At 43.0% G+C, this 127,202-nt stretch overlaps 1 protein-coding gene across 1 annotated transcript; it reads left to right on the forward strand.

The window, feature by feature from the left end:
- The first annotated feature begins 16,185 nt into the window (after positions 1-16,185).
- On the forward strand, positions 16,186-117,532 carry IQGAP1 (IQ motif containing GTPase activating protein 1). Its single transcript, XM_078449048.2, has 38 exons — positions 16,186-16,337; positions 18,117-18,216; positions 47,035-47,191; positions 48,700-48,777; positions 53,015-53,091; positions 58,987-59,054; positions 60,179-60,292; positions 61,066-61,244; positions 61,969-62,053; positions 66,449-66,612; positions 68,303-68,387; positions 69,137-69,300; positions 69,519-69,679; positions 71,394-71,518; positions 73,130-73,293; positions 85,074-85,164; positions 85,350-85,517; positions 86,234-86,376; positions 91,090-91,260; positions 91,956-92,039; positions 92,134-92,205; positions 92,300-92,369; positions 92,744-92,952; positions 94,407-94,562; positions 94,787-94,950; positions 95,911-96,135; positions 99,411-99,551; positions 99,642-99,726; positions 100,821-101,053; positions 101,659-101,791; positions 102,814-102,916; positions 103,645-103,780; positions 104,181-104,268; positions 106,731-106,943; positions 107,906-108,072; positions 109,590-109,712; positions 113,190-113,298; positions 115,219-117,532. The coding sequence occupies exons 1-38, from the start codon at positions 16,283-16,285 to the stop codon at positions 115,330-115,332; spliced, it is 4,974 nt and encodes a 1,657-aa protein (XP_078305174.1). The 5' UTR covers positions 16,186-16,282; the 3' UTR covers positions 115,333-117,532.
- The last annotated feature ends 9,670 nt before the right edge of the window (positions 117,533-127,202 follow it).

A 127,202-nucleotide genomic window follows, 5' to 3' on the forward strand; every position in this document is an offset into this window, starting at 1 on the left:
AGGGGCAGAGAGAGGGGGAGAGTGGGCTCGATCCCACAAGTCACTGATTTTTTTTTCCTGTCTTCTTCCCTCCCTCTCTCTACTATACTGTTTTTTTTCCACTTGATATGTTATACATGTTCATTTTAGAAATATCAGAAAATACAATTAAGCAAACGAAACAGGTAAAATCACCCATTATTCCGCCTTCTAGAGATCAATACCATTTAATACATATCTTTTTAAAACTTGCTCTAACAAAAGTAGTCACATATGTATCACCTAACCTTTCTGAGCCTGTTTCCTCTTCGTAAAAAAGGAATGAATACTTGCCTCTCAAGTTGATGATTACATGAGCTGGTGTACGTGAAAATGATTGATAAAGTTCAGGATGTTATATAAATGCAAGTTGCTCCTATTAGGACATTAAATACTCTTTGCTAAGCAGAAGAAAGTAGACACTTCGTTCCCTGAACGCAGCCCGCCCGGCCAGCACGGTTTTTTCTCTCCCTAGAATAACTTCCTGATGCAAGTATTCACTCTATTTTCCAAAAAGTTCAATACATAAGATCTAGAAAAAATATAAAGGGTGGTGCAAAGAACAACCATGTACTTACCACACAGATTAATAAATAAAATTTTAGGGGTGCCTGGGTGGCTCAGTTGGTTAAGCATCCGACTTCGGTTCAGGTCATGATCTCAAGGTTGGTGGGTTTGAGCCCCTAGTCAGGCTCTGTGCTGACAGCTCGGAGCCTGGAGCCTGCTTCGGATTATGTGTCTTTCTCTCTATCTGCCCCTCCCCCGCTTGTGCTGAAATAAAAACGTTAAAAATTAAAAGAAAAGAAAGAAAGGAAGGAAGGAAGGAAGAAAGAAAGAAGAAAGAAAATTTTACCCATACACATACACATAACAGTTTCTGTGAACATCTCCTCAATTACAGTCTTTCCTTCCCTGAACCTCATTCCACTCTTCTGAATTTGGTATTTCTTATTCTGTGATATTGTGATTTATAATAAGAAATACATATTTAGTCTTCATCCCCATTTCAGGCACAGAGCTTCCAAAACTCTTGAATTTCCTAAGCAAGCATGAAGAGTGATAAATATGTCTTTTTTTTGTTTTTTTTTAATTTTTTTTTCAACGTTTTTTATTTATTTTTGGGACAGAGAGAGGCAGAGCATGAACGGGGGAGGGTCAGAGAGAGAGGGAGACACAGAATCGGAAACAGGCTCCAGGCTCCGAGCCATCAGCCCGGAGCCCGACGCGGGGCTCGAACTCACGGACCGCGAGATCGTGACCTGGCTGAAGTCGGACGCTTAACCGACTGCGCCACCCAGGCGCCCCAAATATGTCTTTTCTAATGTTAATGAATGACCTTTGGAAAGCAAGTCCCTTTGGGGCCTCGTTGCCAATGGAGCCAACCACGTGGTCAGAGGGTTGGAATTTTCAGTCCCACCCCCCTGAGCTCTGGGGAGGGAGAGGTGCTTGAGTTGAAGCCATAGGCGACTACCAACAATTTAATCAACTGTGCCCACATAATGAAGCCTCCATAAAAAATTAAAAAAAAAAAAAAAAAAAGGTGGGGTTTGGAGAACTTCTGGGTTGGTAAATGCAGGGAGAGGGCAGGAAGAGGGCACGGAAGCTCCACGCCCCCTCCCCAAGCCTTTCCCTCTTGCATCTGTTCCGTCTGGCTGTTCCTAAGTTATACCTTTTTATAATAAACCATTAATCTACCAAGCAAAATGTTTGAGCAAGCCACTCTAGCAAATTGACTGAATTTGCTAGAGGAGATCCCAGGAGGTCCTAGCTGATTTATAGCTAGTCGTTCAGAGAGGCACAGGTAAACAACCTAGGCTTACTGGTCGAAAGTGGGGATGGGGTGGGGCAGTCTTGTAGATCTGAGTCCTTTACCTGTGGAATCTGATGCTGTCTCCAGATAGTGTCAGAAATGAGTTGAATTCTCAGGCATCCTGCTGGAGTCCAGAGAATTGTTTGATGGTGTAAGAATGCCATATTGGACGCTGGGTCTCAAAATACACTCCTATGCATGCATATATATATATATATTTACATAGATTTTTTTAGCTTTTTTTTTGCTTATTTATTTATTCTTGAGAGATAGAAATCATGCAAATGGGGTAGGGGTAGAGACAGAGAGACAGAATCCCAAGTAGGCTCCACACTGTCAGTGCAGAGCCTAATGCAGGGCTCAAACTCACGAACCATGAGATCATGACCTGAGCCAAAGTCAGACACTCAACTGATTGAGCCACCCAGGGGTAAAATCATATTTACATTGGTTAAAAAAAATTTTTTTTTTTATTAAGTAAACTCTACACCCAACATGAGACTCAAACTCATGACCCTGAGATCAAGAGTCACATGTTCTCCCGACTGAGCCAGCCAGGCACCTCTACATAGAGATACTGATATAGATCCCTAAGCAATATATAAACTTGTTTAAATTGGTTTGTATAAACCAATGTGTAAACTCAGTTTGCATAAATTTGCTTAAGTTGTATATGAATGGCTATCCCCCCAGGTAAGTATTCTGTACTTTCTCCCTCTTCAATATTGTATTTGTGAGATTCATCCACGTTGGTACACGTACTTCATTCATTTCCCTGATGAGCATTTTGGTATGTCTCCTTGTGTACATATATAAGAATTCCAGAGAAATATATATATATATATATATATATATATATATATATATATATATCTAGAAGTGGAATTCTGAGGTCATATGGTAAGTGCACATCACATCTTTAAATAGATATTGCCAAATTACCGTATTCTCCAAAGTGGTTGTACTAATTTCCATTCTCACCAATAATGTATAAAAACTTCTTTCACCATTCTTCCTTGTCAACCCTTAGTTTTGCCAGACATTAAAATTGTTCTGATCTGATGGGTATGAAAAAACATCTCATTGTGTGTGTCTGTGTGTGTGTGAGAGAGAGTGCAGGAGTGGTGGAGAGGGGCAGAGAGAGAGAGAGAGAGAGAGAGAGAGAGAGAATCTCAAGCAGGCTTCATGCTCAGCACAGAGCCCAATGCAGGGCTTGGTTCTATGACCTTGGGATCATGACTTGAGCCAAAATAAAGAGTCAGATGCTCAACCGACTGAGCCACCCAGGCACCTTGACATCTCATTGTGGTTTTAACGTGCATCTCCCTAATTAGTAGGGAAGTTGAACAGCTTTTACAAGTTTATTGAGTATTGGGGTGCTTGGGTGGCTCAGTCAGTAGAGCATATGAGTCTTGATCTTGGGTTTATGAGTACAAGCCCCACATTGGGCATAGAGCTTACTTAAAAATTGAAAAGAAAAAAAAAACCCATAAAACAAGTTTATTGATTGTTCATGTTTCCTCTTTAGTGAATTCTATGTTCATAAATTCTATGTTCATAAATTTAGGGCCCCTTTGAAGCACTCCCTTTCTGTGAAATATTTCCAGATCTTCTCCATCTGGTGGACAGGATCTCCTTTCGATCTCTCTAACCCTTTGTACATCTTGGGTTTCACTTACTTTATTTCATCATGTGTACTTGTCTAAAGGACAGAGACTACCTTTAACTCAACTTTATGTCCTTGTTAGTACCTAGTGCAAAGTAAACATTTCATGAATCTTTGTTGAACCAAATCATACTCCTCCCCTGCTTATAAAGTCTTAAATAATTCCCTATTGTCTACAGGAGAGCATTGGATCTCCTTATTGTAGAACTGAAGACCCTTACGTGAGCTCTGGCATTGACTCTCCTTTCTTGTCTCTTCTGGTATGACCCTGCCTTTTGCCCCAGATACTGGAGTCTTCATCCACAATGAGGCCCCTGTCTACAGATGTTCAGCTTCTCTCCCTGCAGCCAGGATGACATATGGATCCCACCTGTTTTAGCCACCCATCAGATTATCTAAAACACAATCTGGGAATTCTGAAGCCAGAAGCTTGCTTTTACTCCTGAGCATGGCTCTTGCTCTGAATCTATCATTTGTGTACTGAGTACATACATCTCTTTATCTAGGTGACTTGGATTCAACTGATGGAAACCCAAAACACTTCACTTCAGCATCTAAGCCTTGAATTAGCCCCAGCACAGCCTGTCCTACCTCTTCAGAGTCCGAGGTGTATCACAAATAGAATATATGAATACATGCCCATCCCCACATTGTATCTCTCCACCTTATTCAATTTAATTCACTAAACACTCATTACACGCCTGTTATATCCAGACCCAGCCCAAGGTGCTGGGAATACAGCATAAACATGACAATTCTCTCAAGAAGCATATGGAAGAATGCCTGGATGGCTGAGTTGGTAGAGCCTGTGACTCTTGATCTTGGGGTCGTGAGTGTGAGCCCCACATTGTGTATAAAGTTTAATTAAAATAAATAAGATCTTTTAAAAAGTTAAAAAAAAAAAAAGAAACACATAGAATAGTTGGGGGAAACAGACCTACAGACACATCGTTTTCAATGCAAAGAAGAATATGAGTGGCACCTGGGTGGCTCAGCTGGTTGAGCACCCGACTCTTGATTTCAGGTCAGGTCATGATCCCGGGGTTGTGGGCTCTGAGCTGAGCCTGGAGCCTGCTTAAGGTTCTCTCTCTCTTCCTCTGCCCCTCTCCCCTGCTTGTGCTCTCTCTCTTTCTCTAAAGAAGGAGGAGAAGGAGGAGGAAGGAGGAGGAGAGGAAGAAGAAGAAGAAGAAGAAGAAGAATCCGAAACCAGAGATGGGCTATACTCCTGAGCATCAAGGAAGGCTCCATGAAGGAAGTGTCACTTAGGGCAGTTGGTATATAAACGAGTAGGTGAATACAAGGCCTGATCTTGAAATTTAAGCTTTGTTTGAGCTTCACATGCGAATTCTGCTACATAAGACACTCTGATACATGAGGGTGTTGCCAATGAGTCCACTGAACTGAACAACACGATTGGTACTTATGGTTCAGGGAACCCAGTTCTATACTGTGAGGAACAAGCTAGAACTTGGCCATTTTCTCGCCAGGCTGGATGTGGGTCAGTTAATTAGTGTCTGAGGGAGGAACATGGCTACATGTGTCTGTGTCTCATTTTTTTCCGTGACAGTCTTTATCTATGTTTCAAGTCTCACGGTACTTTACATTGCTCTATTCTAGCAATATAAGCGGTGGTAAAAATGTTGCCAGTTTGCCCATAATCTCACGAAAAGGCCTTGTAAGCTTTTCTGTACTCCGCTTCTGGAAGGGCCCATAGCAAAGCAGCATTCCTCCAAGAATGTGAGCATTCTGCCACCTGAATACCAATCTTGAATGGGGAGTGAAAAAGGGAGAGGTGACTTGTAGCCCTTCTCACCCAAAATATCCACTCATTACCCAACCAACAACCCATGGTCTCTGAGGAAAGAGGAGGTCACAGCCTCTACAAAGATTGGGCATATTTCCAAAGAGGTTCCACTTGGACTTCTTGAAGCATCATGTTGGCTTCTGCTCTTGGGGAAGAGTGAGGCAGCTAGGAGGTAAGTGGGGCACATATGCACAAACACATGCCCATACACAATACATTTTTATAATTCCCTGGCTTTGTTTATAGTTTTCCCAAGTTGTGCTTTCTCACACTTTCCACTGGTTATTCCTTGGAAGACTTGCTTAAATAACACCTCTTCTAGGAAACCTTCCAACATCTAGTAAAAATCAACTGCTCTCAGGGCTCTTGGCTGGCTCAGTTGGTAAAGCATGTGACTTTTGACCTCGGGGTTCTGAGTTCAAGCCCCACATTGGGTGTAGAGCTTACTATAAAAAAAAAAAAAGGCAACTATTCTGTGCTTAGCACTCCTCAAATGACAGTTTTTTCCCTCCTTCCTTCCTCCCTCCCTCTTTTTAAAGTAGGCTCCATCCCCAGCGTGGGGCTTGACCTCACCACCCTGAGATCAAGACCTGAGCTGAAATCATGAGTCAGATGCTTAACCAACTGAGCCACCCAGGCACCCTCAAATGATTTCTTGATGTCCAAAAGCTCCACGAGAGTACTCTGTCATGGCAGTGCTCATGATGTTCTTGGTGGATGTGGCCTCACAAATCTTTCAACTCAGTTCTCTAGGTAGCTACGGCCACAGACAGGGGTTGGCACATCAGCAGACGAGTGTTCACATACATGGGCTTCGGGTCAAGTGCAGTTTGAATTCTGGGTATGTCACTAATTACAAGTGTAATCTTTGGAAAATAAGGTAAACTCTTTTTTCTTTTTTTAGTTTATTTATTTATTTTGAGAGAGAGAGAGAGAGAGAGCACATGAGAGGAGACAGAGAGAGAGAGAGAGAGGGAAGGGGAATCCCAGGCAAGTTCCGCACTGCCAGCATGGAGCCAGATGTGGGGTTCGAACCCCCGAACTGTGAGATCGTGACCTGAGCAGAAGTCAAGAACCGAACGCTTAACTGAGTCATCCAGGTGCCCCAAATTAGTTAACCTTTCTGAGTCTGTTTCCGTATCCTTAAATTGTCTCGACGATCCAAAAAGATGATTCATGTCAAACATTTAGAATTGGACCTGGATGGCACTATTACAAGTCACTGTTGTACCTAGTGACCTACTGTCATCGTGTCGATGTTTAAAAGGCAGGCCACCAGAGAACTCTGCCCGTGCAGGCTTGTCTCAGGATCCAGGCCTGTGAGGAGGGGGCTCCTGTTTCAATGACCTCTTTTCTCCATACTTTGATCTGGGTACCTTCTGAGCTCATGGTTCCTATGTCTCTTGGTAGGTCCTTATAGTTATCCTTTGTCTTTAGCCTTGAGACAGCAACAGTAATGTCTTGCAGCCTATTCTAACCCCAACCCGGAAACCAATGCCCCAACTCCATTCTGGGCTGACTTCCTGTCTTCCTCCCACAACGTCCGGGTCTTTCTCGTCAGTTGTCCCTCGGCCAGGACACAGATGTTCACGAATGTTTCTCAAAGGGTTTCCAGGGGGAATGAGGCACGTGCAAAAAGCGAACAAACAACTTCTCAGCGATATGCTGTTTGTAACTGGGAGGTGGAGTGAATGGTAATTTGCCAGAGATTTTAGAATCAGAAAGACCTAGACCACTGGATTCCTAATTCTGAACCTTACAACGTTGAGCAAAATAGCTAACCTGTTTGTACCTGCTTCCTCATTTATAATATGAAGATAATAATATCTTTCTCATAGAGTTATTATGAAGATTATATAAGAATATATATATATATATATATATATATATATATATACATATGTATATATACATACACACACACACACACACACACACACACACACATGGCCTAGAACATTCTGGAACATAGTAAGTTGGTAAATGGCCGCAATTATAAACAGGTAGTTAAAACATTTTGCTCCTGGGGCACCTGGGTGGCTCAGTCGGTTAAGCATCCAACTTCCGCTCAGGTCATGATCTCACAGTATGTGGGTTCAAGTCCCGTGTCATGCTCTGTGCTGACAGCTCAGAGTCTGGTGCCTGCTTTGGATTCTGTGTCTCCCTCTCTCTCTGCCCCTCCCCAACTTGTGCTTTTTTATCTCTCTCAAAATAAAAAAAAAGTTTAAAAAATTAAAAAAAAACCCACAAAGACCCGCTTGATGCTATACTGTAATTTGCTGCCTATGATTCCTTTTGCATTTCTACCCTTAGTTTACCCAAGTTGTTTAGGCTATAAGAAGACAAAGAAATCAGGTCAGAGATCAGATTGAATACCCATTTATTATTGGATACATCTGCGCAAAAGACTCATTGAATATATGGAGTCAGTCCTGTTGGAGAGGAATAGGGTGCCCAGCTAGCTCACGGTCCATTTTATGCAAGATTTTGTCATCAGCATATTTAGTAAGACCACCTCATTCCCCTCCACATACACCCAATGTCTTTGGGCATATGCGTTAGTTTTCTTTTTATTTTTTTCTTTAATCTTTATTCTTTTTTTTTAATGCTTATTTATTTATGAGAGAGAGAGAGAGACAGAGTGTGAGCAGGGGAGGGACAGAGAGAAAGGGAGACACAGAATCCAAAGCAGGCTCCAGGCTCTGAGCTGTCAACACAGAGCCTGACACGGAGCTTGAACTTGTGAACAGTAAGATCATGACCTGAGCAGAAGTCAGATGTTTAACTGACTGAGCCACCCAGATGCCCTATAATGTTTATTTATTCTTAAGAGAGTGCAAGCATGTGAGGGGCAGAGAGAAGGGGAGACAGAGAGAGAGGGGGACAGAGGATCCGAAGTGAGCTCTGTGCTGACAGCAGAGTCCGATGTGGGGCTTGAACTCATGAACTGCAAGATCATGACTTGAGAGCCAAAGTCAGACACTTAACCGCCTGAGCCACCCAGGCACCCTGTGACACGTGACCTTTAAAAGTGTTGAGGAGCTGGAGCCTCAGATTTCCAGCCTCTTTTAGAAGATGCTCGTATCTAAATCCCTGTGAGCTCTCATACAACTTAAGGGACCAAAGCAGTTAAAAGTATTCCCGTCTGTCCCCAGGAATCCATCAATAAATGAATAAAAAGCAAATCTTAAAATTCCAACAGTAAAGATGTCACATTTGTTAACTATTCATGCTGAGTTTAGTTACCCAAATGTCTGTCTTTGAGGAGTTAATGGTCTGTTTGGGAAGGTGGATAAGTAAATAACTGATTGTAATTCCATGAACTAAGTGCTATAATGGACTCATATAAGGTTGCAGACTTCCTGGAATCAAAGACACCTTTGCTTGTGGGATTGCATCATCAAATTCCAACAGCCTTTTGGGACATTTAGAATATCCTAGGGGCGCCTAGGGGCGTTGGTAGAGCATGCGACTCTTGTTCTGGGGGTCATGATTTTTGAGCCCCACCTTGGGGGTAGAGTTTATATCATCATCATCAGACTATCCTATCAAATGTATGTTTTAAAAAACTTGATCCACAACAGCATACATTTATCCCTGGAATTACTTACTTAGCCTCTTCTGTAAACCAAAGTTGGAGCCAAGCTTTTTGTGAAGAGTCTAACTTTATTTGGATCCATTTAACTATTCCAAAAGAGTGGATCTGTCATTAATTCTAGCGCTGACAGTTCTTTGATCTTTTCTGAGAAATTAAGATTGCACATCTGCAAGCAATGATAATTATGTTACTTTCTCATCTACTTCTTATACTGGTAGCTGGCTAGTTTTTTGTTGTTTTTTTTTTTTTATTATTTTTTAAAATGTTTAGTTATTTTTGAGAGAGACAGCATGGGCTGGAGGAAAGGGAGAGAGAGAGAGAGAGAGAGAGAGAGAGACTGAGAATCCAAAGCGGGCTGTGTACTGTCACTGCAAAGCCCAGCGTGGGGCTCAAACTCACGAACTTGGGATCATGGCCTGAGCCGAAGTCAGTCACTTAACCGACGGAGCCACCCAGGTGTCCCTGTGTTTTGGTTTTTTAAATGACTGATTGTAAGTCCTATCCTGATTTCAGAAGCATTAAAATGTGAAAAACTTGGGAGTTCTTTTTGAAGACGTGTGGTTTCTAGAGTCCTTCTGGGAAATGAATGAGGAAGTGATTAATTTTGCCTGGGGGGAGGAGGTGACATGTAAGTTAGGTCTGGGAAGTTGAGTAGCAGTTTCCCAGGCAGATAAGGGGGTTAAAGGTATTCCAGGTCAAGAGAAACTTCTATTATGGTGCTTATCTGAATCTGTCCTGTTAATATTACTCCATTCCCAGGAGTCTATAAATTCCTTGAGCTTATGAACCAATTTTATCTCCCAAAATGGCCATTTGGCTAATTATTTTGTAATTTATTACTTTTTAAAATTCGAATTCAAGTTAGTTAACATACCACGTAGTATTGGTTTCAGGAGTAGAACCCGGTGATTCATCACTTACATACAACACGCAGTGCTCGTCCCAACAGGTGCCCTCCTTAGTGCCCATCAGCCACCTGTCCTCAGTGCCCATCCCCCACCTAGCCCGTCCTCCTACCTGCCTCCACTGCAGCAACCCTCAATTTGTTCTCTGTATTTGAGTCTCTTATGGTTTGCCTCCCTCTCTGTTCTTATCTTAGATTTCCTCCCCTTCCCCTACGTTCATCTGTCGTGTTTCTTAAATTCCACACAGGAGTGAAATCTGTTTGTCTTTCTCTGCATGACTTATTTCACTCAGCATAATACACTCTGGTTCCATCCACGTTCTTGTAGATGGCAAGATTTCATTCTTTTTCATCGCCGAGCAGTATTCCATTTGCATACATACCACATCTTCTTTATCCACTTGTCAGTCGATGGACGTTTGGGCTCTTTCCATAAATTGGCTATTGTCGATAACGCTGCTATAAAATGGGGGTGCATGTGTCCCTTCAAATCAGCATTTTTGTATCCTTTGGATAAATACCTAATAGTGCAATTGCTGGGTTGTAGGGTCGTTCTATTTTTAATTTTTTGAGGAACCTCCATCCTGTTTCCAGAGTGGCTGCACCAGTTTGCATTCCCACCAGAAGTGCACAAGGCTTCCCTTTCTCTGCATCCTCGCCAACATCTGTGGTAATTTAATTTTCATTCATTTATTTCATAGTTACTAACTTTATTCATATTTATTCTTACTGACAAAAGAGTATTTTGAGTACCTCATCGTAGAAAACTTGGTTAATAGAAAAAAGCAAATAAACAGATTCCACAAAATCCATTGTAACTCCACTACCTGGGGAAACTACTGTTAATATATTGATGTGTATGCTTCAAAGCTCTTTTTTTCTATTCACATGCACATCTATATGTATTTATTTGTATGCTTTTTAAAAAAATATTTTACTGTTTTATTTATCTTTGAGAGAGAGAGACAGAGTGTGAGCAGGGAGGGGCAGAGAGAGAGGGAGACAGAATCCGGAGTAGGTTCCAGGCTCTGAGCTGTCAGCACAGAGCCCAATGTGGGGCTTGAACTCACTGATGGTGAGATCATGACCTGAGCTGAAGTCAGACACTTAACCGAGCCACCCAGGTGCTCTTATTTCTATGCTTCTAAAGCAAAAATGGTATCATAATATATTTATTGGTTTGCAATTTGTTATTTTCATTTAGGCATCATATTAGAAATATTAGAAATACCCACCATCAGGGGCACCTGGGTGGCTCAGTCGGTCAAACATCAGACCCCATGTTGTTTCAGATCATGATCTCACTGTTTGTGAGATCAAGCCCTGTTATCAGGCTCTGTGCTGACAGTGCTGAACCTGCTTGGGATAGTCTCTCTCTCTGTCCTCTGTCTCTGACCCTCCAAAGCATGTGGGCACGCACACTCTCTGTCTCCAAAATACACAAACATTAAAAAAAAAAGAAGAATTAAAAAAAAATACAAGTCACCCAAAGATTGACAGCATTGCCTAGCCAGCCTCCCATTGAAGGAAACATTGCCCAGCTCTTAGTTTTCTATCCTTACTTGGCTGTATCTCCCGACCGCAGCTAAATGAACCAAAGGATTGGCATCTGATTGAAGGGCAGCCTCCCTGTGGGCGATCAGAGGCATACCTGGGAGGTGGAAAGATGAGCTGGGCCAATCATGCCACTGGGTTATGGAATTGGGCAACTGAGACTATCCTCAAAGGAGCTGATGCCGTAAGGATGTCATGGCTTTGAATTAAGGCCATGGGAAGCCAAATAAATAGAAGTCATAGTTGTGAAGGAGCAGAAAAAACTAGAATGGAGGAGGCTGGTTGTCAAAAAGAGGAGGGGGGGGGGGGTAAGAGCAGACCTGTAGAGAAGCAGAGATGCTCAGAGGAACAGAGCCATGCCTTCAGCCTTCCATGAGTCCTGTTTTTCTCTTGCTGCAGTTCTGGTCCATATATATATTCCTGGTAGCCAGTCAAACGTGACCAGAACCACAAGTTATCGCTGTTAGGGGTGTCTAGCATTTCATTGTGTGGAGGTGCCATTGCTGATTTCAAAGCCTAATGATGGGCACTTAAGATATTTCCATAAGCGTATTTATTGCTAATTTTTGCACCTTAAAAGTATTTTCATTATGGGGCACCTGGCTGGCTGAGTCAGTAGAGCACGTGACTCTTGATCTTGGGGTTGTGAGTACCAGCCCCATATTGGGGCAGAGTTTACTTAAAAAGAGCAGGAAAGAAAGAAAATAGTTTTATTTTGATAAATTTCAAGAGAGGAATTCCTTGGTTGAAGGGTAGCTGCCTAATGCCAATTTGGACTTCAGAAAGATTGTATCAATTTACAGCCCAAGCAGCTGTGTAGGAGAGTGGTTGCTTTGTCACTTTTTGCCAACAGTATCAATGAAAACAAACAAAATATTGCTACTTTGATAGGTGAGAAGTACTAAGTGGCCAAGGATGGTCTTCATGTGCATTTCCCTGAATCTCAGGTTTATTGACCAGGCATGGGGGCTTTGTCATTAGACTTGGGGTTTGAGTTCCAGCTCTGCCTCTTACTACGTGGCTTCAGTTGAATTACTTAGTTCTCCACTTCTCATCTGTAAATTAGAGATAATAATAGTTCTTTCCTTTCCTTTTCTTTCTTTCTTCCTTTTTTTTTTTTTTTTTAGAGTAAGTTCTACTCTACTGACTGAGCCAGCTGGCACCCCTAGGAGTTCTTACTTTGTAGAATTATCAGGAAGTTCAGAAAAGAAAATAAATACAAAACACTTAGTCTCGTAAAGCCTCAGTAGCTTTCAGTTAGTATAATTATGAAGAATGGCTTAATTTGTGAACATCAGATAAAGCTATGTGAGATATCTGAAATTCAACGGGAGATTGATTTAAATACCTGTTAGAATTGCATGTTTCTAGGAATAAGAAAGGACTCACAGGGGGTGTCTTGTTGGCTCAGTGGGTAGAGTTTTTTGGGTCATGAATTCGAGCCCCACCTGGACCTAGAGCTTACTTAAAAAAAAAAAAAAATGCCTGAGCGTATTAGGTTCATAATTTTATCATTAGAGATAAAACACATTTATGTATTTGGATTCCATCCATTCCAAAGGTCTTTAGAATTAAAATGAAAACATAGGTAAGTGTTTTAAAAGCCAAGACATAGAAAATAAAATCAAAAGGTAAACTGGATAGGACTTGCTGGTTTCTAAGGGTAGTCAGAGGAATAGATAACAAGTTTTCAAATCTATGACATAATATAGAAAACAGCTCAAAGTGACACAATGAGAAAAATGGTCCTGAAAGTCTGAAGCTCCAGGAGTTATATCTAATGGAAATCTCTGATCAAAAGTAATCTTGGGGCTCCTGGGGTGGCTCAGTCGGTTGAGCAACCAACTCTTGATTTCGGCTCAGGTCGTGATCCTACGGTTGTGGGATCCGGCCCCTCGAGGGGCTCTGAGCTGGGTGGGGAGCCTGCTTGGGATTCTCTCTCTCTCTCTCTCTCTCTCTCTCTCTCTGCCCCTCCCTTGCTTGCAGGCCTGGGTGGTGCACTCTTTCTCTATAATAAAATAAAATAGGGGTGCCTGGGTGACTCAGCTGGTTAAGTGCCCAACACTTGATTTTGGCTCAGGTCATGATCTAAGGTTTGTGAGTTCAAGCCCCATGTCAGGCTCTGTGCTCACAGTGGAGTCTGCTTGGGATTATCTTTCTCTACCCCTCCTCTGCTCATTCTCTCTCTCTCTCTTTCTCTCTCTCTCTCAAAAATAAAATAAAATAAAATAAATTTAAAAATAATCTTAATTAACTAGGTTGGAAACTTTCTTAGCAGCTATGTACCTTTCAACTCAGAGAAGCTTTAAAATTAGTACAGAAAAGCTTAATGGGGTAAAAACTATGGGACTAATATGTTGGGGTTAAGAAGAAATATGTGCAGGGGCACGTGAGTGTCTTAGTCGGTTGAGTGTCTGACTTCAGCTCAAATCATGATCTCACAGTTCGTGAGTTCAAGCCCTGCATCAGGTTCTGTGCTGACAGCTCAGAGCCTGGAGCCTGCTTCAGATACTGTCTCCCTTTCTCTCTGTCTCTCTCCATCTCACGCTCTTTCTCTCTCTCTCTCAAAAAAAGTAAACATTAAAGAAGAAATATGTGCATATTTCACATTTTATGCACTTGCAATGTTTAAGAAAATTTGGCTTATTCGAGTGACAGTCTTACATGTCTACTGGATTAGTTTTAGACTTAAGATTGTGAGTTGATACCTTACTAAGTTTGCACATGGAACTGGGCTATTTAAGAGAAATTTAGATTCATTTTTTGTAAGTTTATTTAATTTATAAGAATTGCTAAGCCTTGAAAAGTTTCTAGGTTAGAAAACTGAAGAAATTAAATGGGAAACCAAATAAATTAAGTTTATAGACATAATTTTAAATGATTGGAGATGTTGAATTAACTAAGTTTGTAAATGGGACCAAAAAGTATTCAAAGTTTCTGAAAAGTGATTGGTAAAATATGCTAGGCTTAGAATAATAAAATTTGTAAGCTGAACTTGACAATTTTAGAAAGAACTAACTTTTGAATTTGTAATAATTAAACCTTTGCCTGTTTTTTTAATTTTTTATTTATTCTCTTAAGTTTATTTTGAAAGAGAGAGAGAGCATGAGTGGGGGTGGGGGGAGGAGAGAGAGAGAGGGTGAGAGAGGGAATCCCAAGCAGGCTTCTCGTTGTCAGAGCAGAGCCTGATGCTGGGCTCATCTCCCGAACCCATGAGATCATGACACTAGCCAAAATCAAGAGTCCAGCGCTCAACCAACTGAGCCACCCAGGCACCACCCTTTGCTTGTTTTTTTAACGGAAAGTGTTTTGTTCTAGGTTTTCAAGGTCCTCGCTTTAATATTTTGAAGGAAGAGCAAATAGTTGAAAAAAGGCTAGACCAAAAAGCCTGGAGTCAGGTTATGAAGGGGCTTATTCGGCATGCTAAGGAACTTGGACCATATCCTGAAGGGAATAATGAGAAAAATGTAAAAAGGAGGAATGCAAAGGCATTTGCACTTTAGGAAGAACACGCTGGTGACAGTGAGGAGTGAGTTGGCCGAAGAGAGAACAGAGATGGTGACAATCTAAACAGTATAATCACAATGGGGATAGAGACAAAAGCAAGACACTTCAGAACACTGGCTGGATGTGTGGAGTGAGGCAGGGAGGCTGGGGTGTCCTGATGGCCAACAGAGCACTTCTATTAACAAAGACTATCGTAGGAACAGAGTCGGTGTTCAACACGTTGACTTTGAAGCGTCTGCAGTATTCACAGGGGGACATGTCCATTACACAGCTGAAAATACTGAGTCGGGTCTTTTACAGAGCCTGGTCTGGAAATGTACATTTAAAGCTCTTCAGCGGTTTAAGGTGAGTAAGAATAAAAATATCCAGAAAGAGTGCGTAAAATGGGGGAAAAAAAACAAAACAAAACCCAGAAGGAGCGGGCAAAAAAACAGAAGAGGCTAAGAACAGAATTCCAATGAATACCAATATTTTAAGGGCAGGCCACAAGCTGCAAGGGGAAGAGGCATCCTAAAAAAGGGCAAAGAATCCCCTGAGAAAAGAGGAACTTAGGAAGAACAGAGGCAGGGGAAACTAAGAGAAGGAGGCTTGGACAGTCTCCTGTTTTAGCATCCACTTCTCAAGTACGCGGTGTGTGTGTGTGGGGGGGGTGGTGTTAAGCCGTTCTAATCTGGTGACGAGGGGCGAATCTGGAGAGAAGACTGAGGCCAGGCTGCAGGGCTGTGCCTCCCTTATGGCAGTTTGGGTCCTGCTTCTGTTCCTCAAGAACACTTTGGGTCACTGCAAAGGACGCCTTCCTGGAGCGCTTTGGTGCAAAGGAGTTTAGCTCCACCGGCAGGGGAAAAGAGGAGGGGCCATGGTTTTTATTTCAAGCCTTTTTTTTTTTTTTTTAAACTTTTATGTGCTTTTATTTAACGCTGAATTTAATCCCGGTCCATAAGCTTTTGTTTCTTCTGGAATATCTTTTTCTTCTGCGCAACCTCCTCTTCTAGTTTAGGAACAATATGCTGTTTCGGTTAGGCGGCGTTCTCTGTCCCCGAGGTGCGGTGGGGCGGCGGCCGGCAGGGCAGGGCTCCAGGGCGGGGGCCGCCTTTCCCGCGGAACGAGGAGGACCGCGAGCGCCGGGGACGGGTGGGCTCCGCCCCCTTCCTTCCGCCTCCTGAGGGCGTTACCGTCAGGGGCGGGGATTGGGCGGGGCTGAGCGGCTCGGGCCCCGCCCCCACCCCAGCTGCCTTCGGCGCGGCAGGGCGAGGCGCGGCAGGGCGGGGCCGGAGGGGCGGGGTCGGATGGGGCGGGGCCGACGGGCGGGGCGGGGCCTCAGGGAGCAAGGCAGCCCGCGCACTCTGCAGGAGCCGCAGCTGCCGTCGGCCGCGCCTTCAAGGTCTCACCGCTTCCTCAGCAGAGACCCGGGCTCGGCCGCCATGTCCGCCACGGACGATGTTGACGGACTGGGCGTGGTCCGGCCGCACTATGGCTGTGAGTGCGGGGCTCTGCGGCGCGGGGGCTTCGGGGCCGGGCTCGCTGCCTCCGAGGCGCCTTTTTCCCGGGGGGCTCGGGCGGGCGGGCGGGCGCGGCAGGGCGGCTGCGGGCCGCGCGGACCCGGAAGAGCCGGCCGGGCCGGGCGGCGGGCGGGAGGGGCGGCGAGGCGCGCGACCTGGGCTCGGCGGCGGCGGGGACGCAGGCGGCCCTCTTCGCCTGAGCCCGGGCGCCGCGACGCGAGGGGCCCCACCCAGAGCCTCCCGCCTCGCAGCGCCGCCGAGATTTGGGGGAGACGGCCTAGGGTGAGGTGGCAGGAGGCCGGGGCAGGGCGTGTCCCGGAGCGCTGGGCTCCGCTCGCGCTTCGCGGGGAGGCGCTGCCCCGGGTGCCGCCTGCGACGTGGACCCGGGGTCGGGACCTGCGGGGGGCCCCGGGCCAGCGGAGACGTGCGGCCCGGGGCGGGCCACTTCACCTTGCTCGGGCTTCGTTCCCTGGTCAGGCTTTCAAAAATTAAAACAGAGAGAGAGAGAGGAAAAAAAAAAAAAAAAAAAAAAAAAAAAGAAAGAAAAAAAGAAAAAAAAGAACCCCTGTGACTTCCTCATTTTTCCGAACCTCGTTTTCTGTAGCCGTCCAGGGGACGGCACTGAGCTTGTAGGCGGCCCAGCTACCGCTGGCCGCAGGAGGGTCCTTTGGAATCCTGAGATTTCGTTTTTCTTTTCTCTTGTGAGAGTGATGGTCCGTTTTTAGGACAATTTCACTCAACAGTTATGTGTGAGGGATTGTGTCACGTTTGTGGAATTAGTAAGAGCAGGCCCTGCCTGCCAAGAGCGTCTCAATCAGAGAAGGACAGGTGTACGAGCTAATGATAGAGAGGTGTAAGAAAGATAAAAGATGCTGAGCCAGCCGGGCAAAAGCAGGAAGGTGGATGTGGCGGAGGGGTGGGGGGAAGGCAGTAAGAACGCAGGTAGTGACACGTGAACGGAGCTCTGGCGGATGCTGCGTGAGGTTGGGCAGCGTGGGGTCAGAGAGACAAGGCTGGGGGAAAGAGCACCAAGGGCCCGGAGTGGTGGGGGCCGAGCGGGGTAGGGCACACAGTGGTGGGGAGAGGGAGAAGAGTTTCCAGAAGTAGTTGGGACCAAATTGGAAAAGGCCTTGAATGCCATCCCAAGGAGTCAGAAGTCGATGCCATACCCCGGGTGCCCATGAAGTTGGCAGATTTGAGACAGACTGCCTGGGTTGGAATCCAGGCCCGGCAACCGCTTATTAGCGGTAGAGCTAAGAGCACCCGGCCTCAGTTTCCTCATCTGTAAAATGGGAGTGATAATCAGAGCATTGTTGTGGGACTTCCGTGAGAGAATGCATGTAAGGCGTTGCACATAATTACCGCCACTTAGTTCTCAATGACTGCTGCCTTGGGTTATTAATAAACAAGGGGAAAACAACACTCTCAGCTCTGTATTGGGAGAGAGTCTGGTAGATAGACCAGAACAGAGTTGGGCCAAAATCTCAACTCAGTATTTGTCAAGTGACAACAAACTTGTACTAAAATTTCGTACAAGTCTGTATGATGACACTTTTAACAAAAGGGTAAGACGAATGTAGTTGAAACCCCCTAGTTCCTGTTTTAGGAAAGTCCTCGTAGTGCTTCTGGCCATCCACACGTCCACAGGTTACCCTGACCTGCCAGGTGACTAACAGGAATTTGATGCCGTGGCTTTCTTTTATCTGTCAGAAGGGTTACAGATTCTTGTGTTTACATTCTTCCTTTCATGTTTTAGCTGTCCTGGATAATGAGAGACTCACTGCAGAGGAGATGGACGAAAGGAGACGTCAGAATGTGGCTTATGAGTACCTTTGTCATTTGGAAGAAGCAAAGAGGTAAGGATTGGCCGGCTGCAGAGAAGGGAGCTGTTGTGATGTGAACACAGATAAAGATCTCTTTGAATATGTCCTAGGTGTGACTGTCGGAGGCTGGTAGTTTGAAGGAATAAGTATAGGTAGGGTATTTATTTGCGGGAACAAGTGGCCTTGATAGCAGCTTATCGTGAAACTCTGATGGGCGCTTATGTATTCTGAAAAATTCCCAGATCTGTGTTTGGTTTTATGCGTATCGTGCATGTTTTGGGGCACTACGCGCTGTAGGGGAGAATAGCAGTTTGTGGGGGTTTTTTCCCCAAACTTTTCTTTTGCGTGTGTCTTTTTAAATAGGCTCCATACCCAACACGGGGCTTGAACTCAGGACCCTGAGATCAAGAATCACAGGCTTTATGATTGAGCCAGCCAGGCGGCCCAGAAATAGCATTTTGGTTTTTTTTGAAATAGCATTTTTTGAAGTTTAAAGTTCTTAGCCTGGTGTTTCACTCGTTTTGATTTATATATGAATTGGATTCATTTTCCTCTTGGTAGGACTCTGGGGAAAGGTCCACCGGTTTGGCAGTATTCAAAGTTTACCGGAGTCACCATCCTCTGCATTTTTTGGGAAGTGAACGTATAAGGGCGGTTTTCCCTTTTCAGATGCTGGGACATCTGGTGGTCTTACTCTTAGAGTGTCTATTTGCTATCAGTGGTTCAGTTTTGTTTTGGTGCTGGTATTCCTTTGCAAGGCCCCAGGGCAGATAGATATAATTACAGATCTTGTTTCCTACGTGTGAGCTTTGGTGGAAAAGGCCAGCATGGGGTAATGAAAGGTATTTGTGATCAAAGTCCAATGAAAATCAAGGATGTTTCAGTAGTGTTAACAAACAAGAGTATTTTTGTTTTGTTAATTCTGAGGCTCTTAAAACACTTTTAGGAAAGTCCAGAGAACAATACAACAAACATCCATGTGTTCCTGAAGTTACAAGTGTTAGCCTTTCAGCTCTTTTCCTTTTCCTCTCGAAAGACATGGTCCCTTTTGTGCACCTCCCTGGTTCTGTTTTCCTTCTTCCGTCCCTGGGACTCTCTAACAGCATTCTGATGTCTTGAATCCAGGCTTCTTTGCTGAGCTTAAACCTCTTCCCTTAGACTGGGTACAGGGGGGGCGGTTAGTGGTGATTTAGGTGGGGAGAATGATAATAACACTTGTTTTTCTAAATAGAAGGTTAGACAGCAGGAAGTGAATATGTGATTAGAAAAGAGGAGGGGCGCCCGGTGGCTCAGTCGGTTAAAGGACCCACTCTTGATTTTGGCTCAGGTCATGATCTCGGTCCCGAGATAGAGCCCCACATCAGCTCTAAGCTGAGCGTGGAGGCTCCTTGAGATCCTCTCTGCCCCTGCCCTGCTCGCTCGCTTGCTCTCTCTCTCTCAAAATAAATAAACTTAAAAAAAAAAGAAAAGGGGATGTTTCTCATATGAAGTGTGTAAGGGCCCCATGGAAAAAAAAGATTAGGTCCCTGTTACTTAAACTGTGGACTAGATCTAGTTTTGGAAAGTCAAAGAATTTGAAAGCCGCAGCTGGAATGAGAGGCCATCCTGTGTCTCTGTTGCGGTGACCTGGGGATGAGAGGGAAGAACCCCAACTCCCTTCCTTCCTCCATCCAAGGCAGTTCTGCTTTTGTTTTAAACTTGGGTTTCCACAGTAAAATTCCCTTTTTACAGAGCGTCTTGGCTACCACTCCCTTGCCACCGCTACTCTAGTTCAACGCCTCTTCCACTTTAACCATTTCATGTCAGTGAGGAAGCTGAAGCCTGAGTCTGCATGGTCTACTTGTAGTTTTCTTGACTGAAGATTAGTTTTTTGAAAGGCAGTCGTGCAGTGGTTCTCAACCAAGTGTGTGCATTAGGTCACCCGGGGAACTTAAGAATACAGATATCTCGGCCTTACCATAGAGACTCTGATTCTGTAGGTCTGGAAGGTCCAGATACCTGTATATCTTATTTAAGTTTATTTATTTTTTGAGAGAGAGAGCGAGCAGTGAGCGTGGGGTGGGGGCAGAGAGAGAGGGAGAGAAAGAATCCCAAGCAGGCTCTGCACTGATAGCACAGAGCCTGATGCAGGGCTCGAACCCATGAACTGCGAGATCATGACCTGAGCCAAAATCAAGAGTCGGACACTCAACCGACCGAGCCACCAGGCGCCCCTATACCTATATATTTTAAATGGTTCTGGGGGCGCCTGGGTGGCTCAGTCGGTTAAGCGTCCGACTTCAGCCAGGTCACGATCTCACGGTCCGTGAGTTCGAGCCCCGTGTCGGGCTCTGGGCTGATGGCTCAGAGCCTGGAGCCTGCTTCTGATTCTGTGTCTCCCTCTCTCTCTGCCCCTCCCCTGTTCATGCTCTGTCTCAAAAATAAATAAACGTTAAAAAAAAAAATTAAAAAAAAAAATGGTTCTGGTGGTTCTGATAGGCTCCCCCTTAGTTGAGAAGCAAGATTTAAAATAGTTTTAGAGCTCTGCGTTATGATAGCCTGACGAGAATGGTGCTTTCTATCACATTTCCTTCTTTGCGTATTCTGTCTGCTCATTTCCATCTGCTCTAGGGCCGTTCTTTTCTGTTGGGAGTTTTCCCTCAACCCTGAGATCCAGAGTCGGACTGAGCCACTCAGGTGTCCCTCTGAGGTGTTTTTTCCAGAATAGAAAAGTAGCCCATTTCCTTTAACATCCATGATCACCTGCAGTGTTTTTTAGTTGGCTACTTTTGCATACTTAGGAAGTGACCGAGGAAGTGAGGCATTGGTGATACTCGTTATTTTTTATGCTTTGGGTTATAAGGGAGGGTATAATAGTGGCGTATTGTCCTTTTGGCCTGGCATCGTGGAAACGTGCCTGATTTATTTTAGGGAGGCAATCCCAGGATGCGGTGGTGGTTGTTGTTGAAAGCTTTGATTAGAAAATCAAGTTGGGAGCGTGTATTTAGATTTTACTACCAGAGGGGGCTAGGAAGAAGCCTGGGGTGCCCTGCAGAGAATAGAAGACTGGGATCCCTACTGGCCGTATGAAGCGGCTGCTGCCACCCTTAAAAAGCGTTTGAGGTAAACCACGGACAGATCACATGCTCTCCCGTCGTAGCTGGGGCTTTAGCTCCCGTTGTGTTTTCTACCCTGGTGAGCCGGGCTGTCCCCGTGTGCTGTTGGCGCCCCACTTTCCCCTCTAGCGCAAGCCCAGTTTGCCTTTTTGGATCGGCCCCCATCCTGTTTCCTTCATCACCTCCACCCCTCCCGAGTTGGAGGAGCCCCAGGGTCTGGAATTTACACCCCTTCCAAGTCCAGGAAGAAAGGTCGGAGAGATCCAGGAGAGAAAAGGTTTCCCCCTTCGGTTCTATTTCTAGTACTGCTACTCCTCCCCCTGGAAGCTCCACCTTGGAGTACAGTGGCTCCATTGTGTATCCCAGGGCACTCCATTTTCTCCCGTACCTGTAACAGAGCTCTTCCCTGGGAAGAGAGGAGATTGTGTAGAGAGGGTGAAGACGGTGTGTGGAGACAGTGAGTGCAGGGGTGTTTGTAGAGAAATGAGGGTGTGCTGTGGGTTCATGTTTCCCTGAAAGGTTGAGTGGGAAAATTTAGGAGTGATTCCGTGAAAGTGTGCACCTAGAGTGATTGGGAATAAGAGAATAGATTCTGCTTTCCCCTATTTTTTGGAGAGTAGCTTTAATATGGAAATTAAGTTACTATTTTAATGAAATATCTGAGGATTCAGGGCTTTTTGTTACGAGCTGCAGAGCAGACCAAGGACTTGAAATGTGGGTTTATTTTTTAATTTTTATTTTTTAAAAAAGTTTTGATGTTTTTATTTATTTTTGAGACAGAGAGAGACAGAGCATGAGCAGGGGAGGGGCAGAGAGAGAGGGAGACACAGAATCGGAAGCAGGCTCCAGGCTCTGAGCCATCAGCCCAGAGCCTAACGCGGGGCTCGAACCCACGGACTGTGAGATCGTGACCCGAGCTGAAGTCGGACGCTTAACCGACTGAGCCACCCAGGCACCCCAAAATGTGGGTTTATTTTGATCTTTTTGCCTGTTCTGATTGTCTTCACATTTGTTTGGTCTGTGGAATAGCTGTATGGTAGAGACGACTAGCATTTTCACTTAGTTGAGAGAGGCGAAGTGTAAACATGTGAGCTACACTAGGCGCTCAGGTCTCGGAGAGGAGAAAGTGATACAGAGAAGGATCAGAATGTTCACGTGAACAGACCCAGGAAGAGAACATATCAGGCCGGGCAGGACGCGTAGTCTGCAGTGAGGAGAATGTATAAATGGAAACAGGAGAAAATTCAGTTAGTTTAAAGGTCACAGGAAGAAAGTTAATCCCAGCACTCTCTGGGGTTGAAGGTTAAGGGTCCCTTCTTTCAGAGGCTTGCTGTAATGCCCTTTCAAGACCTGTCATGGGCCACCTTTCTCTTGCTGTGTCCATACGCTACCTGAAGGGGCAGGGCATACCCCCCCCCCCCCCCCCCCAGCACACCCCCAGCCCCGTGTAGAAGGGAAAGCAGGGCTCTGGCTGGTTGGAGACTGGCAGAGACTTCGCATTGTTAACAAGAGCATGGCACTAAACAGGCACTCTTCCTTCTGTAATTTAGGGGAATTGAAACAGTGTCTTGGAAAAAAAGCAGTTCTTGAGAACAGATTCTCTTTTGTGCATATGACTTTGTTGTTGGCATTGAACATTTTCTAGGATGGGCTCTTTAGATCTCTACATGGGAGCAGAATTCAGTAACATCTGGATATATCCAGGCTGGCACACCATGATCATGAAAGCAAGTTAAGGATATTTAAGATTAGGCAAGAAAAAAAAAAAAAATGGGTAGGTGAGGGGATTCAGAAGAACAGTACCTTACCCATCAGCCTCTACCATTCTCAAATGGAGGAATATCCCTTCATTTTTTAGGAGGTTGACCTATGTTTTCCTTTTACAGATGAGAAAACTAAATTGCCTCATGAGACCCTGTGTGAGTCAGAGGGTCACATAGATATAGCTACTTAATGGCACATTGGGACTACAAGCCGGGTACATTCATGTATTCATAATTAGCAAGGTGAAGTATGGGGTGGGATTTAGTCTTAACTCTGAAAATGATGATACAGATGGAAAACCTCACTTCCATTTTCTGAAACTTACCTTGGTGCACCTGCCTTGGACAGACTCAGAGGTAAGAAGTTGGTTGCATTTAAAAGTGCCTTTATTGGGGCGCCCGGGTGGCGCAGTCGGTTAAGCGTCCGACTTCAGCCAGGTCACGATCTCGCGGTCCGTGAGTTCGAGCCCCGCGTCAGGCTCTGGGCCGATGGCTCGGAGCCTGGAGCCTGTTTCCGATTCTGTGTCTCCCTCTCTCTCTGCCCCTCCCCCGTTCATGCTCTGTCTCTCTCTGTCCCAAAAATAAATAAAAAACGTTGAAAGAAAATTTAAAAATTTAAAAGTGCCTTTATTAAAGTTGTTCAAGCTGAGAGTGCCTTTTGCACAAACGGAAGGATTAGTTCCTACTGTGGTCAGAAAAGCGTTTTACTGCTTTTTACCCTGTGGTGTAGCTGAGACACTCAGCAAAATTTACAATGAAGAAATATGGAGAGTAATCTGGTATGTATTAGGCAGTCAGCTATCGTTGGTACTAAGAAAAGTCATACTACTCATAATACTGAGTAATTATAAGTATTATGAGTAATCTCATAATACTTATAATTAATTAAAACAGACATTTAAAAAACCTGAAACATTTGGGGCACCTGGGTGGCTCAGTCTGTTAAGCGTCCAGACTTCAGCTCAGGTCACGATCTCATGGTTTGTGAGTTCAAGCCCCGTGATGGGCTCTGTGCTGACAGCTCAGTCTGCTTCGGATTCTGTGTCTCCTCTCTCTCTGCCCCTCCCCCACTAACACTCTGTCTCTCTCTCTCTCTCTCTCTCTCTCTCTCTCAAAAATAAACATTAAAAAAAATAAACAAACAAACCTGAAATGTTTTAAAAAACTTGGCTGTTGGGATATGCGAAGTGGGATATGCGAAGTGAAAAGAGTGAGGATTTTCAGTTTTGGCAGGTGTGATTTCTGATTCGGGTTTAGCAAGTTGTTTAACTTGAGGGAGTGAGCCTAAATCTGTGCTTTGCAGAATGGAGATACTCCGCATCTTCTGGAGGTGCTGTGAGGGCTAAGTGCCTGGCATCGTGGCTGAAATGCAGCGGGCACTGGGTAAATGTATTCTTTATCCTGGCCCTTGGGGCAAAAGCAGATTTAACGTAAAGGTGATGAGGCATTAGTAAACTTTTCTGGAGAATTTTCTGGGCACTTTCAAAGTCCTAAAGGTTTGTAGCCTTAGTGTTTTCACTTCAGATTTAAGCTTGTGTTTCACAGGAAACTCAAATAAGAAGATACGTCTAGGGAGTTGGGGTGGGGGGTGTGAGAAGACTTTTTCTTTTCTTTTCTTTTTTTTTTCCATTAAATGTTTATTTATTTGAGAGAGAGGGAGGAAGAGCGGGCTTGAACTCGGGGCTCGAACCCACCAATGGTGAGATCATGACCTGAGCCAAAACCAAGAGACACTTAACTGACTAAGCCACCCAGGCACCCCAAGACGTTTCCTTTTTATTTTAGTGCTCTTCGGTAGATTTAAAATGCTTTTTACAAAGATCATGAATTTTATAATAAAGAAAAAAGAAAGGGCCTGAGTAAAAGGAAAAGTTGCAGATAATTTTTAGATAGTTGTATTCACAAATTTAGATCTTTTAATTGCTATATCGTTGTCTTAATTACTATTTTCAGTGGTTACATAACATCCATAATTTATTTAGACTTATTCCAGTTTAAAATGATATTGCTTTGATTGCTGGAAAGTTTAAACGTTTTTCCCACGTACTTGTTTATCAATTTTATTTTGGGGCGCCTGGGTGGCTCAGTCGGTTAAGCGGCCGACTTCGGCTCAGGTCACGATCTCACAGTCCGTGAGTTCGAGCCCCACATCAGGCTCTGTGCTGACCGCTCAGAGCCTGGAGCCTGTTTCAGATTCTGTGTCTCCCTCTCTCTCTGACCCTCCCCTGTTCATGCTCTGTCTCTCTCTGTCTCAAAAATAAATAAACGTTAAAAAAAATTTTTTTTTTATTTTATTCACATTGTGGATGAGGTTGTCTAATAGAGTCATGATGTTAACTTTCATAAGCTCTCTTATAATATGGTCAACCTCCTGTTGTATTTGCTACCAATATTTTCTCTTGATTTGCCATTTTGGTTTTTCACTGTACAGAAGTTTTATTTTTTCATTTTGTTAAATTTCTTTAAGATTTTATTTTTAAGTAATCTCCACATTCAACGTGGGGCTCAAATCTACAACCATGAGATCAAGAGTCACGCACAATACTGACTGAGCCAGCCAGGTGCCCCTGTACAGAAGTTTTCAATTTTATGCAATTCAAATGTTAATCTTTCTCTTTGCAATTTCTTTGATCAATTCAAAGCCATAGTTCAAATTCTCCAAAGCCTTGCTAAAATGTGAAGTCTTATATTGTTAGCTTTTTTCAATTTAATGCTTAATTTTTGTTAGGAATCTAAGTCTTTAAATCTCATGGTGTTTGTAAATTATTCTGTCATTTTAGGGGTGCCTGGATGGCTCAGTCGGTTAAGCATCTGACTCTTGATTTAGGCTCATGATCTGATGGGTCATGGGCTTGTGAAACTGGGCCCCTCATTGGGCTCTGTGCTGATAGCACGAGTCTGCTTGGGATTCTCTCTCTCTCTCTCTCTCTCTCTCTCTCTCTCTCCCCCCCTTCCTCCCCTCCTCCCCTCCCTCCCTCTCTCCCCCCCTCTCTCTGCCCCTCTCTCTCTGCCCTTCCCCTGCTCACACCCTCACACTCAAAATAAATAAATTTTATGCAAATTATTCTGTCATTTAAAAAAAAATCCCTCTTGTTGCCTTTTTAAAAAATACTTATCTTTTTTTTATTAAAAATTTTTTTTTAAATGTTTATTTATTTTTGAGACACAGCATGAATGGGGAAGGTCAGAGAGAGAGGGAGACACAGAATCCGAAGCAGGCTCCAGGCTCCTAGCTGTCAGCACAGAGCCCGACATGGGGCTCCAACCCACAAACCATGAGGTTGTGACCTGAGCCGAAGTCGGACGCTTAACCGACTGAGCCACCCAGGCGCCCCAAAAAGTACTCATTTTTGAGAGCGAGAGAGAGCACGAGCTCACACAGGCGAGGGAGGAGCAGAGAGAGAGGGGAGATACAGAATCTGAAGCAGGCTTCAGGCTCCCAGCTGTTAGCACAGAGCCCCATGCGGGGCTGGAACCCACAAACCTCGAGATCATGACCTGAGCTGAAGCTGGGTGCTTAACCAACTGAGTCACCCAGGAGCCCCTAAATTATTCTGTCACCTAAAAATAATTTTTTTACAACCTGTTAGCAATCAATGTCTACTTTGTCAAATATTAAATTAAGTACAGTTCTATTTCTACACTCTTCTTTTATGGTAAACTATATTTCATTTTTCTTGAGAAAATGTGTAGAACTTAGAAACCTCTAAAGCTGGCTTGATTTTAGCTCCATGACAAATGACTTTTTTCTGTTTTGTTTTTGCCTCACGATTTTCCATGATTTGAAACTTGTGGAGTTCTTCTTTCTTAAAGTTTCCTTGAGTTATATATTAGAGTTGATGTTGGCTTAGTAATTTTGCCTGTAATGTGGAGACTCTTGATTTATATTATCTTTCTGGTTTGTTTGTTTTTGTTTTGTGTTGTGTTTGTTTTAGCTCTAAGGAGTTGTACCTCTAATAATTAGTTCTGACTCATTAGTTCCGTCTTGGGGTACCTGTTGGTAGGTTAGATCTCTGTAGTTTGTTTTATGGCTATTCTCCATTTTGTCTGTTTATGTTAAATCAGGACTAGATATGTGTCCCACATCTATCTTTTGATTTACTGGATTTTTCTACTGTCTTGGTTTTTTCCCCTTTGGTTCTGTTAATGGTAGTTTCTTTGTCTTATTGCAGTTTTCATTTTGGACTGTTCACTCCTTTTCCCTCTCTATTCTTGTTAATAGATTTAATGGTCTCTAGTTCATGGAGAATAGTGTGACACATATAGCATTCTTTTCAGGTGGAAAAAAGGAGGTTGGAGCCAAGAGTTGGGTTGAATACTTTACCAGTTCCCCTTATTTTCAGTAAGTCTCAGAGTGGGTGTGACCACAGGAAACCAGTGTTAAGAGGCCGGCTAACTGTATAGATTGCCCCCCCATCAAGATTGGGAAAGTCTAATTGGGCTAAGTGGGCTATTTATTTGACTGAATTTGGCATTTATTTCTTCTAGTCTTAGAGTCAGAGTAACAATCGTGTTTGTATATTTTAATGTTCCCCATGAAAGAATAGTAAAAATGTATTTGGGGACCTAAGTTGGCATGTTCTAGGAATTTAATTTTCTGGCTTTGCATGATGACCCATCTCTGATTTCTGCAGAATTTCTTCTGCTTCACAGTTTAGCGATTTGGGGATATCTGTTGGTAGCAGGACCTATTCTGAACTTTTTTAAGCCATGCGGTATTTGATGGCTTCTGGTTATTTCCAATTGAGACTGCTAAATAAACCCCTCGCAGGAAGTATTTGTGTAAGAAAGTGCTGGTAGGCAAAGTGAGACCATTCGGAAGTGATTCATATGACCGGGACTGTTTGTTTAAAATTTGGGACCTGGTTGCTTAGAGACCATATCTTTGAGCAAACTGAGTAAAGTGACACTCGAGTGCACAAGTTCTGTGTCCCACCTGACCCAGTCAGGACTGTGCCGCTTGGTTTTTCTTCGAGATGAGCTCCTGCTATTCCGATTGATCCCTGTGCTTTGACAGAACATGAATCAAAAATCTTAAACATATAAATGAAAGATCTGGTTAATGTTTTATTTTGAAGAGAAAGTTTGCTTGCTTAAGCTTGAATGTTGTTTTGAAATTTTTTCTTAAAATTCTATGTTGGGAAGAATTGTTATTTTCCAATAAGGCATTTTATTATAGAAATCTCAATACTTCAAATACTTCAAATAGGGTTACAACGGTTAAAGGGAAACAAACACCCCCCTCTCCCCCCCCAAAAAAAACCCAAAAAGCAAAACCAACCCAAAACTCAAGCCTGCAATTTGCCAGGACATCATGATATAAAATATTTTCTGTCTGGGGCATCTGAGTGGCTTATTCAGTTAGACCCCCAACTCTTGATCTCCGCTCAGGTCACAATTTGTGGCTCCTTTGGTCGAGCCCCACGTCGGACTCTGCACTGACAGTGCAGTGCCTGCTTGGGATTCTCTGCCTCTCTCTGCCCCTCCCCTGTCCGAGCTCTGTCTCTCTTCTCTCAAAATAAGTAAATAGACATTAAAAAAAAAAAAAGATGAAGAACATTGTTCTGTCTGCCCCGAGATCATCATGTTCCTCTGCCTCTTCACCGTCATTATCAATACCGTGTATTGAGCACTTATATGAGAGTCGCTGTGCTAAGCACTTGGTATGCATTAGCTGATTAGCTGATTCGTGTGATTAGCTCTTCTTAAAGAGGTGCTTATTCTTATCTGCATTTAACAGAAAAGAAAGCAAAGCTTGGAGAGGCTGACTTGCCTGTCTAGTGAGTGGCAGAGCCGGATTTCAGTTCTGGCAAGTGCCCAGACCTGGCAAGTTTGCTGCCGCAGTACCACTGCTTCTAAAAATAATGACAGCGGCAGTAACTGCCTGTAATTAAGTACTTTACACACAACATTACTGCGAGATGGGCATTATTTTTATTTTGAAGAGGGGAAAAAATGAATTAGTATCGCTTGTCTGCTGGCCTCGTGACTATCTGTGGGGTTCAAGCCCAACTTGACACTACTGCTGTTGACCTCTATAGGCACGGAAGGGGCGACATTGAAGTCCACCATTAAATCTGCTGGTTCCCACAGGTGTTAATTGCCTACCTGTCTGATGGGCAAGCCTGCCCACTTACTGCAGAGTCTTTTGCCTGCCACTCTGACTGTGTGAGGACCGTTCTCTGATTTGTCCCGTAGCTTTGTGTCTAACTAGTGTTGGACTCTTTTTTTAAATTTTTTTTACTTTGTTTTATACTTGTTTTATTTACTGAAGAGCTAAAGATAGTGATGGACGTACATAAGTAGCTGTTAAATGATTGGTGAAAGATTTATTCATGCTAATAAGAAATGTAGTAAACATAGGGGTGCCTGGCTGGCTCAGTCGGTGGAGCGTGCAACTCTTGAATTTGGGGTCGTGGGTTGGAGCCCCACAGTGGGTGCAGAGATTACTTGAAGTAAAATCTTAAATATAGCAAACGTAAAATCTTAGCTAAGTGATTTTTATAGGTATCTGTGATAAATGTGTATGTTTAACTTTTTTGACCTAACTCTCGCTCGGTAAGATGATTTCCTTGGAAGGGGGAGTGGTTGCAGCAGAGGTGATGTAGTTGAATACGGTGACTTTGGGGAGGCCAGAGAGTTCTGGTTTGGCTTTCATGTTCATAACCTGGGATTTGCTTGTGATTCCGCCTAGAAAGGCATGTCTTCTTCCCAGTTGCTTGTTTTTTACATAATGACCTCATGCAGACAGGAGTGGCAAATTGGATTGGAAATTGCCTCGGATCGTTTGGCAAGAACTGTATTTTTTGGTGTTGTGGGTGGAGGAAAGTCCTGTCTAAAGGCCTCTATTTCTTCTTTACTCAGAATACCTTCCTGTTGACTCATTGGAAATCATAACGAAAAGCAGAAGGAGCATTGGAGAGGCAGCTGCCAGCCCAGGGCTTGGCTTCTGTTGGGGCAGATGTTTGGGAACTAAGAGGACTCTGGCTTTAGGAAAAATTGTGAGACTTTTATAGTAGAAGGGAAGTAACTATTATTGTGATAGGTACTATCCATAAGGTAGAAATTATCCACCTGTTTCTAGGGATTATTAATCTGCAACATAAAAAACAAGGTATATAGTTTAAAAATTATTTATTTTTGACAGGGGGAGGGAGGCTTGGTTGGGGAGGGGCAGAGAGAGAAGGAGATAGAGAATCCCAAGCAGGCTCCATGCAGTCAGCACAGAGCCCAATGTGGAGCTCAAATCCACGAACCGTAAGATCATGACCCGAGCTGAAACCAAGAGTCGACACTCAACCGACTGAGCCACCTAGGAGCCCCAAGATATTTTCTTGAATAGGGTTAGTGTTCCTACAAACTGAAGCAGAAGGAACTAAAGTACAAAGGAGGGAATGAGACAAAATTAGAAGAGGAAAAATTGAAAAGAAAGAGGAAAAAACCTGTGATTATTGAAGATAGAAAAATGATATAAAAATAAAATTTAAATACAAAAAGCCTTACAGTAGAGCAGATCATTTCATTACAAATAACACATACATATCAGATGACCTCTAGATAAGCTAAAAGGAAACAAAAGTTACTTACTACTTGCCAGGACTATTGTAACAAAATGTTTTTCTGCTCTGAAGGCATACTGTTATGTCATTAGTTTGGACAATGCTTCTTAATCATTGATTGAAAAGGTGGTGCCCAGCAGTGGTTTGACTTTGGGGATTTCCTTTAAAAACTTGAGAAGTCCCACAAAAATATTCTTAGGCAGATTTTAGTTTTTTTAATTAAAATTTTATTCTTAATCATTAAAAAAAATAGATAATACACGAACATGATACTTAGAGGCTATGCTAGGATATATAGTGAAAAAAAAGTCTGTGTCCCAGCCATTTCGTTTTTCCCCAGTTGGAACCACAGTTATGAATATGTGTCTTTCATTATTCAGTGCATATAAATCCTAGTCACTTATTTCCTTGTCATATTCTGCTTTCCATCTCATAACTTACTCCACGTGAATACATCAGAGTACCTCATTTTTGTCTTCACAGTTGCATACTTTTTCAGTGTATAGATTGAACCTACCAGTGCATATTTTACCCCACCTTTTGCTATTCTAGTGTTGTAGTTAGCAACTTTGTATGTATGTCATCTCACACTTTGGGGGTATTGTAGGATAAATTTCTAAAAGTGGGATTTCTAAGTCAAAGGGAATGTGTACATTTAGGTTTTTTTTTTTTAATTTAAAAAAAAATTATTTTTGAGAGACAGAATGTGAGCCAGTGAGGGGTAGAGAGAGAGGGAGACACAGAATCTAAAGCAGGTTCCAGGCTCTGAGCTGACAGCACAGAGTCTGACGGAGGGCTCGAACTCACAGACTGTGAGATCTTGACCTAAGCTGAAGTTGGATGCTTAACCGACTGAGCCACTCAGGTGCCCCAATTTTGATAAATATTGTCAATTTGGTCTGGAAGTTGTACCATCCGTAATGTATAAGAGGGCTGTTTTACCCATAATTTCATCAACCTGCAGTATTACAGTTTTTTTAATATTTGAGAATTTCATAGGTGAAAATGGTATTTCATTGTAGTTTCATTTTCAGATTATCTAATTCTGAGTGAAGCTGAACATCTTTTTTGTTAATTTAACTTTTTTTTAAATTTATTTTTTTAAGTAAGCTCCACACCCAGTGTAGGACTTGAACTTACTACCCTGAGATCAAGAGTTGCATGCTCTACTGACAGAGGCAGCCAGGTTTCCTGAGGATCTTTGTTTAAGAGCCATTTGTATTTCCTTTTCTGCCAACTGTTTTGGTAGAATCCTTTGCTCATTTTTCTGTTGAGTTTTTTCTTACTGATTTGTAAGAGCTGTTTATATATTGAGGGGATTGATGCTTTGGATGCCACATGTGCTGAAAAGAATCCAGTTTGTCCTTTAAGTTTGACTTTAAGGTTTTTAAAATAATTTAGAATTTCATTTCATTATTATTTTTGACAATTTAGAATTTTAAAGCATGTTTGATTTTATAAATTTTTTTTCTTTTTAGATTTTAGGCTTTATGTCTTTTTTAGAGTCATTTATACCAGTACCATACAAAAACATTCCTCTGTGTTTTCTTCTAGTATTTTTAGGATGTAAAGAGTTTTAACATGTAACCCCTTGATCCATTTTGAATTTTTTTGGTATGAGGACTAAAGTAGAGATCCTGCTTTATTTACTTATTTTCTCTAGATGTTTGGATAATACATATTGAGCATCAACAATGACTCTCTGATGAGATGTTCTGTGTAGTTTGCCTTGCTGTCTAGTCTTTGAATTGAGATCTTAATTTTTTTTCAGAACAAGGCAGGTTCAGCTGTTGAGACTTATTTATTTATTTTAAAATTTTTTGAGATTTAAAAAAAATGTTTATTTTATTTAAAAAAAGATTTTTTTTAACGTTTATTTATTTTTGAGACAGAGAGAGACAGAGCATGAACAGGGGAGGGTCAGAGAGAGAGGGAGACACAGAATCTGAAACAGGCTCCAGGCTCTGAGCTGTCAGCACAGAGCCCGACGCGGGGCTCGAACTCACGGACCACGAGATCGTGACCTGAGCCGAAGTCGGACGCTTAACCGACCGAGCCACCCAGGTGCCCCAAAAATGTTTATTTTTTGAGAGACAGCACAGGTGGGTAAGGAGCAGAGAGAGGAGACAGAGGATCCAGTGTAGGCTGTGTGCTGACAGTAGAAAGCCCGATGTGGGGCTCGAACTCATGAACTGGGAGATCATGACCTGAGCCGAAGTCGGATGCTTAACCGAAGGAGCCACCCAGGCTCTTCCAACTGTTGAGATTTTTGAAACATAAAAATACCATTTTAGAGAAACTGCCTAGAATTTTCCAGAGTACTTTGAAGCAGGTTGTATTGTGCCATAAAAAACGACTAATCAGTGTGTAATGAAGTTGGCATTGAGAAAACAGGTTTTGGATTAACAGCTTTGGCATACAGACTGTGATGAGATGAATCAGCTTGCCAAAGTAACGCAGTTTATTCTTTGTGTTAAAGGAGAATACAGTTTGGGATTTGGAAACTGTGCGGCTGACTAGATTTGACTGACTGGATAGCCTATTTGACTATATAGGCTTTTCATCGTGGGTTGTAAGTTCCGAATCTCAAAGGGAGAAGATAGCGTAAGCAGGATTTCTCACCCCTCGTTTCCTCTCAGACGCTTCTCACAGACTTTCTTGCTTAGAACTAGTGTTCCCGAGTACACTGGTTTGGGAAGCACTGTTTTTGTGTCAGAATAATGGATTTGAGGGACTATTTCAAGTGACAATTTGGAACATGTTCCTGGTTAGTTCTCAACTGTTATATGTTTTATCTGTAGTTTCTTTCTGTTCTTTGAGTTCTGATGTTCTCAGCTTAGAGAGCTTAAATTGAAGCCATTACTGTACTAACTGGGTAGGTATAATTGCTAAACTGTCATCAGTGATCTTTAAGGCATTGTGCAGAACTGGAGTGTGGTTTTTAAAAGTGGAGGAGGGTGGGGCACCTGGGGTGGCTCAGTTGATGGAGCATCTGATTATTGGTTTTGGTTCAGGTCGTGATCTCATGGTTCGTGGGTTCAAGCCCCATGTTGGGCCCTGTGCAAACATTACAGGGCCTGCTTGGGATTCTCTCTCTCTCTCTCTCTCTCTCTCTCTCTCTCTCTGCCCGCCCTTGTGAGTGCATGTGTGCGTGTGCATTTGAGCTTTCTCTCTCTCTCAAAATAAATAAAAAAGTAGAGGAGGGCAAATGTACTAATTATTAAAAAGGAAAAGAAGATAATCATAAATTCTAGTCTAACGAATTAGTCTGGGGCAGAATTCCTAGCATATTGTCAAGTAGATGAGCACTTAGGAAACAAGTGATGCTTAGGAGTCAACCAGGGCTTTCTGAGACAAGCTCTGTCACATTAAGATCATTTCCTCTTTGACGACAGCGTCACCAGATTGGTGAATCAGAGAAACACAGTAATGTCTAGATTTCAGTAAGGCGTTTGCAAGTGTGTCTTGTGATACATTAGTGACAGGTTTGACAAATGTGGACTAGATTGTAAGGCAATTAAGATTTGTAGCCAGTTGAATAAACCATATTCAAAAAGAGCTGCTAGATGAGGAGTAACTGCTTAATGGGTGCGAGCTTTCTCTTTGGGTGGTGAAAATCTTCTGGAATTAAGTAGTCATGGTGGTTGCACAACATTTTGAGTATACTAAAAAACACTGAATTGCATACTTGAAAATGGTTAAAAGTGGTGAATTTATGTTATATGAATTTTATCTCCATGATAAAAGGAGCTGCTAGGTTTTAAAAGTTCAAAGAAAGCTCTCTAGGGCACGTTACAGATAAAACATTTTTCTTGGGGCTTATCAGTGATGTGTATTGATTAAATTTGAGTGTGACTTGTTGCTGGAGGGATGGTTAATACACTTCATGACAAGTTCTGCATTCAAAATACCCTGAATCTAATGAGATTTAATAGTAATAAATGTGACATCCTACATTGGGGTTCAAAAATGGAGTGTTTAGGTACAGGATAGAGTAGCAGCATTTATGGCAATAGCATTAGTAGGAAAAAAGAACACAATGAAACAAATCTGTGTTGTTTACCAGTTCATTAATAGAAATGTGGTGTATGTCCCTTTGTCCTCTGTACTCATCAGAGGCTAACAAGTTCATCTTCAGGTCTGGAGGCCATACCTTAAGAGGGACCTTGATAGTCTAGAGCAAGGGTGATAGTTGTGTGATGGGATTCTTTGACACCCACAGCAGGCATTGCTGATAGATCAGAATCCTTAGAAAGTGAGGAACCCCATCAGTGGGTGTTGGTGCATTGGTTGAGACATGGTTATTGTTCAAGGACTCATGCATGTTGAATCAGCTTGACCAGGATAGTAAAAGGTCTATAAATTATGATGTATGAGAAATCCTTGAAAGGACTGAGAGTATTTAATATGGAGACAAGATTTAGGGGGACTATAGAAACATAGAATCTCAGAAGTGCAATCTTTCACCCAGTATAGGAATTCATTCAACTGTTAACACTTTGCCTATATTATTAAAAGATCTGAAATATGGAAGAGGGGTTCAATTTATCACGTGTGGTACCAGAGGAACAGAACCAGGCAATGGAAATCTGCTTAATTTGAGGAAGAACTTTATAGCAATAAGAAATTAAAAAAAAAAAAAAAATCTGCTTTGGAAAAATCCATGTTGCAGAAGATTTTCAAGCATAGACTATGTAACAATTGATGGAAGATTATGTTCTAACCTAAGTACTTTCCTGAGTTACTTCAAACAATTTTTATTTTCATCTCCTGTGTTATTCAAAGTTTTTTTTTTTTTTTTTTTAATGTTTATTTATTTTTGAGAGAGAAAGAGAGAGAGTGTGTTTGAGCAGGGGAGGGGCAGAGAGGGAGACACAGAATCTGAAGCAGTCTCCAGGCTCCGAGCTGTCAGCACAGAGACTGGTGTGGGGCTCGAGCTCACAAATCACGAGATCATGACCTGAGCCGAAGTCAGATGGTTAACCTACTGAGCCACCCGGGTGCCCCAAAGGTATTTTTATTTTAAGTGATAACATTCTATTGCTCAATTTTTTTTTTTTCCCCTTGGCATGGCTAAACCAGTTGGGAAAAGCACTTCCAATAAAATAAAACAGGTAGAAAGCATTTGTGGTTCCTCGTTGTGCAGGACTCTCTAATATAGAACTGGAAAAGATGGCAAATGGCAAATGCTTATTAACCCAGTCCTGTCCATAGGGGCGTTACAGATTAATTGGACAGATAGGGCATCACCATTTGAAAAAAAAAAAAAAAGTTACCTAACATCAAAGGTTGGAAGGTCCAACTAATGTCACAAGACAATATAAGATTGCCAATGAAACGATGCAGTTAAATGTGTGAGAGTTTAGACGAGGGAAAGATTATTTTATGGCTGAGCTTTGCAAGATAAGCTGAAATCAGATAGGCAAGAAGGGAAAGCAGAAATATACATATTTTTTGTGTTCCTTTAGAGATGAGACTGCCTTTTTCTACTTTTTGGTACCCAGGAGCACTCCTTCCACAGTGCTTTTCCACAAAGTAGCTGCTCAGTAATATTCAGTTAAATTGGTGCAAAGCTGTGTGGAGTGTGGGGTTGGGGTGGTTAAGAGAATTTCAGCATTGTGGGATGAGAGCTTAGGATGATTTTTTTATTATTACTTGGTTATAATTGAGACCAGTGCTATGGTCCTTAAGCAAGAGGGAAAGAACAGTTTGTTATTCAGCAGTTATTTTTTGAGCACTGTACTTGAAAGGTAAATCAGAAAAGGATTCCACCTTTATGTACTTAAATAACTATATTAAGAGGTAAAGAGGTACAAAGTGCCAGTGGAAAGTTTAGAGGAAGTTTGGAGGAAGGAGAGATTATTTCCAAGGGTAGATCATGGAAGAGTGCATGGAGGAGGTGACTTTTGAAAGTAACATTTGAATTGTCAGATGGGGAAGGCCAATCAAAAAGCTCTTACCAAATCTTTATTCTTAGTAGTCGTCTCCATCCTTAACTTCCCATATTACAGCTTGATGACCTCTCTTTATGAACTCTCTCAATTTCTCTGGCCCTAACAAATTTATCCCATCTTATTTAACATGGCAGCTTGACCTTCCCCATAGCAATGGGAGAAATATCTTTCTTCCTAAGACTCCATCTTCTATGTGTGGTCTGGATCATATTCCTTTTTGTCTTCTAGGGTTCATATTCCAGGATTGTTTTCTTTTCTTTTCTTTTTTTTTTTTTAATGTTTGTTTATTTTTTTTGGGGGGGGGGAGGGGCAGAGAGAGAGGAAGACACAATCTGAAGCAGGCTCCAGACTCTGAGCTGTCAGCACAGAGCCCGATGTGGGGCTCAAACTCACAAGCGTGGGATCATGACCTGAGCTGAAGTCATTCGCCTAACCGACTGAGCCACCCGGGCACCCTTTCCAGGATTGTTTTCTTAACTATAACTTAAACTTTTTCCTGTTGATTCTTTTCTCTGTAGCACATAAACATCCTCACCCATTCCAGATCTATTCCCTTAATACTAGACCCTCCTCTGATTATTGTATTATCCCTTCTTTTCTTCCTTCAGGAAGAACTTGTCTTTACTCCCCGTACCCACTTCTTTATCCTAACTTGTGTGGGTGTGGTTTGTGTACCCTTCTTTCCCCTACCAGATTTCTCTTCCTGGAATGACTGATGACCTAATTGTTATGTCCATTAGAAAATTTTCAGTACTTCTCTTAATCTCTGTGGCATATGACACTCTTGTCCATTTCATGAAATTTTCTTCCTTTTAAATGGGTATCTTTTTATACTTTTTGAATTTTGACCTATGTATATATATATTGCCTATCTATGAAAGTAAATTCAGGGGCCCCTGGGTGGCTCAGTCGGTTGAGTGTCCAGCTCTTGATTTTGGCTCAGGTCATGATCTCACAGTTGTGGGATGGAACCCTGCCTTGGGGCTCCACACTGTGTGTGGAGCCTGCTTGGGATATATTCATTCCCTCTCTCTCCTGCTCTCTCTCCCTCCCTCTTCCCCACACCTTCTCGCCCTCCCCCAACCCCCACAGTCAATCTTTCTCTCTAGAAGAGAAAAGAAAAAAAAAGAAAAGAAAAGTAAATTCAGGTAGCATCCACCTCCTCCAGGAAGCACCCACCACCTTTACCCTAGGTCTGAGTCAGGTACTCCTCTCGTGTTTCTACCTGTCCCTCCCCACCCCTATCTTTATAATATGTTATCAATGCCTTATACTTTTCTCTTCCCTAACATACTGTGAGCCTCAGAGGGCAAGGATTATGTCCTTAATGATTAAGACAGTTAACCCGTCCTCCTGACATGTTCTCACTGAGTACTAGGTCTGAAATTTAAGTTTCAGACCTAGTTCTTGCTCTTAGTGTTCAGACCTAGTACTGGCTCTACAGGCTCTCCTTGGTCTCCGGGGCTCTGGGGGGCTCTAGCAGCTGCGGCAGTAGGCTGAGATGGCTGGCTCAGAGCCTCGCATTTGCAAGGAAATGGGTACCTGTCTTCCGCCTCCTAGAGGACTCTCACCTGTGTCTTTCCCCAAGTTCTGCTCAGGCCGGCAATGACTAGGCTGCAGCTGGTGAGACTTAGTATCATCTAACTCAGTTTGAAGATTTTGTTTTCATTGAAGGTTAAAAGGTCTTTCACGCCTTGTGATACGTGGTAGAGATGGACGGGTAGATCAAACGTGGTAATGTTTCGCCAGGCTCTGCATCTGACGATGTGGTCTGGGAGTCAGCAGTTAATCCTGTTAATGCAGGGACTTTTTAGAAAAACTTCTTTGAAGTAATAATTTACATGCCATAAAGGTCTCCCATTTTTTAATGTACAACTTAATGAGTTTTAGTAACTTTATTGAATGGTGCAACTGTTACCATAGTGTAGTTTCCATCACCCCAGTAAGAATGGGGACTCTTGAAATATAACAGTTAGACGTTTAATTTTGGCAAGTAGACTTTACATAACTTATCCAATTTAGCAAAGACTAAAACTATTTGCTCAGAGATGTTTAGGTTAAATAAGTTATTACTTAAGAAGAATGGCCTCCTGGGTAGCTCAGTCGGTTAAGCATCTGACTCTTGATATCAGCTCAGGTCATGATCTCACAGTTCATGGGTTTGAGCCTTGAGTCTGGCTCTGTGCTCTGAGTGCAAAGTCTGCTTGGGATTCTCCCATCCCCTCCCCACCCCCCCCCTTCCCCTGCTTGTGCACTCGTTCACTCTCTAAATGAATAAGAGAAGGAGGAGGAGAAGAAGAAGAAAGTTTCTTTTCTGTTTCTCATTCATTCCTATAGCTATTCAGATTGGCTTAATTTATACTCAGAAGTTTCTTTTAAAGCAGATACTATCAAGGTTTCTCACGTGCTTGCATGGCTTGGGAAACAAGCCTTTATAAATCTTTCTTGCCTGGATTACTGCCAGTACTTCTTAGGACTGTATCCTTACCCATTCTTCCTCCTCACCCTACTGCTTAGAGTGATCTGTCAAGTTATATCTGGTCATTTCATTCCTGTTTCAGATCCTTCAGAAGGTTTGTGTATTCTCTTCCCTTGGCCTATGACTTGTTCTCCCCACCTAAACACTACCCCCCCCCCCCCCCCCAGTCCTTCAAGACCTAAATGTCATTTTCTCTGGGAAACTAGCCCTAATTCCCTTCCTCTTCAGGTGGTGAGTTCTTTATCGAATACATTCGTTTCTCTCAAGACTTGTTCCTGCCACACTGGATTATAATTTCTAGGTATTTCCAGTGCCTGGATGGTGCTTAGATAAGTTAGGGTCTTAGTAGAATCCTAGTTGCAAGGAAAGACTGCCCAGCTTGGGAGGTTTTCAGCCGCGAGTAACCCTGGCATGAGGGAGCATCGGCTCTGCACGCCGGGTGTGGTAACCGGAGGAGCGGAGGAGCGGCTCCTGGAGGAACCGAATCTCAATGGTGTGGAGCGTCAGTTCCGGCATTGGTCTGTTCCCCTTCTGTATTGCACAGAGCTGGAAACCGCTGAAGTCACGTGCTCTGCAGAACTCGTTCAACTCGTTTCCTCCTCACAGACCCCTAATTCTGAGTCCCACCCTGATTCTTGCCTCCGTATGCTCTAGGTCTGGGCTTGTTTTAGGGCTTACCACACTAAGAATTCTCTGAATAGTGATTTCTTTGTCTTGCTGCAGGGGTGGAATGGGTAGGGCCAAGTATGAGGTTCCTGTGACAGCTATCACAGGACAAGGTAGGCAGGTATTAGGCAGGTTACTAGGTGTCAGACTCTAGAAGCAGGTTTATTTCTGCAATCTAGCTAATTCGTGCACGTACTTGTAACACAGATACACGGCTACCGTTACTTAGAGTCTGTTGCTTGTATGCATTCTCTCATTTGATCTTCAGAACAGTCTTATGAGACTAGGTGTTTTTGCAGACAGGAACCTGAAGCTCAGAGAGGTTAGTTAGATTACTAGTCATTCTTGCTCATTCTTATTTCCTTCCTTCATTTCTCACGGAAGAAGTGGGTATGTTCCTGTCTATAACGAGCTGCCCCCTGTACTGTTCAGAACCTTGCCTTCTTTATTTCTTGTATCTTTAGTCCCCTGCGCACTTGTTCCTTTCTTGCGGCCTGCAAATAACTGCCTCTTCGTGAGTCATCAACAGAGAGAGGTGCCACCACCTCACATCTACCCTTTCTCCATTCCTCCGATTTCTCTCACTTCTTCAACTTCCCGAAAAAGAAGTCTACTTTGGCTGTTTCTAGTTCCCCACTTCTACTTACTTTCCTAGTGTAATCTCACTCTTCATGCTCCACCACTCCACTGAGGTCCCCCGTGAGGATGGGGCCTGCTTCCTTGTTTGCCGCGTCCTTTTCTCTGCCGTTCACCTCTCTGCAGCTTCCTGACAAGTTGTCCTTCCTTGCTTGCCATCATGTGATTCTGCCACGGTTCTCATTTTACCATAGTGACTGTTCTCTCTTTGTAATAGTGTTGGTGTTCTCCGAGGCACAGTCTTGACCATTTATTTATTTTTTAAGTTATTTACTTAGTTAAGTAATCTCTACTCCCAACACGGGACTCGAACTCATGACCTTGAGATTAAGAGTCACATGCTCCTCTGACTGAGCCATCCAGGCAGGCGTCCCTTGACCATATTTTATTTTGCTCAACGTCTGATTCTCTGGTGAGCTCTTCCGCTCCCGTGGTGCCCCTCTTCACACTGGGGTCTCCAGCTGGGCCTCTGTCCTGAGTCTTTCAGACTTCCCACTGCCTGTAGGATGTCACCACCTGATGTCCCGTTCTTATTTCAAGCTGAACATGTTTTCGGCATGAATTTATCATTCTGGTCTTGTGTCCCAGCCTCGTCGGCTGGCAGCCTCTTTCACTTAGCCATCCACGCCACAGGTCACCAAGTCATATCTTAAAGTGAAGCAACCCTTTGCCTTTTATGGAAGTTTCTCAAAGTTTACTAATGATGGTACACGTTGCCAGATTTCCTTCTGGAACAGTGCAAGAATGTGGGGTTTCCCCATGTATTGGATGATAAGTTGCTATTGTCCCTTTTTATCTTTGCCATTCTGATAGCCGAATACGGCATTGTTAATTTGATTAGTAGTGAGATTAAGAATTTTTCCTATAATTACTGGCCATTTGCATTCTTTTTTTAAATTTTATTTTTAATTTTTTAAAATTTACATCCAAATTAGTTAGCATATAGTGCAACAATGATTTCAGGAATAAATTCCTTAGTGCCCCTGACCCATTTAGCCCATCCCCCCTCCCACAACCCCTCCAGTAACCCTCAATTTGTTCTCCATATTTATGAATCTCTTCTGTTTTGTCCCCCTCCCTGTTTTTATATTATTTTTGTTTCCCTTCCCTTATGTTCATCTGTTTTGTCTCGTAAAGTCCTCATATGAGTGAAGTCATATGATATTTGTCTTTCTCTGACTAATTTCACTTAGCATAATACCCTCCAGTTCCATCCACGTAGTTGCAAATGGCAAGATTTTATTCTTTTTGATTGCCGAGTAATACTCCGTTGTGGGTGGTGTGTGTGTGTGTGTGTGTGTGTGTGTATACATATATATGTATACATGTGTGTGTATACATGTATATATACGTATATATGTGTGTATACATATATGTACATACACATACATATACGTATATATACGTGTATATATGTATATATATGTGGTGTGTGTATACATATATGTATATATGTGTGTATACATGTATATATACATGTATATATATACATACGTATATACATATATATGTATACGTATATACATGTATATACGTATACATATATATGTATATACGTATGTATATATATACATGTATACACACCACATTTTCTTTATCCTTTCATCCACTGATGGACATTTGGGCTCTTTCCATACTTTGGCTATTGTCGATAGCGCTGCTATAAACATGGGGGTGCATGTGTCCCTTCAAAACAGCACACCTGTATCCCATGGGTAAATGCCTAGTAGTGCAATTGCTGGGTCATAGGGTAGTTCCAGTTTTAGCTTTTTGAGGAAACTCCATACTGTTTTCCAGAGTGGCTGCACCAGCTGGCCTTCCCACATTTACATTCTCTTATGAGTTGCCTGTTTGTGTTTCTAGTCCGTTTCTCTGGGGGAAATATTTGTTATTTTATTTATTTCAAGCATTTAAAATGTACATATGCAAAAAAATGTACATATGCATGTAAAGATTATAGATTATTAATTCCTTGTAAAGATTATAGGAGGTTATTAATTCCTTGTTATGTGTTGCAGATTTTTCCTCCAGTTTATCTTTTCTTTAAGAAAATACTTTATTGCCTTATAGACGTTTAACTGTCTTTTGTTTTTAATTAAAAAAAATTTTTTTAATGTTTATTTTTGACAGAGAGACAGAGAGACAGAGCGGGGGAGGGGCAGAGAGAGAGGGAGACACAGAATCTCAAGCAGGCACCAGGCTCCGAGCTGTCAGCACAGAGCCTGACACAGGGCTTGAACTCACAAACCGTGAGATCATGACCTGAGCTGAAGTTGGACGCCTAACCGACCAAGCCACCCAGGCACCCTTGAATTCTTTATATGTTTTGGATATTGACCTTTAAAAAAATGTTTATTTATTTTGAGAGAGAAAGAGAGAGCATGCAAGCAGCAGGGAGGGGCAGAGAGAAAGGAGAGAGAGACTCCCAAGCAGGCTCCACGTCGCCACTGCAGAGCCTGATGCTGGGCTTGAACTCACAAAACTGTGAGATCATGACCTGAGCCAAAACCAAGAGTCGGTCACTTAACCAGCTGAGCCACCCAGGCGCCCCCGGATATTAACCTTCTATCAGATACGTTCTTCAGTTTCATAGGTTGTCTTTTCATTTTGTTGATGGTTTCCTTTGCCTCTGCAGAAGCTTTTAGTTTGGTATAGTCCCACTTTTGTTTATTTTTGCTTTTGATGCCTTTGCTTTTGGTGTCAAATCCAAAAAAATCATTGCCAAGACTGATGTCAAGGAGCTTAGATCCAATATTTTCTTCTAGGAGTTTATGGTTTCAGGTCTTAGGTTTCAATCTTTGACCCATTTTGAGTTGATTTTTGTGTGCAGTGTAAAGGATCTATATGTAGATTTATTTAAAAAAATTTTTTAAAGCAAAGGGCACTGGGCTGGCTCAGTCGGTAGAACATGTGACTTGATCTCAGGGTTTTAAGTTTGAGCCCCACATTGGGTGTAGAGATTACTTAAAAATAAAATCTTAAAAAAAAATAAAATGTACTTATAAAGCCAAATTAAATGCTTACGTTTTATAAGAAAACTCTATCTGAGCTGAGAATCAGTGGTGGGTTTAGAGTTAAACTGAAATACTTAAAACCCTATTTAGTGGACAGGAGGTGGAGAGATACCAGCCTTTTTCCTGGGAGGGTTATCTGACACTTTGCTGTGTTTAGACTTCCTATGGAGCTCAGCCCTGTTAGGCTCTTGGAGTGACGTGGTAGAAGCAGTCATTTACTGAGGGAGGATTCTTAGCTAGGAATCAGGGTCTGGTTATTCTGCCTTTGCTGCTAGCTAGCGGGTGACCTTGGATAGGCCTTACTCTAACTTGTAAAATGAGGGGCTTGTGCAAATATGTATAGCCTTCGGGTAAGCTTTTGGACAATAGAAAAATGTTTCTTTAATGTTTATGATTTTTTATTTTGGAGTTATACTTCTAAAGTCCTTTCCTTAGGAATTAATTGTAAATACAGGAGAACTTGTGTACAAACGTGTTCCTTGGAGGATTATTTAGTAGTTGAAAATATTTGGAAGTGACTAAGTGTTCAACATAGGTGACCAATTAAGCACTTGGTAGAATTTTTATGTAACTTAGTCTTCAGAAATTATATAATAACATGGAAAATATTCATAAAATATTAAGAAATGTCTAATAAGTTTTTCTAATAGATATGTATTACTATATTTAAAAAAAAAAAAAAAACCCAAAGGGATTTGCCCTAGAAGTGCTTTAAGTTCCTGGCTCTCGTCTTGTGATTCTGTGGTTTAGTGGCAGAGGGGTAAATGTCTCAGATGGCTGTGGAGGGCAGACAGGAGAGTTTGTGGTATATTCTTGGGACCGTGGTAGAATCTAGACTTCTGCTGATATTGAAAATGACAGAGTAACGTAGCACCCTGCTTCGGGCTCTTAACTTTTCAAAGCGGTTTGGTCCTGATTCATCTTACTTTATTCTCAGCCACGAACCACGTGGTACTCTGTCGCGAAGCAGAGTCCACCCCACGTGTGGTGACTTGGAGGGCACTGTTGGTTTGGGGCCGGTGGGAGACGCACTGTGTTTTGCCCTCCTCTACCCCTTTTCACCAGCTCACCGTCGGCTCTTCCGGCCTGGCATCGTGTGATGCGCACCGTGTCCTTGACCGCACAGAACTTCTGAGCCTTCCTGTGACTCAGGACTGTCCCCCAGGGAGGGGCCAGGGTGAAGGCTTGGGGGGGACCTTGCGGTGGTCCTCCTTTCACTCTGATTTTGGTGTGGTCGTCTCAGAGGACAACCAGAACACCTTTGGAAACTGGCTCCGATTCGAGGCAAAAGCACACACTGTGCTCTTCCTCCGTAGTCTTGTATGTGTTTACTGTGTTTGGAGGAGAAAATTAAGTACTTTTTTCCTCGGGCCATTACATGGTGAAGGGCTGGTTTTGGCTTAGACTACCGTTGTTCTAGGTTTGTTTCTGTTAATGAGAACGCAAGTTAGACTGTCCCCTGAGAGCGGGGGCTGCCAGGAGGCGTTTGCCACGAGCTTTTTAGCAGTAAAATAACGGAGGGCCGATGCTATGAGATGTGTCCTTGGGCTGCAGCTGCTTTCCACACTGGCGACCTGCATTCTTTTTCCACATTGCCCTTCTGCTCTTTGGGCTCTTGCGGAGGTGTAGTTTGGGTTTTGTAACGGTTACCAGTTGGTATCTAGTTTTAGTTACTGTGACAATTCTTCTGGAAAACTCATTTGTTCCCCCTGCCCCCGACCCCGTGACCTTTAAGTTCTACTACCTGAAAGAAAAGCCAGAGGTGAAAACTTATTATTGTCGAGTAGGGAGAATAATCACAAAATTCCCCGGCCATGCCTATACCCAGCCAGTATTTATTTACTTAAGCACATATGACTATTTATAGAACCTGAGGAAAAACAAGGAAATTGTTGCTTTTCCTTGTCATTTTGTAAAAATTCTGAGCAGTAATCTCAATTTGGAAAGATAGAATTAATACAAGAAAGCTTATTCTGAATTATAAAAGGAACAGTTTATTTAAAAAGCAACAATTTACAGAAGTACGATAAATCTAAGTGTTGTATATCCTTGAAACAATTTTATTAATACAAAGAATTATATAAAAATACATAGATACATGTACATATTATGTGGCCTGTTTTTCTATTGGTACATTAGTGTTTTCATGTAAATTTTCACGGGTATGTGTGTGTGTCTATAAAATGTGGGATAGTTAAATGTTTCTTCCAATTTTACTTGGCTTTTAATTTAAACTTCTGTATGTCAGTGAACATTATAAATGCTTCATTTTTGGGGCGCCTGGGTGGCGCAGTCGGTTAAGCGTCCGACTTCAGCCAGGTCACGATCTCGCGGTCCGTGAGTTCGAGCCCCGCGTCAGGCTCTGGGCTGATGGCTCGGAGCCTGGAGCCTGTTTCCGATTCTGTGTCTCCCTCTCTCTCTGCCCCTCCCCTGTTCATGCTCTGTCTCTCTCTGTCCCAAAAATAAATAAAAAATGTTGAAAAAAAATTAAAAAAAAAAAAAAAAAAAAAAAAGCTTCATTTTTATGTTGTCCTGCTTGGTAGTAAATGTAGTTTTTACTTCAGTTGGCTATGTCTTTCAATATTTTTTTTTGTCTTTTCACAATTTAACACTAGTAAAATAGACCAGGCAACAGCCAGTGTCTGGGGAGTTTTTTATCAGTATGTGGGGATACCAGAATGTGGGGATAACATTGGCTGTGTAAAATTTGAGTAGAATAATTTTACACACACACACACACACACACACACACACACACATATAAATAAAAGTAAGCTCTATGGCCATTGTGGGGCTTGAACTCGGGACCCAGGTGCCCCAAATAGAGTAATTTTAAATTAGGGGTTTTTAATCTGGAGTCTGTGAAATCTCTGAAATGACATATTAAATTTAAGTACATGGCAAGGTAGACTCCATTTTTTTCTGGGGAGGGATTTCCTTAGATATTCAAAGGATTCTGTGACTTAAAAATGGTTTAAAAAAACCATTGCCTTAAATGATTTTTAGTTACCTACATTTCTGTTGGCAGAAAATATATGCAGATGTGCTTTATTTTACCTTGGGCCTGCCTCACATCTCTGGAGAGGTCTTCTAGGGGAATTGTAACTTTCTTTTCCTTTTCCCTTGACGGCCTCCTCCCCCCATCCTCTGAAAAACATGAATTAATTTTTACTGCTTCCATTGGCATTTTCTTCCCTATTTTAGCTGAGATGATTGGCTATTCATGTAACCCCAAAACAACCTCAAAATCTGAATGTAGAAATTCACTGTGGATTCTGAAACTGGAAAAGAACATCAATAAATTTAAATTTCTGAACAGTTGACATCATGGCTTCAGTTATAAATGATTTTTCTTAGGAGTTCTGCAGGAATAACTTAGGGACTGAGCGTTAGAGCCCGAGGTTCCTGGGCAGTTGGGGTCTGAGGAGCCAGGTGTCTGCTGTGATGGGAGAGGGGAGCCGTGTGGAGAAGAAGGTGGCCGTGATGCTTGGGGTTTTTCGCAATTTCCTCGCCTCTGAGATCTGACTGGGTCGGGACAAAGATGTGGGTGCAATTGGAGCTTAAAGGAGTATTGCTTATGTTGAACTTAAACTCCTCCAACAAGAAGGGAAATGAGGCTCAAAGTCTCTTAAGGAAGAGCTCAGACCTTCCCTCTCTTCTCATGTCCTCTCCCCTTTTTGTGCAGGTGGATGGAAGCATGCCTCGGGGAAGACCTGCCTCCCACCACAGAGCTGGAGGAGGGCCTCAGGAATGGGGTCTACCTTGCCAAACTAGGAAACTTCTTCTCTCCCAAAGTGGTGTCCCTGAAGAAAATCTACGATCGAGAGCAGACCAGATACAGGGTGAGTCCTTCTTCGCTCAGTGCTTTAATTTCCATAAACTTAGGAGAGAAGGTTAGTGGACTTTATCCTGTGTAAGAGTTACTGAGAAATATGTGTAGGTGTGTTTATTCCGACAAAATAAAGCATTTGGCAGAGTGGAGAAAAGGGTGCAAAGTCAGAGTAGTAAAAGATGGCTATCTGTCTTTCTGATACAATTCTTATGATGGTGTGTACCTAGAAATCTTCATGGTCCTTGATGGATTTTTCATTTCTTAAAAAGTAGAGGAAGTAACTAGGGGGGGATTACTACTTTAATCTTCACCAAGCACTGAGATTTGTTGGCAAACTGAAAGCAATAGCAACTTTAGGAAAAAAGGTCCCCCTGGAGTTCAAGGTAAATTGGGAAAGCAATCCAATTTCAGGAAATTGAGGTACCTGAAAGGGTTTGATTCCTGTGGCCCAGGGCTCTGAAAAAGAAGACTGCTTGGTTAAGTTGGAGTGTTGACAAGGACCAAAATCTGTTGCGGGGGAGCTTTCCCATGAGCACCTCTTTGGAAAAGGATGGGCATAAAAGGTGGAGGGTTGAAAAACCAGGAGCAGATGGAAGCGGGGCAATGATAGGAATTGGGCCAGAACCTGGAATGAACCAAGGATGAAGACAGAATCAAAAGAGATTTTTACGTTTTACGTTTAAAGTCAAAGGACGACAGGAGTGTAGGCAGACCAAAATTGACATCCCAAAGAGAAACTTTCCTTTTCTGAAGGCAACTCTGTTGAGTGGCGTACCTTGTGGGACAGAGCAAGAAGACACTTAAGGAAGAGTAGAGACTGTATAGCAATAAAAATAATAGTCCTGCCCCTCCTCCCGTCTGGAGAGTGAATCTTGCTGAAAAATAGCAGACATAGAGATTTAGAGGGGGATATTTGTATGTGTGGTATCCAAACCCTGATTAATATGTTTAATATGTCAGTCTGTAAGTATTTTCTCTCTGTCAGCCACCACACTGAGTGCCTTATGTACATTTTCCCCTTGTGTGTTTATACCAAACACATACAGTGGGTGTTACAGATGGGGAAACTCAACAGGGTGAAGTGACTTGCCCAGTGTCACCAGTAGACGGCCAAGCTGGGAGGCGAATCCAATATAATTGGACTCCAAAGATCATGTTCTGTAAGGCTCAACTCTACAGGAAGATTCCCTGGATGGTTCTATTTTTTTTTTTTTAAGATTTTATTTTTTTTTAAATAAATCTGTACACCCCATGTGGGGGTCAAACTCACAACCCTGGGATCAAGAGTCATATGTATGCTCTACCAACTGAGTCAGCCTGGCTTGGCTCCAGGTAGTTCTTAAGTGAGGGGAGCTGAGATTTGGGTTTTGGGGAGTGGAATCTTAACACAATGCTTTAGACAGACCTTAAATGTAAGGGGACCTTGCAAAGTCTCATAAGGGGACCTTGCAAAGAGTCTTTATTTAGTATTTGCTTCAACATTGCCAACAGTGCCTAATTGTCTCTTGTTTGTTCTAGGCAACTGGCCTGCACTTTAGACACACTGATAATGTGATTCAGTGGTTGAATGCCATGGATGACATTGGATTGCCAAAGGTAATTTATGTGATATTCAAGTTCGGGCTTAGATAAGGTTGTTTTGGCATGTAGTTGTCATTCTGCCTGTAAAATTATTCTCAATCGGATCTTTGATGATTTTCTTTCTTTCTTTCTTTCTTTCTTTCTTTCTTTCTTTCTTTCTTTCTTTCTTTCTTTCAAGTACTAAAGGATCTCTTCTGTTTGTTTTAGGAAATAGTTTTTTTTTTTCTTTTGTTCTTTTTCTTTATTATTACTCATTCCTGCTTTACTTTACCCTAGAGAAATTCCCTATGATGTCATTTACTATATCAAATTGTAGACTTAGATTAAAATTCATGTACCATGAAATCTACCTTAAGACATTTTTTAAAAATATTTATTTATTTTTGAGAGACAGAGCACAAGTCGGGGAGGGGCAGAGAGAGGGGGACACAGAATCTAAAGCAGGCTCTAGGCTCCGAGGTGTCAGCACAGAGCCTGACGCAGGGCTCGAATTCACGAACTGTGAGATCATGACCTGAGCCAAAGGCAGATGCTTAACCGACTGAGCCACCCAGGAGCCCCCAAATCTACCTATCTACCTTTTTAAAGTATATAATTCAGTGGTGGTTTTTTTTTCCACAAAGTTGTTAAATTAAAATTTGACTTTAGGAAATATTTTAGAAATGTCATTTCCCAGATGCAGAATAATCATATCTGCAAGAGAACATAATGGATTATTATTTTATGTTTCAAATTGTAGAGGCAATATAATAACATGTACTTCTTATATCTTGTTTTGGTGATTTTTTTTTAAACATTTTTCTTGAGGTATAATTGCTAGACAGAGACTGCACATATTTAATGTGTATAGTGGATGAGTTTGGAGTAAGTGTACATCCTTGAGTGTTCTGCTCAGGAGTTTATTTAGCATTGCTGTTAGATTGCCGTCTCTAGACTCCCCCCCCCCCCCCCCCCCCCCCCCCCCGTTCTGTGTTGAATCCATAAAGCCATGCTGTATTGTCAACTCTTAGAGGTGTGGACATCTTTTTTTTTTTTTTTTTCCTTTTTCTCTTCCATATCTTTTGACCTAAGAATTCTACTTCTAGGAATTTATCCTTCTAGTAAATCAGACAAGCCCAAAGAGATGGATATGTAAGATTTTTTTTCAGCATTGCTTAGGATAGGACAAATTGATAGCACCCACATATTCCTTCGCTAGAGGTATTAATTGTATTGCAGCCAATCATACACTAATGCAGCCATTAGAAAGCATGATATCAATCTGTATTGGCAAAGGAAGTTGTCTGTGATGTGTTAAGTTGGGGGGAAAACAAAACAGGCTAAGGTAAGAGTTTGTGTTTTGGCTAAAGTGAGATTGCTATTTTTATGGAAAAGTTAATATTCTTGGGAAAAGTCTATAAGGAGATAGTAGTTTTCATTTCTGTGAATGGGATTAAGGGGTGGTTTTTATTTTCTTTATAATTTCCTATAGAGTCTAAATTGTTGTAAGCAGAGAAAGGTGAAGAAAAAATGGGAGATGGGGAGTACCAGAGAGTGACTAGAACCACTCAGAAATGAACATTTGATATTTAGCGTTGTTTTGCACATCTGTGTCTTGAATTGAGCTCAATCCAGAGCCAAATCTTTGTAGCAGACTAGCTTTTGTCCTCTTTTTTTCAGAGCCAGATACTGAACTTCTGTTCCTCACACTGGTGGGTTTGAGAATTAGGCCTCACAAATGTCAGGAAAGGCAGTATGTCAAGTTCTTACACCTACTTTGCCTCTCTGTGCACTTGTATCTTCTTGTGTCTGTTTTTTATGTGGTATGCCCCATTGGCAATGATGATTTAACCTTTATAAACACTATTAAAAGCTTTGTTAATATGTGCTATTATGAGTAGTATTGTTACTACAAAATGCTTTTTTTAATGATTTAATTTTACTACTTTTTTTTGTTTACTAATGGTAGTATGTTATCCTGGACCACAGTTGCACCAAACATAGAATTCCCCAAAGGCTTTCAGGGACAACAGGGTTAACCATGGCTATCAGCCTTGAAATGTCCACCCTACATGATTTAGGTCCAGAAGACTTGAGTAATGTGGACTGATGATACTTAGCCTAAAAATTGTTGTCCATAATAAAATGTATGATAGATAGTTGACAATACATACATATAGTGATTTGGGGGATGCTCTTTCCTAATCTCTTCATATGGTATAAGTAAGCTAAATATAGAAACTTAAGGTGATAAAGCTTTTGGTTCTTATCCCTTTTGTCTCTTTATTATAATTGGTCCTCTTGGCTACCTCCTCCAGGAAGTATTTTGTGGTTTTGACTTTGATTTTTAAATTGTTTTAAATCTGTTCAACTAGTGCTGTCTTCCTTATGTGTTCTATCCTAATGGTGGGCGTCCCTTGAGATGCAATCCTTATTTTAGCTACATTCTCTCATTCTCATGGTTTCAGTTATTTTGAGGACTTTGCTATAAGATAAACACACTGTCTTCAAATGGCTGCTGGACAGTTCTCCTTGGATAGCTTTTTACTAGCTAGAATTCCTCCTATCTAAAAGTAAACCTTGCCTTTTCCCCAAGTGAACCTCCCTCCTCTATACTAAATGGTAGCCTGTCTTCATTTCCCCAGTCATCCCGTCTCAAAATCTTAAGGTTACCTTGGACTCCTAAATGCAGTTATTCCCCAAACCTTCCTCATGTATTTGAAATGTTTCTTTTATCCGTTCAAACTGCTTATCAGCCTGCCTCCTTAGCTTCAGTTTCTCCACTATTCAATATATCCTGTATCCTGTCTCCAGTCAGATCTTACAGAGACTCTGTTTTTATCCTTGGCTCCAGAGCTAGGACTTCTCCGTGGCCCGCATATCAAGTTCAAACTCGTCTGACGTTCAAGGTCTTCTTAATCTGATATATCCTACCCTACCCAACTGTATTGTTCTGTTACTTTCTAAAATATAGTCTGTACTTTTTTTGGGAAGGGTGTCTCACCGTGACCGTAATGTTCACCTTTCAGGAGAAGACATCTCAGTCTTGGGAGGTGAGCATGTAGAACTTGAAAAATTATCAAAAAAGAGGATTCTGCTACATCCCATGTCTCAAGGGGGGTGGTTCTTTCTAGTTGAGAGCCATAGGTATTGTGAGAAAAGCATGAAAACAAACACCATGTGTTAAGGACTCTAATGGATACAAGGTGCTGCAGTACTCTTCCTATTGCCTTAGTTAAGCCCTTTTACTCTTATCCAGATTCTTCTCATTGCCTCATAATTCAGTCTTTCACTTCTCCAAACCACTATTACTCCTTCTCCCCCTAAGTTATAGAACGAATTATATGGTGCCACATCACCATGAAGATAGGTCTTGAAATTGAAGATTACTCCCAATCTAAACTTGCTATGTTCCTATTCAACCTCATTCATTAATTCATTAAATATAGAGCCACTCCCATGACCTTGGCTCTGGGCTTGGCATTGAACAACATAGACCTGACCCTTGCCTTTCATGTAGCTTGTAGTCTGTTGGAGGAGTCAAACAGATAGTAACACAGGTAACTGATTATTTGTGGTAAGTGCTACCAAGGAGAACCACCTATCTTCCACATTCCCGTACATGTCCTCTGTTGCAGATACTTCGTCTGTGTGTCTTTTCACTTCTGCCAAGCATATAACACATTTTTAAAAAGATTTTATTTTTAAGTAATTTCTACGCCCAACGTGGTGCTTGAACTCACAACCCCGAGATCAATCAGTCGGACGTTCCGCCAACTGAGCCAGCCAGGTGCCCCACATACAACACATTTTAATTTTTTGTAGTATTTTTCAATGTCTAAATGTAGTGGTTTGCATAATTGAAAGCACCTAAGGAAATGTTCATTGGTTAGCTACTACTCAGTCTAGGCATGGTATATAGTAACTGGGAAGATTGTAGTCCTTCAGAGCTTCCTACATTTGCCAGTGATTTCAACTGGATGAGCGCTTGGTGTCATCTGCTTGTAGCTGAGTCGGCAGTAAACAAATCACTTTCGCATACCTGGTGAAATTCAGTGGGTTGACCAGATGAGGCTTTTCCAACTAGTGCTTTTTCTGTTTTATAGGATTTTGTTCCTTATATGACTTGTGATGAATTAATTGTCTGTTCCCCCTAACGAAATTACTTGCTGAATGGCAATAATGTTTGCTAACTGTTTTATTTGTATTGTTGATGATTGGTGAATGAGCCAGTAGATGGATACCTTACTCTGCTTCTTTTATTTCTCCTTAGATTTTTTACCCAGAAACTACAGATATCTACGATCGAAAAAATATGCCGAGATGTATCTACTGTATTCATGCACTCAGGTAATCAGATTTTCTTGGTAAAATGAACAGTGTATGTAGATACAGAGAACGGATTGCCGAATTGCCAGAGGTGGGGATTAGGGGGTAGGCGAAATGGACGAAGGGGGTCAAAAATTACAAACTTCCAGTTATAAAATAAGTAAGTCCCGAGGATGTGATGTACCACACAGAGATTATAGTTAATAATAGTGTATTGTATATCTGAAAGTTGCTAAGAGAGTAGATCTTAAAAGTTCTCAGTACAAGGAGAAAACATCAGTAACTGTGGTGGTGGCCGTTAGTGGAACTTATTGTGGTGAACATTTCACGGTATATGCATCTATTGAAGCATTGTGTTGTATAACCTGAAACTAGTATTATATGTCAGTTCTCTCTCAGTAAAAGAAAGCAGTTTAGGAACAACATCTGAATAGAAGATACAGCTTTTTGTCCATGGTGTGATGAAAAAGTTTTGCATCAGCTTCAGAATTTTCAAATAGCATAGGATACAGTTGTCTGAACGAAATGGTGAGAAACAGCTGTGTTTTTCTAGGAAGTAGAGAGAAGGGATTTATTCCCATAATCGCAGATAATTTGGCTCTGAAAACATAGGATAGTGTTTCATTATTGATCTACTGTTTCTGTGAGCTGTGCATTTTAGTTGAGATGCAGTTCCTTTCCTTCTCATTAAAATTTCTTTAAAAAATTTCTTGAAAATCGCAAAAAGTATATACATTTCAAAACTTTCATTGTTTACTATTTCGTTGCAGGCCAATAGCTGAATTAAAAAATGCCCTGTGTTAATACTTTAGTAGTATAACTAAATTTTGTCAACATCTTCAAATAATGCCAGCAAATATCAAATGGCTGATTTTTAATTTAGTTTTCTAGGTCCTCACCGAGCCATCTGTTCAGTAATTTTTATGTCAAACAAATATGAGAAATAGGAACTGAAACTAAGTATATTTTTTTCATAGTTTCATAATAAATTTGGAAGATGATTTAATTTCAGGTCCTTGGCTCTTGGAATCAACAGAGTACTGTATTGGAAGGAAGAGGTGGTTTGCGTGGAGAGAGGGGTGCGGTCGGGTGGGAATTGGAGGCAGTAGTGGGGTGAGTCAGAGTGCTACAAATTTACGTGATGGCTATAGGGCTAAAGTGGAAGGTGGAAGAAGTAAGTGGGCCATGAGTATGGGGTTTCTTTGCTTGGGCTGCCCATTTTATTTTATTTTATTTTGTTTTGTTTTGTTTTATTTTAATTTAATTTTATTTTATTTTATTATTTTTAAAATAAAGTTTATGTATTTTGAGAAGAGAGAGCAAGTGAGCAGGGAAGGGGCAGAGAGAACAGAGAGAGAGAATCCCAAGTAGGCTTTGCACTGCCAGTGCGGAGCCCGACATGGGGCTTGAACTCACGTACCATGAGATCATGACCTGAGATGAAATCAAGAGTCGTGTGCTTAACTGACTGAGCCACCCAGGCGCTCCAGTGGGCTGCCCATTTTATAAAGCATCCTGTATGTGTGCTTAATAAATACTAATGATGTATATAAATACATGTATAATATTGACCCATGAGAAGCCTATTGTCTCCAGTTTGATTGAACATGGGCCAGACCCTTGGTATCTCTGGAATATTCTGAAAACTACAAAAGAAAGACTATAGCTGAGGACTGGTCGACGTGCCACACACTCTTGTGCCTTAGGTTATTCTGTTTCCGTTGCCTGATTGCCCTTTACTCCCTGGTCCGTTGCCTGATTGCCCTTTACTCCCTGGTTTAACCCATGCTCCTCTCCAGCTGCCACTGTGGAATGCCACTGTTCGTTGATACCTTCTTTTCCTTTTTCTCCCTCAGATGGAATCAGCTCCTTCCCATCTTTGTGCTCTTCTAGCATCTGCACATACCTCCTCCTTCAAGTATAAGGCTTTTACACTGTACTCTGCTTATTTTGTTCTTGTAGCTGACTTTCAGTGGTCTCCTTGGGGACAAGGACTATTTCTGTTATTCTTTATCTTTGTGTCTCTAGTACTTAGATGCCTAGCATATAGTACGTAGCCAATAAATGCTTGTGGTCACAATCCTACATTATAAAAAAATCTTCCTTTCCCCTGTTCTGGCTCAAGGGGATATTTTATTACCCATAAATGAAAAAAGGAAATGGTTCTTTCTTTTTCTCAGATGACTCTTCATGTTTATCTCAGTGTATCCAGTCACATTTTAATTGAATTCCCACCTTCTTGGTGATGTTTTGGATTTCCAGTGACTCCAGCTCAGTCCTTTGTTTAAACTCCTGTGTTTCTTGGTTTCTAAGTTATATATTGTTTCTTTCATGTGTTTACTGGCTTTCTCTCTCTTAGGTATTAGCATCTTAGAGACAGAGGTCATGCTTTACGTTTCTTCCCCACCCCCACCCCCCCCAAGGTTCATAGCATAATATTGGACAAACAAGAACAACATGAGAATTTTTTAAAAATGTTTAGGAATGGGTGGGATCTAGGGGAATGTTCAGATTGCAGTGATTTCAAATGTACGGGTCTGAGCCAAAATCAGATTAACTCTGAGTATTGTGACTGGCTGTGAGTTACGTGAGGTCTGTGTTGATAACCTTGTGAAGGTTGTACCTACAATGGGTATCTGAACTTGGCAGGCAAGAGGCTGAGCTGGCGGAACTCTCTACGAGTTCTGCAGCCATGGCCTTCTGCAGCATAACCTGGGTCCTCAGCCTTCAAATTCTCTGAACTAGAGATGAAGAAGTAACTCTGCCTTTCTCATGATGGAGTCAGAATCGGGAAGGAAGGAAGTCTGCTCTTGTTTTTCATTTCTCTTCAGTTTGCAGCCCATGCTTGGGAAGTATACACAGAGCAATGTGTTCTGGTTGGTGATTTACGATTTCTTTCCTCCCTAGAGTGTTTTTCCTGAAGTGCCGTCAGCCCTTGCTATATAGGCACTTAACACCTGCCGGGAGCCTCTTCTTTACCATATAGGACAACAGTATCGAGGCAGATTCCTTGCCTCACTGTGAGGGGTGAGGCACCATCTCCTTTTGGATCAGTAGCAACAAAGAAGCATTATCTCCTTGTTTCTTGACTAGCGTTATTCCAGAGATAGTCCCTGTATTTAGTCCTGCTAAATTACTTTTCTGGATTACATTCCACCCTCAGATAAGACCCTAATTCATTATTATTTTGCATAGGTTTGTATACTTCATTTCCATTTCCTCTGGTGTTTTATCTTTCTAAGAACTGATTTGGAGGTTAAATGGGCCCATAGTCATATATCCTAAATTCAAAAGAGATGTAAAAGCTGAAAGTTACATTTAAGTTTGGTTCAAACAGATTTGTTGGTGAAATCTGAACAGAATTAATTGAGGTTATTTAGAATATGTGTCTACTTACTGTGATTATGTGTATGTTTCTCTTCAGAATAGTAGTGTTTTTGTTTAGGGGTGCTGCCTCAAGGCTTGCTGGGGATGTCTTCTAATACTGTATATACTTACATAAGCAAACATTACATGATACTATATATACTATAAAACATTTCTAGTATCAGAGAAATTCTAATCAGAGATCAGGGATCGTGCTGCACTAGATTCTGTTTCCTGTCAACTGCTGTGTTTGTATTTAAGATCTCTGCGATCAGCCTAGTGACTTCCTCCAGGTTACTCTGTAGTCAGCAAAGATAATAGGAATCCCAGTAGGCTAACATAACCTCCTTCCCCCTATTGCTGTAAAGTAGAGCTTAAATAGGAAAAAAAAAAAAAGAAAAATAAACCTGAGCTCAGTACAGACTAAACATTGTAGGTGCCTAACAGTTATTTGTAAAAGTAGGCATGGGAGAATAGGAGCAAAGATTGGAAAAGGGGTGTTTACTGGTAGGACTTTAAAGGTTCAGCTTTTAGGTTGAATATTCTCTGTTCTGTGCAAGAGGATCTGAGTGGTCCTTGTGATTATATTCATAGCTTCACCATCTCCTTAAAATATTCCTAATCATTGAAATGAGATAAAAGAAAGATGATGCCTATGTCTTAGCTTCTCCTCTACTTTATTTATAGCAGCTAGCGACATCGTAACTTTAATTTACTGTTGGAAGACCTTAAAAACGAATTCGCTCCTTGAGGCTGTTAAAATGACACTCTTGCAATTTCTTTTTTTTAAATTGTATTTATTTTTGAGAGAGAGAGCACGCGCGTGAGTGAGCAGGGGAGGGGCAAAGAGAGGGAGACACAGAATCCGAAGCAGGCTCCAGGCTCTGAGCTGTCAGCACAGGGCCCGATGTGGGGCTCAAACTCACGAACTACAAGACAGTGACCTGAGCCGAGGTCGGATGCTTAACCGACTGAGCCACCCAGGCACCCCAGACGTTTGCAATTTCTTAAAGTATGGCAGCCTCTTTCCTGTTTCAAAGTAGAAATAAAAGAGGAAGAAATTCCTCAAGAAACATATTCTTACTAATTTGGAATGCAGGTGGGACATATGTGGGAGAAACAATACATATAATGGGGACATATTACAGGTGTAGAACGTTATTGGCTAATTTGCTTTGGAAAATTTGTTAAATAGAGTTAAAATCTTCTGAGAGAGGAACTTTGTATAGTTCTATTTTGAGCATTTTACTCTAAAAAAAGGACTCAATCGTATACGTATGGTTCATACTTGTATTTATCTTAGAAAATAATTAGCTACTCTGAATGCATAAATTTGAATGTGTTTTCAGAATGCTTGGCTTTTTTTTTTTTTTTTTTTTTAGATTATACATGTGAGTTTATTATATATAATTTAAATTCTGGTCAGTTCTGTGAATGCAATGTGTATGATCCACATTTGTGTTCAGATAATACTGAGCTTTATAGATTTTTTGCAAAAACTGGAGATTGTTCTATTGTGTTTATGATTTGTTTCTCAGGGTGTTATATTTATTCCCTTATTGCTAGGCTGTCAGTGTCTTGCCCATGTCCATCCCTGTCAAGCACCCTTCTGATTTACTGATTCTGATCTGCTGGGTCCTTAGAATCCACTTAGGCTAACTCAGGCTTATAGACATTTACTTATCCAGCTATCCATCTATGAAATATAAATATTTATTAAGAGGTTCTGGGTAGACATTGGTGAACAACTTACTGTTCCTGCCTTCATGAAATTTGAAGTCTACTAGATTTTTTTTAAACAGTAAATATATATAATATTTACTGTAAAACTCATAAATTACCTGAATGAAACTTTTCCATCAGCGATATAAATTCAGTTAATTTAATTTATTAAAAAAATTTTTTTTGATGTTTGTTTTTGAGAAAGAGAGAGACAGTGTGAGCAGGAGAGGGGTAGAGAGAGAGGGAGACACAGAATCTGAAGCAGGCTGTAAGCTCTGAACTGTCAGCACAGAGCCCAATGCGGGGCTTGAACCCATGAACCGTGAGATCATGACCTGAGCTGAAGTCGGACGGTTAACCGACTGAGCCATCCAGGCGCCCCTGAATTCAGTTTAACTAAGACTTTCTATTTGAATCATTTTCATGGGACTTTTCTCAAATATCTTATTTTACTTAAAGCTTATTGATCACAGGAAGGTAAACAAAAGTGAAGATGCTCCACTTAGATTAATTACATCCACATGTATGTCAACATCTAATTATACACTAGATTTGTACCAGGACTGGGACTCGAACCTGTGTCTTCTGACTCCCAGTCTGGTGCTTTTTGCATTGCATTATGGAACTTTCTAGGACAATGTTATGTAAAACTGAAAAAAGGTTCTGAGGTAAAGCACGGTAACTGCAAAGGGGAATATGGTAGCATGCAAGGAGTCTGTGTTCAGAATGTTTCTGTTCTTTATGTTTGCTACCTTTCCCCTTCAGTCTAAGAGCAGCAGCTAGATGCAGTGGGAGGCCTAACTCTTTTCTGCATATCGTGTCTTCTAGTTTGTACCTGTTCAAACTAGGCCTGGCTCCTCAGATTCAAGACCTATATGGAAAGGTTGACTTCACAGGTAAGGAGTTGCAAACTTGGCAGGAAATGCTTGATTTATGTAGAAATAGCCTGGAGAGTCAACAGTACCAATCTTAAAGACATAGGGCTTTAAAAACACTCTGGCAACAGAGATCAAAGAAGGATAAGTAACTTATTTCTCCTGGTTTGCTGAGAAGAATGCTAACGTTGGAATTTTAAACTCTGTTCTCTCGTTTCTGACGTGAGTATGGTTAGTGAGTGTCCATTTTCCTATATGTAAAGTGGGAATAGTATTAATATATAACACAGAAAATATATAATACCGTATTAGCATCTAACATGAAATATCCATGCATGGTGAAAACACTTAGTCTTTTCCTTTGCTTCTCGCAAGTCCCTACTGCGGGCAAAGCAAGGGGTATGCTATGGGGACGGAGATAATGCAGAGGTGACAATTAAGTAATTAAAAAATTTACCTTATTTACCTTATTCTATGTGTATTTGCTCTAGTAGATGCTTGCTTGAAGAGATGGGGGCCTGGGAAGAAAAAGAACATTGGTAATATTGGTTAGGGGCAATATAGATTCAAATCTTTTGAACTGGTCATTATTTTGTAGGCTTGGGAATTTTAAATTGAATAAAACTTTTATCTATGATATTTTTCCTTCTAGGGAAGTTGTTCACCAGACCTAGGGCAAAGGGCCAAACCTCACATGTTGTTTCCTTTATCATTTGGCTTCCTGCCTTGGAAGGAAAATTGTTTAATAGCAGTAGTGACTTGGTGTGTGAAGACCGAGAAAGAAGGCTGGCTGGCCTGTGGGTCACTTGTTGTTGAGCTCCTTTTAAAGCTGCTCCATTCATAAGTTCATTGTAGAAATGCCACAAGTAGCAGTTTTGAAAAACTATTTTCTGTAGGGCTGTTCTCACGTTCTAGTTATTTTTGATGTTCTTGATAATAGTAATAACAGTTAGTATCTACTCCATGTACGTTATGTGCCGGATACTCTGTTAAGTGCTTTCCATAATTATCTCATTAAGTCATCGTGTCAACCCTACGAGGTAGCTACCACTTTATCCCATTTTGTAGTTGGGGATGCGGTTTCCTTCTCTGAGTTATGGGAAGGTGCTTAACTTGCTCACCTGGGTCTTTATCCCTTCCTGCAGAAGAGGAAATCAACAACATGAAGATTGAACTGGAGAAGTACGGGATCCAGATGCCCGCCTTCAGCAAGATCGGGGGCATCCTGGCTAACGAACTCTCAGTGGATGAAGCTGCATGTAAGAAGAGAGAAATTTTGTGGGTTCAAATGGGATTGTTGCTACCACTTTCAGTAATGAATACTATAGTGATGGTCTTGGAATTAGGAATTTTGCTAGCAAGTCAGTAGATGTAGCTTTTTTTTTTTTTTTTTAAGTTTGAGAGATAGAGAGAGAGAGAGAGAGAGAGAGCGCGAGCACGAGTGGGGGAGGGGCAGCAAGCCAGAAAGGAAGAGAGAATCCCACTGTCTGTGGGTCTTAAACCCATGAACCATGAGATCATGACCTGAGCCGATGTCGGATGCTTAGTCGACTGGGCCACTCAGGCGCCCCAGTAGATGTAGTTTTAACACTGTTGCCATCTTCTGTGCTGTTATTTGGGAGTAAGTGCTTGGTTCTGATGAAAATGAAAACATTTAGAAATTGAGTTCTAGATTTCAGCCCCTCTTTGAGTGTCTTATTTTTTTTAATGGTATTTACATGATGATTAAGGGCGAACATTTCCATAACGTACACTCCTTGCAAGGCTCTTTTATGAATATTTCCCTGTGGGATTCCAAACTCAGCCTCCCAGACATGAATCACAGGCAGAGCTGTGACGTTGTGCATCCAAAGGAAGAGACGAGGCTTACAGGATTCAGGGCGCCGTTCCTTCAGCCCCAGTCATTGTTTCTCTATCATGATGAGCCTTTCTCTGCAATAGGGGGTTGTAATGTTTTGTATGTGTCGTGTACGTCCCTTGCTGTATATAACTTCTGTGTTCTATGTTTTGAATTTTTTTTTTTTTTTTTTAGTGCATGCTGCTGTTATTGCTATTAATGAAGCTATTGACCGTAGAATTCCAGCTGACACGTTTGCAGCTCTGAGAAACCCCAACGCCATGCTTGTAAATCTTGAAGATCCCTTGGCTTCCACTTACCAGGATGTGCTTTATCAGGCCAAACAGGAGAAAATGACAAATGCTAAAAACAGGGTAAAAATGGAACGTCTGTTCTTTCTAGTTGATCGATATTCTTTCATTGTTTGCTATAACTCCGTTTTTAAAATCAGTTTTCTTAAAGTATGATTTACATACAATAAGATTCGCTCATTTTATGTGTATGGTTTGACGAGTTTTGACAAATGTATATGGTTACAAAACCATCATCCCCAAAGTCCCCAGGTCCCTCTTCATAGTCTGCCTCCACTACTCTTATCCCTTGCCCTTGACCCCAAGCAACCTCCAATCTGAACAGATCACTGTATTTGCTTTTTTTAGAATTACATATAAATGATGATTCACACAGTATGCAGTCTTTTGGTATTCGGTTCCATTTTGACTTTTAATCTTGAATTTTGTACAAACTGACGAGAAGTTCTGACATCTGGTCTTAGGGTGTGCCCGTTCTGCTCGGGTCTGAGGCAAGGATGCAGGCTCACAAGTGGGCAGGACGGGTTTCACCTGTGCTTCCTGCTCAGGCTCGTGTTCCCCAACTCTGGGAGAAACTTTGGGCTTGTCATTAACAAGTAGATCTGCTTTTTACGTTTTTCGTTGATATTTGTGTAGCGTCCCGCAACTTAATGAAGTTGTGCTTCATTAAGGATTGCAAGCCACACCCTTACTCTTTGTTGTCTTTTGGTGGGGGAGAAGTGCAAGTATGTTGCTGTGGGTCTTCTTAGAGACCTGAACTGACTGTGACTTTTTTACTCATCTTCAGACAGAAAACTCTGAGAGAGAAAGGGATGTTTATGAGGAGCTGCTCACGCAAGCTGAAATTCAAGGCAATATCAACAAAGTCAATAGTAAGTATGTCCCTGACTCAGGTACCTGGAGAGATGTTACAGAACAATAGGAGTGTTGATCTGTTCTTGTACCGATGACATGGTTTGAGTTTATTTTAGGTATCAGTGGATTTGTTTAGGAACTATTGCTTATTACTATTTTTTTGTGTTCGTATGTCTTCTGTTTTAGCTACTGTTGTCCTCAGGTGGGCCCGCACTATTCTGTTTGCTCATCTGTCTGCTGTAGCTTCTGGACTTGCCTTGTTGGCTAATTTCACTCTCTCACCCTGTGTTAATACACTTTTTAAAAAATCGAAATAGTGACTTTTCCTGTTTTTAAAATAATATTTTTTTTCAGAGAGTAATACAAGCTATCCAGAAGTAAACAAAAAATACACAGAAAATTAACCCCTCATCCCCTAGAAATAACCACTATTGGCATTTTTTATGAATATCCTTTTCAAAACATTTTTAAACAAAAATGAGATTAAAAAATGATTTTTGTATATACGCGTTACATTCTTTTGAGAAACTAATTTCTTGAAAGTGTCACTTTCACTTTCTCACTCTTCTGCTAAAGAACCTGCATTATTATTTGCTGGACAAAATGTAGACCCCCTAGTCTAGTGGAGTTCTGTATTTTGTATTTTATGCATACTACTCTGTACAAACTCATCCGCCTAATTGTCTCCCATATTCACTCCGTCCATTTCATGACTCATGAAAGAGTCCTGTTCTGGAGTGGCTCAGACCTGGGACTTGGTCTCTTGGCCTCTTATTTAAATTTTTTTAACGTTTATTTATTTTTGAGAGCCAGAGACAGAGCACGAGCAGGGAAGGGGCAGAGAGAGAGAGAGAGACACACACACACACACACACACACACACACACACACACACACACAATCTGAAGCAGACTTCAGGCTCTGAGCTGTCAGCACAGAGCCTGATGAGGGGCTCGAACTCAAAAACTGTGAGATCATGATCTGAATCAAAGTTGGACACTTAACCGACTGAGCCACCCAGGTGCCCCTCCTGGCCTCATTAATAGCACCTGTGGTATAAGTCGTTATGCAGATGATGAGATAATGCGTGTAAATTACATGGCATTTAGTAAGTCCTCAGTAAACATTAACATTATTACAGCTTTTGCTAATGGGGTAGTCTCCTCACTATAATGGCCTCATACCTTATCTCTTAATCTGATTCAAATTATACCCATCATTCAGGGTCCAGCTCGATTCTCACCTGCACCCATTCCGTCTCTCCCACAGCATTTATAGACCACACGATTTTATATTCAATTACATATTGTCTTATATTGCTTGCCTTTGTTTCTGACATCTCTGTAGATTCCTTAAAGTACAGATTACTTGTGAGTTCTGCTTCTTTTGAGATCCCTGTAATTCCTAGCATAATGGTTACATTTGATTTCAACCAGACTTGACCTTGTTTTGCTAAAGATAATAATAATAGTAATAGTGATTCATGTCCTCTTTGTTCATTGGGAGGCCCTAATTTCTCTCTTGAACCAATACTCTGAATAACTAGAGAGACTTTATTTATTTATTAATAATTTGAGAGAGAGAGAGAGAGAGCACGAGCTGGGGAGGGGAAAAGAGAGAGATAGAGAGAGAGAATCCCAAGCAGGCTCCGTGCTGTCAATGCAGAGCCCTATGCAGGGCTTGAACTCACAGACTGTGAGATCGTGACCTGAGCCATAATCAGGAGTTGGTCGCTTAACTGACTGAGCCACCCAGGCGCTTCTAGAGAGCCTTTAGAAGTTTTTAGCAATTCCATATGATCAGAAACTCTTAAATCCTGACCAGGAGTATTTGTATTCTGTTGCATTCTAGTTCATTTGAGATAATGGTTTTCTGAACAGAGTAATAGTTCCATGCACGTATGAGTGATGTGTTGTCCTGTATCTATATGAATATTTAGGCCAGCAAATTAAACCAGAGTGTCCTTTTATTTTTTTTATTTTTATTTTTTATTTTTATTTTTTTTTCCCAACTTTTTAAATTTATTTTTGGGACAGAGAGAGGCAGAGCATGAACGGGGGAGGGGCAGAGAGAGAGGGAGACACAGAATCGGAAACAGGCTCCAGGCTCCGAGCCATCAGCCCAGAGCCCGACGCGGGGCTCGAACTCACGGACCGCGAGATCGTGACCTGGCTGAAGTCGGACGCTTAACCGACTGCGCCACCCAGGCGCCCCCAGAGTGTCCTTTTATACTTACTTGTGTGAGAAGAAAGCCCAGCATGTTTCCTGCTGCACACGGTGCATATAACAGTCTTTGTTTCGCTAAGTTTTTTTTTTCTATATTGTTTAGGATTTTATAACTGTGGTAGCTTGACTTGGCAAAGTGTGTGAGAGTCTGTTATAAACCTGTGAGAGAAGAGCCATAGTATATGTTTTTAAAGTGTTCCATTCATATTCTCATGTGGTCAGAGGAGCAAAATAATACAAATTCCTTCAAATAGTTTTCAACGTGGTACGGACGATAAATGTGCAAATGAGTAATTTCAGGGCAACTTGCTTAGAACAAAATATCAAAGCTTGTATGAGGTGCATCATAAAATAAAGAAGGGAGTGATGACTTCTCGTTGGAGGTTTGTATGGGAACCTTCTCTGGATAAATAAGGCAGGATTCCTCATAGAGGCACAATCTTTTCTAATCGTAGAACCAGTCTGAAGCAAGAGAAAGTTGTATGCTAGGAAGATACAGGAACTTTAGGTCCAGAATTATCTTAACATAATTTATAGATAAGATTCTTCCCCTAAGGCTGTGAGAACCAGCAGTGAAGTCAATGCCCCAGGAGAAAGCTGCAGGCCAAATACTTAAAAATGAGAAAAAGTTTTTGAATAAGGAAAAGTGATTAAAGCTTAGTGGAAGAAAATATTTAAATAATGTTCTAAACTTTATCATCTTTATAGTATAAATGTTAGTAAATGTTTATCTAAATATTTACGTATTTATGTAGTAAGTTTATGCTTCCAGTAAAAGCATAAGTGACTAGATGTGTTTGTAGATAGGTAATCTGAGATTCTTTGCAGACCTAGAGAAAGCCTGCTAGTTACCTGATTTTGTTGATTTTCTGTCTCCGTTCCTGTAAAAGTTCCACAAAGATAGAGATAACTTGTTTTGTTCAAAACTGTATTTGCAGCATAGAGCAGGTGCTCAGGAAGGGTTGAAGGAATGGATGGTTAATTGGCTAATGGTCACATAGACCTGTAGCCATGACTGAAAGCCATCACCTTGGTGTGGTAATGAATTACTGAATTGCAGGTGTATTCTTTGGGAAGAAGTCTTAGGAGTCTCCAGTGAGACCACAAATCCATTGAAATTTAAAATCTTTTTCTTTTTGACACCTTATATTATTTTTTTATAATGAAAACATTAAAAATTTATAAGTGCTGCTATGTCCCAAATATTTTGATTTTTAGTATGTTATTATTGATTTGTTTTGCTACTTCGGTGATAAAATCAGTTCAACTGCATGGAGGGAGAATTCTTTTCCCTTTTAAAAATAAGGAAACTGAAAATCGTACAGTAATTATCAGTTTCCAGTGGTTATTATTTCTGAAATCAGAAAGTACTGTATTCTGACTTCCAACCTAATACCTTATCTATTTTACAATATGCAGAGTGCTTTCGCGTACATTGATTTTATTTAATCTGAACAATAACACTATGGGGAAGGTGTCTTTATTATTTTCAGGTAAAGGAACATCTAGGTTTTCACTGCCAGTTGTAAAAGACCTTATGTGACCTCAGGTTCTCAGACCACCTTTGCTATCTGGGCTCTGACTCCTGGGTGGAGTGTGTTTAGGAGATGGGGGATAATGAAGGGATTCGGACTGATGCTATAAAGAGGAACTAAGGCTGTTTCTCCTGGGGTAGACTGTCATGGAGAAAGAGGGACTGGATGTATTCAAGTGTCAACACTAGGGTGAAAGCTTTAATAGTTTTTGTTTTGTTTTGTTTTTTAAAACAAAATTGCCCAAAGATGTAGTAGGTTGCCATGGGAGAAACTTTCTCCTGTGTGGTAGTTTAGGCAACAATTTGGCATTTAGAGGGAATTTAGTCACGAATTGGTTTGTACTGATGCCTCTTTTGGTGCTACCCATAGTGGTGCCAGGGTGTCTACATCTGGAAGCTTTTAAGTAGGCCTGAGGCGTGGTCCAAGAATCTGTTAACTCTGATGAACAGCCCGGCTGGGGTCCCTGGACTTGATGCCTTTAAGGTTCTCTTCCAATGCCAGGATCTTGTGCTTCTGTGATATTCCAGAATAAAGGCCACCTGAACTATATTTCCCTCATCTGAAATTGAGATTGGCTTGGGGGAGGGAAAAATACTCTAGACCGATGTTTACAAAGTGTTTTCTTAAGCTTTGGCCTTTTTTCTTCCTCAGCTTCTTCTGCATTAGCAAATGTGGATCTGGCCTTGGAGCAGGGCGCTGCACTGGCCTTGTTCAAGGCTCTGCAGTCCCCTGCGCTGGGCCTTCGAGGGCTGCAGCAGCAGAACGGTGACTGGTACCTCAAGCAGCTCCTGGGTGATAGACAGCAGAAGAGACAGGTAAAAGTGTCCTGGGTCGAACCCGCAAGCTTTCACATGTAGCCATTTGAATCCTGTATTCGATCCTCTATCATTTAAAGATATTTATGGAGGCTTTTTCCCTTATATAGTGTCACCCATAGTTTTTAGTATAACTTTCTCCCTCATATAAATGCAGGATTTTATTTATTGAAAAAAAAATTTTTTTTAATGTGTACTTATTTTTGAGAGAGAAAGAGTGTGTGAGCAGGGAAGGGGCAGAGAGAGAGAGAGAGAGAGAGAGAGAGAGAGAGAATCTAAAGCAGGCTTCAGGCTCCGAGCTGTCAGCACAGAGCCTGATGTGGGGCTCGAACTCACGACCCGGGAGATCATGCCCTGAGCCAAAGTTAGATGCTTAACCAACTGAGCCACCCAGGTGCCCCTAAATGTAGGTTTTTAAAATATCCTCAAGTGGGGTGCCTGGGTGGTTCAGTTGGTTGAGAGTCCGGCTCTTGATCTCAGCTCGACTCTTGATCTCAAGGTCCTGAGTTCAAGCCCCGTGGTGGGCATAAAGCCTACTTAAAAAAAAAAAAAAAAAAAAGTCCTCGGGGGCGCCTGGGTGGCTAGGTCAGTTGGGCGTCCAACTTCCACTCAGGTCATGATCTCACAGTTTGTGAGTTCAAGCCCCGCATCGGACTCTGGGCTGACAGCTCAGAGCCTGGAGCCTGCTTCGGATTCTGTCTCCCTCTCTCTCTCTGCCCTTCCCCAACTTGTGCTCTGTCTCTCAAAAAAAAAAAAAAAAAAAAAGTCCTCAGGTAAAATACACATTGTTTTTAGCTGTCTTTTGCTTTTAGAGTTGTAAATCTTCTTAAACACACCCACCCTCCGAACCTGACCACCCTTTCACTGAAGCATCCTTCTTAATCCCCCAACTAAATGCCATTGGGGAAAACTTGAATCTTTTTTACATTCTTACTTCAGGAATTTCTACTTAAAAGAAAACACACGTCACTAGTTTCCTCTGGCCAACACTGGGAAAGTACTTAACGTGCAGTAAAAGTACACTGTGGAATTGTACTTAGTGGGTTTTTAGAACAAATATGAGTAGCTTTCTTTTTGTCTGAATGAGGACAGTGTACATTATACAGATTCCCAGCATATATCAGCCAAAGTCAATAGCGTTAATGTGCTAAGGAGTCTATAAACATCTCATCTCAATATTTTGATGCTTCTCACGAACTATTTTTTTTTACATGTACTGGTGTCTGGAAAGTCACTCTACCCCAGATTTGGCAAGGGCTTTGGCTCTACCCAGGGCTGCTACTTTGCACGTAGCATGAAGCTGTCACTTAGGCCTCTGGTTCTTTGTCCCTGTGACTGCTGTTGAGATAGGACAACTATAAGACCTGGAGGCGTAGGCATGAGAATCCTTATATAAATGTTCTTTGCTTGGGGCGCCTGGGTGGCTCAGTCGCTGAGAGTTGGTGACTCTTGATTGCGGCTCGGGTCATGATCTCGCAGTTTTGAGATTGAGGTCGAGCCATATCAGGCTCTACCCTGACGGCTTGGAGCCCGCTTGGGATTCCCTCTCCCTCCATCCCTCTCTTTGCACCTCCCCCACGTGTTTGTGCACTCTCCCTCCCTCTCTCTCTCTCTCCCTCTCTCTCTCCCTCTCTCTCTCAAAATAAGTAAATAAACTTAAAAGAAAAACCAAGTTGTTTGCTTTTCTTAGGGTGGCCAGGCGGATCCCCTGCAGAAGGAGGAACTGCAGTCTGGAGTCGATGCTGCCAACAGCGCTGCCCAGCAGTATCAGAGAAGTAAGAGCCCCCCCTGAGAGGCCGAGTGGGGCTGATGTCACGAGGGGCGTCTGAGGTCAGATTCCGTCACTCCTCGGCCCCTCCCCAGGCCTGCTCGCCATCCACCACCGGGTGCCTCTGGCGGCGGCGGCTCCCCTGGTTTTCAAAGTAGAGCTGAGCCTGTGGAGGCTCACTCGGGCCGGGAGGCACCTGACGGTTGGGGGAGGTGAGACTTAGGGGCATGATTAGTAAGATCTGGACGGTGGAGGAGGGAGGAGAAGGACGCTCCTAACGTGGGAGAGAGGAAGGAAGGACGCGTGAGTAGAGGTATAGAAGGTGAAAGAGGTCTGGAAACAACGGTGGTTCGAATAACATTTTTGTACGTGTTTGGAGCTGAGCTGTGTAAGATAAAGGCTTGGAAAGACCGGAAACCTTTGCGTGGCAGCTTAAGGAGCTGGTCCTTTACTTGCCGGGCTGCAGGGGATGGAAGAGACGTTTTAGAAAGATGTTTTATAAATTGGAGTGGAGGGAAGATATGGGTGAGGGAGAAGGGAGGCCACCCTTTCAAACAGCTTCGTGGAGATACAGTCGGCCTGGCCTCCGGTTCACCTTCATACAAAGGGGGAGCCTGTTCCGTAAAGATGAAATTTTCACTTCAAACATTAGGGCTGATAGTTTATCCACAGAATGTAACTTTCTTCTGTGAAGACGACTCTCCTTCCCCTCGGGGCTTCCCACGCCAGCTGCATTTCTCACCTGTTTTCTACCAGGATTGACAGCCGTGGCAGCGATCAACGCCGCCATCCAGAAGGGTGTTGCTGAGAAGACGGTTCTGGAGCTCATGAATCCCGAGGCCCAGCTGCCCCAGGTGTTTCCATTTGCTGCTGGTCTTTATCAGAAAGAGCTGGCTACCCTGCAGCAACAGAGTCCTGAGGTAAGTCAGCTGAACCTGTCCTGCTTGTGAGCAAAATGGAGTGGCCATGAACTTGATACCTGCCCCTTGGAGTCGTTGGCAGAGCCTTTTTTTTTTTTTTTTTTTTTAATTAAATAAACCAGAAGCTTAGACTTCTTATGCCTTTATTACACTTGTAACCTTGCTTGGTGTCCAAGAATGTCTGTCCTCCCCTTCTCCCCCTCCCCCTCTCTGTACAGCATAACCTCACCCATCCTGAGCTCTCTGTCGCAGTGGAGATGTTGTCATCAGTGGCCCTAATCAACAGGGCCCTGGAGTCAGGGGACATGAACACCGTGTGGAAACAGTTGAGCAGTTCCGTGACAGGCCTTACCAATATTGAAGAAGAAAACTGTCAGAGGTGGGTGCCCACAGTGGCAGCTTGAGTCCATCGGACGGCTCTTACTCTGTCTGTTGCTGGTCAGCAACACTCCCGTTTTCAGGCATTGTGACCTTTGTGTGATCTTTTCTTTTCTTTTTTTTTCCTATTTTGATTCACTTTATTAATTGTTATGCTGGACGACTTATTGTAAATTAGCTATTATCATGACATTCGACTCCTAAATATATAGATATGCTTATCGGGAACAATGAAGGTACTTATTTTGTAGCCACAATAGTGCTGTCTTCTACCCTGACAAAAGCAGTACTTCATCTTGAACATCTTCTGAGCCTAGTCCGTTTTCATGCTTCTTCACTTGTTCCAAAACTGTCCTTTTCACCTGGTCTCTTCAAACCAGGATCGAGTGCAGGACCATGTGCTACATCTGACTGTCGTCTCCCTTAGGTATCTTCTAATCTAGCGCGGTTCCTTTCTTCGTGACGCTGACTGGTTAAAGAGCTGGGACCAATTTGTATAAAATGTTCCGTCTTCTGGTTCTGGTTGCTTCCTGATATTTGGCTTATTCCTGTAGATTGGAAATTCCATCCAAAGGGTTGTCAAGATTCAAGTCAACATTTTTGGTGATGTGTGTTTCATATCTCTTAACTAAAGGCATATAAAATCTACTTGTGTCACCGTTAGAGACACTAAGATTGATCTTTGAACTGGGGAGACAACTTATCCCTCTAATGTATATTTATGTTTTTCCCTTAGCATAATCTCTTTTTGTACCTTTGCACCATCAAAATATCCAGTTCCCCTTTAACCATCACCTAGTGTTTTTAACTCCAGTTGATAATTCTTGTTTAAATCAGTACTTAATATTCAGTAAGAGTTGCTTAATGATGATATCCTTTTTTTTTTTTTTTTTTTTAAAGTAAGCTCTACACCCAACGCAGGGCTTGAACTCACGACCCCAAGATCAAGAGACACACACCATACTGACTGAGCCAGCCAGAGACCCTTAATGATATTTTGTTAGCTGGTGTATGGCCTTGTTTTTTTGTCTTTAGGAATTGGTTGAGACACTGCCTCTGGTTATTAGTTGGTGATACCTGGAATTTAGAACATGTAACAGGCTGTTAAGAATGAATGATATCCTGGGGCGCCTTGATGGCTCGTTTGCCAGAGCGTGCGCTCAGTCTTGGGGTTATGAATTCAAGCACCACATTGGGTGTAGAGATTACAAAAAGAAAAAAATAAACTTAAAAAAAAAGAAAAGGGAAGAAGTAGTGATGCCTTTACATTTTCACATTTTGTTGAAGGTAACTCCTCAGTCCCAAAGTTTTCCTCCAGAGTATGTCAAACTGTTGGGATACCTTAGCTGTCTTTGTTCCTTGGATAGTTTGTTCCCAGTCTTCTCATTCCTGTCATCTGTGACAATCCTGAAGATTCCTTTTACTTTCCTTTTCTTTCTTTTCTTTTCTTTTTTTTAATGTTATTTATTTTGAAAGAGAGAGAGAGAGCAAGCAAGTGTACATACACACAAGGGAAGGGCAGAGAGAGAGAGAGAATCCCAAACAGGTTCCCATGCTGACAGCACAGAGCCCAATGTGGGGCTCGATCCCATAAACCATGAGATTACGACCTGAATTGAAACTAAGTGTTGGACATTTAACTGACTGAGCCACCCCTGAAGGTCCCTTTTCTTATGTTGTCCTTCATTGTCTTTTTTGTTGGGGGAATGGGGCAGGTATCTCGATGAGCTGATGAAACTGAAAACTCAGGCACATGCAGAAAATAATGGGTTTATTACATGGAATGACATTCAGGCTTGTGTGGACCATGTGAATCTGGTGGTGCAGGAGGAACATGAGAGTGAGTAATCTATTTAATTATCCCCTCAAATAATGACACAATTAAAGATGGTGTGATTCCATGACCTGATTCTGAACACTAGTCCTAGAAAGATTTTTGGAAATTGGGGGTGTGTGTGTGTGTGTGCGTGTGCGTGCGTGTGTGTATCTCAAAAAGCTAAGGTTAGATGTTGTTTTCAAAACCTCAGGCAACTGCTACAATTAGGTGTGTGTGTAATAAAAACTAAAATATTCAGGACGTCCCTTGAACATGATCTTTTATTTTTAAACGTTTTGTAACAAGTAGTTGTGATGCTAACTAACTACCTGGAGTTAGGTCATCTTGCACGGGTGCAGGGCACAGTCCTCCTTAAGACTCCTCTCATTTCAGACACCAGTCACAAACTCTAAGGAGTTCCCAGGTCACCACGCTTCTGAACAACTGGCTATAAATTCAGAGGTTCCCTCAATCTCCCCCCGCAGGTTCAATAATTTGCTAGAGTGCCTTGCAGAACTCAGGGAAAAGCCTACGTTTATGATGATAGTTTTATTATAGAGTATACAAATCAGAAGTGGTCAGAAAAGGAGACCTGTAGGGGGATGTCCGGTAGGGTCCCAAATGTGAAGCTTATGTGTCCTTAGGATGTGTGTCACAACCAGGGAGGCTCACCTGAGTGTGGGGTGTCCAGAGTTTTTAAGGGGCTTCGTTACCTGTGGAGGATTGGTTGTTGGCCATGTAACTGAACTCGGTTTCTAGTCTGCCTCCCCTCCCTGGAGATAGGCAGGCTGGGCTGATACCACGATATCACACGGCTCAAAGCCCCAGTATTTTGATCGCGTGCTTAGTCTTGCCGGCATGACCAGCCCCCGTCCTGAGACCATCCAGGGGCCCGCCTGGTTCGCATAGATAGACTCAGGTGTGGTCCTAGAAGCCCGGCAAGAATAACACAGATAATCCTGCCATTTAGGAAATTCCAAGGGGTTCAGAGGCTTCATCTCAGAAACTCGGGTCAAAGGTCAGCCAAATTTTTCTTCTACCACCGAGCCTTTACAGAAGTAGTACAGCTGCCTGAGATACCTAAGGAGTGAATGTTTTTAGTTTTAATTCGTTCAGTTTGTATTTCCTGTAAGAAAAATGCCGTTGGTTAGTGAGAAGAGCCTTGCCTTGGGGTGGGGAGCCCTCGGGTTGGATCTGCCATCGGCCACCTGTTTGCGGTGTGATCTTGAAGAAGAAATCTCTAAGCCTAGTCTTTTCTTACATAAAGATGTTGATCAGGTGACTTTTTAGGATTCTTTGAACTCTGACTTGCTGTGAATCAAAAATGGTTTTGATTACACATTGCAAAGTACTTGAAAGCTAGATTATTAAAGCCAGTTTCATCAAAATTCTCTCAACTTTTCAGGTAGAGCAATTAAAAATAAAACAGAAAGACTTGAGGTTTCAGTGGCAATATGGATACCAGGGAGTTTACTTTAAATGAGACAAATACTAAAAAAAAATTAAATGCTGCTTAATATTATAGGTGTCAAGTTATGATTTGAATCATAATGCTTGGGTGGATTTATGATGACTTAGATTTGTTGAAATAATTTCTTAATTAAAAGAAAATAACCTTTGTCCCTTCATATTTAGGGATTTTAGCCATTGGTTTAATTAACGAAGCCCTGGATGAAGGTGATGCCCAAAAGACTCTGCAGGCCCTGCAGATTCCTGCCGCTAAACTTGAGGGGGTTCTCGCAGAAGTGGCCCAGCATTACCAAGACACGCTGATCAGAGCAAAGAGAGAGAAGGCCCAGGTGAGTGGCACTGAAATTGTTCTTTTCCCTTCAGAGCACTTCATCCCTCATCCCTTCAGAGACAGAGGAAATGTTTCCCTTCATTTCCTCAATGACTGTTTTCTGGCACCTTTGGATTCGGAGCACTGGAGGGACACGAGACGTGACAGTGCATATTTGGGTGTTTTTGTGGTTCTCTATTGTTGGAGACACGTCTCTTGTGTCTCTTTAAGTAAATTCTGTGTTGAAATATAATGCCAAAATTGTGTAAGTTATGTAAGTTGCATAAGTATATATGAGAATTAAAAGTGGCATAAATTTTCAAGAGCATACCTGTGTAATTGGTACTCAGATCATGAAAAGCTTAACGGAACTGTCCACCCCATCCTTTTCTGTCCTTGTCCACTCCCCACTCACCCACCTGCTGGTAACCACTATCCTGATTTTTAATGCCACGGTTGATTTTTGCCTGTATTTGAACTGCCTGTAAGTAGCATTTTATACTCTCTTGTATCTGGTTTCTTTTGCCCAACATAATGTTAGTGAAATTCATCTGTGTAGCTGCAAGACGTATGAGTTTGTTCATTCTCATTGTGGTGTGCTATTCCATCACAGGGTTATATATTCATCGTTGGTAAATTTGGGGTTGTTTCCCATTCTTTGGCTATTGCAAATAGTGCTTCTATGAATATTTTAGTACATGTCTCTTGGTAAATATATGCATCATTTCTATTAATTAGGTGTACATTTAGAAGTAGAATGGATGGGTCATAGGGAATACACATAAGCTTTAGTAGATAAATGCCATGTTTTTTATAATGGCTTTACTGAGATGTAACTCTCATACCATAGATCTCACCATTTCAAAGCGTACATACGATTCAGCGCTTTTTATTCTGTTCACAGAGTTGTGCGACCCTCTCCTCAATCAATTTTAGAAGATTTTTGTCACCCCAGAGAGAAACGTGGCACTCATCAGTCACTTCTCATTTTCCCTTAGTCTCTCCAGCTCGAGGCAACCAGCAGTCTGCTTCTGTTGGCGGATTTGCCTCTTCTGGTCATTTTGTCTATATGGACTCATACAATATGTGGTCCTTTGTGATTGGCTTCTTTCATTCAGCTTGGTTTATCCAAGTTGTAGCGTGTGTTGGGAGTACATCATTTCTTTTTACTGTCAAATTATATTCCACTGTATGGCTGTACCACATTGTACTTACCCATCCATGAGCTGATGGACACATAGGTTGTTTCTACTTCATGGCTATTAGGAGCAGTGCTGCTACGAACATAAAAGTTTTTGTGGGTGATTGTAACACAAACATACCTTTTAAAAACTTTGTCTTACCTCTCAGCTAGGTTGTTGAGGAAATGGACAAGATTTGCACCTCTTTTTCTCATGTTGCTGAGTAGGAAGTTGCTTTGTATATAGTAGGCCCTCAGATGTCAGTTGCATGATTAAGACATAATTACTTCTGTTTTTCTAATTGTGACGGATCTCCTTTTAGGTTCTTCCTAAGTAATAACAGTTACATAGGGGGGACCACACCTTTCTTTTCTGACTGAGAGGATCCCTACAGTGAGGTCTGGTAGCAAGCAGAAGAACTAAAAGAAAAATCTTTTTTTTTTTTTTAATTTTATTTTTAAGTAATCTCTACACCTAATGGGTGTCTCGAACTCACAACCCTGAGATCAAGGGTCTCTCTACTGACAGGGTCAGCCAGGTACCGCCTCCCCCCGCCACCCCAAGAGAAATTTTTAATTTAGGGGGTCACATTCTTTCTGGGAAACCAAAGGTGGAAAAACAGACCAGAACTTTTGTGTTATTGAGGCTTTTGTATGCTCCCGCCGATGCAGGCTCTGTAAGCGTGGGCTGGGATGAGGGGTCGTGGCTAACACTGTAATGTTGATTGGCCTCCTTTGATTGCATTGTCAAGAGAGTAGTTGGCATTACCACGTCCTAATCATATAAATACAGCAAGTACCAGATTTCACTTAAGAGGCACATCATGGTGCAGAATGTCAGTGATCTGAAACACAAGTCCTATTTTGTAGTCAGGAAACTGAGAAAAAGGGATCGGATCTAATGTGATAATTACTTGGGTGAGAAGCGGTTGTAAATGGCGTTCTCTGTCTTTGATATTAATTTTGGACCATTTGGACCAGAGCTTCCCAAACTTGGCTGATTGTGAAAACACTTGAAAAGTCATTTTATTTTATTAAAAAAAAATTTTTTTAATGTTTATTTATTTGTGTGAGAGAGAGGGAGACACAGAATCCAAAGCAGGCTCCAGGCTCTGAGCTGTCAGCACAGAGCCTCACACGAATGAACCATGAAATCATGACCTGAGCCAAAGTCGGATGCTTAACCGACTGAGCCACCCAGGTGCCCTGAAAAGTCATTTTAAAAATACAGATTCCTAAGCTTTAACTCTATTCCTGATTCAGAATATCTCACCCGGGGCCTGGCTGCCCTGATTTTGTGAGGGCCAGTGGTGGTGGCGTTTGTTTTTGCTACCATATAAGTCCAGAAGGAATCTTAGATCTGACTGACAGAGGAGTGGGCTTTGAGAGAATGAGCCAGGTCTGGTTCCCTAAAAAAGGAAACCTCTAAAAAAGGAAAGTCACTGGGGCACACAACTTGTACCTGCTCTCACATGCTGTGAGCCTGACTGCTCCTTTTGTTTGGGTCGTGGGAGTTAAAGTTTTAGAGGATGTGACTAGAGTTTGAAGCATTTCCTTTTGCAGGGGAGTAACTTTCAGGATCCATCAAAAGGGGAGGAAGGGGGGCGGAGTTAGGGGAAAATTTCCTTGATAGTGCCAGGCCCAGCTGTGTAGACAAGTATTTGGAGGAATTGGCTTTTTTTAGGCCTCAGCTTAGCAGTTCCTCTGAGCCATTTTTGGGAGTGGTTTTAAAAATAATCATCTGAGTTCTAAAATTAGCGAACAAAAATCTTAATTTAAATTCGGTCTGTAGTTTTCTTGTGATATCTTTGTGTCTGGTTTTGGTATCAGGGTAATACCGGCCTCAAAGAATGAACTGGGAAGTATAACTTCCTCTTCTAGGTTTTAGAAGAGTTTCTAAAGGACTGCTGTGATTGTTCTTTAGACGTTTGGTAGAATTCACCAGCGAAGCCATATGGCCCTATGTTTTTGTTTGTTTGTTTTTGTAGAATGTGTTTCCATGTCTGTGTTTGTTATAGGCCTATTCGGATTTTTTTTCCAGTATTCTTTATTCCTCCTTCCCTTTCTTGTTGCCCTCTGGGAATTCTGTTATGCATATATTGATATTATTAATGGTGTCCACAGGTTTCTGAGGCTTGATTCATTTTTTTCCTCATTCTTTTTTCATAACTGTTCCTTAGACTGGATATTGTTCCTCAGACTGTAAATTTAAATTGACCTATCTTCGGGCGCCTGGGTGGATGCCCAAATGGTTAAGCATTTGACTCTCGGTTTTAGCTCACGTCATGATTTCATGGTTCGTGGGTTTGAACCCTGAGCTGGGCTCTGTGTTGACAGCGCAGAGCCTGCTGGGGGTTCGTTCTCTCTCTCTCTCTCTCTCTCTCTCTCTCTCTCTCTCAAAATAAATAAAATAAATAAACTTTAAAATAAATACACAAACAGACCTGTCATCTTCAAGTTCACTGACTCTGTTTTGCGTGCTCAAATCTGCTGAGTCCCTCCAGTAAATTTTTCATCTCAGTTATTGTACTTTTCAACTCCAGAATTTCATTTTAAAAAAAAATAATTTGTTTCTTTATTGCTATTCTCTGGTAAGATACTGTTCTTATACTTTAAGTTTTTTAGACATGGTTTCCTTTAATTTTTTGAACATATTTAAAATAGATAATTTAAGTCTGTTTGCTTTTTTCCCCTGTTTGAACCATGCTTTCCTGTTTCTTTCTTTTTTTCACTTTGGTAGTTTCATAGAATTTTCTTTTTTTCTTGTTATTCCCTTTTTAAATTTTAATTCCAGTATAATTACATTATATTATATTATATTATATTATATTATATTATATTATATTAGTTTCAGGTATATGATACAATGATTCAACAGTTCTGTACATTACTCAGTGCTCATCATGGTAAGTGTACTCTTTAATCCCCATCATCTATTTCATCCATGCCCTCCACCCATCTCCCCTCTGGTAACCATCTGGTTTAGTTAAGAGTCTTTTTTTCTTTTTATTCATTTGTTTTGTTTCTTAAATTCCACATATGAGTGAAATCATATGGTATTTGTCTTTCTCTGAGTGACTTCACTTAGCATAACACTCTTTAGCTCTATCGACGTCATTGCATACGGCAAGATTTCATTTTTTTTTAAAATTTTTTTAATCTTTATTTATTTTTGAGAGAAAGAGAGAGAGTGAGAGAGCAAGCAGGGAAGCAACAGAGAGAGGAGAGACAGGATCCGAAGCAGGCTCCAGGCTCTAAGCTATTAGTACAGAGCCTGATGCGGGACTCGAACTCATGATCTGCAAGTTCATGATCTGAGCCAAAGTCAGATGTGCAACCAATTGAGCCACCCAGGTGCCCCAGTTTCATTCTTTTTTGTGTGTGTGTGTGATTTTTTAAAATTTATTTTTGAGACAGAGACAGAGCATGAGCAGGGGAGGGGCACAGAGGGAGGGAGACACAGAATCTGAAGCAGGCTCCAGGCTCTGAGCTGTCAGCGCAGAGCCCGACACGGGGCTGAACTCATAGACCGTGAGATCATGACCTGAGCCAAAGTCAGACGCTTAACCGACTGAGCCACCCAGGCGCCCCCCTTCTCCCCACCGATTTCATTCTTTTTTATAGCTGAGTAGTATTCCATTGGATGAGAATACCACATCTTCTGTATCCATTCATCTATTGATGGGCAGTTAGGCTGCTTCCATTATTTGGCTATTGTAAATAATGCTGCTAGAAACATAAGGGTGCATATATCTTTTCAAATTAGTGTTTTTTGTATTCTTTGGATAAATACCCAGTAGTTGAAATTATTGGATCATATGGTAGTTGTATTTTTAATTTTTTTTTTCAAGCAAAACATCTCATATCTTTATTACTGAACCACCCTACTGGTGCAGAAGCAAAGTAACAGAAGAATCATTTCCTGGATAAAACATGTCTATTGTTCAGGTAGTAATGATGCTGATAGAGTGACAGGATATGAGCAGCATAAATATGTATGCCATCTCATGTGGAATTCCTTACAGACCCAGCTTGGTTCTTCTCCAGTGCCTCCTCTTGGAGTTGTACCTGATTTTATTACCAGTTTTCATCCATCCTGGAAAAATGGGGAATGGAACGATTCTGCATTTGTCTCTTGGCCAGGAATTGCTTTATCCTGAGAGTCTTTGAGAAGACATGGTGAGGAACTGCACATACCATGATGGTGGAGAAAAGGAGAGAGCTATTTCTAATTTTTGAGGAACCCCCATACTCCTTTCCACAGTGGCTGTATCAGTGTGCACTCCCACCAACAGTGCACAAGGGTTCCTTTTTTTTCCATATCCTTGCCAACACACTTGTTGTTTCTTGTGCTTTTGATTTTAACCATTCTGACAGGTGTGAGGTGATACCTTATTTTGGTTTTGATTTGCATTGCCCTGATGATTAGTGATATTGAACATCTTTTCATGTGTCGGCCATCTGTATGTCTTTGGGGAAATGTGTCTTCCTGTCTTCTGCCCATTTTTAATTGGATTGTTTTTTGGGTGTTGAGTTGTATAAGTTGTTTACATATTTTGGATACTAATCCTTTATCAGATATGTCATTTGCAAATATCTTCTTCCATTCAGTAGGTTGCCTTTTAGTTTTGTTGATCATTTCCTCTGCTGTGCATAAGCTTTTTATTTTGATGTAGTCCCTTGCCTGTTGTTTCCCTTGCCTCAGGAGCCATATCTAGAAAAATGTTGGCTATGGCCAGCCCCTGTCAGAGAAATTACCGCCTGGGCTCTCTTATAGGATTTTTGTGGTTTCAGGTCTCACATTTAGGTTCTTAATCCATTTTGAGTTTACTTTTGTGGATGGTGTAAGAAATGGTCCAGTTTCATTCTTTTGCATGTAGCTGTCCAGTTTTCCCATCAGCATTTGTTGAAGAGACTTTTTCCCATTGCATATTCTTGCCTCCTTTATTGAAGATTATTGACCGTGTAATCGTGGGTTTATTCCTGGACTGTCTATTCTGCTCCATTGATCCAAGTGTCTTTTTTTTTGTGCTAGTACCATACAGTTTTGATTGCAACAGCTTTGTAGTATAACTTGAAATCTGGGTTTGTGATACCTCCAGTTTGGTTTTTCTTTTTTAAGATTGCTTTGGGTATTCAGCATCTTTTATGGTTCCATACAAATTTTAGGATTATATTAGTTCTGTGAAAAATGTTGTTGGTATTTTGATGAGGATTGCGTTAAATCTGTAGGTTGCTTTGGGTAGTATGGACATTTTGACAATATTAATTCTTCCAATCCATGAGCATGGAATGTCTTTCCATTTGTGTCATCTTCAATTTCTTTCATCGGTGGTTTTTGAGTTTTCAGATTCAGGTCTTTTATCTCTTTGGTTAAGTTTATTCCCGGGTATTTTATTATTTTTGGTGCAATTGTAAATGGGATTGTTTCCTTAATTTCTCTTTCTGCTACCTCATTATTAGTGTATAGAAACGCAATGGATTTCTCTATGTTGATCTTGTATCCTGTGATGTTACTGAATTCATTTATCAGTTCCAGCAGTGTTTTGGTGGAGACTTCAGGGTTTTCAATATATGATACCATGTCATCTGCAAATAGTGAAAGTTTTACTTTTTCCATATCAATTTAGATGCCTTTTATTTCTTTCTCTTTCTCATTGCTGTGGTTAGGACTTCAGTACTATGTTGAATAAAAGTGGTGAGAGTGGACATCCTTGTCTTGTTCCTGACCTTAGGGGGAAAGCTCTCAGTTTTTCACCATTGAGTATGATGTTAGCTGTGAGTTCTTCATATATGGCCTTTATTATGTTGACACATGTTCCCTCTAAACTTACTTTTTTTTTTTTTTAACAGTATGTATTTTTAAGTTTTTATTTATTTTTGAAAGAGAGAGAGCATGAATGGGGAAGGGGTAGAGAGAGATGGGGACAGAGGATCTGAAGCGGGCTCTGCTCTGAGCCCGATATGGTGCTCGAACTCCTAAACCATGAGATCATAACCTGAGCCATAGTCAGATCCTTAACCAACTGAGCCACCCAGGCACCCCCCTCTCAACCTACTTTGTTGAGGATTTTTATCATGAATGGATGTTGTACTTTGTCAAATCTTGCTTTCTTATTTCTTTGCATGTCTTGTAATTTTTTTTGTTGAAAACTGGACATTTTATAATGGGGCAACTCTGGAAATCAGAGTCTATCCCTTCCTCAAGGTTTATTGTTGTCTTTTGTTAATGTTGTCTGTTTAGTAACTTTCAATCCTGTTACGTCATATGTGGCCACTGAAGTCTCTGCTTAATTAGCTAGAAGTCATCTAATGGTTAGGCAGAGTATTTTTTTTTTTTTAAGTTTATTTATTTTGAGAGAGAGAGAGGGACAGAGAGTGAGGGACAGAGAGAATCCCAAGCAAGCTCCACACTGTCACCACAGAGCCTTACACGGGGCTCAAACTCACAAACTGTGAGATCATGACCTGAGCCAAAATCAAGAGTCAGACGCTCAACTGACTAAGCCACCCAGGGGCCCATAGGCAGAGTATTTTTAAATGCCTAGAACCAATAAAACTCCCAGCTTTTGCTGAGGGCCAGTGTGCATGTTGGGGTGCATCTTCAACACTCAGCCAGGTACTTTGCAATTCTGTCTTACCCTTCACTTCATGCTTGCCCAAAACTTCACGATTGGCCAGAGGTGAGCCCTTACAGCCTTATCGGATCTTTTCTGAGCATGTGCACAACTCACAGATGTATTATGGCCTTCTGGATTCCCATCTCAGGAGTATGTCAGAGGCTTCCAAAGCTCTCTGTGGACATCTCGTTCTCAAATTTTCCTTTTTAAGCTTTTTGGTTAGCTTACTGTTTGCCTTAATTTTTATCCACTGCTCTAGACATTTGTGATGTTAAACAAGTGCCTCTTACTGTTTTTGATAAATGCCCCTGGAGAAAAGGCTGTTTGCACAGGGCATGCTCTAAGTCAGTTCAGATGAAGACAGCCTTGCTTGGTCTTCTAGGGATCTACCTACCAGGTCAGCTAGTGACAGTTCTCTGGGAATAGAAGGGGCTCTGAGGGAGGTGTGTGTGTGTGTGTGTGTGTGTGTGTGTGTGTGTGTGTGTGTGGTGGGGGGAGACAGATGGAAATGGGGCCATTTGAAATGCCACAAAGCTCACAGTTGTTAATGAAATTCAGCGGTTATTCTTGAATAAACTGATTACTGCAAGCATTTGGTCAACTTACGTAGTTTTGAAAAAGTTGCCTCTGATGGTTTTTGCCAGTGTTTTTGTTGCTTTTATGTAGGAGAGGATTTTCAGAAGTCCTTACTGGACTATTTTCACTGATGGTCACTTCTCTCTTCATTTAAATTTAGTGTTTTTGGAATACTTGTTAAAGTAGATTCCTAATCATTGGGTAGTAATATCTGCATGCTAAGACATGGACATCAGGGAGTCTCCAGGGTTCCTTTTGTAATTACAGGTGTGAATGACTTGTAACTCTCTGTTCTGCTCCCCCCGCTACGGTGTGTGTACATACATACGTGCACGTGGCTAAAAATCAGCTGTGTGCACCAGCGCGACTGTACCAGTTGTTGGAATATTGAGATACTTTTGTTCGGTCCGCTGCTGCTGCCCTGACAATGTGTGCCACCCCCGGTTCTTGCTCTTTCCCTGGACTTTGGCCGTGCAGCAACTAAAGGATTAATAGCCAGTCCAGCGGGCCATAGGACTGCTCTTCAGATTGTTGAGTGCTTGTGTTGCATTGTTGATGCGTGTGTTGTATAGATGCATGTATTTGTGTGTTGACGTGTGTATGTATATGTATGGTGTAGTTTGTGTGTGTGTGTGTGTATATGTGGCATGGTTTGCATGTATGATAAGTAATATCTCAATGTTATTTAATATTAAATTAATATTCGTTAATAATTTAATAATATTTTATTTGTCATCACACATGCAAATCATGCCCCATGTGACAGGAGAGACTTAAGGGGTAAGAAGTGCCCTCTGGAGGTGTGTGAGTTTGTGCTGTGCACACACACACAGAATGGCCACTCTTTGCCCCTTCTCCCTTTCCTTTCCCCATATTTACCTACAATCATTGCCCACTCTTTTTGGTTCTTATTTCTGGTTTCTGTCTCTTTACCTCTTCTGAATGCAGCCAGTGTGCAAGTGTCAGCCTTGTTAAGGGGCAGAATTTCAGTATATTTTATGTAGCATTTTCACATTAAGTCTTTTATCTCGGTATTCTCCACGGTATCTAGCCTAGAGTTTTAACTCTCTGCTCAATGATTTGTGTCAATCTTGGATGGTCTCTTTAGAGTGTGTGGGGGCATCTGGGTTTTTTGTCATCTTATTTGATCTGATTGGAGCTGAGAGAACCTGTCCTTTCCTTACACTGGGATGAGGTGGTGTGTGTCTCTTTCCTCCTTCAGTCTGGTGACGCCATTCCTATATCATCTTTCCCTGCCACACCCGACACACCCATCTGTTCCCTTCTCTCGCTTCCGCTTCCGCTGCTCTCGCCCGCCTGCTTCTTAGGGGAGCGTGCATGTGTTTGTTTTGATTGTTTTGCCTCAGTCTGCCTGGGGCAGAGAAGGCACAACTCAGAATGGTCAGAATTCTTGGTAAGCTGGGCCTTTCTCTGAATGCAGGGGACATTGTGCCAAACCTCCCAGCTCTGTGTACAGTAGATTTCTGCTCAGGGGTATCTGATGTGCGATTAACCTAAAAGTGAACCAAAAAGGGCCTGGTTCTGTGGGAATACTTTTGTTTTTATGTGCGACGACTTTCAGGCTGCCGCTTCTGGAGATTACGCCTCCAGCCCTCTAGTGTGTGATTTCTCAGTTTACGTTGTCACAGACCTGGAGCTGACTCACCATATTGTCTCCCGTTGAAACTATTGCTTAGCATTTCCAGTATTTATTGATACGATTTTAGGGGGATCGTGTGCGGCCGTTTTGTTTTCAGTACCAGAAAGTGACTAGTGGTAGGAACGTGCTAACTTCTGAAGCTCTTAGGTGATATGTTCATGCATTCTATTTGTCCGTGTACTCATTTCCTTTCCCCAGTGTCAGTTTCTTAAAATTGGGACAGCGCCTCTTAAGATTCTAAGCCCAGCATTTACTTTAATTTGCTTAAATGACGTTTTTTCCTAAAACTCTGCATTTGAAAGGAATACATCACAGCTTTCAACGTCCCATGGCTTCCTTTGGCTTTCTCCTGTCACCAAGGTGCTTTGGCCACTGCCTCGCTCTGCTGATTGAAACATTGTCTCTCTCTCCACAATAATGTGGGAGGAAAGGGAAGCTTCCTCTGAGGTTTTGCTAGACTGTTGGGCCTCCTGAGGACACTGAGAAGGTCTGCTTTGCCCTGCTTCATCTGGCAGCGTAATTGTAGTTCCTGCTCCCGGTTGTCTCATTGGTGCCTTGGCAGGTTATATGTACACCAAGCACTTAGAATGGAGTTTTGATCTGCTATTTACCCCAAATGCTATTAGCTCAAGCCTGAGAAACAGTTAATTTTATTGGATCTGCCAGGATCACCTCAAACATGACTCTCTCAGCCTGGCCACTTCAAAACCTGAGGTGTCTTGCCTTTTCTGGAGAAGACTGCTGTATTAATCTTCAGTATTGGTGCTTTCTATTGAGACTTTTGGGGACATTAACAAACAGAGGACCCTCACTGTTGGGAGACGGTTGAAACTTCTGTAACCTCAGTATGACCACTGAAATCTAAGTTGGTATCAGAGGTTTCCAGTTCTGACTCTGACACTGACACAGGTGGATGTGGTAGAATCTGTCCCCTCACAGCAGTGAGTACCTGGGGCTAATCCCTAGTGACGTGCCCAAGTCACAGAGTGTTAGCCAGATTCTTGGAAATTAGAAGATACCAGAGGACGTTTCTGCCAACCCCAGTCTGTTTGACATGTCTTTCAGCGCAAACGATTGCCAATAAGCTACTTAAAAAAAATGTCTAAGACTTACTTAGAAAGAGGGAAGCAAGCCACTGGTTTTATTTCCTATCAATCCCCAGTATTCAACCTGGACTGCACTGTGGACCAGTGAGACTTTTGTTGGCCATGCTGAGCAAACTAATCGCTGTTTATTATGTTTCTGTGTGGAAATGTGTTTTTAAGTTTCCAACAACTGACGTAACATTCAAGGTTTAGAATATAAGCTGGGGATAAGTTTAGGTTGCCTGTAATGACTCCTGGCTTTACCTGTGGTGAAGTCTGGCAATCTTAAAAACAGCAGTCATAGAGAATATTAACTTCCTTTCAATACTGATGTCAAAGGGGCCTTCTAAAAAAGTACCACATGTTCCTATTCGTGCCGTGGCCCTCGTCGCACTAACGAAGTCCCAGGTCCCTTCCCAGTTTGGTCCTTTGCCGCTCCTAGCTGCTCGTGACTTCCTGAGCCACTTGCATCCATGTTCATGTGATCCGTCCCCTGCATCTGAGGCGTGTCTCATAAGCTTTGACCAGGTTTCGATGCCCAGCCTCTTCCAGTTGGCCGTTCGATGTGTCTTGTATGTTTGGAACTTCTTCTGCCTCTAATTGAGTCTCAGAAGTCCTCTTGATCTCTTGTACCCTAATGTCATGACTCTGATATTGTTTTGCTTTAATGGTGTGTAGGAAACCCAGGACGAGTCAGCGGTGTTATGGTTGGATGAGATTCAAGGTGGAATCTGGCAGTCCAACAAAGACACCCAGGAAGCACAGAGGTGTACGTATGGGTGTTTTATTTCTGTTTCTGGGGGGGGAGGGCGGGGAGGGGGTGGTGCGGTGTCCCCTATCCCAGTCTTCCAGCTTGATAGCCGGAGCGGGGCAGGGGACAGTCTGCCATGGTGACACAGTGTGTGCATTTAGACACTTCTGAACTATTCTCGTCACCCTTCTCTTCTGGGATAGTTGCCCTCGGAATCTATGCCATCAATGAGGCGGTGGACAGTGGTGATGTGGGCAAAACACTGAGCGCCCTTCGTTCCCCTGATGTCGGCTTGTATGGAGTCATCCCTGAGTGTGGTGACACTTACCAGAGTGACCTTGCTGAGGCCAAGAAGAAAAAACTGGCAGCAGGTGAGTTATTGGGAAAGAAATCTGTGCCCTGAAAGGAAGAGCTCGAATCTCTGGGGGCAGCTGTAGGGAAAGGTGTCTTAGTCCAGAAGCTTGGAAGGTAGGCTTGTTTTAAAGTCCCTGAGGAGGTAATGGCTCTATTTAAAAAACAAAAAAACACCCCCTCCCCAGCAAAGACAGCTGTGTTAAAAAGGTCAGTTTCTGAAAAGGCAAGCAAGAAGGATCAAAATATTTGACTAGTTGTCTTTCATAGGGTGTCATTAGTTCTGATTACCTAATCCAATAGATGCTAGTTAAAAGTAGTTAATCTTCAGAAGGAGGGGGAATAAAGATTTTTCATCCCATTGCATGGCCTTTTTTTTTTTTATTATTAACTGGAGAGGCTGAATGGTTGCAAATCTTTTTATCAGATTAGTTTTCTGACGTGCCAAGTTCTTACATGCAGGCTTTAGAAGGAATAAAGTTAGTCAAGGTTAGTTCCACAATTGGACTTCATACTTTCTTTTTATGACGTTGAAATGAGTGAGCTGAGACATTACAAAGCCATCATTTTGGAGGGACTCAGGATGCCCCTTTACTCTTAGAGATATAAGAAACAGGGTTTTGGAATGGTTCTATTTAGACTGTTAACGCAGCCAGAATAAGCCTGCTGTTTTAGACATAGGAGTGTGGGAAGTGTGGCTCTGGGTTTCTTTTATCTTTCCTTTATTTTCTGTCAGGAGATAACAACAGCAGATGGGTGAAGCATTGGGTGAAGGGTGGATACTATTACTACCACAACCTGGAGACCCAGGAAGGAGGATGGGAGGAACCCGCAGACTTCGTGCAGAACTCAATGCAGCTTTCTCGGGAGGAGATCCAGGTAGGTCACATTTCTTCCCAAGAGAAGAAGCTGAGAGAATGTGTTCTAGAGCGAATATTAGTGAGGAAGATGGGGCCTGTGGTTAGAAGCCCTAGACTGAAATTAAGGCTGTGGAATGAACTACTTGGAGTAGTTTTTTTTTTTTTTTTTTTCTAGTGGTTGGGAATGACTAAAGGCCTAAATTAGTAAGACCTCTGAATTGTAGAATTAAGGCAGATAAATTGTGTGCTCACTAAAGAAAACTTGGATGATCAGGGGAAAAAAAAATGAATAGTTGCTCTGACTCCTCATTAAATGCAGTAAATTTTTTTTATTATTAAAAAACATTTTTTTTTAATGTTTATTTTTGAGAAAGAGAGAGCATGAGCAGGAGAGGAGCATAGAGAGAGGGAGATGCGGAATCTGAAGCAGGCTCCAGGCTCTGAGCTGTCAGCACAGAGCCTGACGCAGGATTCGAGCTCAAGAATTGCGAGATCATGACCTGAGCCAAAGTTGGAGTTTAACTGACTGAGCCATCCAGGCACTCCGTCTACTTCTAGTTTTTAAAGTGAGCCGATGGGGCGCCTGGGTGGCTCAGTCGGTTGAGCGTCTGGCCTTGGCTCGGGTCGTGATCTCACGGTTCATGGGTTTGAGCCCCTCATCGGGCTCTGTGCTGGCAGCTCAGAGCCTGGAGCCTGCTTTGCGTTCTGTGCCTCCCTCTCTCTCTGCCCCTCCCCTGCTCATGCTCTGTCTCTCTCTCAAAAATAAATAAACATTAAAAATTATTAAAGTGAGCCGCTAAGTTTGTGGTGCTTGTGTGTAGGAGCCACGTGTCTTGTCCTTGATGAGCTGTTGAGCACTTGTGACGTTACTTGGTTCTGAGCTCACGCTCGTTAAATTGGAATTGTCTAACGAACATTAGAGAGGACAAGGTATTGAAGGGAGATGTTCTGAGCTCCTATAGGTCATAGTTAGACATATTTTCCCCCCTCCTTATTTGATTATTTTCTTTTACAGATTTAATTTTTTTTTTTTTTTTTTTTAAATAATCTCTACCCCAAACATGGGGCTCGAATTCACAATCTCAAAATCAAGAGTCAGACGCTGTACTGACTGAGCCAGCCAGGCACCCTGATATACTTATTAACAGGCACAAAGATTCCTGGAGAGAGAGGATGGTAAAGGCCATCTGTTTCTGTTGGGCAGTATTTCCCAGGTCCTGTGTAGAATAACTAGTACATCTCCATGTGTAAAAAGCGAAATGGTCCTGTTATTCAGAACGCCTGTCAGAAGGATGAGTTTCTGTCTTGTGTTTGAAGGTCTCCTCTTACCTCCCTGATGTTTGACCTTTTCTGTTAATGATTTCACCGTGACGGAATGTAATGAAAGCCCTTGAACTCCGTGTCAAGTGGGATATAAAGTTGTATCAGAGACTGTCCCTTCCTGATGTTCCCAGTGTGTGCACCCAGCTGGGAACTGAGTACTGACTGCAGGGGGAGGCAGACGGACGCGGATGCTCTAGAAACAGTAACATAGAGGCTACGTAAAGAAGCAGTTAATTGTGCTCTGGACAAAGAAGGCACAGATCACATTTCAGCGGGTGCGGAAAAGAGGAAAGGACTGTGTGGGGAGAGGCATCGAGGACCGGAGGAACATGGGCCATTTTACAGGAGGATGAGTGGTCCTCGTCCCGTTAAGCAGCCTGTGGCCAGGGTGGGGGTGCAGGTCAGGTCAAGTTTCAAAGCCCTAACGTGTTGTGTTAAGGAGGCCAGACTGCATCTTAACTTTTTTTGAGTCATGTGCCGTTGATTATTATATATATTGTTGTTATATATATATATAATCATATTACGTATGATTATATTGTATTATCATTAACCTCCACAGAGACACGCCTATGTAGTGTTTTGTAGATGGACCTAACTAGAATTTTAAACCAGGAGGGATGTTGCTTCACTTTAGTGCATGACCTAGCCTCCCTAAAAAAACCCCAAAAACATAGTGACCATCACATTGGATTCTCGCACTCTCCATTTCAGTGAATCTGGTTTCTTTTCTAAAGCTTACTGTTCATCCTGTCCCTGATTTCATTCTCCCCGTTCCTCACACACCTTGTACTCCTTCTCTCTCAGTTCTGATTATTCTAACATGTAACCTGGATCTGTGCTTTTCTGAATTCAGTGTGTGTGAGTGAGAGAGGGAGAGACGGGCGGGAATTCCCCAGGGATCTTGGGTAAAGTGGAGACCGATTCTGTGGGTGTGAGAGAGGCCTAGGAATCTGCATTTCTGACCAACTCCCAGTGATGCTGATGCCGTCGGTCCAGGGGTATGCTCCTAAGTAGGAGCCCACATACATAATCGTGGCGTTTTCACTGTAAAACAAAACAAAACAAAACAAAACAAAACAAAACAAAACAAAACCACAATATTTTTAAAGCCTATGGAATATTCCTGATTTGGCCTTAACTATAAATTTTTCATGTTTCTTCTTGCTGAATGCCTTCCGACTGAAGGTCATTCTGCCTCTCGCTAATTCATTCTCCATTACCATTCACTTCTTTGCTCACAGCAATACGGTTTCCTGTCCAGCTTTTACTTTAGTAAAAGCTTTAGAGCATATCGATAACCTTTTCATTGCCGAGTTCAGTTAGGAGCTGTCCTCGTATTTGACCTCTTACTCCGTTCTCTTCCTTGAACTCACAACCCCCTGGGCTTCTGCACTACACTTCTGTTCTGCTTCTCCCACTTCTGAGGGCCCGTCTTCATCTCCCTTGCTGCTGCCTTTTCTGTCCCTCCACTTGAATCACATCCGAATTCCACTGGCTTCCTTCTCTTGGTCTGCGTGTTCTTCCTCGATGGCCTCATTCGAGCCCGTGGCTCCAGCTCTCTCCATTGTGCTTGTGAACCCCAGGTCTTGTACTTCCAACTGCAGTCCTCACCGCCTGCTCTACCTTTCCGTTTCCAATCCAGAAGTCCAGCAGACGCCTCTAACATAGTCCCACAGCAAAACAGGCTGAAATGGTAAATAAAGGTATATTTTAGGGGTACCTGGCTGGCTTAGTTGGAAGAGTGTGTGACTCTTGATCTCCGGGTTGTGCGTTTGAGCCCTGCGTTGGGTGTAGAGGTTACTTAAAAATAAAAAAGTCTTTAATGTTTATGTGTAAAAATTTTTTTGAGAGAGAGGAAGAATGAGCAGGGGAGGCACAGAGAAGAGGGGGACAGAGGATCCACAGTGGGCTCTGTGCTGACAGCAGACAGCCTGATGCAGGGCTTGAACTCACGAACCATGAAATCGTGACCTGAGCCAAAGTCAGACCTCAACCGACAGAGCCACTCGGGTGCCCCCAAAATAAAAAATCTTTTAAAAAAACCCAAAAACCAAAAAGTGTTTTTTTTCTCACATAAAATAATTCTGGAGTCAGGTAGTCCAGCAAAGGTGTGGCGGCTCCAGGATGCCATCTGTTCCCAGGGTCTGTCTTTCTCCTCTGTCATTCTCAGCACGTGGTTTCCGCTCTCAAGGACCCTGTCATCTGGAACGGTGGCTTGGAGCTCCAGCCATCCAGTTACCAGTTCAGGCAGGAAGTAGGAAGGGAGAGAGAGAGCAAAAAAGGCCTGATGCCAGCTGTCTGTCTGTCTCTCTTTTTTTTAATGTTTATTTTTGAGAGAGCGAGCGAGCACAAGCAGGGGAGGGGCAGAGAGAGAGGGAGATTCAGAATCCGAAGCAGGCTCCAGGCTCCGAGCCGTCAGCACAGAGCCCAACGCGGGGCTCCAACTCACGGACTGCCAGGTCACGACCTGAGCCGAAGTTAGACGCTTAACTGGCTGAGCCGTCGAGGTGCCCCTCTCTGTCTCTCTCTTAAGGAACTTTTCCAAAGGTCTTCACAGACTGCTGCTAACACCACATGCACCGTCTACACCCCCAGCTCGTGTAGTCTTTTAGCTGCACATGTTGTTGGCCAGAGAAAACATGCCGAGGCTCTAAGATCAAGGAGAAGGGGAACGTGGATTAGGCAGGTCACCAGGTGTCCTCATCGTTCCTGCTGCTGCTGCTGCCCCCACTCAGAGCCGGGCCACCTCTCACTTGCATCGCAGCAGCAGTGTCCTCAGTCACCTGCTCACGCGGCCCTGCCAGCTCCTCTGATAACAGTGCTGCTTGTCTAAAAATAAGTCTGATGGGGGCGCCAGGCTGGCCCAGTCGGAAGAGCACGCGGCTCTTTATCTGGGGGTCATGAATTTGAGCCCCACATTGGGTGTAGAGTTTACTGAAATAAATATTTTTTACCAGTCTGATGGCTTTATTCCTCTTTTGCAAGTTTGCTGGTTCTCTGCTCGTGGTCACAGTCCATACACTCCAGGCTACCTTTCTAGACCATTTGCAATCCGGGCATTCCCCTGGTGTCCTTCCTCTGCTCTGGCATTCCAGGGGCCGCTGGGACTTGGTACCCAGCCCTGTGTTAGCACCTGCACTCCGTCCTCTTGTTAGCAAGCACAGTTCCCGGCAGTCAGTGCCAGGTGGGTGAGTGAGTGAAGGAGATCACATAGGAGGAAGCAATATCATATGTTTGTGACTTTTATTTTTTGGATGGGAGAACATCTCGGCCTTTCGTTCCCACTGCCACTTAAAGATCTAGGACAGACTTAGAAAGCCGTGAGGGTTGGCGTGTACGCTGTGGATGAGAGTTTGTGTCCATTTTCTCCTATGTATGTCTTCCCCTGTGACCAAATGTTTTTCAGAGCTCCATCTCTGGGGTGACTGCTGCATACAACCGAGAACAGCTTTGGCTAGCCAACGAAGGCTTGATCACCAAGCTGCAGGCTTGTTGCCGCGGGTACTTGGTTCGACAGGAATTCCGATCCAGGATGAATTTCCTGAAGAAACAAATCCCTGCCATCACCTGCATTCAGGTATCCCAGCGTCTGTTATACAGATGGCAAGTGGGCTTCTAGAGCAGGGGTAATGAGTGGTCCGCTCTTGAGATCAAGTGGGCTTTTTGCCCCCTGTGACCTCTTCTTGGTCTCTCCCTTTTTTGACAAGTATTTTCTCTTTGTTACTGCTACAGTCAGAACGGTCGGAGCGTGCTGGGTGGTTTTAGGGGTGAGCGGTCCAGTCCAAAAGCCATTCTTGGGCACCTCATTATCTTCTAACACTGTTCCTTTGTGTGAGATTTGAGTATTGAGGGAAACAGCTGTGGTATTACTACAGTGACAGGGCAGCATGGTGTCCTGGGAAGAATTCGGAATTACGAGTTAAGGCCCCAGCATTTCCGGTAGTGGTGAACCCTGCTAAGTTCATTTCCTTGTCCGTAGATGGGAATACTAAAACTTCTCTTCCTCACCTGGTTTGTTGTAAAGAGCCAGTATGGGGACCTGTGGGGGTGCCCTTAAAAGGTGTGAAGTGCTGCACTAACGTTAGGAGCGTGGAAGTTAGCGTGCTGTCCCGGCGGAGGCACGACCCACGCCCTCATTCCCCAGCACTGGAGGGCGTGGGCCTGTTGAAAGCTTCATCATGAATCTCACATGGGTAATCTGTCAAGATGAGATTTTAACATCCTCTGATCCTCGGGAAGTAATATGTCAACTGTAATGTTTGATGGTTTCAGTCACAGTGGAGGGGATACAAGCAGAAGAAGGCGTACCAAGATCGCTTAGCTTACCTGCGTGCCCACAAAGATGAAGTTATAAAGGTATGGTAGTCCGACAGGGATTCTCAGTGTGGGGCATGAGTGACATGTGTTGAGAAGAAGGACTGTTCTCATTTCCAGGATCCCTTTTCCACAGATTCAGTCCCTGGCAAGGATGCACCAGGCCAGAAAGCGCTATAGAGATCGCCTGCAGTATTTCCAAGACCACGTGAGTACCCTCGGTGTGAGGACCGATAGAATTAGTTTTGCCGTATCGTTGGTGGACAAGCGAACAAAGGAATTTCTTCTTCTTTGTTCCTTAGATAAATGACATTATCAAAATCCAGGCTTTTATTCGGGCAAACAAAGCTCGTGATGACTACAAGACTCTCAGTGAGTAACTGTGCTCAGCAGACAAGAGTTGAGGCAGTGGTTGAGAGCCATCGGGTTCTGGGTATTCTCCGCGGATCTCTTTTCTGGTCTTACAGGCAAGGCTTGGGGGTGGGGTGCTGCTTGTGACGTAAGCCCCTTTGCTAACCCCGTGGCTTGATGTTTTGTTGCTTGCTGTGTCAGCCTCTTTCATGGCGTAGCGGTAGCATGACCAAGAACACTGTACTTGCTGACTGTCCTTGCACATCTCACAAATAAACAAATGACTTAAGTGTGAATAGAGTTATTTTTTCCAAACAATGCTGACGTTTCCTCAAGATTTAGAACTTTTGCTGCTAAATCTCTCCCGTGTCTGACACATATTTTCTTTCTGTCAGTCAATGCTGAGGATCCTCCTATGATTGTGGTCCGAAAATTTGTGCACCTGCTTGACCAAAGTGACCAGGATTTCCAGGAGGAGCTCGACCTGATGAAGATGCGAGAAGAGGTCATTACCCTCATTCGTTCTAACCAGCAGCTGGAGAATGACCTCAATCTCATGGATATCAAAATCGGGCTGCTCGTGAAGAATAAAATCACACTGCAGGTAGGCCCAGCGCCATCCGTGGCCTTGCCCCCCCGCCTCCCCGATTCCGACCTGCAGAGGGGTGGGCGCTGGCTTTCTTCTCAGCTAATGCCATACATTCTTTAAAGTTACATGAGAAATGAAATAATTCTTTAGCAGAATTTAAATAGAGAAAAGAAGATAAAAACCATCCCGTGATTCCACCACCCAGTAATCATTTTGTATCCTACATTTTCACTTAATATTAGAGCATAAGGTGCTTCCCATGTGATAAGTAGTCATAAATAATTTTTTAATGTTTATTTAAAATAAATTTTTTAATGTTTATTTTTGTGGGAGAGAGAGAGACAGAGAGACAGAGGGAGAGAGTGTGAGCGGGGGAGGGGCAGAGAGCCAGAGACACAGAATCTGAAACAGGCTCCAGGATCTGAGCTGTCAGCACAGAGCCCGACACGGGGCTCGAACTCAAGAACTGTGAGATCATGACCTGAGCCAAAGTTAGACGGTTAACCAACTGAGCCACCTGGGTGCCCTTAAAATGTTTTATTTTTGAGAGAGAGGGAGAGAGCGAGTGAAGGAGTGGCAATGAGTGAGGGGGGCAGAGGAGCCAAAGTGGGCTCTGTGCTGACAGCAGCAAGCCCAGTGTGGGGCACAAACTCACAAACTGTGAGATCATGACCTAAGTCAAAGTCAGATGCTCAACCAACTGAGCCACCCAAGCGCCCCATCGTAAATATTTTTAATGGCAACAGCTATTTGACATTTAGGTTGTTTTTCTAGTTTGTAGTACAGATAACCTTACAGTTAATGTCTCCGTGAATACGTAGCTTTTATGGTACTTAATGCTTTCCTTTAAGATAGATTCCCAGAGGGGCGCCTGGGTGGCTCAGTCGGTTAAGCATCCGACTTCAGCTCAGGTCATGATCTTATGGCTCATGGGTTTGAGTCCCAGGTTGGGCTCTGTGTGACAGCTCAGAGCCTGAAGCCTGCTTTTGATTCTGTCTCCCCTTCTCTCGCTGTCCCCCCACCCCCCGCCCCAGCTCATGTTCTGTTTCCTTCTCCTTCAAAATTAAAAATAAACATTAAAAAAAAAAAAATTCTCAGATGTTGGGTTTCCTGAGCCAGTGGGTATTTTTATGGCTCAGGTTCTTTTCTTTTCTTTTCTTTTCTTTTCTTTTCTTTTCTTTTCTTTTCTTTTCTCTAAGATTTTAAGTAATCTCCACACCCAACATGGGGTTTGAACTCACGACCCCAAGAACAAGAGTCACAGGCTCTACTGACTGAGCCTGCCAGGTGCCCCTATGGTGTAGGTTAATAGGGAGGTGGAGGTAGGAGTAGATTGACTGGTGTGATGAAAGCAGGGTACAGTGTCGTGATTCTGAAATAGTTGATGGCATCTGCCACTGCAGCAGACCTTCCTGCAAGTGTTTTGGGTGCTTTAGTTTTTTGATTTACATGTATGTTTTTGTTTACAGGATGTGGTTTCCCACAGTAAAAAACTTACTAAAAAAAATAAAGAACAGTTATCTGATATGATGATGCTAAATAAGCAGAAAGGAGGTCTCAAGGCTTTGAGCAAGGAGAAGAGAGAGAAACTGGAAGCTTATCAACATCTGTTTTATTTATTACAGGTGAGTGGTTCCTGGAGTTGGTATTGTAGGCTTTGGCTTCCTTTCCCACAAGAAAACCTTAGCCATAAATCTCAGAGTATTTCTCATTTCCACTGAGGGGTGAGCAAAGGGCTGTCTTCTTTGTTTTTTATGCACACTCTAAACCTTTAAGTTTAAAAGAACATGAATATTTGTGTCAGCCTTTATATTATCTAGAGATTACTTATCTCTTGGTTTTATTTCAGACCAACCCCACCTATTTGGCGAAGCTGATCTTTCAGATGCCCCAGAATAAGTCCACCAAGTTCATGGACTCTGTAATCTTCACCCTGTACAACTATGCGTCCAACCAGCGAGAGGAGTACCTGCTCTTACGGCTCTTTAAGACAGCCCTCCAGGAGGAGATCAAGTATGAACAGACTGCTGCTGGGCATGGAACCCTGTCCCACTGCCATCCACACTCATACTTTGGGATTCAGGCCTCCCCGTACCTTTGCTTTGAACTCAGTTAACATTATGATCTGTGTGAAATACTCCAGAGAAGCTCCCCCCGACCCCCGCTTTTTTTTAAAGTTTATTTTGAGAAAGAAAGAGTGTGAGCAGAAGGGCAGAGAGAGAGAGGGAGAGAGGATCCCAAGCAGGCTCCGCGCTGTCAGCACAGAGCCTGATGTAGAGTTTCAACTCACAAACCATGAGATCATGACCTGAGCCGAAACCAAGAGTAAGAGGCAGATGCTTAACCAACAGAGCCACCCAGGCGCCTCGGGAAGGTTCTACTTTTTAAGTCACTAATATAAAGTGTTGCTGCTTTGAGGAAGTGGTAGAATAAGAGATTTGCTAAAGCGATTTTAGGAAGATTCTATATTAAAAAAAAATTTTTTTTAATGTTTATTTTTGAGAAAGAGAGAAACAGTGCAAGTGGGGAAGGGGCAGACAGAGAGGGAGACACAGAATCCCACGTAGGCTCCAGGCTCTGAGCTGTCAGCATGGAGCCCAATGTGGGGCTCAAACCCATGAACCATGAGATCATGACCTGAGCCGAAGTCGGATGCTCAACTGACTGAGCCACCTGGGCACCCTGGATGATTCTATATTAAGATATGATTTTTTAAAAGCTGATCCGAACATGAAGATTTCACATTTTTATCTAAAAAAGTACCCGTTCATGTTCCCATGATTGAGTTTGCAAGCAGCAGGCTGTCCTGGGTTTAGGTCAGTGTCGGTAAATGTTTCTAGAGAAAGAGCACATACCTCTTTCCTTCCAACTATTTCTTTTTCTAGGAGATGGGGTCTCTAAGTAGGAACTCGATCTTTACATTGATAAAGTCTGTGATTATTTTAAAATGAATTTGCATTTGATGTTTTATAGGTCAAAAGTAGATCAGATTCAGGAGATCGTGACAGGAAATCCTACAGTTATTAAGATGGTTGTGAGTTTCAACAGAGGTGCCCGGGGCCAGAACGCCCTACGACAGATCTTGGCCCCTGTTGTGAAGGAGATTATGGATGACAAATCTCTCAACATCAAAACTGACCCTGTGGATATATACAAATCTTGGGTTAATCAGATGGAGTCTCAGACAGGAGAGGCAAGGTATGGTAACCATAACACCTTTTTCTTTTGTTTCCATTATTTTGTTTTTTTAAGCAGCTAACTTCTGATTTATAAACTGATAATTATTCAAGTAGTTTTTCCCTAGAAACTTCTTAAAATGTTGACCTCATAATTGATTCACTTATTTGGCAGATATTTACTGAGTGCTTGCTATGTGCCAGGCACTGTGTTAGACATACACACAATAATGAATGAAACAGGCAAGCTCTCTGCCCTCTGTTCATTGTTATTGTGTGGGAGAGACAGGTACATAGAAATGAAATCACAAATTGAGAATTTTACATTACATTCAACTATAATGGAGGGCACAAGACAGAGCTAACTTGGGTAGAGTGGTTGGGGAAAGCCTCTCTGAGAAGGTGAAATTTCACTTAGCTGAGGCCTAAAGGTTAAGATCGTGTCAGTCTTGCCGAGAGCTGGCTGCAGAGTATTCACGTCTGAACGCTCTGAGGTGGAAGGAGCTTGGGGGTCTGGGACCTGAAGGGACACTGGCCGGACTAGAGATGCAGTCAGATGGGACGCCTTATCTGAGGGAGATCAGTGGGTCTGGTTAAAGTGGGGGAGCTTGGCGTGGGGCTGCCTTGGAGTACTGGGAGTGGGCTGGACCAGCTACGTCAACGTAACTCAGGGGACTTCTCTGCTGGGGCAGTAGTTTGACCACCAACAGCAATGCCTCCAAAGAAAGGTGTGCCAGTAGAATGTGGGTAATGCTGGAAAAGTACAGTTCACAGAGGCAGCATGTTTCTGGTTTTATCTGGTTTGGGTGAGCAGTTTGGTCCAGGGTGGTTCTTCCCGGTGGTCGTGGAGTCAGGTTAGATCGTGTGCAAAGATCTCTGGAGCTTAGGAGGAGTGGCTGTCTGTATCCTCGCTATGCGGAGTGTGGTCTGTGGACCAGAAACCGGAAAGCACCTATGGCTCTCTCTCAGCACACTGTTTAGTTCAGCTGGTGTTTTTCCTAGCCAGACTTCCTCAGTGAGGGGAGCAGTGTGTCGATTATATCCTGGCCCAGGCTCCTTCCCTTCTTGGACTGATTTGTACGCTGGCACCAGCTCGCACTTTGGTGCTGCTCGGTATGCCGCTACTTTCCAGGGACCTGGCCCCCAGGCAGAGAGGAAGGTGCACTCTGGATAGAGAACCGAACGCTTTGCTGACTCCGAGAAAGGGCTTATCCCCTATTGGGATCATTTGGCACCTGATCTGTGTCTCAGTACTGTGCCAGTCTGTCACCAGGAGGCAAGTTATTGCTGGGTGTGATGAAAAGTCCATTTGTGTTTGACCCTGTGCACCTGAGGCTCAGATCTTGGAATGTGGTTGGCCGACCGTAGGACTGGACTGGGAAGCTTTGCCTGCCGCTCAGGCCACCCCTAGAGGACAGCCCCGTGGACACTGGCTTGGGGGTACTGAGCTACCCCTTCTCACAGTGCAGGAGGCAGTCCATTTCAGGTCAGAGCTCCACGAGGCATGTCTGAGGGTTTTTCCCTTGTGAGTACCTGGGAGAAACTGGTGTCTTACTTTGTTTTTCCAAAAATGGAAATTGATTTCAACATATTTTTGTGCTGTTGCTAACTGGGGGGTATAAAGGTGCAGTGGGAGCCCGTCCTGTCTGCAGGTCTCATGGATCCTTGAGCTTCAGCCAAATATGTAGCAGGCTGGGACCTTGCCCCTCTTGGGAGTGTTCGCCTCTGAAATCTCAGAAATTTAATATTCTCTTCTCTGCCCACACTCATTGTGTTGAGCACCTTTAGTCCGTTTGCTCATTACTACGTTTTATAAATGTCATCTGCACGTAAAGTTAAAAATTTTATTGATATAAAAGATGTATAGAACATATAATTTACTAATAATAAAACCTACGATACTCATATAAATTCCACATAGCCAGTTGTTTCAAACACAGTGTTTTTTATTGATTTTTGCTCAATTCTTTTGTTGGTAGTCTATTTATATTTGTAATTCAGCCACAATTTGACAAATGGTGTTGTATCCCTATATGCTTGTATCTGTTTGTTATTGCTCCTGTGACAAATTACCACAAACTTAGTGGCTTAAAATGACAGAAATGTATTCATTCCCTAGCGGTTCTGGAGACCAGAAATCCAAAATCCATATCTGTGGGCTGAAAGCAGGGCGTCGGCAGGGGTGTGCTCCCCCTGGCCGCTCTAGTGGGAAATCCGTTTCCTGTCTCTTCAGTTTCCAGTGGCTGTTGCCATCCTTGACTTGTGGCCGGACGGATCGCTGTGGTCTACCCCTGCGGTCACGTGGCCTCCTCTTCTGTGTGTACCAAATCTGCCCCTGCCTCTCTCTTGTTAGGACACTTGCGATTGGATATAGACCACCCATATAATCCAGGACAATCATTACTACCCTTTGACCTCACTGACGGCACCGGAACCTTGACTCTCACATTTCATTCTTTTGTCTTTCAGCCCCTCCTGTCCTTCCCAGTTAAGCCTAGCACGTCTATTTTCCTGCCGCTTTGTTCAGACTCAGTGCCCTCCCCTGAGGGATCTTGTCAGCTCCTCAGGCTCCAGTTCCTATATGTAACTGTCACTTCCTTCACCAGTACCTAGGACGTCACCAGGTGCCACTGGTTGTGTCTTCCTAGTGTCTCTCATATCTGTTCCCTTGGTCTGCACTGCTGCCTCCTTGCTCATGACCTCATGATTTCTTGATCGGGCTGTGGCACTAACCCATCTCTTTCATCAGTGACTGTCCATCTTTAATTCATTCTTCACGGTGGGTCGGAGAAATCTTCCTCAAATTCAGATCGCCTGTCTTTCAATGGCCCTCGGTGACTTCTAGGAAAGTGCAGACCTCTTAGTGTTACGTATATTATAAGTACAGCGTCCTCCACAACCTGGACTGTCTTCACCTGCTCACTTCTTTTCTTCCTTTGCTTTGCATTTGATCTTCTTTCCTGGAAGACAAGTTTTTCTCCCGTTTTCTTGAGTTCAGGTGTCCCTTCCTGTTGGTGTGTGTCTCCCGCCTAACTAAGAGACTTGGGAAGCTGTCGTGTCTCATACCCTTTTTTTTTTTTTTTTACCCTAAGGGCATATCATAGTGCATGGCACATAGTTCTAGACACTCAGTTCACGGCTAGGACCTGGGTTCAAATTCTGGCCCCACTATTTATCAGCTCTATGAGCATGAGCAGCTTAACCTGATCTCTCTGGGTCTATGAAAGACACAGTCCTGCCTCAGGCTGTTCCTGGCTGTTGGTCTAACGCATTTGGGGATGACTTTTGCTTTCCTAGCAAACTACCCTATGATGTGACCCCTGAGCAGGCTTTGGCTCACGAAGAGGTCAAGACACGGCTAGACAACTCCATCAGGAACATGCGGGCGGTGACGGACAAGTTCCTCTCAGCCATCATTAGCTCTGTGGACAAGATCCCGTGAGTGCCATCAGTTCTGACCCACCTAGGTCCCGTGTTACTGCCCTTCTGCTCCCCAGCTGCTCTCATTAAGTTTTGTCCATCCCACAGTTACGGCATGCGCTTCATTGCCAAGGTGCTGAAGGACTCGTTACATGAGAAGTTCCCAGATGCCGGTGAGGATGAGCTGCTGAAGGTAAGAATCTGAACGCTGGCACCGTCCTTGCCCGTTCAGGAGTCCTTTGAGGTAAAAGTTAGAAAACGAGGCCCAACCTTAGACCTTCAGGAAGTGCGTGAGCATAGTTTCTGGCAATAGCTCGCCATCGGTTGTGAGCTCTTGAAAGTAATTGTAAATAGTAAATGATACCTCTCTCAGTACCTGTAGAGTTGCTTTATTGTTTGGCACATAGACCTCAAACAAGTAGACAAGGTGGATTTTCCGGTCTTCAGATGAATTTCTCCGAGTCCTGTCTTTTCGCTGAAGAGTTGCTCCCTCTGCTGGTAGCTGGGTGAATGGCAGCAAGCACCATGGTTTCTGCTAAGGCTGTTACTGATAACTCTTTCTTACTTGGCTGTGCTCCTCCTTCCCCACCTCCCCTCACCTTAATCTGAACGCTTTTTTCTTCTCTCTCCTAGTTCTGTGCTTTCCTACAGTGAGGCCTCGATTCTAGACTTTCTATTCAGGTGAATTAAAATTTTTTTTTTCTTTGAATGAAACTCCAGGGGAAGTGCTGTGACTGTCCTTGAATCCTTCTGTGGAGGAGATGTGTGTTGAGTGACTTTAATTTCAGAGGCATGAACTTGTCCACCATTGAAGTCTGCAGCATGACGCTGATGGGGTTGGGCAGACTGCACTGTGCTCACTGGGTCGTTAGCTATGTCTGTCAGTTTCTCTGAACGAAAGCATGTCTACGTGAAAATAAGCAGTAGTGCACGTGGGTGACAGCAACCTGTTTGCTGCCATGATACGTGAACAAAGGATGCCCTAAATCCCTTAGCAATAGACTTTAAGTCTGTCGTTTTTACCTTCTGAGTCTGCTCTTTCATTGTAGTGATTGTCAGTTCTGTCCTTATTTTCTTTTTCTCTGCATCCAACCAAGGGATGTTCGGTTGTTTTAGGTTCAGACCTTGAAAGAAAGTGTGTGTGCGTGCATGCGTGTGTGTGTGTGCATGGTGTTTATTTTTCCTTACAGGCCTGCCTTTTCTGGTTTTCTTTGCTAGCAAAATCATTTGTGCCTTACTGGGTGGAGTGGTTTTTAACACCCGTCTTTCTTCTTCGTCTGTTCGCAGATTATTGGTAACTTGCTTTACTATCGATACATGAATCCAGCCATCGTTGCTCCTGATGCCTTTGACATCATTGACCTGTCGGCAGGAGGCCAGCTTACCACAGACCAACGCCGGAACCTTGGCTCCATTGCAAAGATGCTCCAGCACGCGGCGTCCAATAAGATGTTTCTGGGAGATAATGCTCACTTAAGCATCATTAATGAGTATCTCTCCCAGTCCTACCAGAAATTCAGGTAGGGGGAAAGGAACAGGGTACTTGAAGGGTCCCGTGGGCATGTTTCTCTCTGTGAGCGTCTGGACAAGATTAAATACCAGAACTTAGCTTCCCCGGGACTCTGCCATATCGAGGGATACATGTTTGATGTGCTCAGAGCCCTTGGAGGGGATGAAGAGGGTTTTGAGCCGTTAAAACGTATTCCGCTGACATAGACTGCACTTAACATAAAAGCAGTAAATCCTCATTTGGCACGGGTTACTTTGCACTCAGAGAAGAAGCGGAGAGTGCCTTTAATATTTGTAAGTTAAACAGCCGGTTGTGAGTTCAGGGCATCGTCTCAGAGATAAAGCTGGTTTGCCTAACAGCTTGGGTGTTTTCAAACTGCTTTAAATTATGGTTGAGCGGTTCTTGTGGGTGGAATTAAATTGGGTGGAGGGAGAAGTTGTTAAAACCACCCGCCCCAAGGCTGTGAAGCGAGCGGACGTGTGCAAGCTTCTCTACAGTCCTCGGCCTTGACTGGCTTCTCTTTGAACTTGTCGTTGTAAAGGTTTGTGGGATGTCCTCTCGCCAGCTTCTCACGTATGCGTCACTCGGGGGTCTGCCTCTTGCGTTTATTTTCAGACGGTTTTTCCAAACTGCTTGTGATGTCCCAGAGCTTCAGGATAAGTTTAATGTGGATGAATATTCTGATTTAGTCACCGTCACCAAACCAGTGATCTACATTTCCATTGGTGAAATCATCAACACCCACACTGTAAGTATTTTTTCTTTAATTACTTAATTTCATCGCTCTGTCCTTAATTTTAATTGTCTTCCCTAGATGCTGCTTACCGACTCTGGAGAGCCAGATAACTCGCCTTCCTTTGATCTTACTGACTTCACGTCTTCCTTGTTTCTCTTTTCTTTGCATACTAACTGTATCTACTGAGTGTCTTAAAGTGGCCCCAGGCCCCCTGCGTTAGAGTCATCTGGGCTGATGGTCACAAATGGAGTTCCTGGTCCCCACCGCAGGCCTGCTGAAGCAGTCCCCACACGTGGGCTCCAGAGTCTCCATTGTGAGCGCCCATCTAGGGACTTGATAAAAAACTGTGTTCGCTGTTCCTTTGGTTTATCCTGGCCCTCTGTGTTATTTTTCTAACATCTAAAATACCCACTTTTTCCTCTGCGTCCCTTAGGTGCTCCTTTTATTCCCCCCAGGTTTTTATAATTCATTCCTTTCCCCATTGAGGGTATATAGAACAGGAAATGAGGAAATACATAAAATGTAAAGGAAATTTCAGGTGATATCCCTGGGGCGTCCCCGAGGGTGATAGCGTCTTGAAGGCTTTGCTTGAGTGTCCGTGAGATGATGACGACATTGATCTGATGCACTTTTCTCTGAATTAAGAGATACTGTCTGCTGGACACATTAAGAGTGTGAATGGGAGTCACTTGCACTGGCTGTACGGTACATTGATGCCTTTGGATATTAAAGTCGATGGGGTTTGTTACTCTCTTCCTGTGCAGGGTACATTTAAGTCCCTTCTATCCACAAGGTTAAGAGAGTGCCAGTATTTCCTTTCCATGCATTGTCCATAAGTCATTCAGCAGAGGCCCGTGTGATGCTTTATATGTTATAGTTTACTTGGGTTAGTTTGCCGAGGATTGGCCTGTCAGTTCTTTGAATGTGGGAGCTTTGTTATCTGACCCCTTCTGTGCTGTTTGGCATTGTTGGTGAGGCTGAGGGCCGAGGGGCTGATGTTGTAAATGGACTTGACTCCTGGGTGTTCCACGCAGCTCCTGTTAGACCATCAGGACGCCATTGCTCCGGAGCACAACGACCCGATCCACGAGCTGCTGGATGACCTGGGCGAGGTGCCCACCATCGAGTCCCTGATAGGTAAAGCTCTGACCTAACTGCCCAGAAGGTGACAGGGAGGGTGACGGAGGGGTGCTGTAATTGCCACCTCGTCCGTTTCTGTACTGTTCCTGCTCCGAATGTACATTCGGGAAGAAAACAGATACGATCGATCCCTGTCTTTGAGGAACTGAAGTCTAGTGGAAGAGAGAATTTTAAATATATATTATACACATAATCCTATAATTATAAGTCCTATAAAGGAAATGAGCAGAATATTTTGAGAGGGAATTACCATATTATAATTACCGAAATGAGGGGCACCTGGGTGGCTCAGTCGGTTAAGCCTCTGATTTTGGCTCAGGTCGTGATCTCGTGGTTTGCGGGTTCAGGCCCCGCATCGGGCCCTGTGCTGACGGCTCAGAGCCTGGAGGCTGTTTCGGATTCTGTGTCTCCCTCTCTCTGCCCCTCCCCCCTCACTCTCTGTCTCTCTCTCCTTCAAAAATAAATAAACATCAAAAAACGTTTTTTTAATAATTACTGAAACGATTTGTCAAATATTTATGAAATTATTTTATTAGGGATCCTTTGCTTTTATCACTTGGCATACATTTCCTTTTATTTTTCAAAGGTATCCTTGCCACAGTGTACGTGTTGGCTTATTCAAGTATCTTCTTAGACCCACATTCTCTTTTCTTTGTATTCATGTCTCCTCTCCACTATCTCCTCCTTTGTTATACTGATCCTCTCTACTCCCCCCGAAACCACAGGAGAGAGCGCTGGCAATTTAAATGACCCCAATAAGGAGGTGCTGGCCAAGACAGAAGTGTCTCTTACGCTGACCAACAAGTTTGATGTGCCTGGGGATGAGAATGCAGAAATGGACGCTCGGACTATCCTGCTGAAGTGAGTATTGGAAGTGGGAAGAATGAGGTAAATCTAGTGCGGTGATCCCTTGACCTTGCCCTGGTGAACATGTCCGCTTGCTCATACCGGAAACCATCGTCTTGGCCTTTCAAGCCTGTCGTAATTCTGGTCGCCTTATCTATTATACATGGCACAGGACTTACCTGCCTCATTTCCTCAGTAGTAAGACGCTGAAGTGAAATTTATACCTTTGAAATCCTGACCCTGGTACCCACGCCGTCGTTGTCACGTAGATAAGCCTGAGGCCTCGGGTGCCTTGTGTTCACGGCGGCCCAGCGGGACCTCTCTGAGGTGGTGCGTGTGCTGCCGCTACTCAGGGCCATTCGAGAGGAAGTAGGACATTTGGTGACGTTTCAACCCTTCCCCCATCTCCTTTCAGCACCAAACGTTTAATTGTGGACGTCATCCGGTTCCAGCCAGGAGAGACCTTGACTGAAATCCTAGAAACCCCAGCCACCGCCGAACAGGTAAAACTTAGGGGTTTCACATACGACGACAAGGCACACGGATGCTCCCGTGACGAGTGCGTGCCAGGGTTGAGGAGGGGGGGAGCCGGGGGCTGGCAACGTGGGGCTGGACTGGAGGGCGGTGGTGGTGTGGGCCTGCTCAGAAAGTCGTTGGCTCCTAAACTGGCACGCAGATGCTCTGAGGGCAGAAGGCTCGTGGCATGTATGTGCGGCCTTGTGTGTGGCTTTGTGTTTTAATTTAACTGAGGCTGAGTCAGTGAGTCTGCCTAGTAATCAAGTGAATATTACATCCTTAGAATTTTGTTAAGTGCCTTAGTAGATAAAAGTACAGAATGTGGTTCTTAAACTCGGTGAACTCATGATCTACTTGGGGAAATGTGGTGTATATACCTGAAATAATTAGAAAACTATTAAAAATTGACTGTGCTGTTGGCTATAAAAATGCCAGAAATTGAGGAAAGTGGCCAGTGAGGAGCAAGCCGTGAGGAAGAAGTGGAACTGGAGCCACACTTGGGAGGCGTGGATAGGATCTGGGTGTGCACGTAAGAGGAGAGGCATCTTGGGCCAGGGAGTCCACACAAACAGAGGCACGACGTGACCTGATGGACAGGATGGGACCAGACCGACTTATCTAGAATGCAAGTGTGGGTGAGGGTGAGTGGTGAGGAGTAAGACATGAGAACAAACTGTGTAGAGCCCGTGTTTGTCACTGGAGAGACACGGAGTAGAGAGCTTTTGTCACTCTGGGACCATTTGATACTGATCACTTAGGCAGTGCTAGCCAAGCAAACAGGACTTGAGTAATCTAGGTCCGGGATGGACTCCCAGGCCCACGTGGTTGGGGGGGGGGGGGGGGGGGCGGATGGCTCGGCATCGGGAGGGGATGATGGGGCACTTCGTGTTTAAGACCCCTCTTTTGTGTTTGTAAGATGCGACAGGTCAAGCCATTTGTTTCAAATTTTGAGCATATGAATTCTTTCCGATAAACGACAGTTTACTCAGAAGCCCAAATATAAAGTAGGAAAAATTGGAGCTACTCAGTACCAGGAATAGGGCTGGGGCCCTTGGACCCCACCCTCTGGGGCTCTGGGTTCCTGCGGGAATCCCTTAAGGCTGCACATAGGACTGTTTGAAAACCATTGTTTTAATGAAGTCTCAGCTTTTCGATGCTGTGATTGATTACTGACTAGCTGTGTGTGAGGGGCAATAAAGAATCATAACCAACACCTTCACCTTGTTTAACCTGGAAGGAAGTTTCGAGTAGGGAAGGTGGAACCAGCCTTCAATGAGAGCCTACTGGTAGTTTGGTGGTTTCACCTGGGTTCTTTCATTTGCTCCTCCCACTGTCCCTGTGAGGTGAGTCTTTTCATCCTTATCTTACAGAAGAGGCTAAGACCCTTGAGGTCACATAACTTGTCCAAGATTGTCTGCTTGTGGTGGCGGAACCAGTTTGGATCAGGTTCTTATGCCAGGGTTTATGTTCTTCACGTTGTGTGATGCGGGGTGGTCTTGACATTAGCAAAAAAGGGCATACCTGGAGAGGGGATCGCTCCAGTTTGGGAGGAATTACAAGCCATTCCAAATGTGAGCATCCTGGCACAAACAGCTCAAGATGCAGCACCAGAACCTTAGCCACAAAGATGTGGGATCCGTAGCATAGGGACGATCACTCGAGTATTGAGAGTGAACAGTCACAGAGAAACTACCAGGGGTCACTTAGAGGTACCAAACTTGTGCCCGGGGCAAGGAGAGAATGTGGAGGGTACAAGCAAGGTGATAGCTAAGAAAAGGCAATGGATTCGGAGGAGGGGTGGCGGATTGGCCATGAGGGCAGAGCTGTAGAGCCACACTGCAAGGAGCTAGAGAAGGAGGAAGACACCAAAAGAATGGGCCAGCAGCGTGAGCCATGTCAGGCAGGGACGTAATGGGCAAACGCTGAATGTCGACTGGGAAAGAAGAATCATCGGAAGGACTGCTCCAGATACTGGCATTCGTAGCACGCTTGAAAGCAGAAGGAAGCCTTCAACCTGATCCAGCCTGAACGAGGTGGCAAAAAGAGTCGGCAAGAATTTACCAAACGCTGGTGTTGCATGGGTGTGTTTTTAACATTCACCAATGAATGAAGCTGTGTTTCAAGTCAAATTCAATGGCTCCCATGTCTCAAAATGTGATAGGAAAAAAACGAGGGATCTTGTAGCCACTTGGAGCCCAGTCTCCTAACCATATGTGAGAATCCGGGGAAGAAGCGCTCCGAGACCGTGTGACTTCATCGACGCGATCTCTTCTAGGTGTGCTCTGTGCAGGTTCTCTGTCAGTTGTCAGAGGGCAAGTTTGTTCCCTCCGTTTCCAGAATGGAGTTTCAGGGCTATGTAAATTCAGGTGTGGATACGCCGTATAAATTCAGGTTTGGGATTAGTGTGGTAAACATGCCAGCAACTTCTTTTTCTTCTCTGTATCTGTAGGAAGCAGAACATCAGAGGGCCATGCAGAGACGCGCTATTCGTGATGCCAAGACTCCTGACAAGATGAAAAAGTCACAATTTGTAAAGGAAGACAGCAACCTCACTCTTCAGGAGAAGAAGGAGAAGATCCAGTCAGGTTTGAAGAAGCTAACGGAGCTTGGGACGGTGGACCCGAAGAACAGATATCAGGAGCTGATCAACGACATTGCCAGGGTACTGCTTGTGGGGGCAGTGATGGGCTGGCCGTGGACAAAGCTGTCTCCGGAGCTTGTGAAGAGACAGCAGCTGTTCAGATGACAACATGCCTTCAGGGCACAGGCAGATTAGTGTCCTCTCCGCTGGGGAATTGGTTCTGAGTTTCCCAACATGAGGACCTTGCTGTCCTTTGATGATTTACTCCGTGGCCTAAATCAAAAGGGAGAAGGCCCTAATTAGAGCTGCCTGTGTGTTAATTTGTCTTTGGCCTTAAAGAATTCCTCCAGATCTTTTTAATGATTACTATGAAATATAAATTCACGTCACGTTGGTCATGCAATTCTTGATTTGTGTGAATCTTCACAAGTAAGGGGCTGTGGTGTAGGCTGAGAGCGTAGGTGTTTGCTGCTGGTAGAAATACCATGCACATCGGGGAGCTTGATCATTGACACAGTAAAATTATCTTTTCTTCCCTCTCCTGCCAACATACTTAAGAGGTTTAAGTCAGCTTCTCAGGTAAATTCTAAGAATGTGGAAGTCTGTAAAAGTAACACATCTCCCAGGCGCCTGGGTGGCTCAGTCGGTAAAGTGTCCAACTCTTGATTTCACCTCAGGTCATGATCTTGCAGTTCATGAGTTCGAGCCTCGCATTGGGCTCTGTGCTAACAGTGAGGAGTCTGGTTAGGATTTTCTCTTTCCCTCTCGCTCTCTGCCCCTCCCCTGCTCATACACACATGAACATTCTCTCCCTCTCTCTCTCAAAATAAATAAACTTAAAAAAAAAAAAGTAACACATTTCCGTACCTCTAGGTACGGGAGAAAAAAGTTGACGGGATCTGAATTTCTTTACTAAATTTTGAACTTCAGTTGCTTCCTGTTAAAGCGTGGTCATGCAAAGTGGGGTTAAGCACTAGTGTGGATGACTCAAGAAGCATATGATACTGATCATTATTGTCCTAACTTTAACAACTGTGTCTTAGGATATTCGGAACCAGCGGAGGTATCGACAGAGGAGGAAGGCCGAGCTGGTGAAATTACAGCAAACATACGCTGCCCTGAACTCGAAGGCCACTTTCTATGGAGAGCAGGTGGATTACTACAAAAGCTATATCAAAACCTGCTTGGATAACTTGGCCAGCAAGGGCAAGTGAGTATGTTTTGTAAAGAATCAACGTCAGTGGGGAAGGAAGGAGAGGCAGCTCGAGTGACCTTGGAAGTTTTTACTTTAAAACACGCTGGGTCTATTTATTGCTCTCATTCTTTTATCTTGTTTCTAATTGTTGGCATGATTTCCTAGATCCATTTGTTGTTGTGTGATGTAAATAAATAACGCAGGGGGTATTTCAAGGATGCTTACTTCTAAGCATCCCTTGTTCCAAAATATCTTCGTGGCCCTAGAAATGAAAGAATCATGGAAGGAGTTTAGTTACTGCTCCCCAAACCTGCATGTGCCTTCAGATCACTCAAGGAATATGATGGACATTTCGATCCTCTGGTCTCTCTCTACACCTCTTGGGGACAGGATCCCAGACCCCAGCTTTTTTCCCAGCTGTCAGGGAGGATCTGATGCAGCCTTCCTGGCGTGGCCACAGCCAGCATCCTGCCCATTTTATAGGGAGGGAAACTGAGAACCCAGAGGCGTGAGGTGGTAGTTGCAGGCTCTGTCTGTAGGGTTGGTTTACTTTGTACTTCTCACTCTTCAGTGTAAGAATTTTCAAACCTAAGAAAGGTTGAGTGAACAGAACAATAAACACACACCCTTCCCCCAGATTGACCTGTTTTTAACATTTTGCCACACCAGCCTCCCTTCTCTGGCTTGCTTACTCTTCTCCCTGCCCTCTGGCTGTCTCTTTCTTTCCTTCCCTGGAAGACCGAGGTGAGGCAGGGCTGATGTGCTGGGGTGAAAATCAGACCCACCTGACCCAGCTTGCAAAGCTGGCTCTTGTGACCTTTTGACGTGTCCCCATCATTCTTCAAGCACTTACTGACTTTCTATTGTACAGTTGTAATTTCTATACGTGTTGTAGTTCCTTCCATAGCAGTTACTCCCTTTTATGCCGGTACCAGCGTTCCTGCCCATTCCTTGAGACCCTTCCTTTGGGAGTCCCAAATCCCTGGTTCTCATCTAGATCTCTATTCTTCCCTCACTTACTTTTGAAAATCCCTTTTATCTTGATTGTCCCGATCAAGAAAAGGTCTTAAGGTCTGTTTCTTTCTCCTTGTTCCCACTCCTCTGTATTTGCTACACTGGTTTAAAGTCTTTATAAAATTACTTATTCTGAGATATGTTTATTTTCTCCCCGCACAGCTGAGGGCCTTACAGGGACTCCTTTGGGGTTCAGTACAGTTCCTTTAGGGTAGCGTTAGAGTGCTTCACACTTGTAGGTACTGAGGTGTTGAGAGGAACCTAGACAGATGACATGGCCTGTCAAATTTACATGGGTTTTCAAATACAGTTAAATTAAAGGCCCAAGCAATTTAGTGATGTTTCCACTGTTTTGCAAAAATATTACTCAGGCTAATCCTAACACTTACTGGCCATTTTAGAATCCGTATGTTACTTAGGCTAGTGTAGGGGAAGTCTGTTTTCTGGCCTCCAATCCATGAATTACCAACAGACTTGTAGTTACTGATAGAAAGTGACGTGATGTGATTTTTTTGCAGGGTCTCCAAGAAGCCTGGGGAAATGAAAGGAAAGAAGAGTAAAAAGATTTCTCTGAAATACACAGCAGCCAGACTCCATGAAAAAGGAGTCCTTCTAGAAATTGAGGACCTGCAAGTGAACCAGTGAGTATTTTTTACTCTGTTCTCTATCTTGATTTTGTCTCTACATTGATCACATCTGATTCCCTTTATTTCTGGATGGTTGTTTTCATATCTTCTATTTACTTATATATCTATTTGGGGGCAGCATTCCCAATGCTCAGAGTTAATTTGTCTGTCATAGAAGGGAAATTGTTGTGGAATATTTGCCCCAAGCCATGTTTGCACCTACTTATGTTAGCCCCATCTTAATTTTTTTGCTCTTTACCTTTTTTCTTTTCTTTTTCTTTTAAATGTTTACTTATTCATTTTGGGAAGGGGGATCCCCAAGCAGGCTCCGCACCGTCAGCACAGAGCCCGACGTGGGGCTGAATCCCATGAACTGTGAGATCACGACCTGAGCCAAAATCAAGAACCCGATGCTTAACCAACAGTCCCCCAGACACCCCAGTTTTTCCTCTTTAAAGCAGGAAAACATTTTGTATTTCTCCTGTGTCTAAACCAAGAATGAATAAGAACAAGAAGAGGAGTTTACTTTATTCCACCTGAGACTAGGAATCAGGGCCTTCCCCTCATTCTCCTTCCTGGGAAGGGCCAGCTTGCTTTGTACAAGGTTCCTGGATCTGGCCTGGCTGTCATTAGCAGGCATTTATGGAGTACCTGTTCAGTCAGCCCTGTGACCGTACATACCTGAGCTTTCTGATTTTGTGTCTGTTAAAACAATAACAACTTTGTTTAAAAAGAAAAATTTTTCTGATCCTAAGGTAATATGTATTCATTACTGAACTTTGGAAATTGCTAAAGCATAAAGAAAAAGAAAAAAAGCATTTATCATTTCACAAGCCAAAGATAGCCACTGAAGTAATTAGTGTATGTTCTGTGCCTCTGTTCACAGCAGATTATCTAACTTCCCACTTATTTATCTACCTATTATTTTTTTAACATATGTTGTGAAAATAGTCACATATCCAACTTTTTTCTCATTATATTTTGAGAAATTTTCACATTCTTTGAAAGCATCCTTTTTAATGGCCACACAATGTTTCATTATTGTAGTTGAAATTTAACCATTCACCTGTACGACATTTAAGTTACGTTATTACACTAGGGTATGTTTTTCTTTATATGTAAATCTTTGGTTTTACCTCTAATTATTTTTTTATGATGTCTAAAAATGGAATTTCTGGTCAAAGTATTAAAATTATTAAGTTATTATTATAAAAAGTACAAGACCTAAACTTTACCATCGTAACCGTTTTTAAGTGTGTAGTTCAGTAGTGTTAAGTATGTTCACGCTGCTGTACAACAGCTATCCAGAACCTTTTCATCTTTAGCAGACTGAGACTATACCCACTGGACAACAGCTCTCCATTTCCCCCTCCCCCAGCCCTGGACGACCACCCTTCTACTCCCTGTTTTCATGTATTCGACGTCTCCAGGCATCTCGTATAAGCCATTGTCTTTTCGTAACTGGCTTGTTTCACTTAGCGCAGTGACCTCATGGCTCATCCATGTTGTGGCGTGTGACAGATTTCTTTTTAAGGCTGAATAAAATTCCACTGTACATATACGCACTGCATTCTGTTTATACGTCCGTCGGGGGACTTGTGGGCTGCTTCCACCTCTTGGCTACTGTGAACGATGCTGCTGTGAACATAGAAGTGTAAACGTCTCTTTGGGATCCTGCTCTCCGCCCTTTTGAATCTATACCCCAAAGCAGGATTGCTGGATCACATGGTAGTTTTAAGTTTTTGAAGAACTGCCGTACGATTTTCCATAGCAGATGAAAAAATTTATATATATACACATGTATGTATATATGTATATCGCCAAAGAATCTGCAGTAGTGTCAGAACTGTATATGGAAGCGCTTAGTTGTCTATTTCTTTGCCATTATTGAATAGTAAAATAATTTTCAATGTTTTTGAATTCAGTAGTTAAAAGATAGTATCTGATTTTATTTTTTAATTTTCTAAAACATTTATTTTTGAGAGAGACAGAGCATGAGTAGGGGAGGGACAGAGAGACAGACAGATGGACAGATTCCAAAGCAGGCTCCAGGCTCTAAGCTGTCACCACATAGCCTGATGCAGGGCTCGAACCCACGAACCATGAGATCATAACCTGAGCCAAAGTCAGACGCTTAACCGACTGAACCACCCAGGTGCCCGATTTTAAGTTTTTAAAGAGAGCTTTTTTTGAGAGAGAGAGCGAGCGTGTGCACAAGCAGGGGAGAGGCAGAGAGACAGACAGACAGACACACTCCCAAGCAGCCTCCATGCCTAGCAGAGCCCAACTTGGGGCTGGATCCCACAACCCTGGGATCATGACCTGAGCTGAAATCAAGAGTTGGACGCTCAATTGACTGAGTCACCAGGCGCCCCTAGTACTCATTTTAAAACTTGACATTTCTTAGAGTCTAGTTGAGTGTGTGTGTGTGTGTGTGTGTGAATCATGGCTTATTTGTATTTTCTCTGCTTGCTTTTCAGTTGGGGACCTTGGTGTTTTTGAGGTTTTTTTATGTGAGCACTTTATGCACCTTTCAAGTTTGTCTCACATTTATTGTCTTTTCTCTTCTTTTTGTCATTATTTTCTACTGTTCAAATGCCAGCCATTTTTTTGCCTGCCTTCTTTTCAATTTGCTATGATAGGCTTGGAAACCAAATAACAAAGCAAACTGGCTAAAATAAAATTGTTTATCACATGAAGTACCTTTAAGGAATGACCCCAGAGGACCTCCTGTCGAGTAAGATGTGCACGTTCCAGTGTGTGGATTTCATGACCTCTCTTACAGCTTCTCCGTGGCCTGTTTTGCATCATTCATGATTCTCGGCTCTGTTCCTAGTAGACGGGTTTGCTCCATAGTTGAGTTCTAGAAATCTGGGCTGATGTACTTTGATCACCCAGGGAACAACACATTCCCGCCTTCTTCCACTGCCATAACATTTCTGGGCATGTAACATGTTGAGAGTGAGTGACACCTTAAGAATTTTCAGCAGTAGCAGGTGTATCTTTGGCAACACTCGGCTCATTTATATCTGTAGCACCTCCTGTCATGGTTCTTTTTGTCCTGACCCCTTTTTCTTACATACTTCTGGTAATCCTCAAACATGCCTGCATTGATACACACGCCTTTCATCCCTCTCCTTCCAGGCCAGTTTTCTGTTGATTATCCTTTTACCGTTAGATTTCGGCAGTGGCCACAGGGAAGGCCAAGAATTCCTATGACGTCATGCCTTCAGAGGCCATCGTGGCGTTCCTCAGTGGTTCCTCTTCTGTGGTGTGCGAGGGCTGCAGGGAGAGATTGCCGGCCTCTCCCCAGGTCTCTGAGCAGGTGGCACGTAGAGTAGCAGCCCTGCGCTCCTCCACCCGCAGAAGTACTTGGACCTTTATTCTATACCCCTTTTCGCTCTTGAAGATTGTCACTCTCCTTTCTACATTTCATGGAATACTGTTCCCGAGAAGGTAAAAATATACCCTTACGATGTTATGTTTCAACAGGTTTAAAAATGTTATCTTTGAAATCAGTCCAACAGAAGAAGTTGGAGACTTTGAGGTGAAAGCCAAGTTCATGGGCGTTCAAATGGAGACGTTTATGCTACATTACCAGGTGGGTGTGCGCCCGGCAGAACCGAGAACTCTGTGGGTGAGGTGGTTGTGCTCTTGTCGAGGCAGGGAACCCGTGTGGGGACGGCCGTGCACTGCAGCACTGAGCTGGGCTCCACACGGGAGGGAAGGAGCCCAGGGGCCCTGTGCTCTGGTGCCCCTGGTCTGTAGTCCCCAGAAAGGTCTGGCGGGTACGTACGTCTCCCAAAAGCTTTTACCTCAAGCTTCTATTTGTGTTGCCACTAAATCCAACTGGTACCTTGACCTTGAACAAAATGCTTAAGTGTTGATAGTAGAAAATTGTAAGGCTACTCAGTAGCTTGAAATCTTTTCTCTCATTTTGACTTGATCCAGGTGCTTACCTGTATTTCTGACAAGGCATGTATAAATTGGATCTTTGTGAACCGAATCCCATTTTAAATTCGGAAAGAACTTTGCAGTGAATCATTTTATCACATAATTTTACCTAATTTTTATGTTGAAGTATCTCCGGTTTTTACGCGTGAGAAAAGCACCAGGCGCCACGAGGCCTCCCGGGCGCCGCCCCGAGTCCCGCAGCTTTTGTGTGTGTCCCGGTCGGTTCCGGCCCCTCCCTTCCTCCCGCCGCCCGCTGCTGCGCTCCGTCGGCCTGGCAGGCGCCATCTCTGCACGCGCTGACCCTGCGTCCGCTCCTTTATTCCCCGTCGTTTACACGAGTGGTGGGGGGGGGGCTTTCACATGTGTTCCCACCTCCAAGCCGCAGCAGCCCCGGACGGTTCCTCTTCCGCCTCCATCGCCCGTAGAGATGCCTCCGTTGACTCGGTCGGCTCTTACCTCCCACCCCCAAACTGCGAGCTCCCCAAGGGCCCGTAGCGTGTCTTTGTTTCCTTCTCAATGCCGAGAGGCCCTCCGAACACGTTAGCCGAACAGAAGTGCGAGGGTCCTGTGAGGCCCGCGCTCTAGTGCTTACACAAACGAACATCCTGTTGTGCCTTCAGTCTCACCAGACCTGTGCGCGCCTCGGGTAGCGCGTTCACCCGCGCGCATTCACAAAGTATGGAGTCAGTGCTGGGTGCGAGGTGTCACGCCGGGTGGGTGACGCAGCAGGGCCTTCGTTCTCATGGAGCCGCTAGGATTTTTCCAGAAGATGAGTACGTTGATCTTTTGGGCGCTTCCGAGCTCTTCGACTCTTGCTTTCTCATCACCTCTGTTCTGAAGTTTATGGGCAAGACCCCTCAGGTTTCCTAAATTTGCTCTGGACAGAGGAGGGTGCTGGAAAAAGGGGCTTTGCACTCAGATCTGCCTCACTCCGGCCAACTCTGTACTGTGGGCGAATCATTGAGCATCTCTGAGCCTCATCTTTAAACTCAGGATAATCACACCTATAGGATTCTTATCAGGACTTAAAGACATTAACGTGTTTACATGATGATGAGCGCACAGTAGGCACAGTGCACATTTTGCCCTTTTCCCTCTTGCCTTCAGAATATAAAAGCTTTCTCACGTGAAATAGAAATTAAGACTCTACCATTGAGATGACATTGGTGGCCTTACCTTGTTTTCAATGATTATGTTATCAGAGACTGAAATGCCTTCACCCTCTCCAGGTGACCCATCGCTTAGACAAACTAGAGACATGTTATTGTAACTTTGAAAGAAGTATGTGTGATCAATGAGCCTGCTGCTTTTTCTTTCCATGTTTTGTGCGTTTGGATATGAACCGCACGAGTCCTTATCTCCGGTTGTACCAGAAAGTTCTGTTGACCAGTGTGCCCTGTTCCTCGAGCTCTTGGGGTGGTTGTGCAGTGGACAGGCCCGTCGTGGGGCACTTCTTTCTCTCACCATTTCACACCTGTCATTCCTCATTCCTTCTGGATCCCTCCCTGCGCTGTGGCGTTTCTTGTTCCACAGACTTGATTAACTGTCAGAGTGTTTTTCCAAACAGGACCTGCTGCAGCTACAGTACGAGGGCGTTGCGGTCATGAAATTATTTAATAGAGCTAAAGTAAATGTCAACCTCCTGATCTTCCTTCTCAACAAAAAGTTCTACGGGAAGTAACCAGTCGTTGCCGCCAGCCCAGAGGGAGGAAGGGAGAAGCTCCTCACGGCCGCCTTCCTCGGGTCCTTCTTTACTCAGTGGAAGCAGAGGCCAGCCCTCAACAAAGCCTCAACTCGATGCGCTCCCGACACCGCGTTTTTAGCTCTTCCCGCTCTCGTGGGATGCCTGCTGCCCATTTTTCATAGTGAAATTGTATTTCAGGCTTAGTCTGACCCTCCTGTTCCTTCATTTTCCTCTGTCACGTAGGAAAGAGTGGAACCCCCGCTAAAATCTCTCTCCATCGCTACGGTCCTCGAGGCTGCATTGCTATATCGTAAGCTTTGGTGTTTGTCTGAATCAGCAACAGGGTTGGTGGGATTTGATTTCTTGTTATTTGGAAGCGGGAGCATCAGCGCTGGTGATACACATGCTTATAAGGCACACAAGTAAGATGTCAGGGCATCTAGAATTAGTAGGTTGTCGTTTAACGGTGAAGTTCCTTTACATTTATTTCCATCCCCGACGGTCACGTGGAAGGACACAGGGGCTCACTGGTCCTCCTGTTGTTGTCCTGTGTGTGCAAGAGCTAACAAAAGTCACTGTTCTGTGTTGCACGTTTCTAGCAAAGAGGAGATACGGTTTTTAAATGTCACCATTAAATTGGAGCAGTGCTGTTGCCATAGCTCTCTCATCGGTGGATGGGACACTCCCGCTGATAAAACCCAGCTCTCTAGGCAAATTCACAGTGCTCTGCGGTGCCCGCTCGACTCTGTTGGTGCACAGAGGTGGGCTCCGTTCTGGAAGGCATCCGTTCTGTCCCTATGGCCAAGGGATGGGCGAGCCCTAGCGTAGAATGTAATTGTCTTCAAAACTGTTTTCTATCTTGAGTGCCTTATTAAAGTGTAGATTTATTTCTTAAAATTGTGGGTGATAGGAATTTTGAAGATTTATATAATGCTTTAAAAGCCTTTAGAATACTGTAAGAGAAGGGTTTTTTTAAAAATTGGCTTATCTGTATATCTGAACTCTTAAAACTTACAGCTAAAACACTAGGATTTATCTACAGGGTTGCAGGGAGATAATCCTGCTTTAGACAGACTGAGTCAAAAACGAAACCAACCAACTGATGTTAACTGGGTATTAACATCTTCTTCCCATTTCTTTCTCTTGTCCTGCTGCCCACACTGTGCCTTTATTTTAAGAGCTCCCGTTTTCTGGGTTTAGTCAGAAATAATTCAATTCTAAACATTGAATTTAGGAAGCTTTTGTTATCAGATAAAATGTCATATACTTAAAGCAACAACAACAACAACAAATTGTTTATCCGGGAAAATATACTAGAAATCATGCTACTACACCTCCATTTACCCCAATGTTTTGGTTCAGTATTCTTCGATCATAGAACATAAAGTTTAACAAAATAAACTTACATGAAAAAATTTACTGCTGTATATTGAAAGCCAATAAACTGTTTCGTTAATAACAAATTATGTGATGTGTCCCTGTTACAAATGGAAGCGCTGGAGATGTGTTTTTCACGGGAGACCGTTTACCCGGTCAGGCCCACCGTTGTGCAAATCTAAGTCGTCCGAGTCTCCGCACACTGCAGGCCGGGGAGAGGTGCCGTGGCCGGAGACGCCACACCAGCCTGACCTTGCTTTCTACTGTATTCTGGAAGATCAGTTTTTAGGAGACCTTCTCCTCAGATCAAAAGCAGATACTATTACAAGTAACGTCACCTCAAAAACTGGGACCAAAGTTGTCAAGTCTTTTACCTTAAGAGGATGCCCATCCCAAATGCTTGTTGGGCCTCAAAGGCCACGTGCATGACAGACCGCGAGCAAAGTTTACAACTCCCGTGATGAAATACGATGTGTCAACTATTCGTAAGGATTACAGGGCCCTTGATGCAACTTCTAATGCAAAATGGCACAAAATGCACTTGCAGATTTTGCTGGTGGCTGTGTAGAATTACGGTTACAACAGCATCGAGAGTGCCCCGGCTGAACTCAAGTCAGGCTCTGAAACCTTGTAGCTCTTCTTATTTCTACTTATTAGCTGTGGCGCTCTCTGTCCCGTCCCTCCTCCTCCTCCCACCTTGTCTTCCACCGGCTGTCGTGACATTTATCATGAATTTACTTCCAACGATTTGGACTGCCCATCAGATTGCTGCACACAATTGCCTTTGTATCTCTGTATGAAATAAAAGGTCATTTGTTCATGTTTGTGTTTATTTTTCTCAGTTTCATTGTTAGTAGTTCCTGTTCAACACTGTTGACTAGAGCAAGATGTAATGATTGAAAACCACCACGGTCTCTCTGGGGGAGCCAACCCAGGTTATCTATCAGATATCTTTCAGAATTATCTGAAAGTGGTGTTTAACATGGGAGTTGAGCCTTTTTTTAAGTAATAACTGCTTACAGTGGCCTGGACCTGAGGAGATCTGGGGGCGGGGAGAACACACAGTGTACCGCCTCTGATTGGCTGACGCTCAGAATCACTGGAGCCTTTGCCACTATCCTGTGAACCCCGCACACCGGGTGTGGGCACTCAGTCACAGGAGACCCCTCAGGGGCCTTCTCTGCTCCATCTGAGTGCCAGAGGGGACTGGGGGAAGTCGCCTCCGGACAAAGTAAATAGCAAAAGGGGAAACAAGAAGTGGCTTCCTTTTAGGTAAAGCCCCAGGGGACAGCCTCACTTAAAAATGCAAATATGTGTATACGCATCCTGTTGTGTTTATAAACCGTGGCCAGACTCTATTGGGAAATTAGGGACTAGGAAAGAAGAGGAAAAACAGAATCATTCTCCAGTAAACCAGTGAAAAATGGGAGATGATGGCGTGAGGGGGATGGTGATGCCAGAGCAGGGCTCCCCAGCCAGCAGCCTCCGGGGGCGCCCCTGAGCCTCCACCGTCTCAGCCTCTGTCCTTGAAACAACTTCGGCTCTACTGTCCTCCTGCAAAGAAGCCAAGAGAGCTAGGTGCTTATCAAGACATAAGATGTTAAATAAGGAAACCACACAAAGGGAAATAGTAGGAAGGGAAGCGGGTACCCCAAGCGACACAGGTAGACGGCGCGTGTCCCCGGAGGCCTCTGCAAACCCACGAAGAATTTGGCACAGCTGCATCCCTCTGCAAATTTCAAACTTGACAGTTCCTTTTTTTTTTTAATGTTTAAATTACGAAGTGTACAATTGCCAACATACTGTGAGTTTCAAGATAAAAATTACTTCGCTTTTAACCTATAGAACAGAACCCCTGATCCTTTTTTTTTTTTTTTTTTTTTTTTTTTTTTTTTTTTTTTTACACTCAGTGCTCACCACAGTGAGTGTGTTCACATCTGTCACCATACCCTATTACAATCTGTTCCCCACGCTGTACTTTCCGTCTCCATGACTGACTCTAGCAAGTTTGTACCTCTTAATCCCCTTCATTTTACCCACCCTCCCGCCACCAATCTGTTCCCTGTAAAAGTCTGGCTTTTTTTCTTTCTTTATTCATTTGTTTTCTTTAGACTTCACGTGAGTAAAATCATAGGGTATTGGTCTTTCTCGGATTTATTTCACTTAGCATAATATCCTGTAGGCCCATCCATGTTGTCTCAAATGGCAAGGTGTCATTCTTTTTATGACTAATATTCCATTGTATATATACAGTATCTTCTTTATCCATTCAGTGGACACTTGGGTTGCTTCCATAGCTTGGGTATTGAAAGAATGCTGAATAATTGAATAACGAATTCTGGGTTCTCTGTTCTGTTTCATTGATCTATGTGTCTATTTTTGTCCCCCTATCCATTTTTTAAACTTTTTTTAAAAGTTTATTTTTGAGAGAGAGAATGGGGGAAGGGCAGAGAGAGGGGAACAGAGGATCTGAAGCGGGCTCTGCGCTGACAGCAGAGAGCCCAATGTGGGGCTCAGACTCATCATGACCTGAGCCAAAGTCAGATGTTTAACTGACTGAGCCACCCAGGTGCCCGCGCCCATCCATTTTTAAAGGTACAAAAAAAAGTTTAATTTTTTTTATGTTTATTTTTGAGAGAGAGAGCGAGCGAGTGAGGAGGGGGAGAGAGAGAGGGAGACAGAAAATCTGAATCAGGCTCCAGGCTCTGAGCTGTCAGCACAGAGCCCGCTGACATGAATTCATGAACTCATGAGGGGCTCGAACTCATGAACCATGAGATCATGACCTGACCTCCTTGTCAATTCAGACCTTCCATGTTTTTCCTCTTTAGACTCATGTTTCCATTGCACTTCCCTCAGATTTTTATCCTAACATTTAAAGCATAAGTCTTACTTTTTATTCTGTCACAATTATCTAAAAAAATAAAAATATGTTTTATCTAAGGCTGTTAATGCAATCCAGGAAAATGTTTTGTCATTATAGTTCTTGTTAGTGTATATTCGATCCAAGTCATGTATTGTCTTGACTGTTGTAAAAGTAAGATATTTGAAATGCACTTCTTAGATAAATGAATTAAAAAAAAATTTTTTTTAATGTTTATTCATTTTTGAGAGACAGAGACAGAGCATGAGCAGGGAAGGGGCAGAGAGAGAGAGAGGGACACACAGAATCCAAAGTGGGCTCCAGGCTCCGAGCCGTCAGCACAGAGCCTGACGTGGGGCTCGAACCCACAAACTGCAAGATCATGACCTGAGCCGAAGTCGGACGCTCAACCTACTGAGCCACCCAGGTGCTCCTAAATGAAGAATTTTTTAATGAAAGTTTAAGAAACTTATGGATAAATGTTACTACTTGTCAGAATGAGATAGAGGTCATGACCAATTCTCTTCCTATTTTTTATTTTTATAAATGTAAGCTCTGAGACTCTTTGCTGTCATAATAAGCATATGAAAATGGAAGATGTTTTGTTACAGTGATGTTATCATTTGGGGGGACTCCTTAGTTTATCCTAAGAGTCTCAATGATTTGTAATAGATAATTAGAACATGATTAGGTCTTCCAATTTTGTTAAAAGCCAAAAAAATTTTACCTGGTGTGGAAAAGAATTTATTATTCAGTCATGAGACACACCATCCACTTTCTCCAGACTTGGGAAGTAGACAAGGAGCTTTACTAAGACTTTTTAATAACTATGAATTAAACTCTTAACCTTTTGACTTAGAGACAACTTATTTAATATGCTAAAGATGCTTGGAGAAAATGGAAGTATTTTAATTCTCCTTTACACTATAATTTTTAAAACTTTTTATTAGGGGCGCCTGGGTGTGGCTCAATTGGTTAAGCATCCAACTTCCACTCAGGTCATGATCTCATGGTTCATGAGTTCGAGCCCCATGTCCAGCTCTGTGCTGACAGCTCAGAGCCGGGAGCCTGCTTCAGATTCTCTGTCTCCCACTCTCTCTCCTCCTCTCCTCTCTTCTTCTCTCTCTCTCTCAAAAATAAACATTAAAAAAAATTAAACTTTTTTTGGGCACAAAAACAGATCAGTAGAACAGAACAGAAAACCCAGAAATGGACCCAGAAACATATGGCCAACTAATCTTTGACAAAGCAGGAAAGAATATCCAATGGAATAAAGACAGTCTCTTCAGCAAGTGGTGCTGGGAAACTGGACAGCGACATGCAGAAGAATGAACCTGGACCACTTTCTTACACCAGACACAAAAATAAACTCAAAATAGATGAAAGAACTCAATGTAAGATGGGAAGCCATCAAAATCCTCTAGGAGAAAGCAGCCAAAAACCTCTTTGACTTCAGCCGCAGCAACTTCTTACTCAACACGTTTCTGGAAGCAAGGGAAACAAAAGCAAAAATGAACTACTGGGACCTCATCAAAATAAAAAGCTTCTGCACAGAGAAGGAAAAAATCAGCAAAACTAAAAGGCAACTGACAGAATGGGAGAAGATATTTGCAAATGACATCAGTTAAAGGGTTAGTATCCAAAATCTGCAAAGAACTTATCAAACTCAACACCCAGAATACAAATAATCCAGTGAAGAAATGGGCAAAAGACATGAATAGACACTTCTCCAAAGAAGACATCCAGATGGCCAACCGACACATGAAAAAATGCTCAACACGACTCATCATCAGGGAAATACAAATCAAAACTGCAATGAGATACCACCTCACACCTTTCAGAATGGCTAACGTGAACAACTCAGGCAACAATAGATGTTGGCGAGGATGCGGAGAAAGAGGATCTCTTTTTGCACTGCTGGTGGGAATGCAAGCTGGTGCAGCCAGTCTGGAAAACCGTATGGAGGTTCCTCAAAAAATTAAAAATAGAACTACCCTACGACCCAGCAATTGCACTGCTAGGTATTTATCCAAGGGATACAGGTGTGCTGTTTCTAAGGGGCACATGCACCCCAATGTTTATAGCAGCACTATCGACAATAGCCAAAGTTTGGAAAGAGCCCAAATGTCCATCAATGGATGAACGGATAAAGAAAATGTGGTATATATATACAACGGAGTATTGCTCGGCAATCAAAAAGAATGAAATCTTGCCATTTGCAACTACGTAGATGGAACTGGAGGATATTATGCTAAGTGAAATTAGAGAAAGACAAAAATCATAAGGCTTCACTCATATGAGGACTTTAAGATACAAAACAGATGAACATAAGGGAAGAGAAGGAAAAATAATGTAAAAACAAGGAGGGGACCAAACATAAGAAACTCTTAAATACAGTGAACAAACTGAGGGTTACTGGAGGGGTTATGGGAGGGGGGATGGGTTAAATGGGTAAGGGGCATTAAGGAATCGGCTCCTGAAATAGTTGCACTATATGCTAACTAACTTGGATGTAAATGAAAAAAAATAAAATGAAGCTTTTTTTTATTAGGGAAAAGTAACATACAAAGAGGGAATAGTATAATGAACTCCAGTGTGTCCCCTAGGTAGCCTCAATGATTGTCCACACATAGTCAAACTGTTTTCTTCTCTAACCTCCCCCTAAATTCCCCTGGGGTTATTTATTTTTAATTTTTAATTTTTTTTGACGTTTATTTATTTTTGAGACAGAGAGACAGAGCATGAATGGGGGAGGGGCAGAGAGAGAGGGAGACAGAATCAGAAGCAGGCTCCAGGCTCTGAGCCATCAGCCCAGAGCCCGACGCGGGGCTCGAACTCACGGACCGCGAGATCGTGACCTGGGCTGAAGTCGGACGCTTAACCGACTGAGCCACCCAGGCGCCCCTCCCCTGGGGTTATTTAAATCCCAGATCAGCATCATTTCAACCACAAATACTTCAGTATGTATCTCCACATACATACATACATAGTAGGTATCTCTAACATATCTCTAACATATTGTTTCTAATTAGGGAGCCATTGTGTCTGCAGGAGACATTTGGCAATATTTGGAGATATTTTTTTATCCTAATTAAGGGGATGCTATTGGCATTTATTGGGTAGATGCCAGGGATCCTGACTAATATCTTAACAGTGCACAGGACAGCTTCCCTCAACAAAGAATTATCCAGTCCAAAATGTCAGTAGTACCGGGGTGAGAAATCTCAATCTTTACATGTAAGGACTTTTGAAAAAAATCCCCAAACCATTATCATACTTAAATAATTTAAAAAATCAGACATGCAATGCTTCCGTTTCCCCATCTTGTACTTGCTCAAATAGTTCATATGTTTGAATCAGGTGCCTAACCATGTATACATATTACATTTACTTGACAAGTCTTTTAAATCTTTCATCTATAAATTCTCTCTTATCATTTTTGAGAGACAGAGACAGACCGTGAGCGGGGGAGGGGCAGAGAGAGAGGGAGACACAGAATTCTAAGCAGGCTCCAGTCTCTGCGCTGTCAGCACAGAGCCCAACGCAGGGCTCGAACTCACGAACCGTGAGATCTTGACCTGAGCTGAAGTCGGACGCTTAACCCACTGAGCCCCCCAGGCGTCCCACTCGCTCTCTTTTTTAAAATCTTATAGTTTAGTTGATGTTGCTCCTGTAGAATTTATACATTCTGGATTTCTTATATCTTTGTGGACCTCACTCAGTTTCAACCTTTTGGCAAGAATATTTCAGAGTTTTTATTACATCACACCACCGACTTACCTTTTCATGATGTAAATAAAGACTGGTCAGTGGGTTCAAAGTTGCCCATTTGACATATTTTTTTAAATAACTTTCCCATCAGCTTTTCATCACATACCCATGGATTCAGCAGCCACTGATAATGACGGCCTAGATTTCTTATTTTACTGGGGGTTGCAAAATGGTGATATTCCCAATCTGTCATTCCTTCTTCATTTATCAGTCAGAATTCTTCTAAAAATAATTTCCTGTCATCAACTATTTGGTTACCTTGAGGAATATTCATACAGGAAAAGATGAAAAATACTTGTTTCTCTCTCTTTATTTACTGGTTTCCCCTGGCACCTTCCGAAGATGACTGCTGAAGGTTTTTTGGGTTGTTGGGTTTTTTGTCTTTTTTTTTTGTATTTTTAAAGTCTTTATGACTCCTGGAGTTTTCATAAGATTATTTTTATGTTTATTTATTTTGAGAGTGACAGAGACAGTGCAAATCGGGGAGGGGCAGAGAGAGAGGGAGACAGAGAATCCAAAGTAGTGTGGAGCCCGATGCAGGGTTTGAACCCATGAAACCATGACGGATGCCCAACCAACTGAGCCTCCCAGGTGCCCCGAGTTTTTATAGATTTGATGTCTTTCAATCCACTGTAGGTTTTTTGTTTGTTTTAATGTTTATTTTTGACAGACAGAGAGAGAGAGAGACAGAGCATGAGTGGGGGAGGAGCAGAGAGAGAGGGAGACAGAATCCAAAGCAGGTTCTAGGCTCTGAGCTGTCAGCACAGAGCCCGATGCGGGGCTTGAACTCATGGACTGCGAGATCATGACCTGAGCCTCAGCTGGACGCTCAACCGACTGAGCCACCCAGGTGCCCCTGTTCGTTTGTTTTTTAAATGCTCAAATTGTCTCCTTTGCCGGTGGAAGTAACTTCACGGTGACGGCGATTGTTGTCACTTTTGGCATGACCCCAGTAGCCTTTGGTAGCTCCTTGCTTTCTGGGATATGTTTCACTTTCATCTTGTTTTTCTTACCACAGACCTGGAATCAACCGTTTCTCCAGGGAGCCCTGGCAACTTTTAGTGGGAAACAAAAGTAAGGAATACGGTCTTCGTGCTGGGAAGGCTTATGGCTCTTAGGTTGCCGTTGTTTCTAAGCTTTTTCAATGAAGTAGTTTTGTTTGAATAATCTCTCTGTTCAACGTGGGGCTTGAACTCATGATTGTGAGAACAAGAATTGCATGCGCTACCAACTAAGCCAGCCCGGTGCTCCAATGAAGTAATTAATTTTTTTATTTTAAAAAAAAATTTTAGTGTTTATTTTTGAAAGAGAGAGAGAGAGAGAGCGTGAGCAGGGGAGGGGCAGAAAGGGAGACAGAGAACCCGAAGTAGGCTCCAGGCTCTGAGCTGTCAGCACAGAGCCCAACTTGGGGCTCAAACTTGTGAACCACGAGATCGTGACCTGAGCCAAAGTTGGACCTTAACCAACTGAGCCACCCAAGTGCCCCTGAAGTAGTTACTTTTAACAGAACATTTCCTGGGGCACCTGGGTGGCTCAGTTGGTTATGCATCCAGCTCTTGGTTTCGGCTCAGGTCCGAGATCTCAAGGTCATGATCTCTCCTGGTCGTGAGTTCCGCCCGGCCTCAGGCTCTGTACTGACACTGCACAGCTCGCCTGGGATTCTCTCTCTGTCCCTGTCTCCCTGTTTGTCTCCCCCTGGCACGTGTGCACGCTCTCTCTCTCTCTCTCTCTCTCTCTCTCTCAAAATAAATAAACTTTTAAAAAAAGAGAACATTTCCTGAGTTCATAACAAGTTTTTAAATAAAACGCTTTTTATATATATACAGCCTTCTGAAAGGGAAAAATTAATGCCCTGATCAGTAGCATTTGCCAATTCCGTGGGGTCAGTGCTTCCCCGTCACTGATTTCAAGCTTGTTGACACTGGTCACTGAACGTAGACTTTGGAAGAGAGGCTGACCTCAGTTCTAATGAGCTAGGACTAAACCACCAATCTTATTCCAGGAATAATTGGGAGTAGTTATGGATTTCAAGAAGAATGAGAAATATTCAGATGTTGACTTGAGACCCACGGAGGAGGAATGGGGATAAGGAGGTAAGACTCAAGACAGCGTGGGCGAGGTATGTTTCGTGTGGCCCTGCAGACCCACTCTCCACCCTCACTTTCCTCTGTGCCCTGGGAAGCTGGCCACATGGTCTAGGGCACTGTTTCCTCCAGCTTCTGCTTGTGTTTGGCCCACAGCGGGCATCCCAAGGAGACTGGAGGTCTGGGGGAAGGCAGGGTTAGTTAGGACTTGTTCTGGGTTACCACCAGGGCCTGCCTCTCCCTACCAAAGGCCAAACACCCACCCTCTGCCCTCGGCAGTAAGCAATCCCTCCCCAGGGCCCTTAGGGCACAGAGTGCTAATGGTTCCTGCTCTAAATAGCAGCAGGGGAGCCTGATCCCTAAACCCTGCCCGCTGTCTTTATTAACTTTTCTCCAAATTACCAGTTTGCGTGTGCCATCCGTTTCCTGCTGGGACCCTGATACACAAGTGGACCAATTAAGGCCTCAATCAGCGAGAGATTGGGTGGCCTGAATTGGATAATGAGCATTCATATGGACAGATGTGAGCGAATTCTGGGGATAGTTAGGAAGTAGAGGTGACTTACTGGCTGTCGGGCACATGAACCCTGTGGGACGGGGCCAGGCAGCCCTCCGCCTGAGTTCTTCACCATCAGGAGTGTTGGGGAATGGGGAAGCACTGTGTTCCATCATCCCACCGGGCGGGCAAGTCACAACGGACGTCGGCATATCAAAACCACGGGAAACCTGCTTAACTTCTTGTTACCGAGCTCCCCGCAATGTATTTGACATCGCAATCCGACCCCTTACGTTGCAGGAAACTTCTGTGAAACTCGTGTTCCTTGGGCCACACTCTGAAACGCTAAGCTTTTAAGAACTATTAAATATTACTTAGGAAACAAAAAAGCAAAGACGTGCATTTGTATCTCACGTTTGCTAAGGAGTTTTAGATTCCATTCTACATCTCAAGTTTGGTAAAATTATTGCTTAAACATCGTTGGCCTTAAATTGTACATATTGATTCTCTATTTTGCCCCAAATTGTCTAGGAAATAACTCTGATATGAGTATGTAAGCATGTGTACTTGAGAAAGATTGTACTTATTCATAGCCACTGGCCTTTGCCTCTGGAGAAACACATTCCCAATTCCAGACGCAGAGATCTGGAGGGTGAAGGAAAAATCTGGAGGAAGGTGTTGAACAGACACCTAATAGAAAGGATGACGCGATAGGAGTTGAAGGGTCGCTCCTCTTATAAAAAAGCCAGCTAAGAAAGAATGAGCTTTGGAAAACAGAGCTGGTGCCCAAACACCTGTTTCCATGAAAAGAAACTGATATTCCTTGGAAAAATGGCTGATTCTGGGGCTGAGCAGAGAAGTGCTAGATAAGCCTAGATCATCTGGCTGTGTCCAGAAGAAAAACAACGACAACTAAAAAATGGATGGGGACATGTTAAAAGGACACAGAAGCCAGCTTGAAGGTCAAATCTGGGATAATTTAAGTACAAAAATAGTAACAGTAATGGATCATATCCTATTGGGTAAAGTAAGAATTCATGAGCCCATTCTGAGATAAATAAGTAGGGAAAGGGCAAGAATCATCAATGGAGGCTAAAACTAGTGGGTGCAAGTTGGATAGTGAGGTATTTATCTATTCTCAAAGTCTCTCCGTTCAAGAGTCTTATTGATTACAGAGAGAAAAGTTAGAAGCTTGACAGTGGAGGAAACTGGCAGACCCCACCTTCATCAAATGATCCAAGCTTAACATCAGTAATGGGACAACTTGACATCATCT

Source organism: Panthera onca, chromosome B3 (assembly GCF_046562875.1).
Source record: "Panthera onca isolate mPanOnc1 chromosome B3, mPanOnc1 haplotype 2, whole genome shotgun sequence".
Classification (NCBI taxonomy): domain Eukaryota; kingdom Metazoa; phylum Chordata; class Mammalia; order Carnivora; family Felidae; genus Panthera; species Panthera onca.

Coding starts and splice junctions, on each gene's coding strand:
- IQGAP1 (XM_078449048.2), top strand. CDS start 16,283: ATGTCCGCCACGGACGATGTTGACGGACTGGGCGTGGTCCGGCCGCAC. Junction 61,245..61,968: donor TGACAAATGCTAAAAACAGG/GTAAAAATGGAA, acceptor ACTCATCTTCAG/ACAGAAAACTCTGAGAGAGA. Junction 85,518..86,233: donor GAAGAAAAAACTGGCAGCAG/GTGAGTTATTGG, acceptor ATTTTCTGTCAG/GAGATAACAACAGCAGATGG.